General features: G+C 37.6%; 1 protein-coding gene and 2 long non-coding RNA genes across 10 annotated transcripts; 1 reads left to right on the forward strand and 2 right to left on the reverse strand.

The window, feature by feature from the left end:
* Positions 1-18192: 18192 nt before the first annotated feature.
* On the reverse strand, positions 18193-23766 carry LOC309869155. Its single transcript, XR_014314016.1, has 3 exons — positions 23094-23766; positions 21753-21814; positions 18193-18350 (listed from the first exon to the last, which is right to left on the reverse strand). It is a non-coding gene; the product is annotated as an uncharacterized lncRNA (long non-coding RNA).
* A 94-nt stretch (positions 23767-23860) lies between these two features.
* EPC1 (enhancer of polycomb homolog 1) lies at positions 23861-113907 on the forward strand. 7 transcript variants are annotated; one of them, XM_082739768.1, is made up of 16 exons: positions 23883-24163; positions 31537-31622; positions 85528-85687; positions 95185-95330; positions 95713-95919; positions 96282-96430; positions 97499-97658; positions 99146-99322; positions 99406-99495; positions 99580-99728; positions 101254-101606; positions 108832-108950; positions 109031-109117; positions 109933-110074; positions 110413-110776; positions 112521-113907. In XM_082739768.1, exons 1-16 carry the CDS (start codon positions 24007-24009, stop codon positions 112591-112593), a joined length of 2619 nt encoding a protein of 872 aa, XP_082595894.1. In that variant the 5' UTR covers positions 23883-24006; the 3' UTR covers positions 112594-113907. The 7 variants fall into 7 exon arrangements, with proteins under 7 accessions (XP_082595898.1, XP_082595900.1, XP_082595894.1 ...); XM_082739772.1 differs by lacking the exon at positions 31537-31622 and having other exon boundaries at positions 23861-24163; XM_082739769.1 differs by lacking the exon at positions 109031-109117.
* Positions 42316-63774, reverse strand: LOC309869154. 2 transcript variants are annotated; one of them, XR_014314014.1, is made up of 3 exons: positions 63419-63774; positions 44828-44906; positions 42316-43326 (listed from the first exon to the last, which is right to left on the reverse strand). It is a non-coding gene; the product is annotated as an uncharacterized lncRNA (long non-coding RNA). The 2 variants fall into 2 exon arrangements; XR_014314015.1 differs by lacking the exon at positions 63419-63774 and adding an exon at positions 48965-49053.
* Positions 113908-144179: the final 30272 nt, after the last annotated feature.

Raw genomic sequence — 144179 nt, forward strand, 5'->3', positions numbered from 1 at the left:
CTTCGGCTCAGGTCATGATCTCAGGGTCCTGGGATCAAGCCCCGCATTGGGCTCTCTGCTCAGCAGGGAGCCTGCTTCCCTTCCTCTCTCTCTGCTGGCCTCTCTGCCTACCTGTGATCTTTGTCTGTCAAATAAATAAATAAAATCTTTAAAAAAAAAAAAAAAGACTCCAGCACAGGTTTTAATGTAACCATTTTACAGATGATGAAACTGAATTTTGGAAAGTTTTGGCAGCTTTCCTAAGATTTGAGCCCATTCACGTAATTCCAAAACCCATGTACTCACTCTGACAATAGTTCTCTCTCTGTGTAGAATGACACAAGTATGATAGACTTAGAATTCATTTAGGAATGTGACATACATATCCTGCATTTGCCCTGGCAGGCTATAAGCTATTTCAGAGTAGTACCAACTAGTTCCTCTCTCTGTTTGTACTAAGCCGAATGTTCTCTGTGTTTCCATGCTTCAATTTATAGATCCTTAATTAAATCTTCCTTTTAGGCTCTACAAATCTACACAACCTGCACACACCACCATCTGTCTGATTTCCTTTGCTTTCTTACTCCACTCCAGTCACTCTGGCCTCCTTGTTGTTCATCCAACACAGTAAGTATTTTCCTGCCCCTGGGCCTTTGCACTTGCCATCTATTTCCTCTACCTAGAGTATTCTTCCTTCAGATGTCCACTTGATTCACTCTCCTCTTCACAGTGAACCTTTTCCAGATCAACTTACTTAAAATTAGAATCTTTGTGGCCAGTCTGACTCTTCTAATGCTCTCTCCTGTTTTATTTTTTTCTATCACAGTCATCATCATTTAATAAGCTTTTTATTTATTTATTTACTTTGTTTGATTCCTACTACAAAAATGTAAGCTTCCCAGGGCACCAATACTCAATGTGTGGAACAAATGAATAAAGGCACTGCTATTCTCCTTCCCAACATTCAGATCTGATAATATGGTGTTCATAAGATACATCTTTTAATTGCCAGAATGCATCTCATCCTAGAAATGTCTACAATTTCTAGATGTCTATGATTTCTAGAGGTAAAAACAAGAGGGAGGATTACAGGTGAGGGGAAAAAAAGTCAATAATGTTGTTGAAGAAAATGTACCCAGGTGGCTCAAAAGGTTAAATGTCTGTCTTTGGCTCAGATCATGATCCTGGGGTTATTGAGCCCCACATCAGGTTCCCCTTCTGCTTCTCACTTCAACCCTCCCTCTAGTGTTCTCTCTCTCAAATAACTAAAATTTTAGAAAATATATTATAAATTATACATTTAAATTTTACTGTATAATGTGAAAATATAGTTTTTATCTGTGCTCATACTTTACACAAAAATTAATCTAGGTTGATTATATATGTATTTTTAAATGGGGTAAAGCTACAGAAAGTAGAATTTTATCTTATCACTAGAAGGATAATAAACAATAGATCACAAAAAGGGATCAAACAAATTTATAAGAAAAACGTTAAGATTTTAGGAGATAAATAGGCAAGGTGTGAATAGATAATTTACAGAGTGAATACACAATTTGTAAACAAACATGGAAAAAATTTTCAATCAGTTAATGAAAAATGCAAATGGAAACTACCGTGTAGTATCCTTGTCTTGACAGTTAGAAAACACTATGGTGAAATGGTTATGACAATGTTAAATGAAAAAGCAGAATTCAAATTGTATCTGTTACGTTTATGGTTATATATGTGGACATGGACAGGAAGGGAACCCAAGAGCTGAGTGGAATTTGGTCTGCTGGTTTTATGAGCATACTAAAATTTATAGTCTCCTTTCTTTTTTCCCTACCCTATGTTTTGGTATGTTGACATCTGAGGTCAATCCTCACTGGTCAGTTTTGTGTTTTGTTGTTGTTGCTATTTTAAACTGTCAAATATTAATTTTATATCTCCTGTCACAGCATATTTTCTTCCAGAGCATTAAGCTTTGCAGTTTTGACAGGCAGAATAGTACAGAGGTTACAAGCAAGACTCTGGAGCCAGACTGCCCCAGTTTGAATCCTAGTTCATCATTTTACTTGACTTTAGATAAGTTGCTCAAATGGCTCAGTTTCTTCACCTTTAAAATGGGCATGATAATAATCCCTCACTTGTGTGGTTATTGCAAGAATTAAATGAGTTGGTGCATATATAAAGCACTTCGGACAGTACCTAGCACTGGATAATAGTAACTATTTTATTAATTATTTTAATTATTTAAATAGTTGATTATTTTTTCTCTGGTCTTTTTATTTTCTCAATACTCTGAATCAGATTGAACTTGTCAAACACCCTTTACAACCTTAATAAGAATCATAGGTTGTTTGCCAGGGGTTTGGTTTTCTAACTCTAATTAATGGTTCGAGTAATCAAAATCAGATCTCTAATGCCATCTATGTAGCTATCAAACAACAGAACCCAGGCAGGCAAGTCACAGTTTCTCCAGGTGGAACAGACCAGAACTTTTTTTTATTTTAAAGATTTTATTTATTCATTTGACAGACAGAGATAACAAGTAGGCAGAGAGGCAGGCAGAGAGAGAGGAGGAAGCAGGCTCCACACTGAGCAGAGAGCCCGATGTGGGGCTCAATCCAAGGACCCTGGGATCATGACCTGAGCCGAAGGCAGAGGCTTAACCCACTGAGCCACCCAGGTGCCCCCAGACCAGAACTTTTTCCAGGCAGAACAGACCGGAAGGGGTTGGGATCAGGAGCCACACCACCAACCATGTGGGACAGAGAGCAGAAGAATAGATCTCTCCATAGGTGCTAGAAAATTAAGTCTAAACATTTACCAAATATGTGTCATGTTCCAGGTATTGAGCTAAGTCCAAAGCCAGAGTAGTCAGCGAGACAGAGTCATTGCTTTCATTCAGAGTAAAGACAAAGACAAACATTAAATAATCACAAGTGTGATAAGTGCTACTCGGAGGTCCAGGATTCTATGGCAGCTTACAGTCTGGCAAGCACGTGTTCCAACCACATGGTCACAGTCAAGAGAACACAGGTTTATTCAGGCCTGTCAAGATGAGTGGCAGCACCTAGCGGTAGGGTATGCAGAGCTAGTATCACTCAAACATCCGGGAGGCAAGCCAGGACTCTTTATTCTGAAGTCCCTGCCCCCGAACGTTTTCAGGGAGAGAATTCAGATACTCAGAAGGTTAAGACAGATTGCCACATCCTGAAGGGAAATGAAAAGAATATATCATATTCTAGAACTACACGTAGTTCAGTATGGCTGGAGCTCAGACCTGGGAGAGTGCTGGGAAACGGGGCTGGAGCAGGGAGCAGGGACTAGATCTTAAGAGCATTTTCATACCACATGGTGGACAAAACACCAACTGGCCAGGGAGTACTATAAGGCCCAGTTTTCTTGTCCCTTTCCACCTACTAATAGCACCAAACTGAGCGTATGCCTGTGGGGAAAGTTTTCTAGCCACCACATTCAGACAAGTGGTCCAAAGCCCCATTCAGAAGGATCTGTAACTAATACAGCCTATATACTTGCACCTCGGGGCACCAATGAGAAATCAAGTTCTATTTCTTCTCTTTCCCTCCTCCTGCCCTCCCTCTTCCTTTCTCCTTCCCTTTTTCATCTCTCTCTCTCATTTTCTCTCTCCTGTTTTGTTTTGTTTTGTTTTGTTAGATTTTTATTTATTTATTTGACAGACAGAGATCACAAGTAGGCAGAGAGACAGGCAGAGAGAGAGGAGGAAGCAGGCTCCACGCTGAGCAGAGAGCCCGATGCGGGGCTCGATCCCAGGACCCTGAGATCATGACCTGAGCCGAAGGCAGAGTTTAACCCACTAAGTCACCCAGGCGCCCCTCTCTCCTGTTTTTTTAATGTCCAACAACCTCTTTTCTAATGAATAGATAGCTCAATGTTTATTTTGCCTTCTCTCTCATATGTCCAAAGGAATGATAATAGAGCCCTTCGTTTTCTTCTAGGAATGGGGTTTGCTCAAGTGGGGTGCTAGTGCCAGTGGGTGGTGGCAGGGAAGGAAGCTTTTATGGGAATTCTCTTCCAAATGGAAGAAACACCCTCATTCCTACTGAAAAATAGAAGAGGCCATTTTATCTCATCCATGAGTTGTTTTTCTGTAATCGTTTTTCCTTGAATGATGTTGATACTCTGTTATTTTTTAAAACTATGTAATTTTGGAATTTTGTTTGTGTCATAGACATTATATACTTGTACTGCATAGAATACCTTTTTGAAATAATTTTAAATTTATAGAAAATTCAGCAATGGTGGGTATTAAGGAGGGCATGTATTGCATGGAGCACTGGGTGTGGTGCCTGGACAATGGCTCTTGGAACACTGAAAAAATAAAATTAAATCCAAATAAATAAATAAATAAAAATAAAAGAAAATTTGGCATTCTATTGTAAGGAAAAGCATTCACTTCTACTTATTTGTTGGTTCGTTCATCTCTGTATGGACATGTGTTTTCCTATTTTATTTAATGTGCTGTACTCTCTTACTATCCTTATTTATTTGATGTTCAAAATGATCCTGATTTGGCTAGGGGGGACCCTTTCTAACTAGCTTCTGTGTTCTTTGACAAGTGTTTTTAATTCTTGGAGCATTTCTTTACGTTCTTGAACAACAGGTGATCCAAATCATCTTGTATTTTATCTGTCTCAGCTCTGGAACCAGCCCTTTCCGACAAGTACTGATTCCTTTCAGTGGATACCAGTATTTGGAAACCAAGATCTAAGCACTCGGGATGCTTACTTCTACTGAGTTGTCATTGTTTCAAAGCCCTCTAAAAGATGAGAAGTAGGAAATATATGAATGTGTACACATAGACATACAAACGTATATACACATACATCTGTATCTATTTCTATATTTATCCATGTAAATATATTTTTAACTGATTGGTTTGCATATTAATACTTAAGATTCCAATCCAGCACCTCAGGGTTCTCTCCAGCCTCCCTCTTTCCATATTAGTAAATTCTTTCTCCAACAGTGAGAAATCTGACTCCCATGGTCCTCAATGTGTTTATTTATTTGCTCAATCTACCTACATGTAATTGATCTGTCTACCATGTCAGTTGTCTGCTCAACCCCAGGGACTGCCATCTCCACAGCAACCACTTCTTTCAAGGGAGAAGAATGGGTAGAAAGAGTGGCCTAATTAGAGGGAAAGAAAGGGAAGGAAGGGAAGGAGGGAGGGACCAAATCCATCTTCAGGCTTCTCATCCGCAGATCGTTAAAAAACCGAGGGCCTACTCAAAGGGAAGGGTTCAGTTGTGTTTCCAAATGCCAGGTAGGAAAAGAAATGGAGTCTGATCACTATTTAACTGTCTGTGCTTCCTGCAGAAAACCCAAAACTCCTGTCAATAAATATTTCGAAGAGTCTTACAGAGGTTTTCTACAGACACTGTGATTATGGTGGAAGGGATCCTGCCATTGCCACAGTAGTGTCCCCATTTGGGCTCCCCAGTTATATTTCTTCTAATTAATCCTCACACACCTGTTCATGATCAACCACCATGCCATTATATCTGTGTTAAAAGGAACCCACACACAGTGCCAAACCCCACCCTTCCCCAGGGAAGTTTTTATATGGAAAGCTCAAGCTCTTGGGGACTAAATATAAAGGCACAAATACTTACACGAGAAGTTACCAGCCTTTATCCTCCCTAGAAAAGGTCTTGATATTCTTTTTTAGAGAAAAATAGTGATAATTTCTGACTTTTTCAGGGTCATGATGATGCGTAACAGACTTTGCAATGTACAAAATTCCAGGGCACTCATAATTTCATTTAAGAAGAGGTAGGGGGACGCCTGGGTGGCTCAGTTGGTTGGGCAGCTGCCTTCGGCTCAGGTCATGATCCCAGCGTCCTGGGATCGAGTCCCACATCGGGCTCCTTGCTCCGCAGGGAGCCTGCTTCTCCCTCTGACTCTTCCTTCCACTCTGTCTGCCTGTGCTCGCTCTCACTCACTCTCTCTCTGACAAATAAATAAAATCTTTAAAAAAAAAAAAAAAAAAAGAAGAGGTAGGAAACTACCTTATAGACATGTGAGGAGTATGACTATCTGATTACACTTAGAAAACCTCAGCACAATCCCAATATACGGATAACATTCTTCACTTCCTCTTAGAGCACTTGTAGCAAACTCTGTTGATAAATGTGAATCCCTCCTGAGATAATAACTTACCCTTCACAGAAATCTCTAGTCCAGGTAGTACTAAGCCTTCCTCAACATTCAAGCCAACTTTAGCAATGTTTCTTTAAAGTCCAGAGGCCAAATTTCTGGACCAGATCTGTCTGGTAAGGGATCAGAATGGTACCCAAATGTCCACTAACCATAGAGATGAGAAATAAGTTATAGTATGTTCAAAAGTGAAATATTACAGCAATGAGTAAATTACAACTATACAGCAACACTGCATCTCACAAACAAAACCAAACATGCAAGTACACATCCTGTATGATTCTGTTATACAAGGTTCAAACCTAGACAAAGCCAGTGCATGGTGCTGCAACTCAGAACAGTAGTCATTCACGGGGGAATATCTAGAAGAGGGCATAAAGGAGGGATCCAGAATTCTAATACTATTCTGTTTCTTAGACAATTATCATATGATCTCCCTGATATTAAGAATTTGAAAGGCAATGTAGGGGAGTTGGGGGGTAAAGACGGAAAAAAATGAAACAAGATAAAATTGGGAGGGAGACAAACCATAAGAAACTCTTGTTCTCACAAAACAAAGTGAGGGTTGCTGGGCGGGGGGAGGGAGAGGGTGGTGGGGTTATGGACATTGGGGAGGGTATGTGCTATGGTGAGTGATGTGAAGTGTGTAAACCTGGCAGTTCACAGACCTGTACCCCTTGGGCTAATAATACATTATATGTTAATAAAAAATAAAAAGTTTAAAAAAATACTATTCTGTTTCTTGATCTGGGTCCTATTCATTTTGCAAAATTTCATCAATTTGTGTATTTTTAGTATGTATGCTAAATTCAATAAAATAAGTATACCTCAAAAGACTCCTTGAGTGAAACACCATTGATCCTTAAGAATATCCAGAAGTTTTCAAGGACAAAAGACCATTTTTAGGTCACTTTCTAAAGGTCATAATATTTATGTATATTATATATAGGTCATAATATTTAAATCCCTTGGCTATGACAGTGGTCTTGTCCTCTGTTCCAATGCCAGCTTACTCTGACTGGTTCTAGTCCTATAGATTTGAATCAGATAGCTCTAAGACCATGTGGGTACCTTTAATGACTAGAGGACTTTTGGAGGTGAGGGAACCTCTGTGCTTACACCTATATTTTTGAGAAAGCTGACTCTCTTCAAGTCAAACTTACCAACAATTGACTGAGAGCCTACTGAACACCAAGGCACATTCAGGGCCTCGAGACTATTCATCCTGAGGAGGTGGTGAAATGCAATCATGACAGGTAAACATCTCTAGAAAGCAGGAAAATGCTACAATCTTCCTTAATATCTTGAATTTAAGATTTCCAACATCCAGAAATCTTGAGCTCATATCCTGTTTTCTAGTTTTAAGTAGCAGAAAGTTTTGAAAGCTCCCCATACCCCCAAGAGATTCCTTGCCCTTCAAAATGATGTGAGCTTACAACCACATTTATACTTATGGGGTCTAAATTGGTAGGGAAAATTGGATTTTTGTTGCTTTAGAGAAGAGAAGAAAAGATAAGTTTGTGGGGGTTTTTCCCATAGGAATCAAAAAATGTTAATCTCTTAAATTTTTGAACTTCCCGTTTATCTTCTTAGGAAGCAATGTAACCTGAAGGTAACACATATATTGACTGTTCTCTATCCACACTTAATGAAGATACGCCCCTACTGAATATATTCCAGCGGAATGTCCCTGTAATAGTGGCAAGTTGATGTCTTGCCCTGCTTATTCTTCCTGTTACTATCATCACACCTATTCACAGCCCCAAACCTTGCTCAACTGATTTAAAGACACTTTCTTTTTTCATTGTTAATATGTCATCTTTGCAGCTTTTTTCCTTTGTTATTTGTAAACATTTCTTTTTCCCAGCCCACTTCATATAGCTGCCACAATATCTAACTAGCAATTTTCACTTTCTTCTCTGTATATTTTTTTTCTAAAATAAATCACAACAAGTTATCCAAGGCTTAATCAAGTTATAGTCTTGCATTCTTGGCAGCTGAATCATTGAAAGAATGTGTCAGATAATCCTTCCCACCGACATTTTTATCAGGGCTTTCATAAAATAATCCTATATTTGGGCAATGAATAATTTATTTGAATTTTTCTTGAATAACATATTATATTTATAATGGTTCTGTGATCCGTGTATTTTTCCTACGAGACTCCTTCCTGGCCTTTCTTTGTTCATCCAGTGACCAATAATATCCACAAATGTAGTTACAAGCTGAGGATCTCATCTACTTTATAAGCTCACAAAATAAATAAATAAAGGAACCCTTCAGGATGTGTGTATATTTTCAAAGTCAAGAGAGTAATCTGGAAGTATCATCTGAAGCAGAATTTTGCTTGGGAACTAAGACTTGTCATTTTTAACACTGACAACATATGCTATCCTTTTTTCTTCTACTCTTTAAATTTCTCCACTGCTGTGATTCTTCTCTTCATTTGAACAGCTTCTAAACTCTTTATTCTAAGATCTTACCCTGTTTTTGCTTTTCATTAGTCATCTTAATGCTCAAAATTTGAGGGGCATCTGGGTGGCTCAGTGGGGTAAGCCTCTGCCTTCAGCTCAGGTCATGGCCTCAGGGTCCTGGGATCGAGCCCTGCATTGGGCTCTCTGCTCAGTGGGGAAGCTGCTTCCCCCTCTCTCTCTGCCTGCCTCTCTGCCTACTTGTGATCTCTCTCTCTGTTAAATAAATAAATAAAATCTTTTAAAAAAGTGAAAAATACTCAAAATTTGAAAGTAGGGTTTCACAAACTTTCTAGGTGTAACCAAAGGGGACAGTTTGTCAAACCTAGCAACTTCTGGTTTAGTCTGTATCATGCTGCTGATATTTTATCTGTACTTTCAAACCTCTATTAGCTCCTTCTCTCCACAACCCAACACCCCATAGTCTCACCTTATTGCCTGCAACTGACATAGGAAATCTCTACTCTTTCCTCACAGATAATATGATAAATGGTACTGAAGCTTTTTCAAGTGAGGGAAATGATAGCACCAAAAGTAATTATTAATTGCATATTGTGCCATATTTTATGTAATAATTTATGAGATTGTTAGAAATAAATGACAGGGCTCCTAATTCCCAAACCCTGGGTCTGGAAAGAATTCAATACTATTGTCTTGCTGTCATTTTATTTAGTTTTAAGATTATCCTCTATTAATAATAAGTGAAACTATTCTCCCATTAATGATGGCAATATAAAGTCTCCCTTTAAAATAAGATATTTAAGTAAAAATGTCATTATATTAGGGGTGCCTGGGTGGCTTAGTCATTAAGTATCTGCCTTCAGCTCAGGTCATAATCCTGGGGTCCTGGGATGGAGCCCTTCATCAGGCTCCCTGCTCAGCGGGAAGCCTGCTTCTCCCTCTCCCTCTCCCACTTCCCCTGCTTGTGTTTCCTCTCTCACTGTCTCTCTCTGTCAAATAAATAAAATCTTTTTAAAATATATCATCTATTTTGAGTTTATCTTTGTGTATGGTGTAAGAGAATGGTCGAGTTTCATTCTTCTACATATAGCTGTCCAGTTTTCCCAGCACCATTTATTGAAGACACTGTCTTTTTTCCACTGAATATTTTTTCCTGTTTTGTCGAAGATTATTTGACCATAGAGCTGAGGGTCCATATCTGGGCTCTCTACTCTGTTCCACTGGTCTATGTGTCTGTTTTTATGCCAGTACCATGCTGTCTTGGTGATCACAGCTTTGTAGTAAAGCTTGAAATCAGGTAACGTGATGCCGCCAGTTTTGTTTTTGTTTTTCAACATTTCCTTAGCAATTCGGGGTCTCTTCTGATTCCATACAAATTTTTGGATTATTTGCTCCAGTTCTTTGAAGAGTACCGGTGGAATTTTGATCGGAATGGCATTAAAAGTATAGATTGCTCTAGGCAGTATAGACATTTTAACAATGTTTATTCTTCCATCTTTTGGTCTTCCATCTTTTTGTGTCTTCTTCAATTTCTTTCATGAGTATTCTGTAGTTCCTCGAGTACAGATCCTATACCTCTTTGGTTAGGTTTATTCCCAGGTATCTTATGGTTCTTGGTGCTATAGTAAATGGGATCAATTCTCTAATTTCCCTTTCTGTATTTTCATTGTTAGTGTATAAGAAAGCCACTGATTTCTGTACATTGACTTTGTATCCTGCCATGTTACTGAATTGCTGTATGAGTTCTAGTAGTTTGGGGGTGGAGTCTTTTGGGTTTTCCATATAAAGAATCTTGTCATCTGCAAAGAGACCTCAACGTGAGACAGGAATCCATCAGAATCCTAGAGGAGAACATAGGCAGTAACCTCTTAGATATCAGCCAGAGCAACTTCTTTCAAGATATGTCTCCAAAGGCAAAGGAAACAAAAGTGAAAATGAACTTTTAGGACTTCATCAAGATCAAAAGCTTCTGCACAGCAAAGCAAACAGTCAAAAAAACAAAGAGGCAGACTACGGAATGGGAGAAGATATTTGCAAATGACAGTACAGACAAAAGGTTGATATCCAGGATCTCTAATGAACTCCTCAAACTCAACACACAAAACAGATAATCATATCAAAAAATGGGTAGAAGATATGAACAGACACTTCTCCAATGAAGACATACAAATGGCTTTCAGACACGTGAAAAAATGTTCATCATCACTAGCTATCAGGGAGATTCAAATTAAAACCACATTGAGATATCACCTTATGCCAGTTAAAATGACCAAAATTAGCAAGACAGGAGGCAACATGTGTTGGAGAGGATGTGGAGAAAGGGGAACCCTCTTACACTGTTGGTGGGAATGCAAGTTGGTGCAGCCACTTTGGAGAACAGTGTGGAGATTCCTCAAGAAATTAAAAATAGAGCTTCCCTATGACCCTGCAATTGCACTCCTGGGTATTTACCCCAAAGATACAGATGTAGTGAAAAGAAGGGCCATCTGTACCCCAATTATAGCAGCAATGGCCATTGTCGCTAAACTGTGGAAAGAACCAAGATGCCCTTCAATGGACAAATGGATAAGGAAGATGTGGTCCATATACACTATGGAGTATTATGCCTCCATCAGAAAGGACGAATACCCAACTTTTGTAGCAACATGGACGGGACTGGAAGAGATTATGCTGAGTGAAATAAGTCAAGCAGAGAGAGTCAATTATCATATGGTTTCACTTATTTGTGGAGCATAACAAATAGCCTGGAGGACATGGGGAGTTAGAGAGGAGAAGGGAGTTGAGGGAAATTAGAAGGGGAGGTGAACCATGAGAGACTATGGACTCTGAAAAACAACCTGAGGGTTTTGAAGGGGCGGGGGGGGGGGGTGGGAGGTCAGGGGAACCAGGTGGTGGGTATTAAGGAGGGCACGGATTGCATGGAGCACTGGGTGTGGTGCAAAAACAATGAATACTGTTATGCTGAAAATAAATAAATAAATAAAATATATCATTATATTAAAGAAAATTTAAATAAATAGTAGCAAAAGTGATACAAGGTGATACAAGGATATGGCAAAAATGGTGATAATCAAATGACTGAGGTTTGGGAAACATCACTATTTAGGAAACACTATAAAGACTGATGTATGGGGTTGCTGGGGTGGCTTGGTCCGTTAGGTGGTTGCCTTTGGTTCAGGTCATGATCCCAGGGTCCGGGGATCGAGTCTCACACTGGTCTCCTTGCTCAGCAGAGAGCCTGCTTCTCCCTCTGCCTGCTGCTCCCCCTGCTTGTACTCTCTTTTTCTCTCTCTCTATGACAAATAAATAAATAAAATATTTTTTAAAAAAAAGATTTGTGTATAATGATGGCAGGGCAATTGAGAGTCAAGGATCATTTGCTCTGTTCTCTGAAGGTAGTTAATGATACTTCCTATGGTTCCTTATGATGTGGATCTCAGTCACGATGGCAAGAGCCAATCCCATGCCTTAATCTAGCCAAAAGCTGACTTCTCTACCCTTCTTGCTGGCTGCCAATGAGAGAAGGAATCCTATCACAAGTTTGGAACAGCCAGAAAATATGCTGAGAGAAGCCAATCTCAGTGACAATCTTCAAGTCCTTTTATAAAATATAAAACAGACCCAAGTAAATGAACAGGAAAGGTGGCCAGGATCAGAGAGCATAGATTTGCATCGCACCTCACATTTAGGGCAGTGGTCGCAGGTTTGGGGTTTTTTTTTTTTTTTTTTTTTGGCTCTTTCAAGAAAGCAGATGGGATCCCAGGTAAGTGCACAACAGTAATAGAAAGAACTCTATGCTCTGCGGAACTCTCAAAGTCTACTAAGGACATTGTAAGTTGGGGACTCTTGCTTGGTGTTTATGGTATTTCTGTTATAGCAAGGATTCCTTCCAGCTAAAAATAACAATAAATACCTTACTTAAGTGGCAGTGCTGGGACGGTGATTTTGTTCCTGCCAAAGCCATAAGTGGGGGACAGGAAGAGGAAGGGGCAGGGAGATTGATACAAAGATCTGGCCCAAACCCTTACCAACAGAGCAGAATTTAGAAGAGGAAGCTCATGCTTTTGTTGAAGAACAATTTAAACCAAAAATTAGAACAATATTAACCTTGGGAAAGACTTACAACTTTTTTAAGCTTCAAAGTCTTCATCTGAAAATAAAGACAACAATAATTAACATACTTCATGCTAATTATTGTGCAAGATAATGAATATAAAGCACCCAGTCACACTAATGCTCAATAAATGTGACTTCCCCACGAAACCAAAAGAACTCAGGTCAAGATCTGAATCTTACCATGGGTCAGTTTGGAATGGCTCAAAATCCTCCAAAATGTATATGAGGCAGTTTATTAAAAGTCCAAATAACAAAATGGTATACATAAAATTTCAGAATCAGGGAAAATATAAATTAGAATATAAAAACCAAGATGAGAAGAGAAAGTATAACAAGACATTGAGACCATTAAATCTTTCACAAGTACTAATGTGTACTAATGTACAAAATTAGCTCTGGGCTTCCTAGCAACCCAAAAGAAGATAGGAAAACGTTTGATTATAAAATGTCCCTTCATTCTCCAAGATGGAGGAAAATATCAAATACTCATAGCAACCATATTTTTAGAGCTTTAATCTCCTCATCAGCAAAGTGGTGTTAGATGCTGAATATCAGGTGGAATAATACATATGAAAATGTACTTTATAACTTAATGTGCTATAGAAATGTCACTTACTGTTCTTTGTACTTTGTCTAATGGAGCAGGCTTCTCACACTTTGGGATCTTAAGTTACTGGGCTAAATTATTTTTACTATAGAAATGCCTAGCATTTCTAGGTACTATTCTAACAATTTACATGTATCCCATTACTCCTCACAGTTCTAGTGGGTACTATTTTATTTCTCCATTCAGATGAAGAAGTTGGGGCACAAAGAGGTTAAGTGACTTTCCCAAGATTACTCTGCTAGCAGGTGGCAGTGCTAAGAGTGGTACCTTAGAAATTTAGCCCCTGAGTCCCTACTTTTTTTTTTTTTAAGATTTTTATTTATTTGACAGAGAGGGACAAAGCAAGAGAGGGAACACAGGCAGGGAGAGCAGGAAAGGGAGAAACAGGCTCCCCACTGAGCAGGGAGTCTGATGTGGGGACCCTGGACCCTGAGGGATCCCAGGACCCTGAGATCATGACCCGAGTGAAAGGCAGACACCTAACAACTGAGCTACCCAGGAGCCCCTGAGTCCCTACTTTTAACCATCCTTGTGCACAGATACAACAAGGTATAAACTCCTTATATTTAGGAGCCCTTATACTTAGGGCTTCTACTCCTTATACTTATAAAGCCCTTATACTTAGGGCTCATGTAACTATAAAAAATACCAATCTATAAATTGAATATAAACCAAGCAATAAAACGAGTAAGTTTTAAATTAAAAGCGTTAATTTTATGTGACAGAAGATACTGTTTTCCTCATCACATCTTGCAGCATGAATTTGATATTATGACAGTAAGGTCAAAACCAGGTGCTGTGAAACAACATTACCTCATCACTCCGTTTCATCCAAATTACCGTAAGCCATTTGTTCATGCAGCTTGTAGTGATATTATCTCTTCACTTGGTATAAACACATCATTGACATATTAAGTTTGTTTTGGTTCTTTCCTTATTCGTTCCCTGATTAAACTAGAATCGCTTGGTGCTAATTCAATTGTAAAAACAGACTGAAATTGCTGAGTTGCTCTTGGCTGGAAGGAGGTCATTCAGAGGAGCCACAATATGCTTATTACTTTTAAATTATTGTTAAATGGAAATTAAAATTTGTTAAACTCTCACAGAGAGTTCACAGACACCAGAGTCTCTCGCTGGAGAAATTCCGCCAAAGAGTAGTCTTTAAAAACCAGGTGAGCAGATAATCTCTTCGTACTACCTCAGTCCATCACCAGAGAGCCAGTATGGGAACACCACCCCCTGCTGATAAGGGAAGAAAGTCTCTAAGCAATGCCTATACTCCTCCAAGTTTCCACCTCTTTCTATCATGTACCCAGGCCTCCTTGGGGGCATCTTCAGGTGCAGAGTCTGGCTAGTCTGAGTTTTATCTTGATGTAGACCAGGGGAAAAGAGAGACACTAGGGAGAGACTTGGTCACAGTAAATCTGTTCTGATGATACCACGTGCCCCACACTGACCCTAAGGGAACTCAGACCGACAAAGGGCTCTTTTGGGGTTCTCTGGGCAACAGCAAAGTCCCAGCATCAGGCTCAGCTTGAGTTCCAAGCTGGAAGGGTTGTGGTTCAGTTCAGCCCCAGGATGAGATCAGGTCCAGAAGCACTACTTCCAGGTAGGAAAGGAGCCTTGTTGTCTAGTGTAAGTACTCCTCAGATTATGATTTCCAAACTTGGGTTTGATGTATTGGTTTCCAAATACGTACAATGGACGCAGCATACTGATTTGAAGTATGCAAACAGGTTAAGATCCCTGCTACTAAAAATTACATATGAAAACATCTGTGAGGATAGCAAATATATTGCAACAATCTCCACAGAGAAGCAAAGACAAGAGTCCAGCTTGCCAGCTTCCAGCTTAAAACTACCATAAAATAAAGAACCAATAGCACAGATCTTTACTAGCAGTTCTGAGAATGAAGTCTAGGCCTTAAAATAGAGTGACTAACTCAATCTCATGATGACAGAAACCTGATCTTGGCCTCACCCACATTTTACACTAACTCCTGCATAAGCAATCTCTTTAAAGAACCCTCAGTAAGGATAAATAACACCCACCTGGCATTTTCTTTTGCTAGTTAAAACTGATAAGGGTAAATGACGGTGAGTCAAAAATTAAGGAAGGCAATATCAAGAACTTATCATATATATAATAAAGGTGGCAAACAGTTGGCTCTCACCAGAGCTGTAGACATATTTATAAAAGCTGATCTAAAATGACCTGATTTTCCCTGTATAATCCAGCCTGCTGTACCAGTACAATTACTAATAGTACCATTTGCACTCTTTAAACTCTTTGAATTCCAAACTGTTCTGGATTTTACTATAAATGATTTAAACAGCTGACCTATGGCACCATCTCACATTACTTTATGCTCCACTTCCTCTTCCGATCTTCTAGGAAGCCCTTATCTTCTTTTTGCCCCTTGGTTGTCTTTCCCTGTTTTCCAGGCATTTCATATTCCAAAGTTACCCCTCTTCCATATTCTTCACTCCCATGTAACCCGATTCATTCAACTCAAGTGATCCTGGTAGATGATTAGAAGGCAAGCAATCTGATTATTACATGTGAAGTAGTTTGTATCTGTGCTATCTGTGATTTTACAAATAATTTACAACTATGGGAGAGGGGGACAGTTTTCTAATGCCTCATGCAAAATCTCTGCCATTTGTTAAAGTAAGGTGCAGTTGTGTTAATTATGTAATCACTTCTGTCGGTGTTATTTTTGTGACTGCTATGACATATACACTTGTTCAGTTATATAATAAGGATCTCTGACTTGGCACCTTGTATTCTGAAAGTTTGCCGACACAAAACCAAGTACAAGGAAAGACATTGGAAAGAGATCCAGAGAAGCAGAATTGCATACAAGTGGTTAGTATATTCTTTATTACATATTTCCATATTTTCCAAATGGCTGGAATTGAGTTTATATTACTTTTACAATCTGCGGGGGAAATGGATACAAGAGAATAATACAGAAGATAAAAGTAAAGGTCACTTAAACTATTACTTATTTTTATCAGTAAGGAAACCCAAAAGCTAGATTTGACATGGGATAATAGTCTGCTGGTTTTAAGTACATATATTTACATCATGTATATATCAAATAATGCTTCTTTCAATGGTCAAAAAGTTAAAGTGAGTCATCACCCTAGCAATCCAGCTTGGCAAGAACTGCCTCTCATGTATTAGAGTTACCCTTACTAGCAAGAGAATGTTCCCCCGCTTCTCACTGTGTGGCACCTTAAGGTGTGAACCCAGACAGACAGGAATAAGCCTTGTAATGGCACATTTTTAAGGGATATTGTTTCTCTGCACCTTCTACTCTGAGCACCAGAATTTTTATAGCAATGGTCAGTTGAGTGCCATTGAATCCCCAAATCTAACTTATAACAATGCCTAGAGGGTTCTTTTCACGCAGTACAATATAAAGACAGTAAAATGCATTATGAATAACTGACCTAAATATTAAAATACAATAAACCACCTGTGTAGATTCTGTCATGAAAATCAACCCCCATACCCCCAACACTGAGGAGTTATAAGAATCCTTAGCTAGACAGAGCTAGGGAAATTATTTACAATTTGTTCCTATTAAGCCCTTCTTCCTTTGTCATCCCAGGCCTGTATCACTTTGCTGACTTTTTTCCAGTAGTAATTCATGTTCCATAACAGTAAGTGATCTTTCTTATATCGACGTTTTAATGATTTCTTACAGAAAATTTTCATTTATCTTTCTATAATTATTCAAAGTTCATACTTTAAGCAGCAGTCTTTACCAAGTGGGCTTCAACTGCTTTGGCTAGTCTAGTCCTTCTTTTACCTCAATCTATACAACGCTTAAATTTTAAGCAGGATAGGGGCGCCTGGGTGGCTCAGGGGGTTAAGCCGCTGCCTTCAGCTCAGGTCATGATCCCGGGGTCCTGGGATCGAGTCCCGCGTCGGGCTCTCTGCTCGGCGGGGAGCCTGCTTCTCTCTCTCTCTCTCTCTCTCTCTCTCTCTCTGCCTGCCTCTCCATCTACTTGTGATCTCTCTCTGTCAAATAAATAAATAAAATCTTTAAAAAATAAAAAAAAAATTTTAAGCAGGATAGTCTCTGTCAGTGTATGATGTTTTTCGTCACTAATCTGAAGTTGGAGTGGTGGGGATCATGGAAGGACACATGTTCTCTATAGTCCTGGGGTTTTTTTTAATAACAAAAAGAATAACTTTCCTGGATGGTAAGTATAGGGTGGCTGGGTTATGGACATTGGGGAGGGTATGTGCTATGGTAAATGCTCTGAATTGTGTGAGACTGATGATTCACAGACCTGTCCCCCTGAAGCAAATAATACATTATATGTTAATTAAAAAAAAAAGAATAACTTCCTATTGAATACTAGATGAAAAATTTCTCTTTGTTGTATTGTTACTATGATACTCCTATAGCATAGTATAAGAAAACTCCAAGCTAAGAGTTAAGCTTACTGTTTAACCATTTCATGTCCACAGGTCCACAATAGGTCAATCACCAGAGAGTCTAGAATTCCAATAAGCTGTATAGGAATGAGAAGCTTAAGCACCAGCTGAGATCATCCAAGATTTAAGGTTCATAAAATGAAAATGGCTGCTGCTAAAGAAGGCATGCATGTAGCTGTCAAGTATATAAGAAAAAGAATACTAAGTGAATAGTGATGGAAAATGCAGTTCTAGAATGCTTTTCAGCAACATGATTACAGGGTAACGTATAAACATAGGAGAGCTATTTTTTAATGAGAGAAATGAGTAGTCATCTTAAGCCCTTAGAACCGAGGTTAATATTTTTAAAAGAATTGTATCTGTCCAGCTTCTTACTATATATGTTTACATAGAAATGATCAGATCCCATCACTCTATAATAATTAAAATAACTTCTTTAATTAAGAGATAGCATACAGGGAGCCTGTGTGGCTCAGTTGGCTAAGCATCTGACTCTGATCTTGGTTTGGGTCTTGACCTCAGAGTCATGGGTTTGGGCCTTGCCTTGGGCTCCAGACTGGGTATAGAGCGTCCTTAGGAAATAGAGAGAGAACATACATACAATTAAACAAATTCAGTGTACTAATCAATGTATAGCTCAGTAACTTTTACATCTATATGTGTAGATACATGACACACATCTATACACATACATATGTGCATTCTCGTATACTGGCAAACACAGCCCAGATTAAGATTGAAGATTTCTTATATTCCGAAGTCCCTTTGTTCCCCTTCTCAGTCTAGTATACACAGCAATTAAAAAGTAGCTGGTTATAACAGAGAAAATACTTTGAAGATCACTCACACTAACTGCACCAGAAACCGCATTAGCTGTGAAGAAGAGACCCCATAAAAGAGTGCCTCAGACAAATTAACGATTTTCTTTTTCCCTTTTGTGAAAAGAAGTCCAGATGGAGTGAAGGTTCCAGAGGACCTAGTTTTTTTCCTTCTGTGCTGCTACCCTTAGCCATGAGCGATCTTGGTTTTCATGTAGCTCCAACTCTGCCCAGTATGGTGACCACACTCGAAGCGGGATGAAGGGCGAAGTTGAGGAGGAAAAGGCCCTCCCTGCTGAGTCAGGGCCCTGTCAGTGCTTTCTCAGGAGCCCCACCAAATCATGGCTGCCTAAACCTCACTGGGGAAAACTGCATGGCAAATAGTTTTGGGTGGCAAACCCAAAATAAATGGGAATTTATGAGTAAGAAAGGAAGGGAGGATGGATATTGGTTAGCCAGCAGTCCGGCCATACCAATGGTCACCAATTGCTCCCCGGAATGACCTTGCTTGAAAATGCCACTTTGCTTGTAATGGATAAATGCAATCTGAAATCATCCTACCATGGGTAATGTGTTCCGAAATAAACATTCCTATAACCTCTGCTACAGATATAATATTAAACCATTTGGAAAGGAAGAAATCTAGTGAGGTACTGCTTCAAAAATATGTTTCCCGAGAAAGTATAACTTCATTCTTAAGAAGGAAAGTATAACTTTATTCTTAAGAAGGAAAAGCATAACTTTATTCTTAAGAAGGGAAAATATTAAAGGGTAAAATTAAAAGAATTTGTTTAAGACCACACAAATAACTAAAGGAATTTGGCGGCAGGTGTACATTAATTCTTTGGGACCCACAGATAGAAGTTTGGTCATTTTCAATCTGTAACGCTGTTCATGAGGATTATGAACTTTGATTTAAACTAAGAATGATTTCTTTTCAACAAACTGAATGCGACTAGAGTTTACAGATGCACACTCTCTTATCTACACTTACAAATTCCCAAAAGTTGAAAACCGAAAACTTTTTCACAATTGTACTTCCTATTTGGTGTCAAAAGTTGACCTGAAATGACATGGGGCTACTTATAGTCTTTATTTACCCCATTTAGTATGATTGGTCATATATTTTGTTATATTTGGTTATGGGGCACTACATCATATTACTACTTTAAAATTACAGAAGTCACCCCCCCTTATCCATGGGGGATATGTTCCAGGACCCCTAAAGAATGCCTAAAACCTCAGACAGTACCAAATGCTATATATACTATGTCTTTTCCTACACATACATACCTTTGATAAAATTAAATTTGTAAACTAGGGACAGTAAGAGATTAACAATAACTAATAATAAAATAGGACAATTATAACAATATACTATAATAGAAGCTACATTTATGTGGTCTCTTTCTCTCAAAACATCTCACTGTATCATCCTCACCCTTCTTGTTGTGATGGTGTGAGATGATAAAATGCTACATTATGGATGAAGTGAGGTGAGTGATAGAGGCGTTGTGACATAGCGTCAGGCAACTACTGACCTTCTGATGATTTGTCAGAAGGAGGATTATTGTACCTGTCAGAGGGTAGGTCCCATGTGACTGACTAAAAACTGCAGAAAGCAATACTGGGTAAGGGGGACCACTATATTTTAAAACTCTGAATTCCAAAATATAGCTTCTTTCACCTCACAGTTCTGAGAGGCAAAGGTCTTAAGAACTGCATTATCTAATTGGTTCACAATTTGATGTGTTTAGAGATTCCTATTGCTACAAAAGCTCATTGGAGGAATTACACATCACTGCTGTCAAAATTTTTCTAAGTCTTCAAATCTAAGAAATAGAACACATTATTTCTGCCCATGAATACACAGCATTTTGGTTTGCTAACAAAGAGTAATTCAAAAAGGATAACTGTTTTGATTCCAAGTGTATTAGTTAAATTCTAGCTTTAATAATGCTTTGGCTCATTTTGTTTAAAAAAATGTGTTAATTGAACTTTGTTCAACTGATAAGAAATACAAGGTTTTTTGAATAAAAAATGCCAAAATCAGCACTTGAAAAGAAGCAGAAAATGAGGCAAGTGGTTGCCTGAATTCTTTCTTTTCATTTTATTAGTAATATGTATGGTCTTAGATGTTTGTTTCTTGTTCATATTCATTTATGAACTGAGACATAATCAATCAATGGCTATAATGATGGAGATAAAATGTAGATTTTTTAAAAAAGATTTTATTTATTTGTCAAAGAAAGAGTACAAGCAGTGGGAGCAGCAGGCAGAGAGAAAAGCTGAGCAACGAGCCCAAATCAGGACTTGATCCCAGACCCCTGGGATCAAGACCTGAGCCAAAGCAAGCAATTAACCGATTGAGCCATCCAGCCATCCCTGAAATGTAGTTTTTAAAAAATATAATACCAAAACACTGTGATCCAGCTGTGTAAATTCACAATTTGCATGGGGTTTAATTTTTTTGTTTTGTTTTGTTTTGTTTTTTCTCCACTTCACCAAAGTTTCTCTGGATCTTTTAGCCACTAAAACCTCCAAAATCTCAATTTCCAACATTCTACTCTCTGAATATAATTCACTTGCTGAGATATGGAATTCTTTTCTGTAGCTTACAAACTTCTGCAGGATATCACCTCATTTCTGACTTCAACTGATGTCATTTTCCTTTTCTCTCAGTATACTGCCCCCACATTGGCCTCATTTTACTTCCTGGAATACTTCAAGCTCCATTCTGCCTCAGGACATTAGCACATGTCGTGCCCTACTTCTGGTCTGCTATTTCTCACATATTTTTCAAGTTGGCTCCTTCTTATCCATCAAATCTAGCTTTAATGTCACCAGCTTAGAAAGAACTTTCCTTACCACCTTATCTATATGTTTCACTGCCTATTTTCAACTAAGACTTCACTCTGATTATTTTTTTAAAAGTACTTATAATTTGCTTGCTTATTTCTCTGTCTCCCCACTAGACAGTGAACTCTTTGAAGGGGATGATAAACTATCTCCTATTCATTAACATATATGTAGCACCAAGCATCATGCCTGGCACATTCTAAACTCTTAAGAACTATTTCAATAAACAACATGAGAATAATTTATCCTATGTCTTTCAGTAATAATTTTTCCAAAACATCTCACTCTACATTTTACCTTTACCAAAACAAATCTTGTAAATCATGAATATCGGCTCAAAAACTCTGAAGAAAATTATCCTATAAGAAAGCATACAATTAGAAATAAGCACATTGTGGAATATGAACAGAAGATTCTAATCTATAGATAATAAAGTATACATTTGCAGGCATATCTACATGTGTATATATGGATGTACATATATAATCATATATGTATAATTGTATGTATGCAAATATTAATGTGCATGTGTATATAGGGGTGGTGGAAGGGATGAGAGAGAAAAGAACAGGGCTAGGGTGGTAGAAAGACAAAAGGGCATAGTGAAACTGGCCTCTAACAATTTTTTTCTATTGAAAGGAAAACTGCTTAAAAATTACTAAAAAATTTTAGTCTACTCTCCCTGTTAGATGACTTCTTAAGGATGTTTTCCAGATGATAATCAAATATTACCGAATTTTACTCTCATCGGGTCACTATTGATGAGATTACAAAATAAAATGGGTGTTCAGATATTCTTTTTACCATGGTTGTTCACTAAATATATCTGAATCCAAGTCTTCTGTCATCTCCTTCAGTTGACATTACAGCAAGGACAGAGAAGGGGTCTAGCTCAGGTTCTATCTAAATTGGCCTAGAACCCATACCTGTAGGCGACCTGTGTGGCAAAAGTTAAAGGTCTCGCTTGAAGATATGGTCTTTTCCTCCTGGTTTACCATGGACAGTCCCTGTTTATTCCAGTTGTCATATAACTAATAATATGTCCCCTTTCACTCTCAAGTGTCCTAGTGAAGATGATAAATTATATAGTCACCCTAGCTATAGCTCCTTAAATGCCAGGCAGGGATAGGGCTGCCAGACCAACAAGTGTGTGTGTATGGGAAAAGGTAGGCAATTCTCACCTCTGTCTTCATCCAACTCCTTTAAACCTTGTTCTATCTCATTAGAAATTTAGTTGGCAAAGAATTTTATCCTTAACACATTCAATGAATACATATATGCAGTATTTGACACATTTCGATATTTGCTGGCTTTTTGACTTCACGTTTGCAAACGTCGTGTCGCATTCATTTCACATCACATTTTTTTAAGTCTCAGGCTTCGTTTTTATTTAAAAGCCCAGTTGCAACCGCCTAATACCTGACTCAGCTCACGACTAGAGACGGAGCATCAAATTTCCCAGCCCACTTAATTTGAAAGCCTGCCAAGATAGGTGAAAGACCTTATAAATATGTAAAGCAGGAAGTTCGAATTACAGTCAAGTAAATCTCTAGTGATTGATGTTCTTTTCAAAACAATTAAAAAAAAAAAACTCATAAAAGCAGCACATTTCTAAGACCCCCTCCACCCCCTCCTTACCAAAGGTTTCACCCGAGTTGAGCCTGGACAATGTACTTTTAGTACTGTATTTATTTTGGATTTTTACCACTTCCTGGAGGCCAGGAGGAGGCACAGTGGGAGGATCCAAAAAAACTCAGTACCACAGCCATTTTGTTTGTAAGGCAGAGTGGTAGAATTCTGTCAGCCAGTAAAGCTTTTTGAAACAGAATTTTTAAGGAGGGGAAAAAAAAAAAAGTGTGCCTATTGTTTTAAATTTAACCACCAAAGCCCTTTTATTTTCGTTCCTTGCACCAATGGTTGTTACTGCGGCTAACGAATTCTGTTTTTACAAGGAATCCAAGCTCCCCGAGCTACAGGAGTCGTGAATTTTGTTCACGGATTACCGCCTTCTTTAGGGACCCAATGATGTCAAATCAAAACTGTTTTGATGGCCATAGTTTTCAAATGGCCATATTTGTATCCCCATTACATATCGACGTTCGGGAAGTGATAAACGATTTGCTTATGGAAAGCCTTCTCTTCCGCAAAAACCCACACACAGGAGGGAAGAGTGTTCCTGGAGCCGTTCAAAGGGCATTTTCCCGAGCTCCCAGGCAGTCGTGGGAGCTATTGTTTTGCAGTGTCACTTAATAGCGAGCTTCGACTTTTGTCATTTGGGTGGCTGTGCTTTTAAAAGCCCAGTGTAAAATGGCACACACACTGCATTTTTTTCCGAGCTGCAGGAGGCGGGGGGAGCGGGGGATAGTGCAGACTGTAGGGACACTGCCCTCCTAACCAATCAGAGCACGTCTGCTTGCCATCGCAAAGTTGTTAACCCCAGAGTCTTCTGGCTGCCGCTGCCTCCTCTGCTTTTAATCTTCGTGGATATTTCTCCGATTTTTTCCAAACGCCCACAGATCCTGGGGGAAGCCACCCCATTCAGCCACTGATCATGGAAGAAAGTATTACTTTTTATTTACCAAATATTTTAAAGATGTTTGAAGATCCATATGCTGCCTGGAGGCTGTTGTTTCCAGGGACACAAGTATTCAGCCTATATTGTTACAATTATTTTTCAAGAACTGGCTTCTTCTCTGCCTACACCAATGGTAAGTTTGTAATTTTAAACATTTATGTCATTAAATCTTTGAATGAGCCTCCAGATGAAGAGGATTTTCATTGTGTTTCTTCTAACAAAACCAATCTTTGTATTTTTCTTTTAGCTTTGGTCTCTGCATATTCCACCTAATCTTGTCTGGTAAAATTTTACTAAAAGAAAAAAAAAACATTTTTTTTTCATTATTAAAGCCAAATATTTGTAATATAAATTATACTTTAATTACTGTGAACTACAGGGGAACTCAGCTATTTCAAGATGGACTTGTTTTGTGCCAGCAATGTTGGTAATGCCAAATATGTGCATATCCTCTTTATAAAAATTATGTATTACCTAATTTGTCCAGGACTAAATTATCAGCAGGCAAACTATGGATGTAGTTTTGTTTCTTTCTTTTTCTTTTCTTTCTTTTTTTTTTTTTTTTAATAGGCCTATTGTGGTTTTCTTGATGGATTACTTGGATACAAACTACAGAAAAGCTGCCCTTGGTATAATGAAGGTGGAGATTGACATAACCGGGTTTATATTAAGTTATGGCTGTTACTAAATAGTGGATCTTTTCTTTGCTGATCAGATCTAAACTTGTATTCCATGATATTAATTCCTTGGAGCTCTTCGTTAGATAATCTTTGCAGATCTAGCTTGTTTTTCTCCAAAAAGGTACATTTGGGAGACATTTTGTAATTTTTGGCATTTTTCTAATTTTTTTTTTCTTTTTGCACACGGTGGGAGATCTTTTTTGTTTTGCATTGATCTGTGTTGGTGGCGCTGTAGTGCTCCTCAACAATTTATGTCAGTTTCACTAAAAGAAAAAAGGAGGAAAAAAAAAGAGGTGGGGCAAGATTTGATCTATTATCTTATCCCTTTATTTCCTTAAAGAAAGTTCAATTTGGTCAGGGGAATTATTCAGTTGTATTATTTAAATGTTTATTGTGAACTGTGAACCGTGGGTGAGAGCAGACATGTCGTCACAACCCGTCCAGGGAGCATCAGGGACAAGCGTGCAGTTTGCAGTTGTGTTTTATCTGATCTGATTATCTCTAGATCAGAATTTTTCAATAATTAGCTGTTGGTTTACTTTCTCTTGCCTTCGTAACATTTTGTATTTTCTCTGTATTACAATACCATGCATGTTAATGTTTTTCCAATGTAACAAAATGTTTGAGTTTTAGTTCACTCAACATTGTAAAAGTTGAATTTTGTTTTGAACCTAGGGATTTCTTAAATAACTATTCTAAGTTTCTCCAGGGAATTTTCTACTAGGTTGGCATGTAATAATGCCTACATTATTATTTATTTTGAAATGATACTTCAATTGAATTTATGTATATCCTTGTTTTGAAAAAAGCAAATGTTTTGGAATAAGGTAATTTTTTGAGAACATGTACACAACTGTTTCTAACTTTAAAAATACTGGTATTCGTTTATCTGAATGCAGGTAAAATGTTTTTCATCTTTGTTCTTACTGAGAATTATCTGACTAGAGAATATGGGGTTTAGGCCCAAAGCTTCCCAAGAACAAAATGTACATTATGATATGACATATGTTATACCTGTCTCTGTGAACATTTTAGTTGTTTGTGAAGATAGTAAGTATATCCTTCGTTCGAAAAGAAAGTGGGAGGAATCAATAACCATACCTAAAACATATTATTTTGCTAAATAAAATAAAAACAACTGAAGTACTATCCTAGACCACCTTAACGTATGATTGAATAATTTCTTGAGAGAGTGAAGATTTCTGGAGTTACTGGTTTTTTTCACTTTGAAATAGGTAAATGCTTATTTCACTAATCATTTAAAATTCTTAAGTAAAGGAATATGTGAAAATGTCTAAGAATAGTATTTCTCATTTTTGTGTCCATGTAATTTATTTCTATAGGACTCTTTCTTTGAACTTCAAAAATAATTATGTATCACGTCCATAGTTTTGTTTATACCATGCTGTAAAAATGTTAAAATGTCCACTGTAACATTTTATCTCTTTATACAATTTAAATGCCCCATCAAGACTAGTTTTGACATTATAGATTATTTATAGAATGAAATACAGCAGGTGTAAATATACTATCGAACCCTCTGGTTATTCTGGAGAGTTTAGTTCTCCGAACTTGATCTACTGAATAAAATATACTTCCCATTATGTTTGTTGCTAAAATATTCTGTTATTCAGCTGGTGATATATTTTATTTTTATCTGTAAAAACTAAAAATGTTTATATACTGTAGTTCCCCTTTTAAAAACAAACTGATTCTATGAAGTCCATATGTAGCTATGCAATGCTCTTTGTTCTCCTACATCATTGACTATTACATCATTGATTATGAAGTAACCATTAGAGTTAAATCTTCACTTTTTAAAATCATCCGTATATATTTATATTCAAGATATTCTTTTATATGTTCCTCTTACATCACTAGGTAGGTAAGGAGGTTTAAATCTATAAGGCAAAAACAATTTATTATTTTATATTATTCTCCATTTTTAAATCCACCTTGTGCTTCATTTTAGCTCTGGATTCTTTGGACATTAATTCTTTTTTTAACTGACAATATTTTTGTGGGCATTAGTTCATGAGTTTGGTGTGATTTAGATTAGAATTATTATAAACTATGTTTTTATCATAAAAAAATCTTTATCTATTAAATGTAGTCTAGAGAGAACTCAGTTTTCCATAGTAACAGTTACTAGATCATGAACAATAAAAAAATTATTTAAAGAAAAACCCTGAAATATCATTTCAGTTAATAATACACATTTATTTCTTTCTTGCACACCATTTTATCAGAGATAGTAACAAGTAGCAAAATTGACTACATTAAAATGTCATATCATATTTTCTTACTCTGCCCATCCCTCTGGTGGAAGGGAGGGGTCAATGAGTAGTGAAATCGCCAAAAACAGGTTGCAGAAAAAATAAATAAATGGTGCCAAAGACATGGAGAATCTGTAAATCAAATTCTAAACAATAAACCTCAGAAAAGTAAATTTGAAATTACGGAGTTTGGTCAATAACAGAAATAAGATGGAAATTTTATTATGACAATGTAATGAACCAATGCAATTTCCTAATTTATTAATTTGTACTCATTAGTATTGCTAAAAATTGAGAAAATTTTTAGGTTAGCCAAACCTATTAGGAAAGATGAGATAACAAAGGGAAGAAATATTAAGATGACCTAATATAAATGCTAAAAATATTAGCCAGGGCCAATCTAATATACCTAGGAATGAACTTCTTTAGAAGAAGGAAAAATAGCTAAAAATTTTGTTCTCAGAAAACCAAGTTCAATACAGACCTGAAATTGTACGTTTCCAGTTCCACCCACTTCTTGTCCATATTTACCTCTGCTGTTTCTTGGACATATCATTACTTTCCACAAGACTATACAGATTCACTGCTGTCCTTAGGTTGTGCAAGGAAAGAGAAGGGGAAAGTAATAGACAAAAATGGGTATTTGCAGTATAAATTTTTTTATAATTCCAAAAATATCCTTAAATGAAGAGTCTAAAGAGAAAATAAAGCAAAGAAATTATTTCTTTGTGAAAAAGACAAAAGGGTTTTACTTTCTACTGAATTTGTTCAACATTTATTTTTATTTGGAGATTTATTTATTTTAGATTTTTTTCCTACCTATTATTTCCTACCATGCTAAGATGCTGAGGTATAATATTAAGACAAGACAAGCATCCCTGCTTTCATGGAGTTTATTGTCCAAGAAGGTTCAAGTTTTAATCTAAGGTGTTAGATATGGGGGCCTCCCATTTGGAAATAAAGACCACATGAGATTTCTAGAGTAAAAAACTTTTTTTTTTTAATTTAAATATAGTCAAATGATTTAACAACTGTCCTTCTATTGAGAGGCCATTAGTTGGGCACCAGATATTCACACACTGAGGGGGAAATAGCCCTCAGATTTTAGATATAGCCCAAATAGGTGCTACATAAATAGTTAACCAATACCAATTTTTATTGCGAAATGAGAAATAAAACATAAACTTACTTACTTGTGAAGAGAGATGGAGGTCACTCTGGTAGTGGGAATTTGGGGTGTGTCCTTGTAAGGTCCATTTAATGAAAACTTTGAATGTGGTAGAGCCTCATTTTGTACATTTTATTCACTCTGTCATGAAAAAACTGTCAATGTAAATATAAATTGTGAAATGAAGCAGAGAAATATGATTGCAGTGTAAAGGATTATATCAAAATTAAAATATTTATTTCCATTTTAAAATCTGCAATATTTTTAATGATAGATAAAACAGAATTTTTAAATAAAAACAAATAATTTAATTTACTAAAATAACATAATCACACATTTAGCTAATACTTAATTAGGTAAGCACATGAGACATGGAGCAGGAAAGTAAGCCCGCTACTGTATGTAGATTAATGATCTCTTCATTAAGGATTCTCTATATGTGGATTAAGATGAATTTGAGAATAAAGTCATCAAATTATTTTGTCATAGAGCCAATTAATCCATACTAGGTATAGATGTATTATGGCATTTAGTTTGCTTTTGTACTAACACAGAACCTTCCTGATAGTGACATTAAAAAAAATATGGACATGTATTATTTCAACTAAATCAGTAACAGGAAGCAAGCCAGTTCTATATCTGCTTCAGTAGTAGCTCAACAGTGTTACCAATGTCCTTAGCAGATTCCATTCTTTTACATTGCCACAATGTCAGCAATTGTCTTTCCTCATAGTAACAATATGGCTGCTGCAGCTCCAATCATCATAGCCTGATATTACAATTTCCAAAGGGGAGATCGTTTCTCTTAATACATCCTTCTATAAGGGAAGAAATTCTTGGGGTGCCTGGGTGGTGCAGGGGGTTAAGCCTCTGCCTTCGGCTCAGGTAGTGGCCTGGGATCAGTTGGGCTCAGCTCAGCGGGGAGCCTGCTTCCCCATCTCTCTCTCTGCCTGCCTCTCTGCCTGCTTGTGATCTCTCTCTCTGTCAAATAAATAAATACAATCTTTAAAAAAATAATAATAATAAAGGAAGAAATTCTTGCCAGTGGCCCACAGCACACTGCTTCTTACAGCTCATTGACTATGTTTATAGGACATGTTTGTACCTCACCCAGTAATGGACAAGGAGATTAAAATTCCCGTGATTAGTTTGGCTAGAGAAGAGTTCTTGGAAGGGTGAATACCAGCTCAGTATCCAGTGTGATAACTCAGTATGGTTAGCTCCTATTTGTTTTGTATGAACTTTAACTGCTTTGTGTGAACATTCTTGAGTGATAAAACAGAAGTATCTGTTTTCATAGAGACCAGACTGGACACAAAGGCAGCTAACTAAAAACTAAACTACACTAAAAACAAACATTTAATCAGAGCTTACCATGTTCCAGCTTCTAGCTAAATGCTACTTTTATTATATACTTAAATTCTCACACAAATTTTGGACAGTTACTATACCCATTTTACAGATGAGGAAACTGAGGCTTAGAAAGATTTGACCCAGGTTACCCAGTAAATAAAAAAGCTGGAGTTTGAACCTGGGACATTTGAAATCAGAGGACATTTGGAATCAGTGTACTTACCTGTACTTCTATACTATCACTTTAGACATTTGTAAAATTTATGTTCTGTAAATTGATATATTTTAAATGCACTATACAATGTCACTGTTTAAATGAATCCTCTAGTGAATCATTTTATAAATCTAGTATTTTCATAAAAACAGTAATTGGCCACCTAACTTAGCAGTTGTATACATCTGAATTTTTGTATGTTGAATTTGCTGGAGGCACACTTGTATTGCATCTTACCTCTTCAGAAACATCTCATGAAATTCTTTCAGAAGTTTGATTTTATAGAGAAAAGAAAGATCAGAGACTAGAGATTCAGTGAGGCTTAGTTGAACTGGATAAATTCATGATTCATAACACTAGGTCCAAACAGAATATTGGGATCTGTTTCACAACTTACAAGTTCAGTTTTATGTACAAAATGTTTTATCTTAACCAAGTTTGGGCTGAATGGAAGTCTCCCCCTCTGGGACATTTTGGGTGGATTCAGTGTACTCTACATCAGTGGATCTCAGATGTCACTGTGCACCAGAATCACCTAAAACACAAATTTCTGGGCCCCACAGCTAGGGTTCCTGGCTCAGTTGGTCTGGATTGAGGCCTGAGAAGCTGCATTTTGGCAAGCTCCCAGATGCCACTGATGTTGCTGGTCCCTTTGAGACCCTGATCTAGAGAATCAGATGGCACCTGCCATGATAAGTATTTTGACTTTGAAATATGCCAAACTTAAAAGAATGTCATTCACTATTTGGCAAATGTAGGAAAACACATATATTGAAATTCTAAATAGGGTTGTCAGGATAGCCTCACTGAAAAGGGAAGAGTTGAGCAATGACCTGAAGGACGATTCTTCTTATGCCTCAGCACGAATATCACATTTCAGATTTGCCAGTGAATCATATATGTGTGTGTATTATTTTTAACCTTTTTTCCCCCCAAAAAAATAGCAATCCACAATTTACAAATTATTTTTAAAAGCAGGTAAAAATAGAACTTAGTTGTGCTCAGTCGCGAGTCACATCCAAGAAAGACTTCTGTATTGGCATTTTTCTGGGTTTTTTTTACTTTATCCCCCAGCCACGAATGCCCCACATTCATTAATGGGACATGGTTTCGATGAGACCGAGAAAGAAGCTGCCATGCCAATGGCCTATATTTAGCTTTGAAACTCAGGCCACTGCCCCAATCCACGGAAACTCTCCATCATCCAAGACAAAGGTCATAACCTCCAGTTGAAAAACACTATCATATGCCAAGGAATGAAGAAGACTTTTTCCAAGAGTTTAATTGCTCCACTGCTTTGACACTTAAGAAATTTTTAGTTCTGAAGGTCTTTGCTCATTTTTCATTAAAGTCCAAGAAATGAACTGCCAGCATAAATGAGTAAAAGACAATCAGCAAATCCAATGTCCTAACATTCCCAGAGCCTATATAAACTTTGAGCTATCCTTTCATAGCACTAAAGGCTTCGACAAGAAACTAGCATGAAGTACCCCAAGAGACAAGAGTAGTTAAGTGTGGATTGGTGTGGTCCAGTAGCAATAAGAGTCATTCAGCTGCTGTATATAATAAACTCAAATCATTTTAAATGGTCTAAGCCTGCCAAGCTGTGCTGTCCAACACATAGTCATTAGCCTTCTGTAGCTATGTAAATTTAAGTTTGAATTGAAATTAAAAATTTAGAAGCTACACCTATCTGGTGGCTACCATCTTGGACAACAGATTTATGGAACATTTCTGTCTTAGTCTGTTCAGGCTGCTATAACAATACCATAGTGTGGGAGGGTTATAAACAACAAAAATTTCTCGTGGTTACAGAAGCTGGAAGTCCAAGATCAAGGTGCTGGCAGATTCAGTGTCTGGTGACGGTCATAATGTCCTGCTGTGTCCTCTCAGCCAAAGAGGTGAGGGGGCTCTCTGGGGTCTGTTTTACAGAAGCACTAATTCCATTCATGAGGTTTCTACCCTCATGACCTAAACACCTCCCAAAGGTCCCACCTCCAAACACCATCACATTGAGGGTTAGAATTTCAGTGTATGAATTTGAGGGGGAATATAAGCATTCAGTCTATAGCAGTTTCCATAATTGCAGAAAGTTCTATTGGATAGCACTAGTGCTTGTGCTTGGCTGTGCTTGGCTCACACTATTATTACACCAGGGCTTCTCAACTTCCTGTAGTTACCATCATCCAGAAACTTAAAAACAAAATGCCCGCACCCCATGCCCAGAGATTGGCCTGGATCAGATCTTGGCATAAGCATTTCCCAAAAGCTATTCACAGGATTCCAATATACAGCTGGAGTTGAGAATTGCTAAGTTCCTCTACTGAAGTAAGCCACTAAACCAAAAAATGAAGAGGTCAGTCGATTAGTGCTGCTACTTCTCATCTCAATAGTTCAAAACCTACAGTCACATCTCCTAGAAAGTGAGGAAGGTTCAAACCCAGGTAAAGAATAACTGGACAGTGTGGCCAGTTCTGTGGGATAAACCATTAAGTTGACCGCCTAATGAACACCAGCTTTAGCTGGGAGAAAAACAGCCCAGTTACCACTATTTGTTTTGCATACTGAAAGACCATTTTGAAGTTAATTTGAGTTTTCAAAAGGTAATATGAAATTTATTAATGTTACTATCCAAGGAAGCTCTCCCTAATGTTTTTAAATTTAGTTCACAAATCTTATCATATTTATAAATCTGGCAAATTTTAGAAATCATGGACCTTTAAAATTTGGTCTTATTTATACTATTACTTGATTAAATACCTTCCAACTTTGTATTCCTCTTTATACTGTATTTATAAATTTACTGCATACAGCTGCCTCTTTTGGTATCTAATAACCAGTTTCAAGAAGTCAAGAAAGTCTTACATATCTAATAAATTTATGATTCTTAAGTTCTCTAATGTTTCAATACTATATATAATTTTGTAGGAATTGTACTTTAAAGTCTAATAGGCTGTCCTCTTACTCCAATTGGTCAAGTGTTCTTAAAGAGAACAATTAATCTACATTAAAAACACTTTTGTACTTATTGTACATCTTTCTGGAGTTAAAAGCTTCTTACCTGCTAAGAAAACAGTTATGTCCTACCTAACAATTTTGGGTGATGCCTTCCCAAGTAAATTTTTTGATCTGCCTTTTCAATAAACTGGTTTCTTGATGAGCAGAGGTTTGGGTGGAACAGACTAGATCCTTGGCTGAGACATTGATGGATCATTCTGAACCTTACTGACATTCATTGTATCCCTATACCCCACCCCACAAAAAGTGAGTCATATCTTTACCTTTTTTTAAGTCAGGTGAGAATCTTTGATCCTCACACACACAAATGGCTACAATGAACAAATATTTAGGTTGTACGCTTCTTAATCCTTTAGAATAGATAACTGTCCTTTTTTCTTAATCTAGACACCTTTGAACTTGGCCGAATCTCTCACATTCTGTCTTACAGGACAATCAACTCTTGGAGATACTAACAGATCTTTAATTAACACTGAATCTCTCTATGATTTTGTCTAGGTCTACATTTTCCAAGCATATTCTGTTGACAAGTTTGTTTTTTTTAACCCCTAGAATGGCTGACTAGAAGCCTCTCCGTACGTACACATTTCTATTGAAAACATTATGAGAACACAGCTTTGCCTGATTTTTTTGTGTTCTAGCTTTGCCCTTTAACTCATTATAGTCTAACAACAGCCTCGTGAGGAAGGAATATTACCTTGTTTCAAAGAAGAGGAAACTGAGGGTCTGCACAGTTAAGTAATTTGGGCCAATTACCCTCCTCATGTGGCTGTTTTGAGACTACGATGAGTTAAAGCACTTAAACCACCAAGAAAGCACCAAGTGCCTGATAATGTCGTAAACATCCGGTATATGCCATGCGTTCATTTTTTCATAGACACCGCTGATTTCAAGGACCTAAACAGGCATTACACAGTGTGTTAGGAATTAAAAACGTCATCCGATTTAGGCATATGGGTATCACAATATTATTAGAGAGGCTCTCATTATCCTCTGCAGTTACTCTCAAAAGTTAGTAAGTCCAATAGCATCTCCAGCAATTAAGGTTTCTTTGTTACCTGCTCTTCACTCACTAAATAAATCTTTATCAGGCTTCTTAAAAACAACAGCAACAACACTATCCTGAGCCTTAACAGATTAGAGAGAAGAGAAGCAGTTGGGAATTGGGGTGAACTTCATGGAGAAGATACTTTTGACCAGAGCCTTGAAAGACACATAGATTTTCGATATGTAGACATTGAGAGAAGACATTCCAGGTAAGTAAGGAAAGTAGTGGGGCACAGGCAACGAGGAGAGAAAACACATGGCATTTGGAAATACCAGCTAGAAGCCCAGTGTGGGTAGAAAGTTAGCTATAATGTGTGGGAATTAGAGAGTGGGAGAGATGGACCTGCGATGGTACCTTGGAACCAACACAAGGAGGTTTTGGAATCCCAAGCTAAGGAATCTGGAAGTCAGTCATTTCCAATAGAACACCAATTCAAGTTCTTGTCAGCCAAAAAATGGTGATGGGATAAATAGTTCTTTCTTATTTTACCATTTACCTAGTAGCCTGAGTAGGGGAAAACTTCAGTGGTCTGGATCTCTTGCTAGGTAAGTTTTGATGGGGAGACATGGAGAAGTAGGAAAGGTTGAAAAGTTTGGGACAGTTTTTAGTAAGTGTGGACACTGGGCAGCAGGGGGCAGCAGGAGGGCACCTAAAAGTCAAATGAATGCATAGGGCATTTGCTTCTGTAATATTGCTTGACCATTATAAATTTACATAATATAGGCTACTTATATTAATAATAACTTTTATATTTATATTTATAATAACATTTATATTTATAATAACATTTCCCCCAAAATGAAGAGAAATTAAAAGAGAAAAGAAGAAAAGTAACAGGCTGGCTGATGGCAGAATGACATTGCTGTTTATTTGAGAGCATAGAAATGAACAGTTGTCTATGTGTTATTTCTTTTCAGAGTTCATATAAATTTGAAAATGTCTAAATTTAAATTGGAAAGCATTTAAATTTTCAAATTTTCATTTAGAAGTTTTCATTTAGAAAACTTTTATGACTCTTAAAGATTCTACATTTTTTTGAAGTACCCTTGTTCAGCTACACTGATATCCTGCATTCCTTAAAGAAACTGGTTAAAGAGAGAGAGAGAGAGAGAGAAAAAAAAAAACACTTGAAAATAAAATTGTACTTAAATAATGAACAGAAATTTTAATACACACCCTATTTTACATACCAAATATACCAAATATATGGAATTTTGAATTTTGGCTTTTATGCTCATGAAATTTTTGGACATCCAAATGAAGTTTTTTTCTTTATATCTAAAATTTGGTGGGACACCTGGGTGGCTCAGTTAACCATCTGCCTTCAGCTCAGGTCGTGATCCTGGGGTCCTGGGATTGAGTCCCACATCAGGTTCCTTGCTCAGGGGGAGCCTGCTTCTCCCACTGCAGGGCACCTGTGCTCCCTCTCTCTTTGTGTTAAATAAATAAAATCTTTTTTAAAAAATAAGGTAAAATTTGAGACTATGTACACTGTATGTCTACATTATATTTTTCAGGTGAAATTCACCTCTTACTAACCTGTTCAAAAATTTGGATGGTTCATGGGCACCTGGGTGGTGCAGTGGGTTGAGCGTCTGTCTTCAGCTTCTGGTCACAATCCCAGAGTCCTGGGATTGAGTCCCACCTCAGGCTCCCTCCTTGGCAGGGAGTCTGCTTCTCCCTCTCCCTATGCCCCTCCCCCCTGCTTGTGTGTACTCTCTCTCCCTCTCTCTCTCTCTCGTGTTCTGTCTCTCTCAGATAAATAAGTAAATAAAATATACTTTTAAGTTTAGATGGTTCATGATATTAAGAGTAGAAAATGAGAAGCTTCCATATAGATGTTTTGTTTTTGTTTTTGTTTTTTTAGCTCTGGGATTTACCTTTGTGAATGCTTCATTACACCCACCAGAAAATAGCTCTTTCTCTCCTTGTGTGAGGAAGATGTATAATAATGTGAGGAAGAGGTATAATAATGCTCATACACAACACACATAGAAACTTTCTTTGTTCCTTCTTGATTCTCTCAATGCCCATCACACATGTTTAGATGGTTGTGACCCCTGTGTGGGTCATCCTTCAGGTGCTGCTTTTTGTTCCCTCGTTTCACCTTTCTGTAGATGCTTCTCTCCATGTATTGATATATGTTATACTTGTCACTTTAAATGGCCACATAAACTGATGGCTGGCTATTCTGTGCTTATGGAATATTGATTGCCACCTTCATTCAGGAACATCTGAAATGATGAACAAACTTTTGGTTTAAGGTCGTTGACCTGAGGGGCTCCTGAGTGCTGCAGTCAGTTAAGCATCCGACTTGGTTTCTGCTCAGGTCATGATCCAAGGGTCGTGGATTAAGCCCCCTGTCCAGTGCCATACTCAAAAAGAGTCTGCTTAAAATTCTCTCTCCTTGGGCACCTGGGTGGCTCAGTTGGTTAAGTTATTGCCTTCAGCTCAGGTCATGATCCTGGAGTCCCAGGATCAAGTCCCACATCAGGCTCCCTGCTCCACAGGGAGTCTTCTCCTCCCGCTGACCTTTCTCCTCTCATGCTCTCTTTCATTCTCTCTCTCTCAAAGAAATAAATTAATTTAAAAAAAAGAGATAGTTTACCTGAAAAGTACTTAAATATCATGAAAGGAAATGAGAACAACTTCATAAATTTATGAAGCATTTCTTGTGTATTTTATTTCCATCATTTGTAAATCTGAAAATATAAAAATAAAAAAATTATTTAAAATGTTACCTTTTGGGGCACCTGGGTGGCTCAGTGGGTTAAAGCCTCTGCCTTCAGCTCAGGTCGTGGTCCCAGGGTCCTGGGATCAAGCCCCACATCGGGCTCTCTGCTCCGCAGGGAGCCTGCTTCCTCCTCTCTCTCTCTGCCTGCCTCTCTGCCTACCTGTGATCTCTGTCTGTCAAATAAATAAATAAAATCTTTAAAAATAAATAAAATAAAATAAAATAAAATAAAATAAAATGTTACCTTTCAAGCTAGGATGACCAGGGTATACACAGGACATGCCCTGTTTGTTTTTACAGGAACTAATTCCATTAAGGAAAAATATGGCATTAATACAGTGCTTGCACAGAGGCAGGGCCTGATAAGTGAAACATTAGGAAATTTTATGAAAGTATATGTAACACAATCTAGTTCTTTGATGTGAGATTTAAATGTACTCTTCATACTTGCATCGTATTTTTCAAATTGTTAAACTGGTTAAATTGTTACTACTGTTCTGGATGTTGCTATTTGGTATTTTTCTCAGTGCCTGGATAGTAGCATTGTGTTAATTTTCTCAATTTGTTACCTAGAAATTCCCTGCCCTTTTCCAGTGAGAATTTCAGGCTAATTGCAGATCTTCTATTACTAGGCTTAATTATTTCGATCACTTCTGCTTCAGCTTTTATTTTGAAGTTTGTCTCTTCCTTTTGGTATTAATTCTGAATCTTGATTTTCCAGTTTTAATGATATGAGCTACATGGATTTCTCAGATCACATTTGACCATATTTATGACAAAGCTACTTTTACTAAGCATCCTCTAAGAACCTTTTGTTTAAGCATCAAGTATTACTAATTACCAACAAACAAAGCACTACATCTTTGACTCACTCAGTGAAATTACTCTTCTAGGGCATATCTTCCAGAACTCTATTTGCTCTTACACTCTTCCTAGGGCTTTCTATACTATGTAAACATATAGCCAGGAAACACTAAAGGCATATTTACTATAGAAATCGTACATCTCAAATTGAATTATCTTTTCTTCGCTTTTTACTTTTTAAAAATTTCATATATCCTTTTTTTTCCTACCAACTACTAGGAAAAGGGAGATAGTCATAAAATTTGACAGTTGGAAAAGTTGGGAGGGACCATTAAGTCCTTTCTTCAAAGTCCTTTTTTTCAGGATCCTTTTTTCAAAGTTGAGGAAATGGGAGGCCAAGGGACATTAAAATCAAGATTATGCAGCAAGCTGGGGGTAGAAGCAGAATTGGAACCTACATCTCTTAACATAAAATGTTCATAAATAACCACTTGATACAGGTGAGATCGCCAAGCATGCATTATTTTTTAATACATTGATGACTCAATTATAAAAATATAACATGGTTTAAAAAAACCTTTTACTTCCTGGGGCGCCTGGGTGACTCAGTCAGTTGAGTGTCTGCCTTCAGTTCAGGTCATGATTCCAGGGTCCTGGGATCCTGAGATCCTGGGATGAACCCCCACGGGCTCTCTGCCTAGCTGGGAGTCTGCTTCTCCCTCTCCCTCCATTCTCCCCCCTGCTCGTGCTCTTGCACACGTGTGCACGCTCTCTCTCTCTCAAATAATCTTTTTAAAAAATTAGTTGGGGGTACCTCGGTGGCTCAGTTGGTTAAGTGCCTTCAGCTCAGGTCGTAATCTCAGGATTTCAGAGTCCTGGGATCAGCTCTCATATCAGTGGGAAGCCAGCTTCTCCCTCTCCCTCTGCTTGCCGCCCCCCCTGCTTGTGCTCTCTCAATCAAATATGTAACATCTTTAAAAAAAATTAATTGAAAAAAAAATTTTAAAAACCTCTTCTTTCTAAAAATAGTCTAAAAACCCATATGATGGAGGCAATACTATCGTAAGGTTATCCTTTTCTCTATACTTAAAGTTGTTTTGTCTTTTATTCCGAGAACTAACAAAATAGAATTTTAAGGCCATTAGACAGAATATGGTTCAAAAATTACTCCTTAAGAGCCATTATTTCTCAAGTAGAACATGAAAGTTTATTTGAAGAAGCACAGATTCTGGAACAACCCAAGAAAATAAAGGCAGGGAGTTCTATTAAGATGGAAGAATGAAACTAGATACTAAAGAGACACACAATAGTGTCCTCTATGAGTCAGATATAAAAAGTGTGTGTGTGTGTGTGTGTGTGTGTGTGTGTGTGCATTTTTGTGAATGGAAGGACAAAAGATAGGGTTTGAAAAATTATTCAAGAAGGAATACTTACTATAATGACAGGCGCTGGAGCTGTTTTATAACATTTTATAGGGATTAAATGAGATAGTATATGTAAGTGCCCTGCCGAAGTAAGAACTCCGTAAATTTGGTCACGTGGCTTCTTTATCTATTTATCCTCTTTATCTATTCCAAACTGTCACCATGCTACAGAAGAGAAAACTGCAATTCATAGAAGTTAATAATTTTATTCATGTTCACAGAGCTACAAAAGCCTAATCATGTCTGACTCTGGAGCTAGTCTTTTTAACCACTGTATTTTAGCCATTTGTTTTCTTAGCATGTCATCTGCTAAAAACCTGGAATGCTGCTTTTAAAATGGGGGAAAATAGGGAGAAGAGGAGATTCAGGAAAAAAAAACATTTTTATTGATTTTCTGTTCTTAAGGTGATGATGAGGAAGAGAGATTTTTTAGAAAATACATTAAAATTATAAAACTTTATAATTATAAAAATTATAATCAGGTACATTTCTTAAAATAATTCAAACTTATGATAGATTTTTTGAACTTTTATTTTGTGCTAGACACTCTTTAGAATAATTGAAAAAAAATATGGCCGGATAAATTAGAAGGGGTGAAAAAAAGATTATTGAAAAATAAATAAATGGGTGAATCTCAGTGTTGTGTTGAAGATTTCCTATTTACGGCAATGTCCAAAGCACTTTAGTTTCTCAGTCAAATCTGTGATCAACTGCAATTTGGATAGGTCATAGATTTTCTGTTCCAATGTGTTATTTTGGGGCATGTATACACATATGCCCTTCCTAACCGCTAAGGTGGAATTGAAATAATATATTCTTCCTTAATATTTATATTTGAAGTTGCAGCTGTCAAAGATTTTTCACTATATTAGCTCATTTGTTCATCAGAGTGGCCTGAAAGAGAGGATAACAAGTACTTAGACTGAGTATATAAGATACTTAAGGCTCAGAAATTAAATCATTTCTATAGGGTCATACTGCTGGTAAGTGGTAGATACTAGATTAGCATCTAGCTCTTCAAACATGGAAGCCAGTGTTCCTTTCAAGACTTAATGCTGTATCTCAGTGCACCATGTTGCTACTTTGAATGCAAAATGTTACTTACCATTTGACTGTTTTTACACAAAGCACTCACCCTAAGGGAAACAGTAGCAGCCTGTACAGAGAGACCCTGACCCCCTGGGGAGCTTGCTTGACCAGATTTGGAGATTGAGCAGTCACTGGGCAGCCAGCCTAATGAATCATTTCGCAAGGGGGTGGGGTTGGTGGGGACGGTGTTGGCTGCCAGGGGTCCTTGTAGATTTAAACGTAGGAATGAACAAAACTACTAAAGGGAAACAAACAAAAAAACCTCTAGAAAATGAGTATAATGTTTTATATAAATTAGTTATATATGTGTATCTGTGTATATGTATATATACTCAAATATAGGTCTTTGGTTTCATTTGAGGCCATTTTAAGCTTGGTTTTGTTTTGCTGCCTCAGCTAAGAGTTTTGAAAGCCTTTATAATTAATCTTGTTTTATACTGTATATAAGGGGGATAGGGGAGCCCAGAAAAATAAAATGAGTAATGGGATAAAATAGGATTAAAATGTCCTTTAAAAATAACCCATGCTTATTGAGCATTATATTTGTGTCAGATTCATGATAAACTCTTTGCATTAATGATTTTATTGGATCAATGTATCAACCTAAACAGTAGATTCTGTTGATTCCTATCGTATGGATGAAGAAACTGCAGCTCCAAGAGCTTAAGTTAGAATAAAAATCTGAATCAAAGTGGCTTACCATGTTGTTTTTAATAGAGAAACCTCTGGAAAGAAAAGTGGCTGAACAATTTGGTTAATTTGGTATTAAATACCAAATATATTGCTAAAGAGTAGCAATCTGCTTAATTCTGTGTTGGTTAGAATTCTGTTCAGTTTTACACTAAATGTCTTATTTTGCACTGTTTAGCAGGATAAAAAAAAAAAGATTTTTATCCTGGTAATAAGGATAGTACTTTGCATTTATAAGATCTTTATGCTTCTTTCAAAGTTAGCATGTCAGGCTTCTTAAGCAATTAAATGAAAAATTTGATTAGAAAACTTTCATTTCCCTGTGTTGCCTAGATTAGAATTTCCCAAAGTATAATTTTATAGAATTAAAGGAGATAATTAATAGTATATCGTAAGAGGTTGCATGGTTTGATAAATTTGAAAAATACTGTGATAAGCATTAGTAAATAGATTTATTTTCTGCAGGACTTGTCCTGATCCTACGCCTTGTGAGCCCATCCATATTTTTAAAAGAAACATGATAGACAGTATTTTTCTAACTTACTGGTTTTATATGTAACTTTTTTATGTACCTCATCTCAGAATGTAACCTCTGGGATTAATGTTTTATGGATCATACTTTTGAAAAACGCTGAACTAATATCTGGGAAGAAATACTTACATTTTAGTCCGTAAATATTTTTAAGATATTGAAGACCTGTGGGACGCCTGGGTGGCTCAGTTGGTTAAGCAGCTGCCTTCGGCTCAGGTCATGACCCCAGCGTCCTGGGATCGAGTCCCACGTCGGGCTTCTTGCTCAGTAGGGAGCCTGCTTCTCCCTCGGCCTCTGCCTGCCATTCTGTCTGCCTGTGCTCGCTCTCCCCGCCCCCCTCTCTGATAAATAAATAAAATCTTAAAAAAAAAAAAAAGATATTGAAGACCTGTATTTTGCCATCAACTCAGAATGGCAGTAAAATCGTCCACCTTCATATGCGCCGATTTGGCCGTATTGTTATTCAAAGAAAGGTAGAGGTGTCTGGGTGGCTCAGTCAGTTGAGCAATCTGCTCTTGGTTTCAGCTCAGGCATGATCTCAGGATCCTGGGATCCAGCCCTTAGTGGGTGCTCCGTGCTCAGCAGGGAGTCAGCCTGACTTCTCTCTTTCTCTCGCCTTCTCTCCCCTGCCTTCTGCCCCTCCCCACTGCTTGCGTGCATGTGCCATGTGCTCACACCCTCTCCCTGCCCCCTCAAATAAATAAATAAATCCTTAAAACAACAACAACAACAACAAAAAAAACAGGGCAACCCAGCTTTGTCCTGTCTTTTTGCTATCTCTTAAACCTTTCCTTGCTGCCCACCAAAATTAATTAATTGATTAACTAATTAAAAGTAAAATAAAAATAAAAAATAAAGAACAGCAGATATTCTGAGCCTTAAGCCATGAAAATTCAAACCCATTGTTTATTTTAAATGTTCTATTAAGGCAATATGTGTTCTTTATAATAAAGAAAAGTCAGTACACTTTGTAAACCTCCCAAAGAGGGGACGCTTAAGGAATTATGGTATATACATAGGATAAGTATCTATCAAAAAATAATCTTACAAAACTATTTAATGAGGTGAGAATGTTCTCAGATTATATTTGGAAGTGAGGACTACAAAACAATATTCATTATTATTCCAATATTACAAAACAAGCAAATGAAAAATAAAAGAAAACCCAGGAAAGACCGGAAGAAACAAAAATATCAAAGTGTTAACCTGGGTATAAAGAAATCAATTAAACCAAAATATAATATCCAAGTCCACTTTATTTTTTTTTAAAGATTTTATTTATTTATTTGAGAGAGAGACAGTGAGAGAGAGCATGAGCGAGGAGAAGGTCAGAGAGCGAAGCAGACTCCCCATGGAGCTGGGAGCCTGATGCGGGACTCGATCCCGGAACTCCGGGATCATGACCTGAGCCGAAGGCAGTCGTCCAACCAACTGAGCCACCCAGGCGTCCCCCAAGTCCACTTTCTACCACAGTGCACCCGTGTTGTTTTTTGGCTGATGAGTCTAGTGTTTGGGAAACTTAATTCAGAAGAAATCTGAAGATATGGATGTGACGTATATCCTTATCACTAATTGGGTCGGTTTTTTGTTCACTGGCTTCTGCAACTTTAAAGATGGTAGATAAGTTTTACTTCCTCCCGTAACCAGGATTTTGTTGTGAAATAATGGAACACGTTCTCTCTTAATATGTCTAATGTGGGAGGTGCTGGTGATGTTAGCTGCTCTGTCCCTGGGTATGTCCTGAAGCTAAGTTGATTTTTGGCCTGGAGGTACTCTCACTTAGGTGGGCAAGTAACATTAATAGTATCACAGAAAAGTACTGGGAAATCACTTCAAAATTTTACTTGGCTTTGGCTTGCCTGGTAAATGATTAATGAACATTCTTCAGGCACCACTCAGCCATGCCTCCTCCAATTCACGTCTCAACTCACCAGAGTATATTTTCCGCCCACAGGGTCCTCATAAAAAGTGATCTCCAGGGACAACCTCCAACGTTTTGGTCCTCCTCATTGGCATTTTTGGTCCTAATCGTTGACCCTTTGGGTCCTCCTTGAAATATGGACCTCCGCTGGCTTTCATGTTTCTCACAGCCTCTTGTCCCTCCTTCTCTGTTCTTTCCCTGGCTCTTGTGCTTCTGCTGTCTCCTAGATGTTGGTATTCCTCCGGCTCTGTTCTCCGTGCCCTCCTCTTCTCACTCCATGAGTCATTCTTCACACCTATAATCTCCATCCATGGGGTTGAGATTATTCACTTTCCCTTCCCTATTCTGGAAGAGAGGAAAAACTGGATTCAGAGTGCTTATCTAAGTAATTGGCACAACGGTTACTCACAGTATCGCAAAGAAGAATAGAGTGAAAGTAGAACTTTAATTTCAACAGTCCTAATTTATTAGGTAATAGAGAATATAATTCTGTGCCTCAGGTTTCAAAAGGAAAATGATTTCCTTCCTTGGGTCATAGAAGCAATAGTAACTCACGTAAGTCTCTCTTGAAAGCCCCTTTCCCTGTCAGTCTTTTTTGGTCTACCATACACTAATAAATTTGACTTAAATCTTCCAACGTAAAATTCTACTTTGTTAATGGTTTTTCTCTTATTTCTCCAAGTTTCTTTTCTTTGCCCCATGTACCATTTATACCATACTGATTTGGATATGTTGCTTAGTAGAACAAATTGTCAAATATAATACATTTTATGTGCTGAGACTGTAAAGCACCTTAAGCGTTACTACCTTCCCTTTCCCTACTTCTGCCTCCCTTTTCTTCCTCCTCCTCCCCTCCGCCTGCTCCTCTGGTGTCTCACAACTCTCTCATTTTTATGCCTTTGCCCCTTACAACCTTGGACTAACACCTGGCCTGTACACAGGTATAATCTGTCAGTAAGTGCCAGTCATTGGATTAAATAGGTTACTCTCCAGCACAAGCTGCTTTACCTAGTTCTTAGTAAACATCCAGTCAATATTTATTGAATGCTCGAAGGAACACAAAGAATCTAGAGGGCTGCTAGCAAAATTGGCATCATGATTTTTTAAATCTTACTGTCCCATCAGAGAGTTTAACTTCTTTGGATCACTATCCATTCTTGCTGTCCTTCCTTCCTGCCTCAAAGGAAGATAGCTCTAAAGTTAATCCATTTACATCATTTTTTGCTTTCAGCATACAAACATGCCCATATCTCTCCCACCTTCAAAAACAACAAAATCTGTGACCCAAATAGTTACCCCATTGTCTCTGCGTCTCCTCCCTTCCTTGCTAAGGCTCTTAAAAGGGTAACCCATATTCAACATCTTTCCTCACCTCTCATTCACTCCTCAGTTCACTTTATAATCTGGCTATGGGTGCCTCACTCTGGAGTTAGACACCAGGGATTTCAATCTCAGCATTGCCTCTCACCAACTTCATGACCATAGGCTAGTCTTGCAACCTCTCTAACAGGACAGATCTTGTAGGATTCCCATGAAAATTAAATGAGATAATGCATTTAAAATGTACTTCTGCATTGCCTGCCACATAGTAAATGTGGTTATTATTCTTACTGATTGAAAGTGTAATAATAGGAGTTCAGAAAGGAGAAAGAATGGTGTAAGCTTAAGAAGAATTATTTTGAATTCACCTAACCTCTCTTCAGATTAGGAAATTAGAACCCGGAGAGATTCAGTAGTCAAAATTTCATGGAGGACATGATATTTGAATTGGATTTTGGAGGATAATAACAATAGTTTACCACTACTGAAGGTTTACTGTGGATCACAGGCCATTCTAAATACTTACATGGATTGTTTTATTGAATCTTCAAAACATTTCTGTGAGGTAGCATTTTAGTAGCTAGAAATATATAGTCCGTCTGAAGCTGGATGGGGGAGAATAGAGAGAAAGGAATGAATAAAAATCTGGAGGCAGGAAAGACATGCTGATTTCTAAAGATGGTGGTGTGACTTAGGAGGCAGTGAAGAGCGTGTCTTGGGCAGTAATGGGAAACTATGTTAGACAGAGTTAGTCAAAGTTATTGAGGCACCCTAACAACGATATACCCCCCAAAGGCTTTATCTAATGGGCAAAACAAAGAGCAGATATAAATAAGTGGCTTCGGTAGGGGAGGATACATATGGAGTGGGGATTTAGGCACACTGATTTGGTGGCATGCACTATGAACTCCTGAAGGGCAGTTTGTACTCTCTTCTTGATATCCCCAGGAAACAAAGCTTCATCCAGCCACTGCTGATTACCACTAGTCACTATGAGAGTACCTGCAGTTTCCTGTAAAGTAGGTGGTTAAGGACAGCTTATCAAAGGAATGCATGAATAAAGGATGCATTGGGTTGGAGGTCATTTCTAGGCGGGAAGTGATGAGAGCTGGGACTATGGTTGAGACAATGGAAATGGAAACAAGGGAACGAATCCTGGATACAATGTCCAAGAATAAATAATAAGACTTGGGCACATATTGGACATGAACTAAAATTCAGAACCATATTTCAGGTTTATTATATATAGCCAACAGTAGTGCCAGAGCAGTTGCATTTCACACATTCTTTGTTGTTTTCAGCAGAAGTTCTGTATTTGGTATAAATTGAAATGAAGCACATTTGAGCATGATGATATTATAATTATTATCACCACTAAAACTTTATCTCTTTCTACCCCTATTCCTTCAACCCAAGTTCCTACCCATTTTATCATATACCTGGTTTGTTGTCAGAGTCTCCTCCTGAATTCTAGCCAAATAAGCCTTCTCATCTTCATAAACCAGCCAGCTGCCTCCTCTCACTGTTTTGTTCAAACAGTTGCTTTCTCCCATGAATACCCTTTCTTCTACCAGTTCATTGCCATTGCCAATTGGAATATTAGTCATCCTTCACAACCAAATCACACACTATCTTCTCCATGTTCTCCGATCAGCCCAGCGGGAACTGACTTTTCCTTCTGAACTTCCATAACACTGTACTTGACCATACTGCCTTGGGCTGATCATTTGGTTAACTGGGTATCCTTTGGTCAGAATCTTACTTGTATCCCCTACATTGAAACCTGAACCATTATTACTGCACTCCTGCCCCTTAGGACGGAGGGAAGTGAGTTGAGTTATAAGGCTTGGGACTCCAGCATTTGGGTCCTTGGGAAACCAGAACTAGGAGTCAGAAATCCAGGGCATTGAGCCGGATGGAGAATTGATGCAAAAAGAAAATGTCTCTCAGCAGGTTTATTATCTGCAAAAAGGTAAGCTTAATTTGTAAATATCTCCAAACCTGCCATGGAGGGTGATTCTAGAATTTCTAGGGAGCAAGGAACTGATTTGTACAGTGCCCATTAGGGATGAAGAAAATGTTATTCATAAGCTGTTATTTTAATGCAGTTGAAAAATATTGTATTTGTTTCCTTGGTGGTTCATTCATAATTTAAGACCCTATTTTGTTCTAGAAAGTCTTATTAGTCCGTAAAGTCAACAGAATTCTATTTGCAGGATTTTCAGAAATCTCATATTGCAGGCTGGAGAGGACTACTCTACGAATATTGAGCCAGAACTCTTAAACCTGCCTAAATACGTGTCTGTTGCACAGTATGCTTGGCAATTCTTGAGGCTCCCAGAATATGACATGGGCTCTCGTGGCTGCCTTTGCACATGCTGCTTCCCTTGCCTAATATACTTTTCCTTCTCTTCATTCTTTGGCAAGGTTAACTCATACTTATCCTACACAATTTTGACTCAGATATTATCTCCTCCAAAAAGCCTTCCCTGAATCCTCTCATTAGAGCCGCTGCCTGTGCATTGGGTGCCACTCCTGCCTGTTCCCACAATAGCATGCATGCGCTTTCATCATAACACTCCAGGTGTGGCAGTTGTCATCGAAAGGTCCTTCTCCGAGAGCTCTGTGACAATCAGCAGTATACATAGAAGACCATGAGGACTCCTAAATGTTTGCTCACTGCACAGTCTTAGTATAGGAAATGTAGGTGAAAGTCCCTCTGCCTCATTAGAGGGGTAATTTTCGAGAACTACAATCTGTGCACTCGTTGTCTTTTCCCCACCTGGTAGAGCGTAGCTAAACCAACCTGGAAGACAGCAGTTTGCCTATGTGCCTTAAGCATGTAACAGCTCCTATCCAACACGGTATTTAAGAATAGTGATTATTTTTGCCATGTAGCCCCCAGGAAGAAAACCAGACTTATAAAACATTTTTGTGTCTCAGTGAATGTTTGTAATTTTGCTGGCAAACCTACTAAACCCACCACAACAGTCTTTCTGGATTTTTTAAATAACCCACTGGAAAGAGCTTTGTAGATACCAATTTTCACGTGTATTATAAACCAAATATTAATAGATGACATCCATCTAAATTTCTATAACAACACGGTCTCCCCCCGCCTTTTTTTTTTCTTTTTTTGATTTGACAGGAGCACTACAGATCTTTATAGGACTCAATTTTAGAAAGTTTTTCAGAAAACAAGTGATAAGTGGAACCCATGGCTATGTCGAAGCAGCATTTTTCTTCAGTTAAAAAAAAAAAAATCATGAGCTACTACATGTAACGAATTGGCTTTAAAATTCTGAAGGTCTTGCTTCAACAATTTCCCCCCCTAAGGTAACAGTGTCCGATAATAACTCCTTTTGCTTCAATTACAATAAGAGTGAATATGGGTGGATAAAATGCAAGATTAAAAAAAAAAAAAACAACAACACCCTACTTTGGAGCAGAGTAGGATGTCTACCGTTTATATTGAGCCCAATGGATGGGAACTGACCAATGGTTTGCGGCTGAGCCTGTCAAATATTATAATCCAGAGTTTCATTAGACGTAAACATAATCGCTGGTAAAAGTTCACCCGAAGAGGCATTCTGCCCCTAATTCCGTTTGTATTTTTGTTTTAAAGACCTGAAAGCCCGCTAAGACATGCATTCACCCACTGAATTTCCCATCGGTGCGCTGCGCCTCTGGAGCGCCCCTCCTAACCCCCACCCAGGGCGGCTTTGGCCCCCCGGCGTCTCCCCCGCCCCTCGCGCCGGCAGCTGGCGGGGGTGACAGGTGCCGAGCCCGCCTACCCCGGGGCAATAGCACCACCCCGCAATTCTCCCGCCGTTGCCTTTCGCAAAACCGGCGTGCGGGTGGAGATAGTTTGCTTGCACCTTCGCCTGTCAGAAAACGGCGCTGGGAGGGAGCGAGCGTGAGAAAGTGAGCGCGTGCCCGAGAGGGAGAGGAGGACGGAGGAGCCGGCTCCGGCGTCCGAGCGCCCAGTCTGCCCCGTCCCGCCAGTCCGCCTCCGGGCCCGCAGAGGGTGGGGGCCGCGAGCAGCGAGGCCGGCGGGCGCCGGGGGTTGGCGGGACGCGCGCTCCGTGCCGGCGCCCGGCCTCGAGCCCGCGCTCCCCCCCCCCCCCCGCGTGCCCGCGCCGCTGCGCGATGCAGTGTGGGGAATGGCTGGGGTTGGCTGAAGAGCGCACAGTGGAGTTTTAATGTCCGCCATGTTGGCCATGGCGTATTGAAGAGAGCGAGCGAGAGAGGAGCGGAGCGGCACAGCCTCCCACCCTCCCGGCTGGTGTTAGTACCCGGACGGCGGGCTCTGCGCTCCGCCCCTCAAGTCCCTGGCAGCGGTAGGCGAGTGGGGACCGAACCCCCGGTTCTCCATGATCCCGCTGGCCGGGGCCGTTTCCCCAGAGCGGAGAGGTATCTGCTGCGCCTGAGATGAGTAAACTGTCGTTTCGGGCGCGGGCGCTAGACGCCTCGAAGCCGCTGCCGGTTTTCCGCTGTGAGGATCTGCCCGACCTGCACGAATACGCCTCGATAAACCGGGCCGTGCCGCAGATGCCCACCGGAATGGAGAAGGAAGAGGAGTCGGTACGTGTTAACTCCCCTGTCCGACCCAGCGCCAGGCCCCGCTCCCTCTGCTGCCTGCGGCGGCGGCGGAGCAGCCTACCCACACAAAATGGCCGCCATCTTCTCTTCGCCGCCGACTCTCTGTCGCCGGCCGGGCCTTTACCCCGCCTCCCCCGGCCTCGACCCCCGGCCGCCGCGGCCCGGCGGGGCCTCCTCTGAGGCCACCCGCGGACCCCGGCCACTTGTACCCGGGTCCCGCGGAGTTCGGGAGCCCGAAAGGCACAAAGGGGTCACGTGACGAAGCTGCCGGCAGCCATTTTGTGGTCTTAGTTCTTGGGTTGGGCCTTGTGCATCCGGAGAGGGGAACGGGCTGGGTGGCGGTGGGGGTGCGGCGAGCCGGGAGCCGCGGAGGACCCGCCTGCAGCCCTCTCCGCAGGCCGCTGGGTGGCGTTCTAGGGCCACCTCGGTCTTCGCGCGCTGCTGGCGCCGCGGAGCGCAGGTTCCGTGCACTGTGGGGGAATTTCACTTCCCGTTGGCCTGGAAAGGTGGCTGGGCTCACTGGGGCCTGTAATGTTGACAGCACGTCTGTGAGGTTCATATTCCCTTCACCCCCTGCAGTAGAATGTCGAGGGTGCGGCGTGTTTGCCCGGATGACTGACTTTCATTGAAGATAAGACTTAATATCCTCTTTCTGGGACTTTTGCATTTAATCCTCCCCAGTTCTAATTAATCGGAGGGTCATAAACTATTCCTGACTTTTCTTTGATCTTTGAGACTATGTTGCAGACTTATTTTGGAGTACGTAGCTCTTCCTAAAGCCTGTAACTTTATTACTGCCTTTTTTTTTTTTTTTTTTAAATAAAGTGTAAGTTCGCCTTCTTTCTGGTTTCTCAACATAGGGGAAGAGAAGACCCAATTTAAGAAGATGTTATTGATCTAGATAGATTTCGAAAGAGGGGGTCCTTATCGATAACTGAACTAAAGTTGAGTTCATTTACAGAAATCTTAACATTGAGATGTCGAAATCGGGTGGGTGTCCGTATTCAACTGTTTACACCTAATGGACATTTTATCATAGCTGTGGCATTACCTTGCTGTAGAAATTGGGTTCAGACACCAGGATAATAGAATCTTCCTCTCATTTCCCCCAGATCCTTGACAGTATAACTTGATGACTTCTAATCCTAAGGAATTGCATACCTTGGTTTTCAGGTACAGCCATTTAAACAGGGTGCAGTGTATTGACAGTTCAAGGAAATCAAGGAGTCGCTGGATTTGTGTGCTACAATTTTGTTGTGGAAAATTGTACTGTAATACTTCTATTTGGTACTGTAAGAATTTTAAATGTAGAAATTATGCTTTGTAATGTTGATTCTGAAAATAAAGCTATTTAAACTGTTTGGGTTACTTAACCTTTTCAAGTAAAATAGTTGTGACAGTAAATGTTACTTTTGAGAGTAGTGTTTTAAATCTAACTTTATAGACAAGCCAAGTGATAAGTTTATGTAGTAGTTGAGATTGTCTAGTGTAGTACTGACTTTTCAGCCCTTTATCTATGAGACGGAACTTCTTTATTTTACATGTATCAACTTTAGAGTAGACTGGTGCCATTTGTTTATTTTTTAATAAGTGATTTGTTTTAAAAAATTAAAGTACTTGTGACTGCAGAATCTTGTCTTTTGGTTTTATTTTTGTTTCTGTTTATAAGTTTTACAGATAATACTTTCAAGTTGGGGTGCTGGTGTTACACTGCCTTGGAATTTAATTTATAGTTCTTGTTTTGCAGCCAGGGAAGGTGGGGAGAGCCTTGATAAAAGCAAAGTAGCACTACAGTACACTTTAGACATTTAGTTGAGTCTTGCTTCTGTGAATACTTAGAACAGTCCAAGACGTACAACCTGAAATCAGAGCTGAGCTCAACTGAAGTATTAATACTTGTTAAATTTTACAGATAATTTTGTTCACAGAAATAATTTTGACATTTTACAGTGCAGTGGATATCATTAGTTAGTAACATGTGGAGTCTATTTCTCAGGGACATCAGGGACTTTTTTCCTTCAGACTTCTTTTTCCATCATCTATTTAAATTTGTTTCAGTTTACATACAACCAAAACTCTGACCAGTGAAACATAGACCTCAGGAACAGATACCGAATTTAATAGGATGTAAACAGTACCAGGTAAACTGCTGCTGTACAGTCCTGCGGTTCATGCTGTCAGTAGTAGTAGCAGGCCATGAAAGACACTATTAAAAGTAGCATGATACATGCTGTTGAAAATGTAGACTAAACATAAATGTATTTGAATTTTGAGCTAACCTTAGAAAAACAAAACTTCTTGATAATTTGCTGAAGCATGATATACTTCTTAAAAAGATGAATGGTTAAAACAAACTTTTGCCTTTGACTGATGCATTATTTATGGTGTCTCTTGGAGTGCTCTAGAACCTGAATTGAGAGTCTAGTTTAGAAGAAGTATAATGGTATGTTGATCATGAAAAATAGGGCAGACTTAAATGAGGATGGTTTTGTATACACCACTTGATTAAGAAAGCATTTCATGATCAAAATGTATCCGCAAAATTGTCATGTAAACTGTCTGGTAATTTTTACCGTATTTTGTTTCTATGGTGAATAACAGAAATCCTAGGTTTTAACACTGAAAATAAAACTTATTAATGTACTCCCATTTAACCAATTTTAGTAATGTAAGATGAACACATTGACTTAATTAGGCCTGCCTCTTAATTTTTAAGAAACAATTTTAAGCAGAAATCCTCAATTCCCCACCCAAAAACGACTTAACTCAGTTTTAAAATTTATTTTTATTACTGTAGGATTGAAAAATAACTCCAGATTGTAATAAATTGAAGGACATGACTGAGTTTTAGACGTTAAGGGATTAAATGTTTGAATTGATACATTGTAATACATTATAACTTGCCAAATCAAAAAATAACTTTTTGTTAAGTAGACACCATGCCCAGGGCAGAGCCCAACATGGGGCTTAAGCTCAGGACCCTGAGACTGAGACCTGAGCTAATGTCAAGAGTCACCCAGGCGCCCCTGAGGCAATTTTCAAATAGGAAATCAAAAGACTGTCAGCTCTAAAATGAGATAAATGAGTCCCTTTGGGGGTTAAAAGATAGAAGATTAAGCAAGTGGAGAGGGCAGATGTTTCACCATTATAGTACTTGAACATTTTTATTAAATTATAATCTTAAATTTGAGATCATAACTTTGAAGTTAGGAATGTTCAAATACTGAGTTTAGTGCCATAGCTTCACTTTTAATGGAAAAGATAGCTTTTCCAAGATGTCAGTACTATTGATAGGTTTTTATTAAAGTTGACTTATGTTAGTCAAAAGTGGAGCTTTACGTTAAATTATAATTTTCCCATATGGATACTTACCCTTTAGGAAAGACACACTGAAAACATGGATTTTAAAGTGATATTAAAGCTCCAACAAATTGGAGCTACCTGGTTCCAGTAGTTTAACATTTTCATTGGGATGTCTAGGGTGTTGTGGCTTCATTAGGAGTGGAGTTAACCTTTTTAGTTCTGTTATCTACTCTGGTTTGGGTAGGGTATGTGATATAATTGACATTAATGATATCACATTGATAGTACTTTATACAGACACCTTTGAGACTGTCAGAAGTAGGGTCTAGCCATTACAGTCCAACACCTTGTTTTAATAGGGTTCTAACCAGACAAAATGGTCTCCTACACCTGCTTTTCTCCCCTCTTAAGACTACCACCTTCCATTATTGGTCCTGTATACAATGTTATTAAACCCAAGTTAAGGATTATTTATAAAGTGGGCAGGGTTTTTTTTTTTTTATTTTTAATTAGGGGGAAATTGGAAATATGTACATCTCTTTGATATGAGGAAAAATAAGTACTACATTTTCAAAACTTAAAGTAGTTTTCTATTTTATAAAAAAATTAGAGGACTTTAAATGATCAACTTAAAAGTTTGATTTCTCATTTTTTGAAAGAAAGTTAAAATTTTTTTAACTAAGAGCTTTTAGTCCTTGTATTTGAAGCTGTAAAGTTAATCCTGCTTTCTCCCTTCTGTCTTGAAAGTGAAGAAAATATGTGAAATCTCAATTACTGTAGGAGCAAGGTTCAATTTTTTCAAATGGTTTGCATTAGAAAGAAATTGAGAGGTTTTTTTTGCATTAAGTAGTAAATAGTCTATTTTAAACCAAAGATAACTGAGAAGCAGTAGTAAAATTTAATTCTACCCTCCCAAGATTTTTTAGTTTTTACATTTTATTTGTTCTTTTCCTTTTTTAAGTGAGCTGTACCCCAAACATGGGTCTTGAAATTATGACCCCAATATCAAGGTTCAACTATGTCTCTACCAACTGAGCTAGCCAGGTGCCACTCCCTACCAAGATTTTTTTTTTAAGATTTTATTTATTTATTTGACAGAGATCACAAGTAGGCACAGAGTGGGGAAGCAGGCTCCCGGCCGAGCAGAGAGCCCGATGCTGGGCTCGATCCCAGGACCCCAAGACTATGACCCGAGCTGAAGGCAGAGGCTTAACCCACTAAGCCACCCAGGTGCCTCCCTACCAAGATATTTTTAAGTAGAAGTTTCTAAGTGTTTTAAGGGTTGCTAGAAATAATCTTGAAAGTTATGAATTCCCACAGTACGCACGTAAAATTTTGTGATGGTATTTTTTTTTAGGAGAAAAGTTCCTATTTTTCATCAGTTTCTCAAAGTATTGATAATGAGATGAAGCAGGAAGCTCAAGGTTAAGCATTACTTCTAGAAATTTCAAATGAAGTTATTTTGATTTTATCAGTATGACAATTAGATAGATTTATTAATAGGAGAAGGATAATTGAAAAAAGCTAATAGGCAACTTAGGAAGAGACTGACTACTCTTAACTGCCAAAGGAGCTTCTTGAAAATTATAATTCCTAAGTGCCTAAAGAGCTCTTATTTCAGTGTCCTGTTTAATATTTAAAATTTTGTATTAGTGTCATTTGTTCTTAGACTTCATTTTCTTATAAAACAATAGTAATGGATACTGACAGGCTTACTTATCTAATCATATTTTGTGAATGCTTTGTGATCTGTAATGGAGTTTGTGCTGAACTGCTATTTCTTTTTCCTAATTAACAGTACTTAATTAAAAGTACCATCTAAATGTAAGATAGCTTAAATTTTGTAAACAAGGAATAATAACCTGTGTTTACACATTCATAGGTTTGTGGTTAGATTGAATATTAAATCAACACCCCTAAAAACAAGATTTTAGTTTTTATATTTTGCATTCATTTTGCATCATGGTATGTGGTAGTAGTAAAGTTTAACAGATGAAGGATTAATGTGTGTATGTACGTACATTGCTAATGACAAGTTTTGTTTGTATATATAAAAATGTGGAGTCTGACTATATGATTCAGTTTTCCTGAAAAGTTAGGGGTATTTGTTATAAGCAGTTGATTAAAACAGTAAGTTTAAAGTAAAAGATGGCTTTATAAAAGGAGCAGTAATACCATGGAACGATGGCAGAGTTTGTAATTCTGCTTCTTAAGAATCAACAAGGAAAAGAGAATTTTATGTTGTAATTTGGGAATAAAATGAGTTGTGAGTTTTTAGGTGCAAAAGTGGTATGAAAATATGAAATACTTCTAAAGACAGGGATTAGAGTATGTCTTTTTTACTTTTTAAAGTAAACTTTTGAATCCTTAAGGTATGATTTATGTTAGTATTTTATAATGCCTTTTCTGTAAGAATATATCATTTATTGGGAAATCAATGAGAAAAATGATTCAGATGTTTTCAATAAATTGCTAAAACTACTTTCCATCAGTTACTTGAAGCTAACTGTGTTGACTCAAGCACATTTACACATTGGGGCAAGTCTTTCCTGATCAAGTTTATGTAACTTAATGCCTGTGATTACAGGTAGTGATTTTGAGCTATTACAGTTATTTTAAACATAATGGAGACCCAACTTTGTTCCTTTAAATGTATATGAAGTGAATTTCATCCACCAGCTTCCTAGTAGTAGGGTGGATGAAAACAAAGACATGTTGTAATTAAGAGTACTGTGACCCATTATTTGAATTGTAGCTGTGATAAATGGGAGTATAATCAGTTCTTCAAAAGATAAAACTCTTCCTCAATTATTTATTGTTGAAGAAGTTATCTTTGAAAATTTTATTCAGTTTCAGTTATACGTGGTGGCATTGTTTTCTGAATTTTGTAACATATTAAAGCAAATCATTTTGTTTGAATTTATTTCAGTATAGCAAGTTCTGGCTGAAGAAATAGAACGTGGCCTTAGAGTGAATCCAGGGGCAAAGATAATGTGAGGTTTAAAACATCCTGTGGATGGGCAGACAGTCTCTCTGCTGTCCTGCCTGCTGCTTCCTGCGGTGTATTCAATAAACTTCTATCTCCTTTAAAAATAAATAAAATAAAGCATCCTGTTGATGATTTAATACAGTCTCAAATCTTTTTATATATTGGGATTAATTATTTTCATAATTGTGAAATCACAAGTAGCAGTCGTATATTCTCTGAGAAAATGCAGTTTGGCTTTTGTGGCCTTTGACAAATCACTTAACCTTACTGAGTGAACTTTAGTCTTTTATGTGTCTGTGGTCTTCTAATTTACTCTTACAAGGTAGCTCCAAGGAGTGAATAAGGCAGGGTATGTAAAAATGCTGTGTAGATGACTTTTGTTATTATCAAGTACTAATTGAATGTTTAGAATGGCCTTTTTCTTGATTCTGAAGAACAGCTACATTTACGCAATCCCTTGTGTTTGGGGATTTTCTGATGTGAACGTGTTAGATGTGTTCTTTTCTTGTTCAGTTGTATATATTTGCAAAAAGGGTGTCTTTATAAACTTAGGTAATAATTGGGAAAATCAGCCTTAGACTCAAGGCTTCAACCAGGTTCCAACAGTTGAGTGCATGCATGTACACACCCGAGTACTGAGGTTTTCATAACTGCAAAATGAAGCAAGGCTGTGATAATTTCTTGTTGTAATGAGTGTATTATGTTACCAATAAATTCAAGTCTGTTTCCAGATGTGCTTTATATGGTTATAAAAAAGTCATTCAATCTTGAATTAGTTAATGATTTTATTTGCATATTATATAAACATAATTTACACAGAAATAAAGGTAGTCTGGGTGCATGGATAATTAGTTTCATTTTAGTCTAGGAAGGCTCACAAGTTATAAAGGATTTAAAGAATCTAAGTGGGTGCTATAGTCACAATGCTTTTATTGTTATGAGAATTCAAAATTGGAGCCAGAATCTTACAATGATGGTTGCAAATTTGTGTTTTACCTGTAATATAATGGAGGGTGAAGGGAAACAAAATATAAATATGGCTATTTGGAAGTCTAAAGCAAGAACGTGATCATTATTCTAGTAGATAAGTGGAGGTATTTGAGGTGAGGTATGTTTGCTGTACAAAGACTGAGAAAATGGAGATAATCCATTTTCATTCACTTTTATAGCAAATATTTGTTGTGCATTTGCTTTGAGGCAACGACTGTTACAGGCCCTGTGGATATGACAGTGAATAAACAGCGTTCATTTTTTCATGAATCTTATGTCCTAGAATATATAGTAGGCTCTATTAGAGTTGGAATTTTTGTCTAGCTTTTTTTAACTGATGTGTTTTCAGCACCCAGAATAGTGCCTGGGATGTAATAAGGGTTTGATTTGTTTAACTGAATGAATTCTAATGGGAGAACACCAAAAAAAGAAGGCAAATAAAAGTAAAAAGTACAACTTGCGTGGCAGTAGAACAACCTAATTTCAGGTGGAAGGAGGAAGATTGAGTTTTCTTTGCATATGTGGTCAAGGAACATGGATTTGGAACTTGAATGATGGGAATGAGCCAACCCTTTGAAGATCTGGATGAAGAACATTCCAGGCAGAGAAACCCATAGATGCAGAAAGCCTGAGGGAGGAGTAGAAGGCCAGTATGATGAGAGCAAAGTGAAAAAAGGTAGAGTAGTATGAGACTGAAGACCAAGGATAGTCAGGGGTCCATACCTGGCTTGTATTCTAGGCTACTACATGAAGTTTGTATTGTTTTGAAATGAAGTAAGCAATTAGAGCATTTCAGGCAAAGGAATGACATGATATGAATTGCATCTTTTCAAGATTATTCTTGCCACCATGTGGGAGAATGAGCCACATTGGCAGGAATGAGAGTTGATGGTGAGTTTAACTAGAGTGGTGATAGTGGAGATGAAGAGAAATGGATAGATTTGAGGTATATTTTGAAGGTAGAGCCAGCAAAACTTGCTGGTGAATCTGAATGTATTAGATGGAGAGAGGGAGAATCAAGAATTAACTCCTGATTTTTACCTTGAGCACCTGGATAGGTAGATGATTGGGCCACTTACTGAGATAGGAAAATTGGAGGAGGGAGGGTACTGAAAGAATGCACATGTTTGAAGTGCCTCTTATCCATAACTAACTGGCTATGTAAGAACATAGTGCATTAGAACAGTCTGTACTACAGCTGTAAAATTTAGAAGTCATGGGTTGGTACTATAAACTTGAAAGTCTTTGGGAGATAGATGGTTTTTAAAGCTGTGCCTTGGGGCTCGGCTAGAGGAGTAGCTAATAGAGAAGTAGGAAGAAAATAAGGATCGTGTCACAAAAAAGAGGGACTTTGGTTAACTATGTCCACTAAGAAGATGAGTAAGGGGAGGGTGATTGTTTGATTGGATGTGGCCCATTTTGGTGGAGTAATGGGAAGGAAAACCCAGTGAGAATAGAAGAAATAATGAAAGATAAAAGAGTCATGGCGAATATAGAAGCAGATAAAGGACAGTGGCTGGAGTGGGCTAGGGAGCAACAAAATGATTTCTTTTAAAAATAAGTCACAATGGGGTGCTTAGGTCACTCAGTCTGTTAAGCTTCCAACTCATGATTTTGGCTCAGGTCATGATTTTGGGATTGTGAAATTGAACCCCACATCATGCTCCAGGCTCCAGAGTCTGCTTGAGATTCTCTCTCTCTTCCTTCTGCCCCTCCGTGTTTGTCTATATGTGTTTTCCCTCTCTTTCTGTCTAACATAAATTAATTTTTTAAAAAAATCAGTCACAAATTTCCAGCAGGCACAAAGGACGGATAGGACAGAAATGAGGGAAGCAGAGATAGCCCTTGATTTCCCTGTCTACTCGGAGAGTTTACAGGCTGTAAGCAGACGTAGGGGAGATCGCAAATAGACCCTGACACCAGCCTCCTTGAGTTGAAGAGAGAAAATTCAGGCTTCAGAATTTGGGGATGCTGAAGTGATTTTAGGGCAGGATATCAGACATGCACCAAGTTCTAGAGATCCCCTTGAGTGTGGCTAAAAACTGATCAGAGCCTATCTGTGAGGAAACTAAAGAGGCTGAGGGAAAAGCAGTTGGAAAGAACTTGGAGGGACAGTACATGGAGCTCACATAGGGCAAGGAGTATGTTGTGTCTTCAATAGCCAGAGCAAAAAGACATCCTAATACACAGGTTGTCAGATAAAAGCTCTCAAAAGAGTTACTTCCTTAGTAGTAGGCCCCAATTAGCTTTAAAGACTGTTCTGGATACCGCCTAACAAAGATTAAACAGTATTCTCAAAAGGATCAAACTAATTTTGGAGAACTTCACTGCGTCTCAGAAAAAGCCCAGAAATGTTCAAAGGAATACTGAAAGGTCCTACAACATAAAACTTAGTTTTTGGCATCCATTAAAAACTTACCAGGCATGCAAAGAAATGGGAAAATACAACCAACAACCAAGGGGAAAAAATAACAGAAAAAGACAGAAATAACCCAGGTAATCGAATTAGTAGATAAAAATGTTAAAGTAGTTATTAGACTTAGTTGTAATGATGTTGTCTAAAAGAATAAAATGACTGTCTCCTTCTCTGCTCGGCACTTTGTTTTCTAAAATTATTTCCTTCAAACTGTCTCTCCTGGATCAGTTTCATGGTGGGGATTGGTCATTAATTAGAACAGTTGGTCATTCATTAGAGTACTTCTTCCTCTTTAAAAGTAAGGCAGATATGTGATGGGGAAATGCAGATCTGTTATTAGAATTGGCAGTGGGAGAATGAGGTAATTCATCTATGATTCTATTTTCTCTGTGAAGTATGAGGTGAGGTCATCACCTCAGAGTAGTGGGGGGGACCTTAAGAGAGACGAAGGTATGTGGAGGAACGCTGATTTACTAGAGAAATGCGGTATGATTGAAGGACTAGAGGACAGCTCGGTGTTTATGATCATTTCAAGTGAGACCAGTCGGCTCACTTGAGCAGTTGAATGCAAGCATTAAACTTGAGTTCAAGCACCAACTAGATATACAGTAGGAGTTTTTCTAGGGCAAGGGTTTGCCCAGAATGGACAGAGGAAGAAGAGAGGGATGAGAAGTAGATCACATGATAAACCGTGGAATCTAAGCTGGTTTGGGAGGGAAAGGACATCAGGGAGCTGATAAATAGTGGGGGAGTGGTAGGAATCACTGAAATAAAAGGCTCTGTGGGAGGGATGTGCTAGATTGGGCGAAACTAAGTCAGGAGAGGGTAGTCACAAACTAAGCATGTGAGATGCTTGATTTTAGATGTCAGAGGTGGTACAATTACCAGTGAAGGCAGGAGCTAGAGTATAATCACAAGTGGTGCCCAAGGCGGAATAGAGGAAAAGATTAATGTGGGTGAAGTCGTGATGGTAGAGGAGTGTTAGTAGTTGAGAAGAAGACTGGGAGCTCTGTGACTTGACTAAGAGATGTGTAAGTCAGCTTTGGGAAGTGATGGTATGAATTTCAGAGGGGTTATGATTTTTGAAAGGACAGTGAAGACAAAATGGTATGGGATTTCTTTTCACTAAAAGCAAGGAGGATGAATAGTTAACCCATCTCTTAAGTATGTGGGTTATATATGTTTACGCTGTACTGGGGTCAGTTAAGTGTGCAATAACATGTCAAAAGAAAAGTACACATCTTAATTAAAAATACTTCATTACTGGGGGACTTGTGTGGCTCAGCTGGTTACACATCTGACTCTTAATCTCAACCTCAGGTCTTGATCTCAGGGCCATGAGTTTAAGCCCCCCAGAAATACTTTATTGATGAAAAACCATCATTCAGGCTTTCAGTGAATTGTAATCACTGATCACAGATCACCATTAACAAGTATAATAATGACAAAATTTGAAATATTGTGAGAATTACCAGAATGTGACACAAAGATACGAAATAAGCAAATGCAGTTGGAAAAATGAGGCCTATATGCTTGATCTATTTAGGGTTGCCACAAACCTTAAATTTGTAAAAACTGTGAAGCTCTATGTAAATACCTTTACAGTGAAGGATTTTGGTACAGTATACTTATCGAGGATCCAGTAAGTGGACCTTTGGGGTTCTTATTGAGCATCTGAGAACTTTCCTTTCTCATCAGGGGTTCTCCATGGGGACTGTAGTATTCTCTTCATCCTCAGGACATTCTGGAAAATTGTGGGGACGCCTTTGATAGTCACAATTTTAGGGAGATGCTTTTCGGGTCAAGAACATTGTGAGTTCCACTGTGCGAAGGGTAGCCCTACAACGCAAAGAATTGCCCTTACAATTTTGACTATCCCCAGAATATCCTAACATGTTAAATTTCCATTTGTAAATTATCTGAGTCTTGACCTAATTTCATTTTACATGTAAAGTGTTTTTTGTGCAGTGTATTTTTATATATTTACACATGTATTAACATTTCTAGGATTGCTGTTAGTATATAAAGTAATATATATATATATATATTATATATATAAAGTAGGGAAATGTTGTATTTCATTTAGAACTTTTGTAGGGGTTGTTACCATTTTGGAAATAATTTCTTCAACATCATTTTGGGGATTTGAGTCAACAGACCTAAAGGAGAACGTCTGTTCTTTTTTAACTGTTACATTCATAGTGATTCTTTGTAAACATGTAGCATCTGTGATGGCTTCCATTTTGTCTTCCTAGGTAATATCCCAAGTATTTACATGTTGTAGTACATACTTTATTGTAAATTACTTTCCTTTTATTCTCCTTTGTTTTGCAATTACGTTCTTGGATTGAATATTCTTTTTAAAATGCGTAAAATAGAATAGTAAAAGAATTTAAAAAGGAGCATTAGGTCTGATAGGGTGGAAAATACCTTCTCAACTGGGCTCAAAACATGAGCTATGTAATTAGGTTTTAGTTAAAGTTCTGGTTGTGCACTTAACCCCAAGTCTGATCTGATTGAGATCCTGTGTAAAGTATAGCATGGTGGCTTGCATATAGTAAGTGCTCAGATCTTTTTAACTTACTATTTTAGCTTCACTTTTAGTCCTTGAAGGATTTTTCGGGCTTGAAGGATAGAAACATGTTTTTAGGTTGTTTTTAAAAATTTCAACAAATTTCCATCATAACAAATTATTTTTGTTATGGAGTATTTTGATAGTATGGATTTTGATACACCTGTAGCTGTATTTATGACAGGATGTGAAATACTAAGCAGGGTAGCCAAAAACGTGGCCTTAAGTAGACAAGTGTGTCAGCCAATTGGATTGTCTTCTCAACTTAAACGCATGATTGGTTTCCTAGTGAATGCTAAAATGTGTTTTGAAGAATTCATCAGGTGAAAAAGTTTTCTGCACTTTTTAACAGGTTCTGTACGCTTCAGTGATTTTACAGTTTTTAAGGCTGTTCCTTCACACAAATCTATACATTTGAATCTATGAATTCCTGTTAAAAGGTTAGGGACAGACAGCCTCTTAGTCTAAAAGATTTATAATTGTTTCTTACTTGATCTCCCTACTCTGGTTTTCAAATTTATAACCCCGCTTAAAGTTATCAGGAAGATCTTTTTAAAATTTGAATTTGGTTGTTGCTCAATATCTAAAATCCATAAATTTTTCCTTTTTCTGATAGAATAAAATGCAAAAACTCCATACAGGGTTTCCCGGGCCCTGATGATCTGACCTCTTTTTCTAGTCTTTTCCCTTTCCCCTGCTTACATTCTATAGTATTTACTTATTTATTGCTGCATAATAAATCACTCCTAAATTTAGTAGCTTAAAACAACAAACACTATCTCGCGCAGTTTCTGGGGGCTAGGAATTACCAAGTCTGGTAAGTGTAGGAGGGAACACACAAGGCTGTGAATGCCAGGGGATACGGATCATTGGAGGCAAACTACCGACATTCGAATACTCTCTCTCTTTCAAAGCCCCACAGGTCTCACATCCCATTATAGTATCAGCTTATAGTCCAGAATCTCATGCAAATCCATTTCAGATATATTCATGCTGCTCAGATGTAGTTCCTTAGGTACAGCTTCTCAAATTTCTCTCATTCTTTTAAGCCAAAGAGAAATATCTGCCCCCCTCCCTCACATACCCAAAACACTATACTGGGTAAGGCTTAGGATAATCCTGTAAAGCATTCCCCATTCAAACCAGGAGGCAGAAGGCGGAGCATGGTAGACACAAGGTTCCTGGTCCAAAGCATTTTTGAAATCCAGTTACACAATTACAGTAGTTCCTTGGTTGGATGTCAGTTCCTGAGTATAATTTATATAAGAACCTCAGCTTTGCCCTTTGGGCATTTGGTTCTGCCCTCTTCTCACTCCTTTTTCATGAAGGGTAGAACGTGTGTGTTACTGAGTTTTCTTAGCTTGCTTCCTGCCAACATTCTGGGACTCTGAAGATCTTTTTTCATTCTGTATTATCTCTTGTCTATTATTCAAGTTGGCTGTGTTTCAGAATATGTAATTCTTTTTTTAAAAGTTTGTGGGTCTTCTATGTATTTTATTGGAATCTATTTTATTAGTTGAATGCCACACCCGTACTTGTCCAGGTAAGCCTTTTACTATTCCTGAGCTGCTGCTGAGAGACCACACGGTCAAGCCTCCTTTTTTGTTTGAGAGAATCTGAAGTGAGTAGTTCTCTTTACCAGGCCTTTTATCTGGAAAAGTCTTTGATCTTTCTGAGATTTTTAACAAAAGATTTATAGTCACTCCTTCCATTTAGTTTTAGACCACATTTTTCTGTTAGTGCCATGGATTTATCTTGGCTCAGAGTCCATTTCTAAATTTCAGCGTTTGCATCCTGGAGAAACTGCGCATTTTCAAAACCATTGAGTCCTGGCTCTTTAACAGTTCTTCATTCAGTTTATTTTTTGTCTTTTTTTTTTTTTTTTTACCGTATAAAGCAGAAAAACAAGTCCGTACTTTCAGCTCTCAGTTTAAAATCTCCTTAGCTAAATCACCTGCTTTATTAGGTAAATTTTTCTACTTTTCACATAGCTAAAGGTAACAGTGTTTCCTGTCTTCATCTGCAGAAATCATCCCTGTTCTTAAAGGAAACACCATGAAGCTTTTATTAACAGCTTCTTCACTAATACTGTCCTTAGAGGCCATGGTCTAGTTCCAAAGCCATTCTGACATTTTCAGTTTTTGTTACATAGTGAGGACCCAATAACAGCATATGTGTTGGTTATCTGTGGCTGCATAACTAACTACTTATCCAAACCCTAGCAGCTTAAAACAATATGACCTACCTTTTCTCAGGATTAGCAATCTAGGAGTTGCTTTTTTATGTGATTCTCGCTGGATATCTACAGAAAGCTGTTCAGGGTTGCAGTCATCTCCATTGGAAATTCTGCTTCCAGGCTCACTTATGTTGGCGGGAGCCTTCTGTTTCTCATCACATGGGCCAGATATCACCCGTCTGTTCTCCCAACTTGACATCTGGCTTCCCCAGAGCAGATGATGCAATAGAAAGAGTGTGCTTATGTCAGAGAGTGCCTAAAACAGAAGCTGCAGTCTTTTTATAACCGTATCTTGGAAGTGATACACCGTCATCTCTGCTGTGTGCTACCAGAAACCCTCTGCTCAATTAACTAAACTGCTTACTGTTCTTAATAGTTGCTTAGCTCTGCCTTTGCTTACACTGTTCCTCTTTTCTTTCCATGGGTTCACTCAACAAACTCCAGTTTGCAGTCAGCTTTGATAAAGCCTTTCTGGACACACCTCCCAAGCCCTGTCATACAAAACCTGAACTTGTAGAAAATAAATTCACTTATATCAGTTTTTTTTTTTTAAGATTTTATTTATTTATTTATTTGACAGACAGAGATCACAAGTAGGCAGAGAGGCAGGCAGAGAGAGAAGGGAAGAAGCAGGTTCCCCGCCAAGCAGAGAGCCCCATGCGGGGCTCGATCCCGGAACCCCGAGATCATGGCCCGAGCCGAAGGCAGAGGCCTCAACCCACTGAGCCACCCAGGTGCCCCTATATTAGTTTTTCTTATACTGAAAGCCCTTTGAACACAGAAACGAAGTTGTATCTTAAGCACTTAATATTGTTCTGACACAAATGTTTCTTAATGTTTGTGTTCTGAGAAGATCTAGGTATTTCACGATTTTTTTGTGTTCTAAAATGGTAATCAGATATCTCTTTTAACTATCTCTGCTTTTGGAGTGAAGAATGAAGTAGGGTTTAAGGTATAATTTTTGTATATTTTTGTCAGATTAGGAAGAACATGAGACATTCTAATAATTACACCAAAAAGTTTAAGCTAGAGAAAATGTCATGACCTTTCCAAAAATACGTGTTGTGAAACACTGTGCTAGAAGTACTTATTTTATATTGTGTTGATTTATCAACTATTTGTAAGCTTACACTTATAGAGTATAATGATAAATATTATGGGCTCTGTAGACATGTCTTTTCCTTCAAGGGTTTATAATTCATATGGTAAATAATCTGAGGCAGTCGTTTTAAATCCTTGCTTTAAAGATCAGAAATAACCTATATTTACTCTGGGTAGTTTATCACTCAGAATCTAATAAAACTGTGGAAACTGACTTCTCACATTAAGTTCCTAAAAAAGTCATTTTTTCCCCCATTGGAAATAAATAGAAGTAAAATCAAGTAAGGTAAAATCAGTCATTTTACTCCAGTTCAGTGTTTACATTGAAATGCCTTTTCTCTGATCTGAAGGTGTTCTTGCAAACCAGGATTTTGGCTGCAAATACCATTTTATTACCTTCTTTGAAGTTTCCTTTTTCTCTACCATAGTGACATCTTGAACTGTATATGAATTCTTTATGAATTTTTTGCCCATAGTGAATTTTTCCTTTGCAGTGCAATTCCAGTAAAATACGTAGTCTTTTTTTTTTCTTGGAGTATCGGTAAACATCATAGAATCAACTTCACAAAAGTGTTCTTTCATCTTGAGTTTTTCTGTCACTATCTAAAAACATCTGTTGAATTCTTCTTTTGTTGTTGTTCAAACTTCAGTGTTGTGATTTTGTAGAATACACTGTAGAAATTTCTCCTAACTTCTGTAGTGATGAAACATTTTCTTGGTATTTTTTTGAAGATTTAACAGAATAAAGAAATGTTTGATAGGATTAACATTCTCCCCTGGTCTTTATAAATATAAAGGATTGGGTTTTTTCGTATGAAATTTCTCAGTTGAACCTCGGTTTTTGTTAATATCTTTTAAAATACCAGGAAGAATTCCTAATACTTTGCGTCACTTGGAAGAAACCAATTAAATAACTATAATGTCTCTAATTCCGCCCGGCTACCTTAAGTCCTTCCTGGAATAAATCTTAAGTTTGAAAAAAAAAGATCTTGCATGAAACAAGATAACCATTCATTCCTAGTATATATGCATCTTCTAAACATATTACTGGGGCCCGTTGGAAGAGGCATGCTTACGATATAAATATATTATGCTACTCATAACATCTTGATGTTATGCTGTCCTTTCACTAAGCTTAATGCATTCAGATTTACTGTGAATTTAACTGTGGAGAAGTTAGAGAATGAGGATGAAAGTTCACATAGGCTAGCAAGAGCATAAAATACCCTGAATAAAAATTCTTAAGTAGTTCACATGTTATCATCTCCATTGCTACTTCCCTAATTCAAAGTACTGTCATCTCTTGCCCAGATTTAAGTACCTTCCTAACAAGTCTTCCCAAGACTGCAATTCCTGCCTTCCCTAGTATTAAAACTGATGGTCCTTTGAAAACTGAAATCTCCTTGTGTCACTTCCTGCTGAAAATCTATAGAGAGGTCCCATTGCTCTTAAAGTGACTTGTATATAAGGCCTTCTATAATCTGCCCCCTGCCTGCTTTTAGTTCCTCCAAAGCCTTCCAGGTCCCACCATCCACAGGATCATTTCTCATTTATTGCGATGTACTGATTCATTATTTCTGTACAGATTGGTTTAGTAATCTCCCACAGATCCTCACATCACAGCTCTATGTCACTTCCTTAGTTATCTACCTATTAGGGTAGATCTGTTATATGCTCCTGTAACATAACTTTTTTAGCAGTTACTGTTAAAAATTTCCATTTCATTTGTATGGTTATTTAATTAATCTCTTCATATGACTCTTAGTTCCAAGTACCTTCAGCATTAGAACTTAATGCCTTAATTATTTGTTGCATTAAAGGCTGGATTGGCCAGTTAATTTATGTATGTGTTTCTAATTCAGTCTATCCCAGAATTGGTGTTTAGAAATTAACAGCGTAAGCCCCATTGTAATTTAGAATTACATGAGAGTAATGATGTTTCCATCAAATTTTTCTGCTGTATGGTTACTATGTGATTAGACAAGTCATATAAATACTAGACCTCACTTTTATCATTTGTAGAAGGAACTGGAACTAGTTGATCTGTAAGCTCGCTCTGACTCAGATGTTCAGTGATGTTAATGGTTTCCCCTTCATCATCAGGAGAAAGATTGATTTTTTTTTTAAAGATTTTATTGATTTATTTGAGAGAGTGAGCATGAATGCACAGGTGGGGAGAGGGGCAGAGAGAGAGGGACAAGCAGACTCCCCACCGAGTGCAGAGCCCAGCATGGGCCAGGACCCTGAGATCGTGACCTGAGCCCAAGACAGACGCTTAACTGGCTGAGCCACCCAGGTGCCCCCAGATACTGATTTCTAACTTCATTGTCCATTGGGTTGATTTGGAGGTTCTGTTCTATGTGTCCCCACTCCAGGATTCAGCTGACAGAGCAGCCTCTATCCTGAACTTTGCTAGACACTGTAATAGAGGAAAGAACTCTGAAAGATCTCTTATCTTGTGTCAGTTATTCAAATGCTCTGGCCAGAAGTTACATGTCACCTGGGATCACAGCTCATTGGCCAGAATGAGCACATGGTTGCACCTAACTAACTATGAAGGGACCAAGAGAAACAATCCTACCGTATGACCAGAAGGCAAAGAAAAAAAAAATGATTTGGCAAACAACACTGACAGGTCTGCCTTTCTGGTCAACCAAAGATTTGAATCACTGTCTTTACCACAAAATATACTCATCCACTCCACAATGAACCCATCCCCAAAATCCCAGCTAAACAGCATCAAGCTTGAAGTATTAGGATTTCCAGGTGATACACATAATTCTCTATATTGGTTTGGATCTGTTTCCCCTTGATCTGGAGATCTGTGAATGGAAATACTATCTCTACCTCTGCTGTACGCATACCCCATATACATGAGAAAAACAGGGCCATGATAACCACAATAAACATTCCCATTTGGATTCTAGAAGATTGAGGGAAACCTAGCACTCCATAATCCATAGCAACTCAAAAATCACATCAGGCTGACTTTATAAGGGTCCCCTTCCCCTGGCTGTGGGCAATATTTTTGTTTATATAACTAGATCTCTCCTGGAGGGTCTCCTTAGTCCATTGTTTTTTGTGGTTTTTGACATTCTTTCATTCTCCATGGTCTTTCTTCACCTCATCGGAAGTAGATATTGGAAAATAAACCCTTTGGGGAGCTAATGCAACTGTACTTTTAACTCAGATTTTAATCTCGGCTTTTGATTTTTGATTGTCAGCAGCACAACTCGGTAGGCTTCTAATGTGTTTCCATTTAGTTCTGAATGCCAGTAGCCTGTATTTATAGTTCTTTATCAGATGTCAGCCTCCTAATTGCTAGTAGCATAAACCTATTAACTTTTGCTGGAAAGCTACACTCTTAAGTGTCTACTCTCTTTTTCTGTGAGGATTATGTTCAGCTGAAAGCAAGAATGCAGTTTTAATTGTGTGTCTGCTTTTGAGACTCTAATCCATTCAAATGTTTTATTGTAAGTATCACGGCTGCATTCTGATTTAAACCTTACCTTCAAGGTTGATTGCTCTTCCTCTGTTAGCCAAAGGCCTTCTTGATTCCTAAACTTAATAGCTTGGGTTGAGAAGCATTCTTAAAATGCTGCAAGTCGCTGAATTTTTGGACTCTTCGTTCCTGCTTACCAACTGATGAGTTTTAAAATTTTGTTTCTTATAATACCAAACACAGAGCAACCAACACTCCATTTTAATGGTTAGGGTTTTTTTAAACTCTTCTAGAGCTACAGGTTTATTAAGTACATTATTTGCTTCTTAAACTATCATAACTGACTTTTACCAAGTATTTTGTGCTGCCTAATAAGGATTCTAGGTTTCCATCCTTTGAGAAGTTCCCTTGCTGCTTGGCCCCCAAATGGCATATATTTTAGCCTTTGTGTTGTAACAGTATCCCATTTCTGGAACCAGTTTATGTCATTCAGGATCAACTAGGTTATGATGTAATAACAAACAAGCTTAAAAGTTCGTTTCTTATTTTATGTAACATTTTTTTCATGAATCAGCTGGGGAACCAGGCATAGGTAGCAGTCCAATATGATGGCAGGTGGGAGGAGATGTCAGATCTTCACCATCAGTTAAATACTCTAGCCTGGAAATAATAAGTTGCTTTGATTCACAACTCATTGACCGGGATTAGTGACCTAGCCCCACCAGCCACAGAGCCAGAAAATGCAATATTATTGTGTGTCTGGAAGCCAGCCAGGAATAATTTGATGAACAAAACTAAAGGCTATCTATTACACTTTGAGTATTTATCTTTGTGTACTGGAGGAAGAAAATGAAGAAGGGGATATTTGAGGACCTTTGTGAAGACAGATAAAAAGTACACCTTCAGGGGCACCTGGGGGACTTAGTCGGTTAAGCAGCTGACTCTTGGTTTTGGCTCAGGTCACAGTTTCAGGGTTTTGGGGTGAAGCCCCAGGTGAGGTTCCATGCTCAGCAGGGAGTCTGCTTAAGATTCTCTCCCTCTGCTCCTCCCCCTACTTGCTCACTCTCTAAAATACATAAATAAACCTTCTGGTTTTTTTAGGTACACCTTCAGTAAGCTGTGTTTTATCTCCTCTGAACTTAAGATTTTTAACCTATCCTTCACTCCATTTAAATAGTAAATTTTGCATTCTGACCATGGTTTGGTCAAATTATAATATAAATATTGTACTAGTTGATTCTGAATTACTTACTTATAAATATTTTACTTTACCTAAGATGATTATTTTAGTCGTCATCATCAGACTGGAAGAAATATAAATATAAATCCCTAATTAAGTACAGGTGTCTAACACAACCCCTGTACTACAATTTATTACTGGAAAATTAATTCGCCTTTATGGGGTTAAAAAAAATGGCAGTGTCTGCCACAGTTTACTTCTTTAAGAGATCATGGAAGTATATGATTTACTCTTGTTTAGACTTTCATTCTGATCAAATTTAATGCAGCTCCTGAGATGATACAAACTTTTTAGCATGATTTACATAATACTTTTATAGGAAACTTGTCTTAAATATTATCTGGAAACTTTATTTAGTTATTTCATCTCTTTCTGCTATGAAATAAGAGAATTTGTATAATGTTTCTAGGAGCCTAAAGACCTTTGCAAGAAAGAATTTAATTTTCCTTCTCTTACGGCTATAAATACCAACTAAATAGAGATAATAATTAAATGTGTTAGAATTAATCTAAAACTGCTCTAAGTATGTTATTCAAGTTTTGCAACCTTTTGCCCTTCCTCCCCAAATAAAAGTTCTGCATATTTCTCTCATTTCCATGAAACCAGATTTATTTTAGGTAGCATTGCATTCATTAGTTTAAAAATGTTCCAGTGAGTTATATCACATCCATTGTGGGGTAAAGCGTATGGTAAAAATAATCTTTGAATGAATTACTCCCATTAATTTAACTTGATCAGGAAAGCTGGGAGGACAGGGCTTCCTTAAGACTGCAGTGCATGTTTCTTTTTTCCTTTTGTACTTGAAAATGGCTAGAGAGACCTCATTCTTCTGCAAAAGCTGAAAAAGTGAGTGTGGTAACTATAGTATGGTGCCTGAACTTTGTCGTTTAAAGAACAATGTCATTTAAGTTCCATTTGACTGTCTTCAGAGGTTAAAATTGTTTTAACAGTGACAGTTTGCCAATAAAAATCAACTGGGGTTTTAAAATATCCTCATTTGGGCTCTTGGGTAGCTCAGTTGGTTAAGCTTCAGACTCTTGATCTCAGCTTTTGGTCATGAGTTCAAAGCCTGGTGTTGGGCTCCATGCTGGGCTTGGAGCCTACTAAAATAAAATAAAATAAAATAAAATATCCTCATTTATAGGATTAATAGGAGACAGGATATCATTAAGAAAACATAAGGTAAATTTGGACTTGGTCTTATTTATTGATCCAAATATACCTATCGTAAAGTAATTTCTATTAATAATGTAGGCCATAATCTATTGAAATTTGCTATTATAATAATAATACACCACCACTTTATAGACATAATCTCACTCTTCAATGCAGTCTTTATAAGTTAGGTAGCATTTTCTGCCTTTTACTAATAAGGAAAAAAGGCTGAGTTGGTGTCATTATTTATATTATGAAAAGCTAATAAAAGTGTATGCTAGGTGTACACTAGAAGGTTACCTGCATTTCTTGTCTCATTTTACCTTGATAATAGCAGTAACCTCATTTTACTAATAAGAAAATGTAGATTTAGGGAAGTTAAGTCACAATTAGTAACTGTCAGAATTCCCTTCCAGGATTCCCTTCCCAGGTTTTTGACATCAAAACGTGTGGTTTTTAGAAAGTACGCCTTATATATCTTCCTGTTTGATAGAGTATTCTAATAAAAACAAAAAATCAGAAATTTTATTTCCATACAATATGTTTTATAACTTGCAAGAAGATAATTTGTGGCACAAAATAGAATTAAACTAATTAGGATAATTTGATATTATAAAATATTTATTTTCATCTAACAATGTGTTAGTTTAAATAAAGGGGGAGTTTTAAGTTTGAGAAAGTGAAGGATACAGACATATAATTAAACAAGAAAGCTTTGAGACTATCAGAGCTCCTTTTATTTTTTAGCCACTGCAGAAGACAAAGCTTTAGAAATTACACTGAGGATTTTGTGGTTTTGGTGAAACCACAGGACTTGGTGTTAAAGGAGAAAATTTGCGTATTTAGTTTAGTGTATTATGAACTATGATTTCTTCCTATATTAGCCATGTTATAATGTTTTCCACAGTTACCTTAAACATGGACAAATCTTAACATTCATACGAACCTGAAATTTTATATTTTTGATGGGTAATAAAAAATATTAGTAAGAACAGTGTAACAGCTAAGTCTCAATTGGTACATTGACTGGTGGGAAAATAAAATAGATAAATCTGTTATTTTTGATGAAGGAACAGGGAATGGTCAAATTTAGACTGTTTCAATCTGTTATTACGTAGATCCTTATCTCTCCAGGGTGGTAAATCATTTAATATTCTTTTGACTTCTTTTATGGTAGATTATTTAATTGTACCTAAAAAGCCAAAATGAATTCCTTCCCAATTTGCTTCTAATTCAAAGCTGATTCTCTTCTCAGAGGGGAAACTCCTATTTCTACTATTTCTGTGAAAAGAAGATTATTTTGTTTGCACACTTGGTAAATGTGGTATCAGATGTATACTAAGTGAAGTCTTCGAAGTCCAGAAGAAGAAGTACAAATTTTGATGTAACTCTACTGTCTAATTCAGCAAGATAAAACAAAACAATAAAGGGAAACAAACTTTACTCTTTACTGTAGACCTCTATATCTGTAGGGATGATAGAAGATTAAAAGTAGTTAATTACACAGGAAACATATGTATGTAGTCTTGGTTCTCCTAGGACTTAATCTTTCAGAACTCCATTCTTCATATCCACAGTGCCTGGGTACTACCAGAGTTAACCTTTTTGAGCAATGATTAGTAAAGCATTCCAAGAGAATCGTGTAAGAGAAGTTAGGAAATTGCTGTTACTTTCTCAAGTTACCTGGTTATAACTTTCCACTAATCCTTGAAGCCATAATGTTGTTCTTTATCTCTTCAGCTGTTAAAAATCCTTTCTGCTTCTCTCTTAGTATTGAGTCCTCCCTTGAGTACCACCCAGAACTCAGCCATACATGGGGAAGGCAAAAGAAGACAAGAAGGAGGAATTAAGCCACAGTAGAAAGACCATAGGGTTCTGGAGTCAGACCTCAATCCAAATCCTACTTCTACCACTTCGGGCAAGTGACTTAATCTTACTGAGCTTCACTTTCCCTGTAAAATAGGTATAATAATACATTTTAAGAATGAAGATGTTGTATCTAATATAGGGTCTCAGCATACAGATACAATTTTATATAAGCTTACTTCCCTCTTCTGTCATTTTTACCATGTAAATAGTAGAGCATGCTTGCTTTCGTGTCTGTCAGTGACCCACCTTACTACAACCTAACTGCTGAATCTTCAAAAGTAAACAGAAATAACTATATCAATATCAGGATTCTCCAAACTTTGCATAAGAGTCAGATAATATTTTAAGCTTTGCAGGCCTTACAAGTCTGTCACAGCAACTCAGCTCTGCTATTGTAGGGCACAAGCAGTATGGACAATATGTAAATGAGTAAGTGTGGCTATGTTCTATTATTTACAAAAACAGATGGGGAGCTGAACTTGCCCACTCCCTCTCTTATAATTTCCCAACTACTAATCTGTATTACTGTCCATAAAGCAGAGTTCTGTTGTCAGATTTTGTAGTCTAAAAACAGCTCCCTGTTTTAAAAATAAACTTACTGGAAAATACCTCAGTATGAAGTTGAACAGTGGAGTCATAAGGTTATGTTTCCCAAAATTGATAGACTGTTATTTTAGAAGAGAATGGTTTTTATATGCCTTGGTTTAACATTATAACTTTAATGCTTATCATAGTTTTTAGTCCTGAAAATTAAAAGCTGGGTCCCACCAAACATTTAGATGAATCACACTAACAGTGGTCAGTGAATAGTACATGTTGACTTCTATATTACTGATTTGGAAAATCATGGTGCATTTTAATATGTGCAAAATCTGTGAGGATTCTTCTGTAAAGAAACTGTTCGACATTGCTTATCTATCTGTGCATTTTATCTGTCTGTGCATTTCCCAAAATTAATCCCAGAACTCTTCGTATAACAACGATAACTCTAGAACAACTATTCAGAAGACAGTATTCTGATAATGTCTGGTTTAGATAAGGAAATTAAGAGCCAGAAAACTTTCACTGACTTACAGATCAGAGATTGTGCAGTTACTTGACAGTAATTCTGGAAGAAGTACTTCCATCTCTTCCTCTTACTTTCAGGGAGACCCTTTTTTTCCTTTAAAAAAAAAATACTATTTGGAAATAATTTCAAGCTTACAAAAAGTTTGCAGGAAAAAGAGTAGTATACCCACATATAACTATTGTCAACATTTTGCCCAATTTGCTTTATTGTTGTTTTTTTTTTCAAACTTAACATAGACACATGTAAACAAACACATATTTTTCCAAACAATTTAAGAGTTAATTTGCCTACATCATGGTGCTTTATTCCTAAATATTTCAATGGAGTTTAATCTTTTATGATGCAGACAGTATTTTTTTTAATTTTTTATTTTTTTATAAACATATAGTTTTATCCCCAGGGGTACAGGTCTGTGAATCGCCAGGTTTACACACTTCACAGCACTCACCAAAGCACATACCCTCCCCAATGTCCATAACCCCACCCCCCTTCTCCCAACCCCCATCCCCCCAGCAACCCTCAGTTTGTTTTGTGAGATTAAGAGTCACTTATGGTTTGTCTCCCTCCCAATAGCATCTTGTTTCATTGATTCTTCTCTTATCCACTTAAGCCCCCATGTTGCATCACCACTTCCTCATATTAGGGAGATCATACGATAGTTGTCTTTTTCCGCTTAACTTATTTCGCTAAGCATGATACGCTCTAGTTCCATCCATGTTGTCGCAAATGGCAAGATTTCATTTCTTTTGATGGCTGATGCAGACAGTTTTTGAAGATTACAGTCTCTTTGATTTTTTTTCTTTAATAGAGGATCCCATTTTGAGTTTGATGTTTTCCCAAGTAGATTCAGATTTTGCACTCCCAGGTAGAATTTTACATAAAGGATATTGTAGTCTCATAGTATCACATCCTGAGACACATAATTTATCTGCCCCTGATTGGTAAGGTTAGTTTTGATAACCCAGTCAAGGTATGGGCCAGTTTCTCCACTATATAGTTACTAGTTTTCCTTGGAACTAATAAGCAATCGGGGAATCTACATCCTTTTGCGAATTAATATAGTGAAGCTGTTAAGAGTCCATACTAGGAGCATCTGGGAGAAGCAGACATCTGCCTTCAGCTCAGGTCATAATTTCTGGGACCTGGGATTGAGTCTGTTTGCCCCCTCCCCACTTGCCCTCTCTTTTTTTCTATGTCTCTCAAATCTTAAAAAAGAAAGAGTTCATAGTAGAGCCACAGCTGGGTTTGTATCCAGCTAATTATATGAACTTAGGCAAGTTTAGTAATAGGTGAAATAGGGATGATAATTCCCACGTCTTTCTACAATATATACATGTAATATAGAGAGAATATATATTGTTATGAGCTTTTAATGAAGTAAGATATATGAAGCTTGGGCCTGGCATTGATAAGTGCTCCATATATGTTAGCTATTACTATTTCAGTTCTGGAAAGGTGAATTAACAGACATAGTAATAAAGCCTAAAGCTTTATAACCCAAAGTTAGAATTGAGTTCACAAAGTCTTTTCTTGCAAGTAAATTAATATTTTTTCCAAGATGAATGACTCTTTCAAAGTTATTGAGCTTGTTCTCACTCTTGGTGTTTTTTCCTGTCTCTTGTCCCTTGTCCCTTCTGGTATGTGTGAGGCAAGTAGCTTAGGGATGAAACTCCTATCAGGAAATTTTTTTCTGAATTCTGATTTGCTGAGTGTTCAGTTCCATAAAAATTTTAATTGAGGGGCGCCTGGGTGGCTCAGTGGGTTAAAGCCTCTGCCTTCAACTCAGGTCATGAACCCAGGGTCCTGGGATCGAGCCCCACATCAGGCTCTCTGCTCAGTGGGGAGCCTGCTTCCTCCTCTCTCTCTCTGCTTGCCTCTCTGCCTATCAAATAAATAAATAAAATCTTTGGAAAAAAATTTTTAATTGAGTTTTTATGAAATATTTAAAAATCATCTGTACCTGTTTTCTATTCTACCACTGTAATAGTGTTATGTAGTAGTTGTAAGAGACTTTCTGAAAGGGGTAGATATCCTCGTAGAATTATAAAAAATAGAGAGAGGTTTAGATGGACTTAAAGACAGGAAACATTACATGTAGGTATTACTAGAAAGGTCTATTAGATGTCCCCTGTAGCTTGAGAGTGAAATTCGGAGTAGAAAGGGTGAGGTAAGGTGTTGGACCAAAAGAAGTAGCTAGAGCTAGACCATGAAGGACCCTGTTTGCCATGCCAAGAAGTTTGAATTTCATCATGAAGGCAGTAGAGAGCCAAGGATTAAATGTGAGAATGATGGAATCCAACCTTTCGAGAGACCCTGGCAGCTACAGCTATAGAAAGTAATTGGAGAATAGTGTGATACCAGAAGTAAGGAGGCTAGTTGCTGCCTGAAATGAAGACAGTGGGATTTAAAAAAAAAAAAAAAAAGGCACTGAATATTTTCTAGACCTAAAATGAGTGAGAATTCTAGAGGATCTGATGGCCTCATTTGGAAACGGGGTAGTCGGAAGCAGGTAATTGACCTCACTAGGTAATACTGGAAGAAGAACAGATTTGGAGACTCAGCAGATGGGGATGTTGATGTTATATGAAGTCTATTTGTAGAGCATGTAGTAAGAGGTCTTTATACTATGCCTAGAGTTTAGCAGAAATCTGGGCTAGAAGTGAGGATTTCTAAGCATGTCATCAGCACACAAATGGCAGTTAAAGCCATGAAAGCGGATGAAATTCCAAGAGTGAGTATGTGCAAGGGCTATGGACTAAGTCTTGGCATAGCTTTTGTCTGTGTTGGATTATATAAACATGTTTAGTTTTAGATGAGCTTAAATTACTCAGGCTGTTGATTTAAGGTATTAACCCTCCAAAATGAGAAACATCGTTTGTATTTTATTTGTGTAAGTTAAAAGGCATTAAATAATGACAGATGACTAGCTCTCCAGGATATGTTGGGAGATTTAGAAATCATCAGCATAAAGATTATAACCAAAAATAAGGGCTTCTTGAGACTTTTTATTAATTTTTAGGAAAGCATTCCACTTAGATTGTCATTTGTGAGAATAGAAAAACTAACTTTAGTCCCTTCCCCTTCACATTCCCAGTTATCACATGGGCACACGGGCACTTAGTAAATGCAGCACAACCCAACTCTAAAGCGATGTAAGGGCTACAAATAAAGGACATGAGAGGGCAAGCATCAAAACTGAACTGAATTTTGCCTAGGGCTGCCTTTGACCACCATGCTACTTAGTAACTGTGTGTCCTGAATATTTCGTGATAAAAGTACTAAAATGACAGATGTTTCACACTAAAAAGAAGTAATAAGACTATACTGTTTTACCTGTACTTTAGCAATCTTTTACTGTTTTATACTGTAGAAATAAAGTAATTTCAGGATATGAGCTTTAAGTGGGAGGAGGGGTAGATGTTAATAATCCTAAGACCTTTTGCCATTTATTCCTTGTAGAAAATAGTAAGTATTGAATTGCTCTTTTTCTTCCTAAGTAGTCTATATCTTCAGCTGTTTTGACTTTTTCACCCCGAGCATTTTAAGGACAAAAGCAAAGTGTGTTCATCTTAATTTTTTCTTTGCTTTTATGAAATTTAATCTCAATTTTTTATGAGTTCTGTTCCCAAACAGTATTTGTGGACCTTAAATAACAGGCACAATTCACTGGCTCATTTATTCAGTAAATATTTACTGGATATTTGTGTGTATTAGGCACAGTTCTAGACCCGAGGTAAAGCTAAGCAGAAAACAAATTCTACCTTCATGGATCTTATATTTTATGGAAAGAAGACAAGACAGTAAATAAAACAGTAAGTAAATTCTGTAGTTTATAAAGAGGTAAGTGCTATAGAGGAAAACTAAAGCAGGGGGCAGATAAAGCGTTCCAGGCTTAAGAGAGGGGAGAGAGTGCATATTTTTTTGCAACATTTTGTTATGAAAATCTTCAGACATACAGTAAAGATTCAAGTGTGTTCAGTGACCACCTCTATACCCACTAGCTAGATTTGCCTATTACATTTTATTCCACTTGCTTTATCACACATCCATCATCTCCATTTTTTGGGTGCATTTCAAAGAAAATTGCAGATAGTGCCTGTTTTCATAAATATTTCAGCATAGATGTCATTAATTACAGTTCAGTATTTACTGGTTTTTTTTTTCCTTTGAGGTAAAACTAACATGCCTAGAAATTCACAAATAAGTAGTCAGTATTAGCTGGATTTTGACAATTCATATACCTTCATAGCCCAACCCTCATCAAGAGATGAAGCATTATTGCCATCATCGTTGAAAATCTCTTCATTCCCCTTTCCAATCAATCCCTGATGCCACTCCCCAGAATCAAGTACTGTTTTTATTTTTTTCACCATAAATTAATTTTGCCTGTTTTAAAACTTAACATAAATGGACTCAAAGAATGTGGACTCTTTTTAGGATTTTAGGATTGATTCATATTGTTGCATGTATTAGTTCCTTTTTGTTGTAGAATATTCCATTGTATTACTCTGCCGTAGTTTGTTCATCTCTCCTATTTCTATTGATGGGCATCTGGATTGTTTCCACTTTGGGACTATAACTGAATAAAACCATATAAATGGTCTTATTGAGGTCTTGTGGGCTTGGGTAGATACCTACCTGTGGGATTGCTGGGCCATGTGGACTGTGTATTTTTGGTTTTATGAGATCTGCCATACCTTTTTCTCACTAACACAGCGTATGAGAGTTCTAGTTATTCCACAACCTCACCATCATTTGACAACATCACCATGTTGTCAGCCTCAAGTTTAGCCATTCTGGTGGAGGAGGTGGCAAGGAATTGATCCAAAGATGACTTTTGAACAAAGACTTGAAGAAGGTGAGGGAGCAAGCTATTTAAGTTTGGGGAGAAGAAGCAAGGAATCTAGTATACAAGAGCAGAGTGAGTAAAGAGAATAGTAAATGAAAGGTAATAAGGAGAGAGGAATGCAAATCATGCTGGACCTCATAAACAGTTTTAAGAACCTTATCTTTTATTCTGAATGAGATAAAAATAATTGGAATACTTTAAATGGAATAATGGCATAATTTGACTTATATATTAACAGATTGGCTATTGTAGAATAATGGCCAAAAATGGACTCAGGGAAACCAGTCAGAAAGTTATTGTAATGAGCCAGTCAAGAATTAGGGTATTTGGATGTAGAAAAACTATGGAGTCCTTGCTGGAGCCATGTTCCTGAACAGATGTTTTAGTTCTTAGAAATGTCATTAGAATATAGGAGAGAAAGTAATTCAGCTCAGTGCTTTTGTTCAAGTAGCAGTGGAGTCTAGCTCTGCATGCATAAGTAATAGGGATTAAATTTCTTGAGTGGCTTTTTACAAATTAGTAATCACTTATTTCTCCATAAGGAATCTTAAACATTGTGGCTTATAATAACCTGTTTTTAATTCCATGATCCAAAAGGTCTAAATGTAGTCTTAATTATTATGACTAAGTGGTAAGGTCATTATTTGCTTAAATAAAACCTTAATGAATAAGTGAATATAATTTAATCTTTGTTTAGGAATTTGTACAATATAACTGAATAGCTCTTTTTGGTTTGCTGATATGTATTAGATATTAAAAAGTATATAGAAATGTTCTTTTTATTTTGTTCATGCATTTTATTTAGACTGATTTATCATTTTTCTACAATGATATTTTATAAAGTATTGTAATAAGGCAGAATATTATACTAGATGCTGAGCAGGTTAACAAGATAATTATATTATCTTCATCCTTAAACATCAGAGCCCCCAGATAATACAAGAGGATACATCTTTTAAAGGAAAAAATACATAAGTTAATTAAACATAGTGTCTACATTTTGGAGATCAGTATACAAACAATTACAGTTTCTAAGTAGAGACTGTAGTACTGTAGAAGCACAAGTTGGGGAGCATTTCTGCTGAGGGAAGAGGGAGGAAAGATAATTTTAAACCAGACTTTGAAGAACAGGTGGGAATTTTCCATGGTGGAGTTGGGGGCATGGTGAATGGTGATGTCAGGAGATGTCTCCATCCATATGAGCAAAGGCACAGAGCAGATGTTTAAGATACATTTGCAATAATGTCTCTTCAGACAGGTTTTATCTACACGTAGCTAATGTCACTCTCATTTAATCAATAAAAATGGTGTTTTCTGATTTCTCAAATACAAGTGACATGCCCTGTTCAGAGCCAGTTAACCCTTTCACATTAACTACCAATGCTTTTAACAAAGACCACAAAAAGCCACCTGGAAGGGCAATATTTTTCTCGGGGTAAACAAAAATAACAGAGAGGAAATTAAAAGAAAAAACATTAACTACTGGTGCGAAGAAAAGTAGGGGTTTAAAAAAATACAAATAGGTAGCAGAGTGATTTGCTGGATTTCGGGCTTGATGAGGAAGCTAGGATTCTTGAGTAGGTGTCTGTCTGTGAAACCCATGCCCTTTCCGTGTACTAGGCAGGCTGAAGTAACAGGAGTGAATACTTTCGGAGCCCAGTGCCAATAGCAAGGTTCATAGAGACATGGCAGTGTGCTCTGAACTTCAGTCTAAAGATCATTGTTTAGTCTTTTCTGATACTCTTTTACTGTTTGTATTGCTGCATATAGGAAACAATTACAGAGCAAGAAGTTTTTTTTTAATTATTTGCTGAATAACTTAACCGTAAATTATAGTTTATCTCATTCCATTTTATGTAAGATCAAATATTACAGAAGTCTTTGGATTATTTAATTTTATTTACTTTGTTTCTTCTAAAACCTAACTTGAGAATTTATGCCTCTGTTATTTTATGAAAATTTTGAATTATTCTTGGTGTTTTGGTGGTTAATTCTTACAACTGTGCTTAATACAAATATCCTATAATATAAAGAAATTTTATTTAACCACTATGTCAAACATGTAAGTGGTCTTCAAATATAGTAATCCCCTTTTCTTAAAACAATCTTTTAACTCCCATTGCTGCAGATGTTGGCTTAAATGTCCCTTGGCACTAGTGAAAATGATATTGTCCTTGAAATCCTTTTCTTTTTACCATAATACACTGTACTTTTTCTTCATAGAACTTATCATACTGTACAGTTTATTTTTAGGACTGTTTTATTAGTATCTGTTCTCCCTACGAGAGTATAAGCTGTGCAATGTTAGGAACTGTGTCTGTTTTAGTTACAACACTGTGTTCCCAGTGCCGGGCACGTGGTTGACACTCAATAAATAAATATGGACTAAGTTAATAAATGAATAAAAGCTTAATCCTAGATATTCTGTTCCATATCTCTAGTTTTTGTTCTTTACCAATATTTCCCAAACTGTTTTACAAAAGTTGTCTGAGATATTAATAGATATTTTCTGAAAAAATATTTCTGTGGTCACAGGCCTGAATGACTATCCCTGCTCTGGAACAAGTACAATTTACATTAACATGTTAAATGCTCTTAGAAGTCCTAAAGTTTAAAAAGAATATAAGTTTAGAGTCCAGCATTCTTTTTTTAACTGTCAAACTCTTTATTGGACTATTTGAAGTTATTTGAACACAGCTGGCCTGTTGTTGCAAGTAGATTATTCAGAAATTTCAATGACAGTATCTTCAAGGAACCTCCAACTTTTTACATAATTGTAATTTAAAATTGGGATATTTTAGGTATTTAGTCAAGGCATTCAATAATTATTGAATTCAGAACTCATTCTAGTTTATTTCATTTGTTACTTGGCTTCACCATTCTGTATCTTCCTACTCAAAGCAAGAATCTCATTTCCACTTCTAATTTAATGTTACTCTTATGTAATTTAACATTCTGTTTCCTAGAAATAGATGAATATAATTTTGGATTTTAAAAATACTTTCTTTACCTGGAAAGCTCTAAGTGTATTTTACTCTTAAACTAACTTAAATGGGAAAGGTTTTACTCAACCAAAATGTCTTCTAGAAATTATCAATGTTTTAGGAAATCATTTAGTGAAATGTACTCATATTTTTTTGTCAAAAAGTATTACAAATACCTTTTAGGAAATATGAGAAATAAAATTACAAAACGGCATTTCAGAAATGTACCACCTGGAGATTATCTGCTAATTTATTGGTGTACATACTTTGAAACTTTATGTATGAATTGATAGATTCATTGATAGAGGATGATAAGAGCTATGAAAGAATAGGGCAAGGAAAGGAACAAAGGAGTGTAAAGAGAAGGATTCTTTTGTATATATGCTCATCTACTTTAAGACTTTTTTTCTGAATGTGCTTCTGTTCAGTTGCATTTTTTTCCTTATAAATACTCTGAACATCCAGTTTTCAGATTCTTTTTTACTTAATAAATTGGTGGCTTTTTCCATATAATGAATATTATTCTAAACTATTTACAGGTTACATATATTCCATTTTATAGAATACGGTCTGTTGTCTATATAGCAACTAGTGTGATCATTTTAAAACCTTTCAGCCACTCCTGTTCTTCATACAAGGACAAATCTTAACATGATCAGTGACTGCATGACTGAGTGTTAATCCTCTGAGCAGATAGCATCTGTCACTCTCCCTCCTCACTCAACTGTGCGCTAGCCATATAGGCCTATGTTTGATCCCCTTCCTGTCTTAGAGTTCGCAGATATACGTGGAGAAAGCATAAATAGGAATATATAAAGTTACAGTTACATCTCAGTTGTTGAAGAATACTTTTGTAAGACTCAGAAGAACTTAACCATAAATGCTGTATATTATACACTTTTAGGATCCTTAGTACCCTGTTCTTGATCTAACTTTTTATTATTATAAGAGTTTTCAGGGGTGCCTGGCTGGGTCAGTCATTAAGTGGCTGCCTTCAGCTCAGGTCATGATCTCAGGGTCCTGGGATTGAGCCCTACATTTGGGCCCCCTGCTCAGCAGGAGTCCTTCTTCTCCCTCTTCCACTCCCCCTGCTTGTGTTCACTCTCTCACTGTGTCTCTCTCTGTCAAATAAATAAAATCTTTAAAAAATTAAAAAAGAATTTTCAAACTTAGAGAAAAGCTGAACAGCTATATACCCAAAATGATTCCAAAACTGTTCATGTTTGCTGTATTTTTTATTGTGTAATAAAATATTTTTATAATTGAACCATTTGAAAGTACGTTGTACACCTCATGACACCACCTTAGGGGAAATCATTTTCTTCACTGTTAAAGATAGGAGAAAATTGTGTGAAATATTTTATAAAACAAAAAACTACAAATAAGATTTTTTTTTTTAAGCAGTAAGTATTCACTCTAATATTGATAAATAAAAATTTGAGTTCACAGTTACGGAAAATGGATAAAACCATAAGGAAAAATCTTTCTATAGAGCACTGTTCATACTAGAGAAAGTATAAATGGTAACTACTAAGCATATGGAAGACTCTTTAGCTTTTCTAATAATGAAAGACATATTTGCTACCATATGTTGGGTAGTTAGTAGGTCTCAGGCATTTTTGTCTTAACCACAATTCCATATGGTAGTACACAGTGTCTACTTACAGGTAATAAAACATATTGGGTTAAATCTCTTGTCTTAAGTCCTAAAGTCCTAGAGCTACTAAACCATCGTGCTGCCCACAATTCAAACCGAGAACCTCTGGATTACCAGAGTCCACATTCTTAACCAGCTTTCTCTATTGCCTGTAAAAATCAAAACACTTTAGAGGTCCCGCATCCCACCTAGAAAGTAACTTATGGTTCATCTAGAAAAATAAACGAGAAAGCCAGGAATATTCTGAAAAAGAACCATCAAGGAGGAATTGCCTTACTAGATAATAAAATGTAGTATGAGGCTAAACTTTAAGTTAAATACTGGCATGAGAGACAGTTTGGGTAGAGTAGGAAAAAAGCTTAGGAATACTCTCAAGGGAATTTTATTCTATGATACAGGTACATTTATAATCATTAAGGGGAATAGATTTTTTTTTTTTTTTGCATGACAGTAGAACAAGTGGCTTCCCATTATCTCTCCTTATACAAAAAATAAAAAGATAAACTGTATTTCTCACATGTTCACTTACATAAGAAATTATGATAGAGTATTCTGAATTAGGAACAAAATGCAAATTAAGAATACTCTACCTTGCTTTCCCATGCCCTCCTTGAGTTTGGTATGTATATGGGGGCATAGGTCAAAGAAAATTTGTCTTGACATTTGAAGGAATCTGAGAGTAGGATAAGTATATATGTGACTGACTTCCCAACTGGAACTTACAGAGGCACCCTTTGTTAATAGATAAGGGCCAGTAGATATAAGAACAAACTATACTAAAATATAAGAGGGTACGTTTAGCCATTAGAGAGCGCAAATCAAAGATCTAATTGAGTTATTAAAAAAGAGAGTATTTGTTTACACCCTAGTTTGTGACTGTACAATTTATACCTGTTATTAAGCATGACAAAATCACAAGGGAAAAGATAAATGTGACTAATAGAGCTTTTTTGCATGGAAAAAATAAACAAAATGAGAAGTCACACTTCAGGAAGATATTTGGAAAATTTATTACAGGGGGCTAATTTCCTTAATATTAAAAAGGAGATAATATATTTAAATGTTGAAGAAGAAAAGTAGTTCTTTTGAAAATGAGCAGATAGCAGCAACATTTAAGAAAAAAGTCATCATTATAAAAAAAATTAACCTAAAATGACAAGATGGGTGATTTTAAAATTTAAAAGAGTCTTTAAGAAGATACTACAAGGACGGGCGCCTGGGTGGTGCAGTTGGTTAAACATTCAGCTCTTGGTTTTGGCTCAGGTTTGATCTTAGGGTTATGAGATTGAGCCCCACGCAGGGTCCATGCTCAGTGCCGAATCTGCTGGAGATTCACTCACTCTGTCCCTCCCATTCGTGTGCTCATGCTTTCTCTTTCTCTCAAATTTTTGGAAAAAAAAAAAAAAAAAAGATATTACAAGGAATGATAGTGTATGTTGGTGGAACCTCATATGCCCTTTGAGGACTTTTTTGTAGTTGTCCTGCAGATGTTTTTACAAATCCACAAAGATGTTTTGTATATAATAGTACAGGTATGATTTTTGTAGCATTCAGGGAGAAGAACAGGCACATAGGTTGTCTCCAGGGGATTTTTTCCAATTAATTAGTGTCTGGTTAAATAAATTATGGTACATCCATATAGAGGGCAGCTGCTGCAAAAGTTGTAGAAGTGTCCGTATAGAAGGATCTCCAGGATCTAGCTAGTGAACCAAAGCCCTAGTGGTAAAGCTCTGTATGTTGCATGGTAGAATTCTTTATGACTTTTAAATCCTATATGAATATATATTTTTAATTAAAACAGGGTACTTGTGAGAACTGGAATTTTCTGTTTTCATACCATTGGAATATTTTTCATCTCTGAACTTATATTTTATATATTTTCTAAAAGCTAGTTTAAATTTTATGAAGTGTTTACCAAAATTCAGTGATGATAGGGCTGACTGAGAACAGATATTTTTATGGCAGCTTGTGGTACCACAAATGGCTAAAATCTTTCTGTGTGGTGACTAAACCAGAGTTTACCTGAGTTCCTGTTATACAGCAGGCATTATACTAAACATTTTTTGCACATTTATCTTACTTAAATCTCCAACCAGCACTATAAAGTAGATTATTTTTCTCATTCTATAGGAAACAGATTTAGAAGACTAAAGTGTCTTTCCAGTAGTCACAGACTCTGAAGCCTATGCATTTGACCCCTATACTAGGCTCTGGAAATTCATAAGAGGTTATTGAGACAAAAGACCAGATTTGAATGTATCAGTTTCATCAAATAAAAATGGAAGGGATACTCTGCCCTCCTTTGAAAAGATCGTATTAGTTGGTTTATATGAAAGTGCTTTCCAGATTTATGGAGCATTCTGTGTAAAGGAGATTAGAATAATTTTTTTTTAATCATCCATGGCCTGCTTTCTTCATACAAACGTAAATGTTTTAACCCTTTTTCTTTGAATCTCATCTGTAAAATGCAAACTCAAAGTAACAGTTTAGTTAGTTTTTTGGAATCTTTAATATAATTTAACTCAATTTCAGTATAGTACATTTCCTAAATTGAGGAAGTATGTGGTATATCTAACAAAACCTTAATTCTGCTTAAAATGTGCTTACTACTAATTGTATTGTTAGCATTCTCTCAAGGCTACTAAAATCCTTCTGGTTTTAAAACATATGAACAAAAACATCTTAATAAAGCTATACATTCTGTTCACTATTTTTTGAATATATAAACTTATCTATTTCTTCCTGTTTCTAGGAACACCATCTTCAGCGGGCTATTTCAGCACAGCAGGTGTATGGCGAGAAGAGGGATAATATGGTCATACCAGTCCCAGAAGCAGAAAGTAATATTGCTTACTATGAGTCTATATATCCTGGGGAATTTAAGATGCCAAAGCAGCTCATTCACATACAGCGTAAGTAATGACTCTTTTAATTATTACATTTTCTATAGCTATTTTCTGCTTAACTCTTGACACATTTTTACCTGTTCAAGGCCATCTTTGGTGCCCATTTTCAACTTTTAAAATTGAGATTTCTGCCTGACAAAAGAGATGGCATTTTTATCCTAAGTTTTTGGTTTCATCTCAACATGTGATCTTATACTACTTTAGACAAATAGGATAAAGAGTATACCTGAGATGTAGAAATGGTTTTCTTACTATTCAGAAATAATAGGGGCTCCTGGGTGGCTCAGTTAAGCATCTGCCTTTGGCTCATGTCATGATCTCAGGGTCCTGGGATGAAGTTCTATGTTGGGTTCCCTGCTCAGCGGGAAGCCTGCTTTCCGTCTTTCACTCCACCGGCTTGTGTTCCTTCTTACTCTCTCTCTCCCTCTGGCAAATAAACAAAAGCTTTTAAAAAGAAAGAAAAGAAGGAAGGAAGAAAAAGAGAAAAAGAAAAAGAAAAAAATAGTGATATGAGTAGCCTTAAAGAACATCTTAGTAAAAGTCGCCAATCAGCAAACTTTTTCTAAAAAGGGACAATGTTTATCTTAGCCTTTTTGGGTCATTCAGTCTGTCACAGGTCTTCAGCTGTACTGTTGAAAGAAAGGCAAAATCAGCAGTTGACAGTAAGTAAACAAATGGGCATGGCTGTGTTTCAGGAAAATTTTATTGAGAAAAAACAGATGGCAACCCAGTATTGGCCCATGAACCAATAGTTTGCCAACCTCTGATCTGTGATCCTACTAGCTTTTTGTGTTCTAGGTGGTAACTGGTTTCACTTGGTAATGATGAGTTCTTCATTAGCATTAATCCTTCGATGGCTATCACATTTGATGGTAAATAACTGAGATCTTATAAACTTCAGAGAGTATATTTCATTTACTCAGTTCCCAAGTAGTTGACAACTTTAAAACATAGTTGAAAGTTTACTAAGGTAAGAGGCACCTAGGTGGCTCAGTCGTTAAAAAGTTTACTAAGGTAAATTGGGACACCGACAAAGGTCAGTGTTGTTGACCTTTCTAATGAAGAGGGTTTTCTAGTGACCTGTCTAAACTTTTTTCAAGACCATGTAAATGTGTGCTGTTTTTAGAAATTATTTAAAACTGGGGTGCCTGGGTGGCTCAGTGGGTTAAAGCCTCTGCCTTCGCCTCAGGTCATGATCCCAGGGTCCTGCTCCCCCCCCATCGGTCTCTGCTCAGCAGGGAGGCTGCTTCCTCCTCTCTGCCTATTTGTGATCTCTGTCAAATAAATAAATAAAATCTTTTAAAAAAAAATATTTAAAACTACTTAACTACTTTTCTCATTTAACCTTTCCTCCATATGATCTAGTTTCTGTCATGGATTCTAAATATTTATTTTACTATTTGTTAAATACGAAAATCCAAAAATATATTGGCATTTGCTATTTTTTTTTTAAGATTTTATTTATTTATTTGACAGAGAGAGATCACAAGTAGACAGAGAGGCAGGCAGAGAGAGAGGGAAGCAGGCTCCCTGCTGAGCAGAGAGCCCGATGCGGGGCTCGATCCCAGGACCCTGAGATCATGACCTGAACTAAAGGCAGCAGCTTAACCCACTGAACCACCCAGGTGCCCCGGCATTTGCTATTTTTAACTTCATGTTTTTTTCTCTTTAATTCTAACTTGCACCTTAATTGATTGATTTCATTTCGAAGAAAATATTTTTTTCTAATTTACTAAAGGTTACTTTGAAGTGAACTAAAATAAAGTGGCATGTGCTTTCTTCCCCACGCACATGTTTAATTACATATAGGACATAGACACAGACATCTTAAACAAATTTGACCAATATTAATCAAATTATTATTAAATTATATATTATTATAAATAATAGTATATAGATAATAAAATTATTATTAAATTAGTAATCAAATAACAGCAATAAAATGGCAGCAGAATTCTAGTTTATTTGGGGAGAAAAGTAATTAGTACAAATTTGAAGTATGTTGTCTCTGGAAAGATATATACATTGGAATATTAATCAAGATAGTCTGCTAATTAGTATTAACTACCATTGAGTTTCTTTTAATATTTTGTTTTAAATAATTGTAAATTCACAGGACAGTATATATAGCTTTGTATACCTCAATCAAGGTAACTCAGCTGTACCATTGCCACCAAATTCCATGTTGTTAACTCCTTCATAGCCAAACCTAGACCCTGGCAACCACGAATATGTTCTCCATTTCTACAGTTACATCAGTTCATGATTATAACATAAACAGAATCAGGCAGTGCATTTCCTTTTGAGATTGGCTTTTTTTCACTTAGCGTAATATCCTTGGTATCAGTCCAACTTGTTTCATGTAATATAGATCATTTCTTCTTCTTGGTGAGTAGTACTCCATAATACGTTTGTTTTAACCATTGACCCAGTGAAACAGCTCAATAGTTTCTAGGTTTTGACTATTACAAGTAAAGCTGCTATGAACATTTATCTGCAAGTTTTTGTGTGACTTTAAGTTTTTACTCCTGGAATAAATACCTTCAAGTTTAGGTGCTGGGTCCATTTTTAGTTTGACAAGAACTTCCATAGTATTTCTGAGAGTATCTGTGCAGTGTTAAATATTCTCGAGTAGTGTGTGTGTGATCCATTTTCTCCTTCTGTATTATTATTGGCATTTGGGGTTATCACTTTTCTACTTTAGCCATTCTAGTAGGTATACAGTGATATCTCATTATACTTTAAATTTGTATTTCTCTAAATGGCTAATACGTTACATATCTTTTCATGGGTTTATTTGCCATCTGTGAAATGATTGTGCATATATTTGCCCATTTTCTAATTAGATTATTTTAACAATTGAGTTTCAGGATTCTTTTATTTATATATTCTAGACATAAAGTCTTTGTCATACATGTAATTTGGAAATATTTTCTCTCATTATATAGTTTGTCTTTTCATTCTCTTAATAGAGTTTGTTACAGAGAAAAAAGCTTTTCATTTTGATGAGATCAAGTTTAATCAGTTTTCCTCTTACAGATCATGATTTTGTTAAGAACTCTGCCGTTCCCTGGGTCTGAGTTTCTCCTGTGTTCTGTTCTAGAAGTTTACAGTTTCATGTTTAAATGTATGATCAGTTTTGAGTGTGTGAGGTTTAGGTCAGGGGTGTTTTTGTTTTAGGTTTGGTTTTGGTTTTTACCTCTGGATGTGCAGTTGATCCAGCATTATTTATTAAAACAGCCATCCCTCCTTCACTATTTGCTTTTGCTTCTTGGCCTAGAAATCAGTTAGGCATATTGATATGGATCCATTTCTGGGTTCTGTGTTGTATTCCCTTGACTTCTGTTTATTCCAAGATAATACCACTGTTTTGATTACTGCAAGTTATATTAATAACTCATTTAATATCAGGGAGAGTCATTCCTTCTTTATTTTTCTCTTTCAAATTTGTCTTGGGTATTCTAGAGCCTTTCCATATAAATATTACAATAAGCTTGTCTGTGTCTACAGAGAAACTTGCTGATACTTGATAAGAATTAGATTAAACCTATAGATCACTTTAGGGGAATTGACATCTTTACTATGTTGAGTTTTCAGTCCATAACCACAGTATGACGCTGCAAGTATTTAGGTCTTCTTTGATTTCTTTCATTAACACTTTATAATTTTCATCATATATATTCTGACCATGTTTCTTTAGATTTATAACTGAGTGTTTTATTTTCTTTGGAGCAATTGAAAGTGGTGTTGCATTTTTTATTTTGGTTTCCACTTGTTCATTGTCAGTATACAAAACTGCAGGTGAAATTATTTATCTTATGTCCTATGGCCTTAACTGAATTGCTTATTAGCTCTAGGATATGTTTGCAGATTCTTTGGGTTTTTTTCAAGTAGACAGTCATGGTGAAGTCTGCAAATAAATACAGTTTTGTTTTTCCTTTTCAGTCTGTTTTAATTTCTCTTTCTTCTATTACTATAGTGGCTAAAACTTTAGTACAGTGTTAAAATATAAGTGGTGAGAACAAACATCTTTGCCTTGTTCCTGATTTTAAAAGGAAATAGTTAAGTCTTTCATCATTATATATTATTTACCTGTAGGTTTTTTTGTATTTGCTTTTTATGAGATTGTCATATATGTGATGTGGAAATCTTTTCTCCCAGTGTATAATGTGTCTTTTCATCCTCTTAACAGAGTCTTTCACAGAGCAAAAGGTTTTTTTTTTTTGCTGAGATCTGGTTTATAGATTGGGTTTTTTATTCTTAGTGTACTGAGAGTTATCATGAATCAGTGATCAATTTTGTCAAATACTTTTTTTACATCAATGGATAACATCACGTGATTTTTCTTCTTTAGCCCGTTGATATGTTAAATTATACTGATTGATTTTCAGATATTGAACTAGCCTCACATACCTGGAATAAATTTCACTGACTGTAGTTTATTGTTTTGTTTTTTTATACCTTGTTGGGAAGGATTTTATTGGATTTTATTTGTTTTATTTTATTGAATTTTGCATCTAGGTTCATGAGAGATTGTTTGGCTATGTACTTGTGTGTGTGCATATGTGCATGTTCTGTATTATTTGGTTTTAGTATCAGTGATAGTGGCCCCATAAAACAGGTTGGAAAGTGTCCTCTTATTCTGTTTTCTAGAAGAAATTGTGTAATTTATGTTAATTCTTTAGAAGTTGGTATTGGCTTTTAATATACTACAATAAATAAAAAATTATTAGAGTATAGATTTCTGCAAAATTAAAATTGAATTTTGTCTGCCAGGTGGTCTAGTGAATTACTTACAAAGGATATGTTACCTGAATTATATATATGGACTGGTTTATTTTAGTTTCCCAAATTTCTATTGTGTAAATCTCTTAAGCTAATGTTATACAAACTCTCCATGGTAGTTTTTAAAAAGGTGATAATTACTATTCTCTAAGAAAAAAGCAATGGTCAAACATGTTTGAGAATGATTGCATATTTTATTCCCTTACCTGCCCGGCATAAGGCATATTATCATATTTATGACATTTATATTTATAGGCTCTAGAAGTCTTGTGGCAAAAAAAAAAAAAAAAAAAAAACCACGAATTTTAACCCAGCATTTTTCAGTTTTATTTATTACATGTTCTCTATTAACACTTCATTGAACATTAGTTTGGAAAAGTTCAACTCAGTCCTTATCTTCAACTGACTTAGAGACTTAGGGAAGAGATCATAATTTACTTCCTTTTATCCAGTCAGAGTTTTGAAGAAAGAAACTGGTATTATAACCATTATCCCCTTCTTTAGTTCCAGAGTTTGGGTACTTTGTAAGCTATTTCACTGAGTGCTTGGCACTCTGCATCTCCTGATCCCAAGGATCATGTAATGTTGTTTCTCTTTTGCTGCTGATCTGTAAGGCTTCTAGATTATACAGATAGGACTTCTTTCCTATTTATACTGGAAGAAAGGACAAAACAGTTCTGAACTGATGAACATAGACAGGAGTAATTTTTTCACCCCCTGCTTTTTGCATTTGGGTTTCAAGGCTCTCCTGTTAATCCTGAAAGGAAGCCTTTTTAAAAAGGGTAATCTTGATGTACACTTATATATGTATATGTGCCTGTGTGTGGAGATACACACACACACACATTTGTAGCTCTGTCCACTGGAAGGGCCAAGAAGCAAGATTATTCAGTAGCAATGAGCACACCTAGCACCTCTTCCTTAATCCATTTTCCATTAAATAGGACCAATAATTTGGTGTAATGGCTTATTCCAGGATGCTGGAAGGAAAGGTGCAAGATAAACCTGGGTGGTCAGGGAGGGGTGATGAACCTGGAACTTCCTATTATGTCAGAAATTAACCATTAAAAAAAAAAAAAAATGACGGGCATATCACAAGGATATAGGAATTTCTTCCTCTGGCTGGTTCTGAGACAATTTAAGCAACGGAATAATTAAACATAATAATGAATTGTAAAGCATGGAAAAATGTAGGAATTCAGGAGTCCATACTGATAATAAAAATGGTGAAGAGTAATCTCCTGCTGCTTCTGTAGTACAAAGCCAAAAGCTGAGTGGTACAATGTGAAGAGATTACTGGAATTGGAAGATCATTTTTGCAATTATTGTGACCAAGATGGAATCGTGTAAGAATCATCAGTGTGTTCTCAATATAAGAGGAAATTTTGATGAGGAACAGGATATTTGCATGATCTTAAGCTCTTCCTACCAAATGTTCATCAGTTACAAGGAGGGGGGAACAAACAGTAGTTATGCAGTGAAACAATTGGGTAATTTCTCGACTGGTAAAGAAGATTATCATCACTTATGAGGAACAGATGAACCTTGTGTGCCTCTGGTTGTGATACCATGAGAAGGTCTAAGAAAGTTGAGTATGCAGTATACCATCTAAGAATGTATAGTCTAATCATAATGGGAATAATAATAATGTTCTGAGGATTGATCGGGCTCTGTGCTCAGCAGGGAGCCTGCTTCTCTTTCTCTCTACCTATGCTGTTCCCCTGCTTGTGTTCTTTCTCTCTCTCTCTCAAATAAATAAATAAAAATAATAAAAACAGTCAACTTAGATGTATGTACTATTGTGTTCTTTTTGCTTGGAATTATTTTCTACTGTATTTTCTCCTCCATGTATGGAGGAGATACATTCTCCTCTATGTATTTTGTTTAACCATACACATATCTGGGTTTATCCCTATCAAAATATTTTTAAAAGAGTTAGCTTCTATATTATAGCTCCTGTTTTTAAACAATTATTGGCTAGCTAGGTCACATTTTTATTGACAGAACTTAATTATAAAATGCAATCCATCTGCCTATATCTCTGTAGACCCTGTTTTCTACTTTGAACACACTCAGTAACATGACCCAGAAAATTTGAAGATTCTCCTCATTCTAGGACGATGAGAGCTATGTTACATCTTTATCAGCTGCATTTGAGCTGTCATTTGGAAGGGGCAGGTTGGGCTGAAGCTAAATTATACTTTCATCATTGGCTCTGGTTTTTTTGGTCAAATGAAATCCTAAAGTGAATTTTACATGTTAGCATTTTTCTGGGGCTTTAGTATTCTTATGTCTAAACAAGATTTGGTTCTCATATTTTAAGATCTTTCATGTGTTTGCACATCTGTAAAAGGAAAGCTTCTTGTAGAGGTAAGAGCAGTCTGACCCTCAGGTACTTGTTAACTTTCCTTAGAAAAGACACTGAGCTCCCTAACCTAGGGATCTTCCTTTCCAGTCTTGATTGCCTTCTCCAGTATGTTGGATGTGACTTGTCATTTGTGATATAATATATGTCAGATAAGGTGATATTAGGTTAGTTTGTTTTGTAAATAATTAAGTTTTGTAGTAAAATTTGATCTGAAAAAATTTATAGTGGAAAATGCCAAGTAATATATAAATAAGGCCCTAAACATATATAAAATATGCCCTTAAGAAGCAGAACAGTGCTAGTTGGTCCATCTCGGTTTGGCTTTCTGGGTTGTCAGGATCACCACTGTTTAATAGAACTTTAAATGATGATAGAAATATTTTATAATTTGTGCTTTCTGGTACAGCACTAGCCACATGTAGCTATTTAATATTGAAGTGTGGCTAATGTGACTGAGGTACTAAAATTTTAATTTAATTGATTTAAATTAGCTAATGGTTACTCTGTTGAACAATGCAGCTATGAATTGTTTTCGTTAGGGACCCCAAAAAACAAGTGTTTTGATTTTACAAACAGTATTTAATCTACTTTAGGATCTGCAGAAACTCTGTTTACACTGCAGTAACAGACAAAACAGATCATGAAAGTCATTGGAGGGCCTATGGGTGTAAGAAACATGGGTATGGAGGTGTTAACATACACAGATTTTCATGAAGGAATCTAAATATTTTAATTAGTAATATTACAGAAGTGTAATATAGGTCAAAGTAGAAAACGAACAATGATATAATATGTTCAATTCCACAAATATTTATTGGATTCCTATAGGCCAGATACCTTATTAAACTCAAAGCAGCGAGGGCAGGTTTGAGGTAGCCAAAGGGTCCCCTTTTGTACCTATCACAAGTATCACTAATGGATGAGTGCATATTTTTTGAGGGCTTTTTCCCCCCATTTTAAGAGGCAGTATCAGAATGCTTTTCAGTAGAGTACTACAAACAGAGTTGGCATACAAGATGAACATGTTTACTGTCTTTGCAGAGATAAATAAGTCACAGTGCCTCTTCTCAAGGAGCTCCCTCATATTCTAATATTTATCAAGTAGAATATAAAGTATGTGTAGAAAATAGTACAAAAGAAGGGCATTGATCTACAATAGGAATATTTAACCTTGGTGCCACTGTTTTTAGGGATATTTGAATGCCTTGTAATTTATGCAGAATGTTACATGTTCACACAGTCTTTTTCTGGGAGAGGGTTCATAGCATCAATGAAAGATAAAAGTGGCTGGGAACCACTTCCTAATTGGAGGCAGTCGGGAAGGAATTCCACCGGACTTGAAGTCAGGCTATTTGCAGTCATTTGCTAGGTGGGCAGGCAGAAAACAGCCAATGTAAAGGCCTAAAGACATGAAATAAATAGCATGCTGTATATAATAGGTGAAATTTGAGGGGTGCCTGACTGGCGCAGTTGGTAGGGCACATGGCTCTTGATCCTCGGGGTTGTGAGTTCAAGCCTCATGCTGGTGTAGAAATTACTTAAAAAAAAGAAAAGAAAAGAAATATATGAAATTTGATACTACTACCTCATAGAGTACTGATGAGACTGGAGAGATGAAGTCAAAAAAGTCCTCATACAATGCTAAGGATTTGGATTCTGAGGTGATGGGAAGTTAAAAGGTATTAGGGAAAGGTGTGAGACATTTTGATATCAAGCTATTTAATAGTTTACATATTGTTAGCCTAGTTTAATTTTGATATATAATTGGCATTTGATAATACAGTTTAGAGCAGTGGTTCTTGGCCTTTTTTTCAAATCTTAACAAATATAAGAAATATATCACATTTCTGTCACCATGACAATGATTGTCATACAAAAACAAGCCCTCTTAACAGAAGTGCACGCATTGAGAGATAGCTATTACTGTTATTGGCAGTGGCTTCTAACACTTCAGCTTTAAATACCATTCCCTAAGCATTTAGTAAAGTAGTTATATAATCTGTTAAGTGGGATTTAAATATTCTAGAAACAAATTTATTTAAAGACCTTTTATATTATATCAAACCATATGAAATCGCTGATATTTTATCATTTTTAGCTATCAATTACTCATATAGCTGAATCCAGTATATTTAATAATCTCTTAAGCTCTTTGTTTTTGTGATGGGAGAAGGGGTCTCATCCATTGTCTTTTATGACTCTATGTCTTTATTAACAGTAACTTTAAATGTGGGAAACATAACTTCTTTCTTCAGAAAGTCTAGATTTTGTTTTTATCTAGACATCTGTTGAGAGGTTTTTTGTCAGTGGATTCACATAGTAAATGATTGCTTATGGTTTCTTCTGTCAGCTTTTAGTTTGGATGCTGAACAGCCTGATTATGATTTGGATTCTGAAGATGAAGTATTTGTGAATAAACTGAAAAAGAAAATGGACATCTGCCCATTGCAATTTGAGGAGATGATTGACCGTCTAGAAAAAGGCAGTGGTCAACAGGTACAACTTCACTGTATATATAAGTATGTGTTTCCATATATATGGAAACAGGATAATGTGGGGTTAGGATAAGTGAGCAGACGCTGGAATCAACAATCATGAATTCACATCCCATTGCTGCCCAGTACTAACCTGTATAATCTTGAGTAATAAGTCTGAAAAAAAAGGCTCTCTGCCTCAGTTTTCCCTTCTGTAAAATAGAGATGATAAACATGAAACGTGAAAATTAACTAAACCAATGTATATAAAGTGTCAGTGACTGACATGTATAAGGCACTCCACGTTTGCTATTGTTGATACAGTTGTTATTTTGATTATTGTCATTAAAGTTTGAAGTACTTTTGAACCTTATATGAAAATGACATAATGATTTTACATTTAGCCAGTCAGTCTGCAGGAAGCCAAGCTGCTGCTAAAAGAAGACGATGAATTAATTAGAGAAGTTTATGAATACTGGATTAAAAAGAGAAAAAACTGTCGGGGGCCATCTCTTATCCCATCAGTAAAACAAGAAAAGCGAGATGGTTCCAGCACAAATGATCCTTATGTGGCTTTTAGAAGACGTACTGAAAAAATGCAGACTCGAAAAGTAAGTTTTTGTAATTTTTTTTTTGATGTAAGAAAAATTATTTATACTTACGAATATCTCTGTATTGGAAGGTTGTATTTTAATTTATATTAAATACACTCTCTATACAAAATAATGAGAGAAGTATTAATTTAAAATGAATCAACCTTAGGATTCATTGCACAGCTATCAATGATAAATTTTAATGTTAAACTCTTTAAAAATCACATATAAAACTGATTTGCTGGTGGTCCATATTCCCTTTCAATGTCTTTAAATTCTAACCAGCCATACAAATATATGTATTCTTATATATTAGTAGCTGTGTTCAGAATGCCACTAGTTGGAAATGCTATTGACAAAAAGCAACTTCATATTTGCAGAATCGCAAGAATGATGAAGCCTCTTATGAAAAAATGCTTAAACTGCGTCGAGATCTGAGTCGGGCTGTTACTATTCTAGAGATGATAAAAAGAAGAGAAAAGAGTAAAAGGGAACTATTGCACTTAACACTGGAAATTATGGAAAAGAGGTAAAGTATACTTTAATATGGTCAGGAAGTATGGTACCATTAGCATTTTGTGTATTAGGGTATAGTACTTAAGCAATTAACCCTAGAAAATACCTTCCTTTAATAATAAGTGGAGACTTATATGTGTGATATGATACACTTTGGATAATTTTACATGTGTTTCTCTTTATTTTCATTAAAATTGATTGGGTTCAGTAAAATTAAAATATGGCAGGTATAATCTTATTCTTTTGTCTTCATTTGAGTTAAGAGCAGGGCTGGGAGGGAGAGGACATTTGTCAATTCTAAAGTTTTTAATTTACTTTCTAGATGGTACTGACTTTTTTTTTTTTACACCTGCTGGGATTTTCAACAGAAGTAAAAAGAGGGGAGGGGGAAAGTCCCATTGTCTTAACATTCATCCATTTGTCAATGTACACAGTGAAAATTTCAAGCCTCACTCCCCTGTTTCCTAGTCAGTATCTCCGAAGAAAACCACTATTAAGTTTCTCATAATTCGTTTTAGGGCACAAATAATTCAAATTACCAGAAAGTTCCTCAGCACCATTTTAGGCATTAATTTCAGCATCTCCACCAAATCTTTCACCAAAATTGCTAAGTTAAAATTCGAACCTTTGTTTTTCCCAGAGTCATCTATTTATGGTGCAAATATAAAGCTATAAGCCAAAAACTAAACAGAACAAAACAAAAGATTATGTAATCTTTTTTTTTTTTTAATTTTTTTTTTTTAAGATTTTTATTTATTTGACAGAGAGAGATCACAAGTAGACGGAGAGGCAGGCAGAGAGAGAGAGAGAGGGAAGCAGGCTCCCTGTTGAGCAGAGAGCCTGATGCGGGACTCGATCCCAGGACTCTGAGATCATGACCTAAGCCGAAGGCAGTGGCTTAACCCACTGAGCCACCCAGGTGCCCCTGTAATCTTTATTTTTAATAAGCATTCAGCAAATTGTCAGAGTTTAATCTTAAGTATACTTGGTGTTTATAATCACATCTCAGTTAGGTGTTGAAAGTCCTAAGAATTTACAGAATTAACTTTAACTTTTGCAGCTTTCTTTTTTATAATTTCAGGTATAATTTGGGTGACTACAATGGAGAGATCGTGTCCGAGGTTATGGCACAGAGACAGCCAATGAAACCTACTTATGCCATCCCCATCATCCCTATTACTAATAGCAGTCAATTTAAACATCAAGAAGCAATGGATGTGAAGGAATTCAAAGCAAATAAGGTGATAAACATTTTTGTGATAATAGTAGCTGATAACAGAATGGCATTTTATCACTAGAGTGAAAAAGAAAAATACATATAAACCCTACCATAAAATATGCTGCAAAGTCAGCTTTTGATTCAGGACAGAACGATGCACCAGTAGGAATTGTAAAGACAGATACCATGTAGATGAACTTTTTAATAATTTACTTTTCCCAAAAGAACCATAATGCCATAAACTACAATGCACCAGTAGGAATTATAAAGACAGATACCATATAGATGAACTTTTTAATAATATACTTTTCCCAAAAAGAACCATAGTGCCATAAACTACCTAAAACTTGATACGAATATTTGGCATATGTACACAACCATAATAACTTCCCATGATCTTTTTCTTTCCAACAAGTATCTTTCTTGCCTTGTGCATACTTCATACTACTTCTAACCTTTGTTTGATGTCTGTCACCTGCATACATATTCTTTTTTTTTTTTTTTTTTTTTTAAGAAGATTTTATTTATTTATTTATTTGACAGAGATCACAAGTAGGCAGAGAGAGAGAGAAGGAAACGGGCTCTCCACTGAATAGAGAGCCCAATGTGGGACTCAATCCCAGGACCCTGAGATCATGACCTGAGCAGAAGGCAGAGGCTTAACCACTGAGACACCCAGATGCCCTGCATACATATTTCTAACAAGCACTGTGTTCATCAGCTCAGTCACTCTTGCTTCTGTATATTATCCTTGTGTTGTCCCTATTTCATGATTTCATCTCTTTATCACCTAAAGCTGTCCAGATTCACTCCAGAAAGCCATTATTACTTAGCTACCAAATCCTTACTTTTTTTTTTTTCCATAACACCTCCACATTATAAGTTATCTGAGATTTGCTTTATGTATATGTAAAATTACTTGCATTATTATTTTCCCAAACTTGATTTATTACTCTTTAGAATAAAGATTAGATCCCTTTTTTTAATTCTCTCCTAGAATTTTAATAGAAAATTAAGAAAAAGGAACAGGAGCCAGTGGAAATTACTAACTGCAGTTACAGGATCTCAAATATGAAGAACTGTTCTCTTCTTTTACTTCAAGTGCAACAAAATATTTTATGAGATTATGTTTAGGTTGTAGGAACATTACCCATGTTTCACAGAGACCAACCTATAAGATTTTACAATGCAAGATGATAAAACATAAGCATTTTACATGTCTTCTGATTATGAATGACTTCATTATAGCTCTAAACTTTTTTTTTAATTTTTCTTATTTTTTTTAATTCATTATTTTTATTAACATGTAATGTATTATTTGCACCAAGGGTACAGGTCTGTGAATTGTCAGGCTTACACATTTCCCAGCACTCACCACATCACATACCCTCCCCAATGTCCATAACCCAACCACCCTCAGCTCTAAACTTCTTTTTTTTAAACTTAACCCAAAGTACAGGTTTGTTGAACATGGTTTCTAGTTTTGATTCATATATGACTTTATTGCAGCAAGATAAGGCCGATCTTATCCGACCTAAACGTAAATACGAAAAGAAGCCCAAAGTCTTACCATCGTCTGCTGCTGCTACTCCTCAACAGACGAGTCCTGCTGCACTGCCAGTCTTTAATGCTAAAGATTTAAATCAGTATGACTTTCCCAGCTCAGATGAAGAACCACTCTCCCAGGTAAAGATAACGAATTTCTCTGTGAGTATAGAGGAGAAATGGAGGAAGTCACACGTTTTGACTCACTTCATTTTATTTTAAAGGTTTTGTCTGGCTCTTCGGAAGCTGAAGAAGACAATGATCCCGATGGTCCTTTTGCTTTCCGTAGGAAAGCAGGCTGTCAGTACTATGCTGTAAGTTTCAAGTTCTCTTTTTAAATAACAAACTGTTCACCTTTAACTGACAAACTAAAATAATTTGGATTTTTTTTTTTTTAGCCTCATTTAGACCAAACTGGCAACTGGCCTTGGACTAGTCCTAAAGATGGAGGATTAGGGGATGTACGATATAGATACTGCTTAACTACCCTCACCGTACCCCAAAGGTGTATTGGATTTGCACGAAGACGGGTTGGGCGTGGTGGAAGGTAAGTATTTCTGTATTCCTAGCATAGGGACAGTAGGGACATAGACAGTAGGGTAATCAAATCTAGAGCTTAAAGAGAGGGAATCCTTCTAAATATGCTCATTTGTTTCCATTTTCTGTTCTTAACTGATTTTTGACTGAAATGCTTAAAGAAACTGCAGAAAGTTGTTTCAGAAGTTCTGGGAGATATTAGGACAAAGGGTTGAATAAGCTAAGAAATGTCATGTAACTAGTACACTAAGTTGTTTAACTCCTCAGTGAAAAGGCTCCAGAATGTGGCGCTTGGGTGTCTCGGTTGGTTGGGCGTCTGACTCTCGGTTTCAGCTCAGGTCATAATTGCTGGGTCGTGAGGTGGAACCCTACGTGGGGCTCCACACTCAGGGCTCAGCACGGAGTCTGCTTGAGATACTCTGTCTCTCCCTCTGCCCCTCCCCCCGCATGCTGTGTATGTCTCTCTCTTTCTCCTTGTCTCAAATAAATAAATAAAATCTTTAAAAAAAAAAAAAAAAAAAGCTCCAGGATCCATGCACGACCTTTGACACCCCAGTTTATCAGGATCTAATTACTCTTCTTCTTTTGTACCTCTATATGCCTTTATGTGAGAATTTGTGTGGGAGGCAGGAAGGAATTACAGAGCACATGAAAGTGAAAAAAAGAAAGATGTAGGTGAAAAAAAAAGGCAGAACATAATAGCAGTGTGTTTTCAGAAAGAAACTTTAGGCCGTAATTTATAGTGAATTATGGCTTATACATGTTTCTTTTATTTATCAAATCTTATTTGCAGTTTTTAATCACCTAAACATTGGTTTAGAATTGTCTGGGCACTGAAATATATTTTATTTAATGCTTTTCCCCCATTATTATGTTGGCATCAATAGTAGTGAAAATTCTGTATGTTGGCTATATTTTATTCTATACTAGCATTAGTTCTAGTATTTTAAAATAGAATCCTTTGTAAATATATAAATAACATAAAAATATATCTTCTAGAGTAGTGGATCTCAAATATTTTATCAATAAGAAATTTTAGTGACATAAGATTTCCCAAAGATCACATAACCTATTACTGCTTTTCTTCTACCTCCCCTACCCCTGGGCAGGGGGCGGGGGGAGTTTTGCTTAATAGGGAACAAATATTTGGAAAGTGTTTTGGTGCTTTGAAATGGAAATAAAAATCTTTGGTTCAACAACAGTTTGGAAAGAAAAATAATCTCATGTTTTATCAGTTAACTTCTACTGATAGACCAACTCAGGAACTGTTAGAAGGCACTTGCTAATGTAAAATGAATAGTGTACCTTATTCTTTAAGGTGAATTACTCTCTTATTTAATCAGATCATTATAAAGTAAAAACTTTTATCAGAAATTGAGAATTTACAAAAAAAAATTTGAGAATGTAGCTATTATAGGGCAAAATACTGAAATAATCAAATTTACAACTTACGGCTTTGGGGAATTGGGAGGGTCTTTTTTATATAATTTTTGAATAACTATTTTACATATATGTTCCTGCCTTATTTTTAATAGGGTCTTACTGGACAGAGCTCACTCAGACTATGACAGTATGTTTCGCCATCTGGATTTGGAAATGCTTTCCTCTCCACAACATTCTCCAGTCAATCAGTTTGCCAATACCTCAGAAACAAATACCTCGGACAAATCTTTCTCTAAAGACCTCAGTCAGATACTAGTCAATATCAAATCATGTAGATGGCGGCATTTTAGGCCTCGGACACCATCCCTACATGACAGTGACAATGATGAACTCTCCTGTAGAAAATTATATAGGAGTATAAATCGAACAGGAACAGCACAACCTGGGACCCAGACATGCAGTACCTCCACGCAAAGTAAAAGTAGCAGTGGTTCAGCACATTTTGGTATGTTTATTTGTTATGGTGTACATTTCTATAGAAATGTCAGAGTCATCCATTTTCTGAATATGTGGTTTATTAAGGCTAAAAGTTCCTTTCTCTCAAAATAATGAGAAAAAAAGGACCTAGGTTAAGTATCTATTTGAATTCTGTTTGTACATGTGTTTTCACTTAAACACACCCACATGCAAAGGTGATTTATTACTACTTAATGTATGACATTTGTTTCCTGGATACAGTCTGTGAACCCACAATTCACAATTCAGCAGCTATATTTTCAAAGAGTACAAAAAGAAAATGGGCCATTAATTATGACTATTTTATGCTTGGACACTAATCTAGTCTTTTATTTAAACTGTTTAAAAGTAGACCAGCAAGTTAGGAGATATGTAAAAGCCTTATCCGCTGACAGTAATACAGAATAATTTATGAAAGAAACTAATTTTTCAGGGAACAATACTTAAAGGATTATTTTAATTTTTTAGGATTATTATAATTTTGGAAACATTTCCAGATAACATCTACTTTAGCATTATGATTACATTGTGTAATGTTTCTAAAATAAATGCTATTTTTAAATATTCTTAAAATTTTAGTTTTCTCTTTGAAAGCATAGATCTGTGTTATTTAAGGCATGTAGGCTACAGAAATTCACTGTTAAAATTATGTTACCACAGATTTTTGTAAAGGTAATTTAAACACAGATTTTGAAGGGACTGTAAAAATACTTATTGTGTCACCCTAATCATCTGGTAAGGCTCTAGTTAAACCTTATAATAAATACGAAATGTGCTGCTTATTCCTAAAGATTTCCAGAAAAGCTTCCATAAACTAATTTACTTTGTGTTTGGAAAACAAGTCTGTGAAATTTAAGTCTTTAGCTTGTAAGAAAAATAATCACATTTTAGAATTCAACTAGAAGATAATTTAAATTATCCTGAGTCCTAATGGATTAGGATAGTCCCATTAACTTCAGAGTCTAGACTTTGGAGAGTCAGTTTCTTTTAGCTATTACAGTCCTAAAAATCAAAGTAAAGCACTTTTCAATATGAAGGATGATTCGTATAGTGTGCAAGTTTAGAGATTTTAAAAGTGTAAACTTGCAATATGTTTTTCTTGGTAGATATTTAAGCTGTGTAAATTCCTTGAGATTTCTTGTAGAAAACTGGCATGTTTCATCAATCCCCGTATTCTTGCCCCTTAAAGTAGAGAACTTGAGGGGTGCCTGGCGACTCAGTCAGTGGAGCATGAGACTCTTGATCTCTGGGCTGTGAGTTCATACTCCACGTTGGTATAGAGATTACTTTAAAAAATAAAATCTTTAAAAAAAAAAAATAGAGATCTTTTAATGATCTTTTTCCTGTAAATTGTTTTGCTATACTACATAAGTAAACATCGATATTATGAAACTACTTGATTTGTATTTTCCAAAGAATATTAAAAAGTGAACATTGAACCAGTAGTATTACCAAAAGTTTAGCTGAAAAACAATTTTTAGTAATGGTGTCATTTTTTTTTTAATGGTGTCCTCCCCCATATAATGTGATACAACCTTTAAAGAGTGGGTTTATCAATTTTTTTGTTGCACGTGATTGTTTTCAATTTTCCCTTAATTTTTACTAGATCTTTTGTATACTTAGAGAATAGATACCTACAGATTGCTATTTTGTAATGCTTTATTCTTTCCTATTTGTGAATATTCCAAAAACCTAAAGCTCTTCTCTTTATGCTCTACAAAGTATATTATAGTAGAGGCCCTATCGTATGTACATTTAACTTAAGTGAATTCAGCTATAGGTCCCTGGAGAAGAAAATAAAATTTAACAGTTCAGAAGTTATACAGAGTTCTGAATACAATGTTACTGCAAGAATATGTTGTCCAGAGTGGGCCACTCTGGGAATGGCAAAAGTGAATCTGTTATTGTTGCTCTCAGAGTGTCTGTGCCTCCATTTTTGCCTCATTCTGAGGCTGAGCATCGCACCTCCATCTGTGTAATTGTAATTTTAAAGATAAATTTTTCTGTATAGCATGGCCCCCAAATACAAGCCTGACTATGTCATCTGGTACTCAGCCACAGAACCTGATCTAGTCTGATACCAGAGGAAAAACAGTCTTTGCTGTGTTGATTGAGAGATACACCCATCATGGGAGACTCTAAAGGAATATTCAAGGCTTAATTTTTACAATACTGACTTTAGAACTTAACTACTATATGAGATAGGAGTCAGTTGATACATACTTACTTGTCTGCTGCTTAAGCCAAATACTTTGATTTAGCCATTTTTTATTAGTCATTATTTTAAATACTAATATTTTTATATATGCTATGGCATAATGATGCCCTCTGGACTGATTTTCCGTTTTCTAAATACCACCTGTAAGAGCCCATTTTTTCTCATTTTCAAATAGGAAATTCTAAATGAGGATATCAAGAGCCTGTTATTTTTAGTAAAGGGCATGAACACACCAACCTTGTAGCTTCTGGTGCTCAGAATTTTTTTGCTTGCTTCCCAGTCTTGGCCATTTTGCATAGTTGTGTGGCCAGATGGGTAACCTGGTTAGTCAGGTGCTAGAGTGCTTGATCTGGACAACACACAGCAGAATGACACAATGTTGAGGACCTTGGGGAGACTTAAATATATGTGTATTTAGAATTTCCAGGACTAGATTTTAGTACTTATGAACAAATTATGTATGTATTGTATTTTAATAATCTTGAGTTAATATGTGATTGGGACAGTTTCCGAATACAGTCTACTGTGTTTTGTTTTGTTTTGTTTTCCTTTTAATCTATAAAAGTACCTTTGAAAATTTAGTGTTTGTTCAGTGACTTCATTTGTTTGTGTTTAAGCTTAGGGGATATGATATGTCAGAATTAATACACTTCTCATAATTAGAACGCTATAATTTATAAAGACTAAATAGAAAAGTGATTTTTAAACCACCATTATATGTTCAGGATTTGAATTCCCAGTTCCCACTGAAATTTCATTAGTGTTCTAAGTAATTTTCCTAAGCTCACATATCTCTACTAAAGATTTGGTTTATTTTCATAAATTAATAGAATATATGTAGCTGGCATGATAACTTCTATGTCTCGGGATTTGTAGCTAGCTTTAATACATTCTACTTCATAAAATTTGTAACATTCAGTTTCCAAAGGAACTCTAGGTTCAAGCATTGAGTATTTTCATGGTTAGAGTTTATAAATCCGTAGGACCTTAATCCTTATCCAAGTGTGTTTCACAGTTCAAAATTACACCCTTAGCAGGATGTGTAGTAGCACCCATAGTAGTAGAATTGATAGTTCTATAGTTCTATATGTTCTATAGTTCTATATGCCATGTGCTGAAGTGCAAGATCAGACCACAGATAATCTCATATTCAAGTAATTCGCAGCCAGATGAATTCAGATTAATGCATGTTTGGCCATCTAAGGAAATACACCATATTTTTCTTTTCAGGTTGGATTTCTGGGTGGCTGTTAAGTGCTTATGAACCTCAAAACTATCATTCAAACTTACTGGCTCAGGGATCATACTTTAATACTCTCTGAAGTCGTTTTATTTTATATTTATTTCTTTAAAGTTACCTTTTCCTGTATTAAAATAATTCTCTGCCTGTGTACTGCTCAAAGAAATTTCTAATCAAGTGTTGTCTTTTAAAATAGGTGTTTAGGTTTATTGGGTTTTTCTGGGGTTTGTTTTTGGTTGTTTTTTTTTTTTACTAACAAAACATTGTATACTTTAGTGATCTTAAATCTGTCTTCTCAAACTGGATTTTCAGATTGTTGATTTTTTTCTAAGTACCTGTCACCCTCACCTACTCCCACTTTTGATTATCCGTTGGTCTGCTTCAGCTGTGGGAATGTGACTTAAAGGGCAACAGCCTGACCTATTCTAGGTGTTGGTGTGCCTCACCATAGTTTCCTGTCCGTGTGGACTGGTAACATCTTAACTTACTTCACCTGAATTTCTACTCCAGAGAATTGTTAGCAACTACCAAACAATGGTAGTTTCTGACCTTTGTCTAGATACCTTAGGGAGGGGAGATTCAACAATTTTCTAGATCAGGTTATTCTAGAGTTGGGAATCTCATTTAAAAGTTTGTCTATATATGAACAAAAGCTGCCTCCTTAAATTTAAATCTGCAGGTTCCTCTTTTGCCCTTAGAAGCATCCTGAATAAATTTTTAGTCACATCCCTCACATGACTCTTCTCCCATACCTAGACAGGTGTGGTTTTTTTTTTTAGCTCTTGATTCATACTGGTGGGTACATTAAAAGTTTAATTATTTCTTGTAAGGAATACTAAATCTAAAACTTTGGTCTGCTTCTTTTTATATTTAAAATTTCAATGATTTGGGGATGGGCTCCCCCCTTCTATTATTATCTATCTTTGTGACCTCAGTTGAAAGTTTCTTCATCTTTAGTGTGAAGTTGTAGGAGGAAATCACCAAGGATGCCTCCCGACCTAAAAATTTGGGGTTCTATGAAATGCTTCTGCTTCTAGGTTTGGTCATCTGTCCATGAAACCATGCTATCCATCTTCATGTTAATTGCAAACTTGACTACCACACCCTATTTGGAGGTAGACCTAGAACCGTAGCACTTTCTACCTTGATAGAGATTAGGGAAATATGGTCATTTCTATTTATTTCTGCTTAGCATTTGATTAGACTTTGAATTATAATGCCATCTGAAGTCCTCAGTTTTTTGTATAAAAACAGTATAAAACCCAGTTCAGATTGTATTTACCCAAATTTACATCTTACCTTTGTCCAGGCTTTCCAGCTTACTCAGACAGCCTTTTGGATTGGAGATTTATTTCTCAGAAAAAATATAAAATCCTTGCATCACTTTGCTGAAAAGGGCTTTAGTGATCACCTAACTTAGATCTAAGTATTTTGGATGAACATAACTGAGCCCCTAAAAGTTTAGTTACTTGCCCAGGTATACTCGGCTAGTTATGATAGAGATGGGAGCTTAAAAAAAAAAAAAAAAAAAAAAATCAAGGTCTCTTGGCCCCTAGGCCCATGGATTTTATTACCATCATTTTCAGCTTATATGTTGCTCCGTATATACAGTTACTCTAGATCATTTATGAAAAATGCCTGTGGAAAACTTTGTAATTAGTTACATTATTATTTATTAGTATTAGTTGCATTTTTATTTCTAAATCTTGTATTAGGAAGAAGTTAATAGTTGTTTAAAAGCGTACTTCACAAGACCCTCAGAGACCAAGGATTAAAATGTTGACTTAAACTAAGGAGGAAATGTTTGGAACTTTCTTCAAGTTTCTAATTTATTATTGCTAATAAAGCATACACAAACACAAAGTTCTAAATAGTATTTTCATTCATATAAGTGGAGTTTTTTGTAAATAGAGCTTCAGTGAATGCTAAATTACTGTTTTTGTAGATAAATAATGACCTGACCTAGTAGGAATGATCCTTTTTTTAAAAAAAATTTATTGAACATGCCCTGCTAGGAAATTCAAGACTTAGGCAACTCACTCAAACTTAGGAAGTTAAAGTGTAAATCTCAAAAAACATACTAGAAAAACTATTTAATAAACTAAGGATCTTTAGGTTTAAACAGTTGCTTTTTATGGATTTTTTTAAAACATAGATAAATGTTACATTTATTATAAAGAATCAGAGCAGCATTGATTTTTCTATTTTTTTCAAATTTTGATTCAGCACATTTCTATTATATGGAAATGGTCATTTTGACACAAAATTACCTTATGTCAATATTTAAAAGTTATCCTATTGTCAATAAAAGTCTTCCCTTTAGTATTCAGATCTGAGAATTACAACATAGTAGGGAGAGAAACGCATCAAAGGACGGATATCAGCTAAAGTTTTTACAACAACAAATTACGTTTTTGGTCTTGTAGCCCAAGAACTTAGTTCAAGTGTAAAGCCTGTGTAAACACTAATAATTTCTGGAGTTCTATTAAATATCATTTCATAATTTTCTGATCCATTCAGAATATGGTAGAATTTCTACCTAAACATTTTGTAGTGGTACTACTCAGAAAACCTGTATCATGGAAGATAAAGATGTTTTATGAGTTATGAGTGAAAATTATAAAACGTGATGAAGTGATATTCTTGTCAACTAAATCATTAAAATGCAACTAAAGACAACAAATTAGGTGAAAATGTTTTGAAAACATTAAACTTTAGAAAGAGGAAATTTGCATTGCATGATTTATAGATTCCCTGGTATTCAGGGATGCATGATAACCTTTTTTTGTGTTTTGAAATAATCCTTACCCAAACATCACAGGTTTCTTAAAGAAGCCTTTAAAGTCAGATGTTGTGATTGTATGTGCCCTTTTTTTTTTTTCCTTTTTTTAATTGGCAAAAATAAGAAAAAGAAAAAGGTTTCCTTTTTAAAAACTGCACACACTTTTTTGGGGGGTAATAAATGAACATTTTTTTGTTTGTTTTTTTTAGAACTGAGCTCTCCATAGACAAACATAAGTAGCATAACACAGTGTCTTTCCTCAGACATCATTCTGTACAGTAAATCAACATAAACAACTCCGTTCTTATTGACTGGATTTTTTCCAGGTGGGTTAATTGGGTGGGGAAAATTAATTAACCTTAACATTTGGAGCCTCTTTTCTTCCTGTTAAAGGATGAGTTCTTTAAAAAAAAATAAAATAAAGGTAATAAACCAACAACCTTATATTCCATGTAGAGGGAATGTATGTAATGGCTGAAATTAGAAAAAATGCAAACAATTAGTATTGATAAACAGAACTGTTAGGGATCATCTGAATGCATTGGGACAGTAATATGAGTAAACGAGAAACCAAATGGTGACTATCAGATTTCTTCTCAAGCTCAGTGCAAAGTTCAATTCCAAATAAGTGGATTTAAAAAGCTGGATTACCTTTTTACACTGTCTAGCACAAGGGTCACAGCTTACAAAAATAATGGTTCTGAAACTTGAGAAGTGGAGTTCTCTTTCCTATGTTGTTATAACTCGGGAAGTTTATAATTTCATGTTGCTTTGAACTCAAGCCACTCCAGTTAAATGTGGTTGTAAAAATGTGGAATTTTTCCTATGGAAGTGATCTTTAGCAGGATCATGAGCCTTTGTCAGATACTTTAATTTTGCACAAAAGTTTTTTTAATGCTGAAATTTGTTTTGGTACTGTAAGATGTGTGTGCTCTGTACGTTTTTATAAAGTGTTTTCCTTGTTTTATGTTCAGCATTTACAGCCGAACAATACCAGCAACATCAACAGCAACTGGCACTAATGCAGAAACAGCAGCTTGCACAAATTCAGCAACAGCAAGCAAATAGTAATTCCTCCACCACCACTGCACAGGTGAGGGATTTGTCTGTCTTATGATTATCCCTCATTGTTTCCCACCAGAGTTCATCTCTAATTACCAACTGTTGTCATAGAACCTTGCATCTAACCAGCAGAAAAGTGGCTTTCGCCTGAATCTACATCATAGCCATTCTATACAGGGTTTAGAAAGAACATTACAGGTGAGTATGGAAGCTGTTGCCTCTGCTCCCTATTTTTAAAAAGTAAAAACGAAGAAGCATAGTTAAATGAGATCAAGATGCTGTCTTCCAAGTCTATCCTATAGACTGAATTTACCTCTTTAATATATAACCCCACCCAGCTCATTATGTTGGATATTTTAATTAATATTAAAATTTATTTGAAGTTATCATACTAAACCTCTTTTACTATTAAATCACTTTTAAACCTCAAGCATGATAAGTGTTTGCCATTTAAACACACGTAAGGCTTAAAGACTGAAGTTCAAATCTCAGGATCTTGGAGGAAAAATTCATTTAAAAAAACTCAAGGAGCCTCTTAATTTTTAGGCCAAGTTATGATATGATATTTTGTTACTTCTGTTCTAAAGGGATAGTTTTCTTACTGTCCCAAAGGTGCCTTTGTTTATATATGTATATATGTGTAAGTTAGGTGAAAGAAGCTTACATATTCATTTTTCATTTTACGTATTTGCAAATCACTGAAATGTCTTACTAGCGTATTTCTTGTCTGACACTTTGTGTCAGAGGTTTACTGTTTCCACATTATAGGTTTCTTTTCGTAATAGACTGGTCCATATTATATATTGTCACATATGAAAACCAAAATTCATAATATCTGAGCTCCTAGATCACTTGAGCATTCTTCAAATTTGTGACTATCAAAAGAAATGAATATATTTCAGTGGTTTGCTACTCTGGTTTATATTCGGACTGATTGTGGATTACCTGTGTAACTTTAATGTTAATTCATTAGACCAAGCAATGCTTAGATTTGTTTTGTATTTTCTGTTTAGGGTTTTGTTTCCAAGACTTTGGATTCTGCTAGTGCTCAATTTGCTGCTTCTGCTTTGGTGACATCAGAACAACTGATGGGATTCAAGATGAAGGATGATGTGGTGCTTGGAATTGGGGTGAATGGCGTCCTTCCAGCCTCAGGTAAAGATAAAGACATTTAGGGGCACCTGGGTGAATCGGTTGAGCATCCGACTCTTGATTTCAGCTCAGGTCATGACCTCAGAGTCATTTGATTGAGCCCCGCAAGCCCTGCCTTGGACTCCGTGCTCAGCAGGGAGTCTCCTTGAGATTCTCTATCTCCCTCTCCCCTCCATTGCTACACACACATGTGTGTGCACCCTCTCTCTAAAATAAATCTCTCTCTAAAATAAATAAATCTTAAAAGGGCAAAGACATCTCAGTTGTTCTGATGTTTGTAACATATCTATAATAAACAGCAAAGTTGTACATTGTTTCAGTGCTTCTTTCTTTTTCTCTAGGAGTATACAAGGGCTTACACCTCAGTAGTACTACACCAACAGCACTTGTACACACCAGTCCATCGACGGCAGGTTCAACTTTGTTACAGCCTTCAAACATGACACAGACTTCGAGTTCCCACAGTGCACTGAGTCATCAAGTAACTGCTGCCAATTCTGCAACAACTCAGGTTCTGATTGGGAACAACATTCGATTAACTGTCCCTTCATCAGTTGCCACTGTAAACTCTATTGCCCCTATAAATGCACGACATATACCTAGGACTTTAAGTGCTGTTCCATCGTCTGCCTTAAAGCTGGCTGCCGCAGCAAACTGTCAAGTCTCCAAGGTTCCATCTTCGTCCTCTGTAGATTCAGTTCCAAGGTCAGTAGTTACTTGAAGCCTGAAATGTTTGCAAAATATGAGCTCAAACTTAAATCCTCTGGCAGTGCTCTCTACTTATTTGTGCTTTTTGTTCTTTTCCTTATATACATTAAAAATGGATAGATGAGAATTCCTTACCTATTCAGGAACTAAACAGATAAATGTTATAATTCAGTATTGTTGAGAATTTGAATTAAATGATGTACTGAATGTTGCATATGTGCTTTGGACGACACTTTCTTAGTATAATGATAGTTTACAGTGATCTCATTTCCCACCTTTGGGTCGGGGGGAGTTCTCTTTAGAATAGAATGTTTCTTTTGTCTGTTTTCTTCCATAGCTTCTCATGTGAACAATTCATTTAACCCACCCGTGGCTTATGCTAAGCTGCTCTTAATATAAATAATGTAAAGCCTAGGCTTAACAATATTAATGCCAGGTCAACTTTTACTCAGACTTATTTTTTTAGCTAATTTATCTTGTTGGGTTTCAGTAGATGGTTTACAATGTCTGATGGGGCTCTCCTGTTTTAACTATTAATGGTAATTAGAGTCCTGCTATTTACAAAGTACTATGAGGGAAACAAAAAGAGAAAGACAAGGGATTTTTAGTTTAGTTAGAAGACAAGCATAAAAGTGTAAAAATTAAGTAATGATAACTGTAAATAATTGAAAATCATTCCTGTGTTACAAAGCATCATATCCTTGTCAAATTAATTGTATAGATTATGGCTATAATTTCAATATAAGGAGAACTCTTTTCACACCAGTGGTATTCTGGGAAAGTTCTACAAAATAAGATCAGATTTGATCTTGGTTGAGCAGAAAAAAGAAGAGAATTTGACAAACACAAATGTGTTCAGAGGTTAACAGCTAGTTTGTCTAGAGGTTTGGGAAGGCCAGTCATTGAAGTTGGAATGGTAGGAGGAGGGCAGACTTTGGAACAGCTGGGATGCCAGGCGGACTTCCTGGCCGGAGGTAGACTTCTCGGCCGGGAGTGGCCCAGGAGGGAGGAGGAGCAGACTTTGCAGCAACGGCCCATAGCCTTAAGTTTCCAAACCCATGCATCTCTGTCTGCTTCTCAGCTTAATAGTCATCATCTGCTCCATTCAGAGCCATTCTTACTAGCATTCTGGGTCTAGTCATAACTAATCAGTTATAGTTCTTAAATGTATAATACCTGGTTTTCATTTCATTTCATATTTTAGTCCCTTTGTTTTAAAGATGAGGGAAATGAGATCCAGAGAAGTTAATGGATTTCTCCAAGCATGCTCAGCAGTGTAGATGCTAGAACGGCTATGACCCTGGTCTTCCAGTTGCCAGCTCAGTAGCTGTCCTGCTCAACGGCACATATGAAGTCCTGACGGGAATGAACCTCAGTCACATCTGTTCCTTTTTCAGAACTTTTGTGAAAGGTTTAGAAGAAGAGGAAAGTGAAACTATTGGCTAAATTGGGAATTCTTTATGTTTTTGACAGTTGGGTTGCTTGGCTGCTCTTACAGTTTTGTTGGTCATATAGTTGACCATGGAATTGATAGTGGACAACAGCCCAACTTCCGGTCGTATATGCCTAATAATTAAAAGCCCATAGTCCTCTACTTGTGTCTTAGCCCCAGAGAGTCACATTTCTTCTTCTGATTAAAAATACTTCCTTTTTTTATAGGGAAGATAGTCTTGATTTGTTGAATTTGTGCTTTGTTCCGTTTGTTGCTGATGGGTAATTGAATCGAACTTTATTTCAACAGGGAGAATCATGAATCAGAAAAGCCAGCACTGAACAACATAGCAGACAACACAGTAGCGATGGAGGTGACGTAGCTTCCTCAGGAGCCGAGCTGCAGCCTGGGGACTTGACTCGGTGCTATGCATCAGTAGCGTTTTGAACGCAAGGGATGACGGAATGCAGCACATGCGTTTCTGTGGCAGCTGTGCGGACTTGACAGCAATGCTCATCTCTCATGCTTCAGTTTTTCTTTTCTTATTGTTAATAGGAGAAAATCAACATCTGTAAATTAAGAATACAGCAATTATCTGTACAGTACTGCATATTTGTAATACCCTTGTATATATGTTACTTGAATACAGAAATGTTCATTTGTGATGCTTTGCACTTGGGGGTGGGGGGTGGGAGGGAAATAAATTGCAACAAAGAGTGTGAGATGTGAGATTGTATAGAGATGAAGTGTCATCACATCATGTGCATGGTGCGGAACCTGCTGTTTTATCTATTTATTGTGCCGTGTTTACAGTTTTTTGTACACTGTACCTTCATTGGTTCCTGTGCTGTAGTAAATGTGTTAGGTAGCTGTGGACTCCTTGGTATTTTGTAAATGGTATAACATAACTTGGTTCCCCTCTGGGTCCCTGAGTTTTCTGTGTATCATGTGAAAAAAATGGTGACATACATACAGAATTTTACAAAAAAAAAAAAAAAAAAAAAGGCATCAGTTTTTAAAAAAAAATGGGGAATGTACTGTTAAATGGGGATCTTCCTGGTCTACTATCATTAGGACAAGTAACAAGCTAAAAATGAAGTCTCTTGAATCTTCCCATCCCCACTTGCCCACAAAGCTGTGGGCCGTTTCTGGTACTTCAAGCACTAATGTTATGTTGCTGCTCTACAAACAGCCCAGTAGTCCCATTTCCTTCCACACCAAAAAGTGTTAAATCAAGTATGCAAATGGAGTCCTTACAACTGGAGTTTATGTTGTCTTGCCCTTTTTTTAGCACAAAAAAAAAATTGTACTTTTTTATTGTCGAATTGTTTAAAAGACTTCATTCTTTACTTGTTCTTACAAAAAGGATATAAGGGAGAAGAATGCAGTAATTGCTGTACATGTATCATCATTCCAGTTTCTAAAAACAGCCAGCCAGCTTTTTTCCTTTTAAGATTCTCCAGAAGGCTGCAAGGCCAGAACCACAAATATCGGGTGCCTTCCTTTGGAAATATTTGACCTCTCTTCTGTGAAGAGAATGGTACTTAACAGACTACTACTAGTGCTTTGTCAGTACCGAAGTCTGAATGCCCAGTCCAATGGCATACATTATCCTTAAGGTTTTTAATCCCACCTGGAAAAATTGTGATAGAATTCTCACAAAATAAACCCAGGGCATTACATGTTGACAAACTAATGTGTAGTGGTCTTTTGCTTTTATTTCCAACCCATGAACTTCGTGTGACTTCAATTAAAATCACTCAGTAAAGACGGGACATGGGAATGGGAGGTGATGACTTTAAGTTCAATTTTTTAAAAAATGATTATTAAATGATTACATATGCTTAGATCCTGGAACAGTGGGAAAAGGCATGCCCTCATGGAGTTTGTAATCTCACTGATAAGTATTATGTATTATGATAAGTATTAGGGAAAAAATTTAATTCAGGGAATGGGGAGAAGCTGTGTTAGGGTAGGGTGGAGGTTTCTGTTTCAAGTAGGGTGGGCAAGGAAAATCTCACAGACATGGTGACTACATGGTCACTATTGATCAGAGACTTGAACTGTGGGGGGAGCATGCCAGGCAGAGGTGAAGTACAAAGGTCCTGAGTTGGGAGTGTGCCTGGAACACCGTGACTGTGCAGAGGGAAAGAGGAGCCTAGGGTCTGTTAAGGTGTAATGGGAAATCTGATGGAGGGCCTGGTAGGTGATTGTAAGGACTTTGGCTTTTCCTCTGAGAAAGGAATTTGAAGCAGAGAAGTGATGTGATATAAACAGGTGCATCTGACTTTGGTGTTAGAATTGACTACGGGGCAGCCCAGTGAGGAAGCAGATCCAGGCGAGAGACCAGGGTGACAAGGATAGTAAGGACACCCTAGTGGGCTCAGGGGCTGTCTAAGCGACAGAAATGGAGAAGAGGCCAAAAGGGAGCTCCAGGTAGGCCTTGACGGGGGCTTGTGCTCCACACAAAGGAAAGAACCCTCAGGCTGACTACCCAAGGAGAGATCATGGAGACTTTTTTAAAGAGGAAACTCAAGTGGGTAAAGAGTGATGTCTCAACATGTAGAGGCAGGGATTTATTTGCACCTGTGCCCCTAAAGGTCATGCTTCTTGGTGCATCATGTATCCAATCAACATGTCAAGGCTCTACCCTTCCAGGCATGGTTTTAGTATTATGAGGAAAGTTGGTGAAATGTCAGCGCTGGGGTCCATCTTGGTGCAGGCTGGTTTGGTCTGGTCTTTGCCTGTCTTTATAGTAAGCAGCCTCGTTTGAGGAGGCAGCCTCCCTCCGCATTCCTGCAAAATAGTCTGCTCAAGAGACAAAGAATTGTTGGGTTTTTGTTGGTTTTTTCTGTTAGTATTTTTGTTTTGGTTTGGTTTGGTTTGGTTTGGTTTTTGTTTGTTGATTTGTTTGTTTTTAAATGTAGAGGCAGCCTCGGGATGCTTTGAGAAGACCCAAGTCTCTGATCCGTGTCAGCAGTGAGAAATATTCGGATTCTCTTCATATTTTAAAGATCAGCCCACTAAATTTTGTTCACTGAATAGCCGTGAGGTACATGAGAAAATGAAGATTTAAAGCTGACCCAAGTTTTAAGCCTGAGCAATTGGCCACAGTTGAGAACACTGTGGAAGGAGTGGGTTTGGAGAAGCTTGATTTTGAGCTGTTAAAAGATCTCCATTAGACAATCAGATAGAGTTGTTAAGCAAGCAGTTGCATATAAAATCTGGAATTTGGAAGAGAGGTCTGGGCTGGAGATCAAACCCTGAGAGTTCCCTTCACAGATGAAGTTTAAAGCCATGAATCGGTGAGACCCCAAGCCCGTGGGATTAAATATTAATGTAAAAAATACATTTATCGTGATCACATGTTTTAGTTACTCTTACCTTTAAGAGAACTCCCTGTCTCAAAGGGATAGACTTCCAATTTATAAAACTACTTGTCTTAATTCTGTTCTACATTCTTTAAGGAGAAAAGACAAAAAGCTGCCTTTCAGTGCTACTGGCTGACAAGTGTGACTAAAATTCAAACTGCTGGCTTAAATATACACAAAAATAGTTAGAATTAAAATTTCTAGACAAAATCCAGCAGAGAGAGTAAGGCCTGGGCTCCCGAAGTCCCTTTGTAATGCCCACTGTTCATGGGCAAATTTAGAAATGGATTGAAGAACAAGAAAATGGGTCTTCATCAAGCATGGAATTTGAAATGAGTCTTGCAGTGGGGTAGGGAAGAGACAGTCAAGTAATCATCAACATCCATGTGGCACGCCTTCATTTTAGCATACCTACACTGAGATGCAGAGAGAATACTAATTCATATTGTTTATATTTTAAAATAATGAAGTTTATTCAAAATGGAGACTCCAGCCTCTAAATTTGTGGGATTTTTTTCATAGCCTTCATTACCAAGTTCATAATAGCCAAAAGTGAAGGATAATACAACAGAACAATTTAAACACTAAGATCTTAGAGAGACAAATAGATCAAGGAAACTTTGACATCTAGTCAAGGTTCAATCATTTATTGAATATTTACAATTTAATATTGTAAAATTGAATATTTTAATATTCAATTTAATACAATTGAAATACAATTTAAATATAATTTATTGAATATTTACAGTGTAACATCCTATGCATAGTAATGATTTCATTATTTCATTTAATCCTTACAATAATCTTTTTATATAGATGCAAGGATTATCACCATATTATAGGTGAGATTCACTTAAAGTTATACATACAGTGAGTGGCAGACCAGGATTTGAACTCAACTGCCAAATTCCAAAGCTGTTGCTATTTTCTTCCCCCTACTTAGTGGCTAAACCCAGAAACAGACTTCTAACATAATTTCTTAATAACCTTTGTTCCTGTTGTGCTCCTAAAGAACTGCTGATTCTGTTACCCTGGTATCTGTTACACTTTTGTTCATTTCATGAGCAGAAGCCCAAAAATCCTCCCAAATGGACTTCTTACTTAAATATAAATTTTGTTTCTGGAAAAGGACTATGTAAATAGTGTTTTCTGAACCCCAGATTTAAGAGTTCTGTGAATATTGTAACAATGTATAATATGCTACAACATTAATGTGTAATATGTTACAGACAGGTAAGCAGGATTGCGGGATTCCACACTCCTTACTAAGAATAGATCTACTTGTATCTATTTTATTTATTGATGTTCTTTATAAAATATAAATTCAACAAAAGGATTCTGCTGTTTTTAAAAAGTTTGGAAAAAGTGGCAATAGAGAAATGGACAAATAGCACATTGACGCAACCTTTATGAACTGTGCCAGGCACTATTAGATGCTGGGAATCCAGCAATGACTGAAGTCCCTACCCTCAGTGTCAGGGACATTTTCATAGGGTATGCATTGGTCATCACTGGAAGAGCCAGATGACAATTCTAGTATTTTCTCACAAGAGTATATTCTGAAAAGTTAGGCACAAAAGAAAAAAAAAGTTTCATATAGGCAAATGTATAACTGTGCATTTTGGAAGAGAATCCAGTCTTAAAGAACAATACACCCTACTTCTGTAGTTCTATAAATCAAAAGGGGGTTGGTATTTAGGACTATTAGTATCACAGAGCATTCGTTTTTACTGAAGACTTTATTGCTGACCACATGCATTAGCTACCTGTGGCTGTAATAATAAATGAGCAAATGATGGCTTTAAGACAACAGAGATTTATTCTCTCTCAGTTCTGAAGACCAGAAGTCCAAAATAAGTTTTTGGTGAGCTGAAATCAAGCTTGTCCACAGGGCTATGCTCCCTTTGCGTTGGACGCTCTAGGCGAGAATCTGTTTCTTGCCTCTTCCAGCTTCTGATAGCTTCCTGGCATTCCCGTCTATAGTAGAAGCACTCCAGATTCTGTCCATTTTTGTGTTCACATTTCCTTTCCTTCTCTTGGGTGTGTCTGAAAACTCCCTCCATCTTTTATAGTTTACATGCAGTTGCTTTAGGGCCCGCCCACATGACCCAGGATAAACCCTTCAAAGTCCCTAATTTAATCACATCATTTTCCCTGGAAGGTAATATTCACAGGTTGTGGGGATTAGGACTTGGGTATATATTTGAGGCCACCATTCAACCTGCTATACCTCGATACTTTGTGGCTCCAAACATCCTACCAAAGGTAGTAAAAAGGCAAAACAAAATTTACCCTTGTATCAAGCCATTGTTTTAAGTAGCTAGAATTGATTTTTTTTTTTTTTTAATTCTTGTTTGTCTATCTCAAGAAAAAAAAATCCTTAGGTTTCCTGAAAAAGTAGCTAGAATGATCATGGATGTAAGAGAATTTTATTGTGGATAGATTGAAAACATTTGGTCTCTAGTCTAGAAAGATGAAACAAGCTATGACTCAAGTCATTAAGATGGATATACAGAGAATGAACTTGATTTTGCTCACCAGATACTGAAATTCTAGAAAACAAGAGAGTGTCCCTACCTCACCCCCACACACAAGAAAATATTTATGATTGGAGGAAGAACTATGCATGCTTACAGTGAGTAAATTTGACTTAATCAACTGTGCTTAGGAGTTAGCTAAATTAAGTTCAAAACAGGTTTAATGTATGTAATAAAACTGATATGCTGTTATGGTCAAATTAGGGATTCTCTAAAATAAGTCTTTATTCCAAAGTAGCCATCATAAAACCATCTGATTTCCCTTAGACTAATCTGATTTGACTTGTCAGATTTTACTGTTTATTACTTGAGTTCTTGACTCTAAACTCCATGCCTGTGCAATTCCATATGCTAACTACTAACCACATGGCAACTTAAATGTAAATTAATTAAAATTAAGCAAAATTAAAGATTCAGCTCCTTAGTCACATAAGCTACATTTCTAATCCTCAAAAGCCATTTGGCATAGTAGCCACCATATTGGACACATTTACGTCACTACAGAAAGTTCTAATAGTGATGTTCCAAAGCCATATATATATCAATTATTTCCACTTGAAATAAACCCAAATCTGATTATGTTGAATACTCTTGGAGATGAGTTCCAAACTTCTTCACATGATCGAAGACCATCTTTGGCCATTTTCCCCTTCACATTTTCTACTCTGGCCCTAATAATAGCCAATGGTTATTGAGCACTTACCAAGTGCCAGCACTGCTTAAAGCACTGTGTTGGCATCAACTCATGTAATCCTCACAACCAAGGCCACTGGGTATAGTTGTTCGGTTTCTGCTCCTATTAACTATGTGGGCTCATGTAAATGGCACACTCCCAACTCCCCACTGCACAGTTTACAGATGAGAAAACAACCTACCTCAGGTGGAATATAACTCCCAACCATTTTCACTCCTGAGTCCACATAGGTAACAAAGGACCATATTTTAAATAACAGTCTAGCTTTCATGAGGAAAGTGCAAAGTATTACATTTGTGTATAAATAATACAAACCATATGTAGAATCTTGTGCTTTCAAAGCTAAGAGCTGTAAAAACCAAAGAGGTTTTGCTTTTGGAAGAAATATTTCCTCTTTCTTTATCAGGTTTGAAGGTGGAAGAAATTCTTACAACTGCCCACCCTTTTCTAAAGTGAAGTAGCAAATCTTCGTGTTATTTGTTGCCTTCCAAGAAATTTCATAGTCAAGACATAAATGACATCCTGATAGTTTGATTATTATGAATTTGGGGGCTGAACTGAAAGGTAAAAAATTAAAAAGGCATAATTATTAAATCTCATTTAGTAAAACCCAATCTTATGTTTTTGTCGTTTTCTAAATTTTTTTGTGGAAATAATATAGTACTTGTCTGTAAAACCAATGTAGGACATTCAAAGACTTTAAAATCACAAGAAAAACTCACCTTAGTCATGTGCAAATTAGTATTTTATATCATGGTAAAATTAGAATGAAGACATAAAACTGGTGTAAACCAATTTTATTAACTCTAACTTGTACAAAAATTCATTTATTCAGCAGGAACATTATACCAACTGTGCTCCACACACATTATAAAATCTGTATTTCTAAATCAAACTGTTAGAGTCTTTAAATCGTGCTTTAAAACTCTGAATGTGAGTCTCTAATTCTGGCCAAGATGGAGTAACAAAGATCAGATTTACTCTCTCACCTAAAGCACAAAACCAAACAAAGTACATAAAACACTCATTTTTAGGTATCAAACATAGGCAATAGAGGATAGTGAGCCCTGAGAGAGAGAGAAAAAAATCAGTTGAGTTCTGAGGGGACACTGCAAGGAGGAGAAACTCAGAGCCTAGCAGTTGAGGAGAGAGAGCTGAGGAGATGGAACTAGAAGTCCAAGAGGTCAAGAGCCAGAGTTCACTGAACAAGTACTACAGAGTGCTGAAAAGTAAAACACCAGAGATTTGCAGAGGTCCTCCCTGATTATTCAGTGGTAAACTTAATGCATGTGTGTGAAGAAACTGCACAAGGATGAGAAAAAGCCACCAGAAAGATTTAGAGGCAACAATTCTTAAAGCTTAGACAGGGCTGGGAGAGGTTTTTGTACAGCAGAAACCCTCATAATTCATGAGGCATCAGGCAGAGTACTCAGAAGGTTATTGCCTCAATAGCAGGGCAAATTAGACTGTCTGCACTGGATCTGCCCAATCTGAAAAGTTAACTTCAAAAGAATCAAATCATTTCCAAGAAATCTACTTCCCAAAACCAAACTCAAAAATTTTTTTTAAATTTTAAAATTCTTAAATTAAAATTTTAAGTTAAAAATGTTTAGGGGTGGGGTGCCTGGGTGGCACAGATATTTGGGCATCTGCCTTTGGTTCAGGTCATGATCCCTGGGTCCTGGGATCCGAGTCCCACATCAGGTTCCCTGCTCAGTGGGGAGCTTGCTTCTCCCTCTGCCTCTCTCTTTCATTCTGTCTCTCATGAATGAATAAGTAAAAATCTTTAAAAATAAAAAAAAATTTTTTAAAGTTTTTTTATGGGCACCTAGATGGCTGAGTCAGTTAAGCATCCACTTTCAGCTCAGGTCATGATCTCAGGGACCTGGGATTGAGCCCTATGTTGAACTCCCTGCTCAGCAGGGACCCTGCTTCTTCCTTTCCTTCTGCCCCTCCCCCTGCTCGTGCTCACTCCTGCTTCTGTACTCTACATCTCTCAAATAAATAAATAAATAAAATCTAAAAAAATAAATAAATAAAATCTAAAAAAAAAATAACAATCTTAGAACCCCACAAAGTAAAACTCACAATTTCTGGCATCCAATTCAGAATTATCTGGCATGCAAAGAAGCAGGAAAATACAACTGAATCAGGAGAAGAATCATGTGGAAGAGTTCTAAATGGCACAGATGAAAGAATTAGTTGATTTAAAAAATGTAAAATCTGTTAGAACTATATTTTTTTAAAGATTTTATTTATTCATTTATTTGAGAGAGAGAGAGCACAAGCAAGCAGAGAGAGAGAGAGGAGGAAGCAGGCTCCCCACTGAGCAGAGAGCCTGATGCGGGGCTTAATCCCAGGACCCTGAGATCATGACCTGAGCTGAAGGCAGAGGCTTAACCCACTGAGCCACCCAGGCACCCCTGTTAGAACTATATTTTATATGTTCCAGAAATTAAAGGAAAACTTGAGTATAGTAAGTGCAGACATTGAAAATATTACAAAGACTCAGATAGAACTTCAAGATGCAAAAAATATAATGTTTAAGATGAAATTAAGAGTAGATTAGATACTGCAGAAGAAAAGACTAGTGAAATTGAAAACATGACAATAAAAGCAATCCAAAATAAGACATGGGTGAAGAAAAGATTTTTTAAAAAAAGGATCAGCTGTGGTATAATTTCTAATATATACATAATTGGAATATAGGAAAGATAGGAAAGGAGGACCATACTTAAATATGATCAAAAGAATTTGAAGACCTAAGAAAATCAATAGGCTCAAACAAAACAAAAAAAAAAAAAAAAGAAAGAAAGAAAGAAAATTCATTAAAGCATATCATAAAAAATTGCTATATTTCATTGATAAAGAGAAAATTTCCTAAAACAACTAGTAAAAAAATAAATAAATAAAACAACTAGTTTAAAAAAAACCACACAGACAAACAAAAATTAAAATTACAGCAGGTATTCACTGAAAGCAGATATTCATGGAAGACATGAGAGCTAAAACAGATGAGCAATATGTTTATTTATTTATTTATTTATTTATTTATTTAATTTTTATTTATTTGACAGAGAGAAATCACAAGTAGATGGAGAGGCAGGCAGAGAGAGAGAGAGAGGGAAGCAGGCTCCCTGCCGAGCAGAGAGCCCGATGTGGGACTTGATCCCAGGACCCTGAGATCATAACCTGAGCTGAAGGCAGCAGCTTAACCCACTGAGCCACCCAGGCGCCCCGAGCAATATGTTTATTGAACAAAAAACCTATTAATCTAGAATTCTATACTTGGCAAAATTACCTTTTGAAAGTGAAGGTGAAATTTTTTTTTTCAGACATACAAAACTGACAGACTTCCTCACAAGCAGACATCCATTACCAGAAATATTAAAGCTTTCATTGAAGCAGATGAAAATATTAGATTAAAATCTGGATATATACAAATAAAGAACATTAGAAATGGTAAATATGGGGATACCTGGGTAGCTCAGTCAGTTAAACATCCTCCTGTTGATTTCTGCTCAGATCTTGATCTTGGGATTTTGAGATCAAACTCCATGTGGGGCTCCATGCTGGGCATGGAGCTTGCTTAAGATTCTCTCCCTCTCTCCCCCTTTAAAAAAAGGTTTAAAAAAAAAAAGAAATGAAAAGTATGTATGTACGTATAAAAACCCCTTTTCTTTATTTTTTTAAGTCTTTTTAAAAGATAATTGACTTTTTGAAGCAAAAATAACAGTGTATTATGGCATTATGGCAAAAAAGAAAATACATGACAGTACAAAGGTCATGAGGAGGACAGGAGTAAAGAGTCTTATGCTCTACTTGAAGTAATATAATATCACTTGAAGGTAGACTATAATGAGTTAAAGATGTATACCAGGAGTCCAAAAGCAACCATTGAAATAACAAAACAGAGTTATAGCTAATAAGCCAGGAAAGAAGCTAAAGTAAAATCATAAACAAGATTCTATTGACCCAAAAGAAAGCAGAAAAAGAAGAAAAGTGGTAAAGTAAATAGAAAACAAATATGAACATAGTAGATTTAAACCCAAACCCATAAATAATATTAATTGTTAATGAGCTAAACAACCCAATGGAAAGGCAAAGATTATTCAACTGCCTAAGAAAGAAAAACCTGGGTGATGTGGTTTGTTGAGCAACTGACTCTTGGTTTCAGCTTGGGTTGTGAGATCGAGCCCCCCATTGGGCTCTGGGCTCAGAGCAGAATCTACTTAGTTTTCTCTCCCTCTCCCTCTGCCCCTACCTCCCACAAACACTCTCTTTATCTCTCTCTATTTAAAATAGATGAGTGAATCTTTTTAAAAAAATTTTTAAAGAAAAAAATCCATCTACACATGTCTATAAGATATTCATAAATCTAAAAACACAAACAGGATAAATCATGTTAATATTAATACACTAGACAAAGTAAATGTAAGAATAGAAGATTGCCAGTAAGAGAGTGAAGCAAACGATAATAGAATCTTAACTATCTGAGAACAAACTGAGGGTTGATAGACAGGAGGTGGGTAGGGTATAAGCTAAATGGGTGATGGGTATTAAGGAGGGTACTTGTTGGGGCTCCTGGGTGGCTCAGTTGTTAAATGTTTGCCTTTGGCTCGCATCCTGGGATCAGGACCAGGGTCCACATCAGAGATGAGGTCCACCTCTCTCGGCTCAGAGAGCCTGCTTCTCCTTTTCCTTCTGCCTGCTGTTCCCCCTACTGTGCTCTCTCTCCTCTCTGTCAAATAAATAAAATATTCAAAAAACAACAACAACAAAAGGAGAGTCTTTTTTGTGCTGAGCACTGCATGTTACATGTAAATGTTACATCACTCAGTTCTCCCATCAACTAACTTGACCTAATTGACATTTTTACACTTAGTCCAACAACTGTAAGTACACATCTGCTTCTAAGTGCACATGAAATATTTATCAAGATAAACCATACTGTGGGCCATAAAACAAGCAACAATAAATTTAAAAGGCACTAAATCATACAAAGTATTTTCACTAAACACCATGGAATTAAATTAGGATTATTAATAGAAATCTAGAATCTTAAATATTTGGAAACTAAATGACAAACTTCTAAATATATGTGTCAAAGAAGAAATCAAAAGAATTAGGACATTTTGAACTAAAGGAAAATGGAAGTACACATATCAAAAGTTGTGAGATAGAGTTAAAACAGTGCTTAGAAGGAAACTTATAGCAAAAAGAAGAAAGAAATCAATGACCTAAGTTTCTACCCCCAGAGGAAACCAGAATAAGAAATGCAAATTAAATCTAAAGCAAGCAGAAGAAAGGAAATAATGAGTATCAGAATGGAAATCAAAGAAATTTTTAAAAAGTAAAACAATACAGAATATCAATGATACCAAAAGCTGGCTCTGTGGTTCAGTAAAATTGATAAATCTCCAGTCAGACTAATTAGGATAAAGAGAAAGAAGTATGGAGTATAATGAGTATGGGAGGAAATATCACTACAGATTCTACTGAAATTAAAATGATAAGGAAATTAAAAATTATATGTCAATAAATTTGACAATTTACGTGAAGTAGAAAAATTCCTTAAAAGATACAAATTGCCAAAGCTCCGTCCAGAAGAAATAAATTTTTTAAAAAAGAAGAAACTACATGCAGATCAATACAGAAAAACATAAACATCAATACAAAAAAAAAAATCTTTAAAAAATTTTAGTAAATCAATTGTTTTAAATATATTTGAAGGATACTACATTATGACCAAATAGGCAACACCACAAAAGTGGCTGTATGGCATAGCTACGTGACTGATACCTGAGACACTTAAATAGTTTCCCACAGTCCAAGTGTGTCCTTGTTCAGTCCTTGGGCGGAAATTTACCCCATAGTTCCTGTGAAGGTGTGGATAGAACTTAGATGGAGTCAGAGCTGTAGATACTCTGTATTCAAAGACAGAAACACAGTCATACATCAACAGCCAACAGCAAATGGGGCAATTTATATCCTACAATGTGTCAATCATGATCAGATAACAACTGAAACCCTGGCAGCTCTGGTTCAAATCCTGACTGTACAACTATGTAGCTGTGTGACTTTGTGTGAGTTACTGAACCTATCTAAACTTCAGTGTTTTTAATCTCTAAAATGAGAGAAATAATAGTACCTACTTGTTGAGACAATTAAATGAGATCATAAAAGTATTCAACTGGGCCAATGTTAAACAAAAGAGAGAGAAAAAGAGATAAAATCTATAGTGACTTCCCTTAACAATAACTGAATTCTGTCAAGACGATGCAGTCAGATGGGGGCTGGGAAAACAATTTACAACTTAATACTTGCTCTGGATCTTTATTTCTTTGCCAAGTAAGTTGACATACAGATGTACTCTATATCTCTTGCTGTTTCTGTGATTAAGCAAAATAAAGCAAGTCTCTCAATTCAGTGTGCCCCAAATTGCAAAAGGAAAAGAGACACAAAATCTAGACAGTAATGTGTTAGAACCAGCATACACTGACTTATGAGAACCAATTGTTAAATTTTCAGGAATTTTATAAACCGGTTGTTAAATAGTATTAAAAAATAAATTATGTAAGCTTACAGGTAAATAAATTATATAATATCAAAGATACAAGAAAAAACTACAGAACACTATCCCTGATAAATATTAATGCAAAATGTTAAACAGAATTCAATAGCACTTTAAAAGGATTAAATACCAGGACCAAGTGGGATTTATTCTTGAAATGCAATGATGGTTCAACATATTAGAATCAATCAATATAACACATTAACAGAATGATGGGGAAAAATACATTATCATCTCAATTGACACAGAAAAGGCATTTGACAAATTCAACCCTTTCTCATGACAAAAACACTCAACAAACTAGGAATAGAAGAAAACAATCAACATAACAAAGATCTAGATGACAACACCACTAACATCATACTCAATAGTGAAAGACTGAAAGCTTTTCCTCTAGTATCAGAAACAACACAAGGTTGGTTCCTTTCACCACTTCTATTCAGAATAATACTGGAAGTCTTAGCCAGAGCAATTAGGTAAGAAAAAGAATTAAAGGGGAAAAAAACACATGCAAACTGTAAAGAAAATAATACAATAATCTCTGCTTATAGATGGCATGACTTTTTACACAGAGAGCTCTAAAGATTCCTCAAAAAACTTGTTAGAGGTCACCTGGGTGGTTCAGTCAGTTAAGCATCAGCCTTTGGCTCGGGGCATGATCCTGGAGTCCTGGGATCGAGTCCCATCACTGGGCTCCCTGCTCAGCATGGACTCTGCTTCTCCCTCTGCCCTTCACCACACTTGTGGTCTCTCTCTCTCTCTCAAATAAATAAATAAAGTCTTTTTTTTAAAAAGAACTTTTCAGAACAAATAAACCAATTCAGCAAAGTTGTAGGAGACAAAATCAACACGAAAGTAGTAGTGTTTCATACATCAACAACCAACAATCTGAAAATCAATTTTAAAAGTAATTATTTTACAATAGTATCAAAAAGAATGAAATACTTAGGAATAAATTTAACCAAGAAGGTGAAAGACATACTCTGAAAACTACAAAACATTGCTGAAAGACATTAAGCAGTCAACAGTAAATAGAAGAAGAGCTTGTGTTCATGGACTGGAAGACTTAACATTGTTAACATTATCATTGTTCAATCCAAAGTGACCTATAGAATCCATGCAATCCTCCTCAAAATCCAAATGCCAATTTTTTTTAGGAAAGAAAAGTCCATCCTAAAATTCATATGGAATCTCAAGCGACGCTGAATAGCCAAAACAATCTTGAAAAACAACAAAGTTGGAGATCTCACACTTCCTGATTTCAAAGTTACCAACAAAGCTACAATAATCAAAGCTGTGGTGTTGGCATAAAGACAGACACATACACCAATGAACTAGAATAGAGTGTCCAGAAATAAACCCTCATTTATATGGCCACATGAATTTTGACAGGAGTGCCAAGACCATTCAATGGGAAAAGCATACTCTTTTCAAAAAGTAGTGTTGGGACCTTACATCGTATACACAAATTAACTCAAAATGGATCAAAGACCTACATGTAAGACCTAAAACTATAAAACTCTTAAAGGAAACATGGGGGGGAACCTTCATGACATTGGATTTAGCAATGATTTCTTGAATATGACACCAAAAGCATAGGAAACAAAAGTAAAAATTGATGTATTAGACTACATCAAGATTAAAACTTTCTATGCATCAAAGGATGCCATCAACAGAGTGAAAAGACAGTCTATAGAAAGGGGGGAAATGCTTTCAAGCCACATATCTGATAAGGGGTTAATATCAAGAATATAATTCAATATTCCTATAACAACAAAAAATAACCCAATCAAAAAAGAAAGAAAAGCACGGAGGACATCAGGAGATGGAGCAGAGAAGTGAGTTGGGGGAAATTGGAGCAGGAGACAAACCATGAGAGACTGTGGACTCTGAGAAACAAACTGAAGGTTTTGGAGGGGAGGGGAGGGGTGGGTTGAGTGAGCCTGGTGGTGGGTATTATGGAGGGCATGTATTCCATGGAGCACTGGGTGTGGTGCATAAACAATGAATGCTGGAACACTGAAAAGAAATAAAATAAAATAAAATGAAAAAAAAACCCACAAAAACAACCAACCAAAAAAAAAAAAAAAAAGCAAATGAATAGAAGTTTCTCCAGAAAAGTTATACAAATATCCATAAGCATATGAAAAGATGTTCAACATCACTAATCATTAGATAATTAGAGAAATACAAAACAAGACCACAAGGAGATACCACTTCATACCCATTGGAGAGTGACTTTTTTTTTTTAAAGCAGAAAATAACAAATGGCAAGGAAGTAGAGAAATTAGAACCCTTGTGCACTGTTAGCAAAAAATGTAAAATGGGGCAGCTGCTATCGAAAACAGTATGGCAGCCCCTCCAAAAATTAAAAATGGAATTACCATATAATCCAGCAATCACACTTCTGGATATATATATATATATATATATATATATGTAAATATATATATGCACACACATATACATGAATACATATATGTATATATACACACACATATGTATAGCTGTATCTCAAAGAGTTATTTATATACCACATACATAGCAGTATTATTCACGATAGCCAATGGGTAGAAGCAACCCAAGTGTTCATGAACAGATGAATGGATAAAGAAAATGTGTTATTTACATATACTGGAATACAATCAAGTCTTTAAAAAGAAGGAAATTCAGTCCCACCCTGCAGTATGGATGAATCTTGAAGACATTATGCTAAGTGAAATAAACCAGCCACGAAAGGACAAATACTGTGTGATTCCACTTACATAAGGTACCCAAAGTCATCAAACTCATAGAAACAGAAAGTAGAATGGTGGCTGCTGGGGGCTAAGGGAGGGGAAACAGGAGTTGCTTGGGTACTGAGATTGAGTTCTACAAGGTGAGGACGGTTCTGCAGGTGGATTGTGCAACAAGGGGAATAGACGTAACCCTACTGAACTGTACACTTACAAATAGTTAAGATGGTAAGTTTTTTTTAAATTTTTTATTTTTATTAACATATATTGTATTATTTGCCCCAAGGGTAAGGATGGTAAGTTTTAAGTCATGTGTGTTTAGCACCATTAAAAGATATTAAGAACAAGGAACTCAGACCCCATAACTTTGTAGTTATTTTACTGTTTTTACTCTAATATGTGCCCTTGGGGTCACATCTGTTATATTTATGTGGTGAACACGCTCTATTACAGGGGGGCTTCTCCACATCTCTTCTCAGCCTGGCATTTAGTAAGGTCGCCTTGATAGCTTGAAATCAGCCAGGAGGAAGGTATTTATACCCACAGAAATAGATAAAAGCTAAAAGTCGTTAGTTGTTTGTTTGGAGTGCTGGTTAGTGAACCTTCCCCAGCATACCGCTAATCTTGCAGAGAGGTAGGTTTGGGCCGTCTCTGCCACTGAAAAGCACACTAATCACTGACATAGGGTGACTATGGCCTGACATAGTCACTGACCTAGGCCCTTCTTTTCTAAGCCCCTTGGACGGTGCTGGGGGTTGATGAAGGTGGGTGTTGAGATCCCATGCAGAGGTTTATTTTTGTTCCCTGCTCTCAGGGAGAAAGAATATATGAAAAAGATCATTAGGACTCAATGGAGACAGTGTGTCACAACCACAAGTCTTTATTTGAGCCTCTACACAACTGCCGCCTTATTCACAACTATCCTTTCTGCCCAGCACAGCCTAGACCAAACCCCGCAGGCTGAAGTCCCCAGGCCCAGCCCAACCTGGCACACCCCACATCTCCATGTACATCACCTCTTTAATCATTATCAATGAAGCCGTGGCCCAAAGTCAGCAGTTCTGGGATCCATCCTAAAGTGTTCCGAGGGAGAAAGATCCAGATCTTCAAGGCCATAGGTAGTAAAGACTGCCTGATAAAACATCCCATGACTCTTCAAACTCTTGCTAATTGCTTGCCAATTTGGCCATTTTGATTAGCAGTCTGAGTTCTGGGAGGAAGTCACTGGTGCCCCCTTGTGGCAAACTTTGATGAGGTGCGAACCCAGAATTGCCAAGAAAACAGGGAAAACCAAAGGGCAAGTCAAGTGACCGGGCAAAGTGCAAAACAGGGCACGCCCTTGGGCTTCCCCTTTTGTTATGAAAGGAAGCAGAGTGGGGAGAGGAGGTCTATACCATCTCTAAAAACGTCACTATATCACTGTCAGGCTTTAAGAAATATTCTAAAGAGGTGCCTGGGTGGCTCAGTCAGGTAGGCCCCTGCCTTTGGCTGAGGTCATGATCTCAGGGTCCTGGGATTGAGCCCTGCATGGGGTTCCTTGCTCGTGGGGAACCTGCTTCTCCCTTTCCCACTCCTCCTGCTTGAGTTCCCTCTCTCGCTTTAAAAATATATATTCTAAAGGAACAGAGACAGCTTGTCCCTGTATCAGGAGCGATCCCAGGCAAGTGCTCAGTAAAGCAGAGCCAGCGGCTCCTGGGCATGTTTTCGCAGAATCTGGTCGTCCAAATGCTTGCATCCATCACCCAGGCGTACGTATCCAGAGGCAGATTCCCAAACATGAGCCAAACCTTACAGACTTCATTTCTCTGGGAACAAACATGTAAAACAATCTCCCTAGGTGCTTCTTATGAACACTAATATCTGAAAACCAGAGAATTCAAAGATGAGTATGAAATTCAGGTGGTTTGTCATTGTCGTGATGGTCATCTGCACCGGAAGTCTCTCATGTAATCTGTCCCACGTCTAAGGAGACCGAAGAGACAAGACAGTGACCTAGGACTTGTGACCCTGAATGGATCCTGGTCCAGACAAAAGGCATGAGTGATGCAACTAAAGAAATTCAAAAAAATACTGAAGCTTAGTTAATAGTATTGTTTCAAGGCCAGTTTCCTTGTTTTGATAATAGTACGATGATGATATAGAAGATACTCACATTTGGGGAAGTTGGGTAAAGGGTTTTGGGGAGATCTTTGTGCTGCTTTCATTTTTATTTTTTGCAAGGACATCATTATTCCAAAAATTTTTAAGTTACAAATTTAAAAAGAAACTTGGCGATTCGGGGTCTCTTCTGATTCCATACAAATTTTTGGATTATTTGCTCCAGCTCTTTGAAAAATACCGGTGGAATTTTGATCGGAATGGCATTAAAAGTATAGATTGCTCTAGGCAGTATAGACATTTTAACAATGTTTATTCTTCCGATCCAAGAGCATGGAATGGTCTTCCATCTTTTTGTGTCTTCTTCAATTTCTTTCATGAGTGTTCTGTAGTTCCTCCAGTACAGATCCTTTACCTCTTTGGTTAGGTTTATTCCCAGGTATCTTATGGTTCTTGGTGCTATAGTAAATGGAATCGATTCTCCAATTTCCCTTTCTTTATTTTCATTGTTAGTGCATAAGAAAGCCACTGATTTCTGCACATTGACTTTGTATCCTGCCATGTTGCTGAATTACTGTATGAGTTTTAGTAGTTTGGGGGTGGAGTCTTTTGGGTTTTCCATATAAAGAATCATGTCATCTGCGAAGAGAAAGAGTTTGACTTCTTCATTGCCAATTTGGATACTTTTTATTTCTCTTTGTTATCTGATTGCTGTTGCCAGGACTTCTAATACTATGTTGAACAAGAATGGTGAGAGTCGGCATCCTTGTCGTGTTCCTGATCTCAACAAGAAGGTTGCGAGCTTTTTCCCATTGAGGATGATATTTGCTGTGGGTCTTTCGTAGATAGATTTGATGAAGTTCAGGAATGTTCCCTCTATCCCTATACTTTGAAGCGTTTTAATCAGGAACGGATGCTGGATTTTGTCAAATGCTTTTTCTGCATCAATTGAGAGGACCATGTGGTTCTTCTCTTTTCTCATATTAATTTGTTCTATCACATTGATTGATTTGCGATTGTTGAACCATCCTTGTAGGCCAGGAATGAATCCCACCTGGTCATGGTGGATAATCTTTTTAATGTGCTGTTGGATCCTGTTTGCTAGGATCTTGTTGAGAAAACTGGGGGCATCACATTACCTGATTTCAAGCTTTATTACAAAGCTTGACCACCAAGACAGCATGGTACTGGCATAAAAACAGACACATAGACCAGTGGAACAGAGTAGAGAGCCCAGCTATGGACCCTCAACACTATTGTCAATTAATCTTCAACAAAACAAGAAAATCTTCCACAAAAACAGTGGAAAAAAGAGAGTCTCTTCAATAAATGGTGCTGGGAAAACTGGACAGCTATATGTAGAAGAATGAAACTCGACCATTCTCTTACACCATACACAAAGATAAACTCAAAATGGATAAAAGACCTCAACATGAGACAGGAATCCATCAGAATCCTAGAGGAGAACATAGGCAGTAATCTCTTCGATATCAGCCACAGCAACTTCTTTCAGGATATGTCTCCAAAGGCAAAGGAAACAAAAGTGAAAATAAACTTTTGGGACTTCATCAAAATCAAAAGTTTCTGCACAGCAAAGGAAACAGTAAAAAAAACAAAGAGGCAACCCACGGAATGGGAGAAGATATTTGCAAATGACAGTACAGACAAAAGGTTGATATCCAGGATCTATAATGAACTCCTCAAACTCAACTCACACAAAACAGACAATCATATCAAAAAATGGGCAGAAGATATGAACAGACACTTCTCCAATGAAGACATACAAATGGCTATCAGACACATGAAAAAATGTTCATCATCACTAGCCATCAGGGAGATTCGAATTAAAACCACATTGAGATATCACCTTACACCAGTTAGAATGGCCAAAATTAGCAAGACAGGAAACAACATGTGTTGGAGAGGATGTGGAGAAAGGGGAACTGTTGGTGGGAATGCAAGTTGGTGCAGCCTCTTTGGAGAACAATGTGAAGATTCCTCAAGAAATTAAAAATAGAACTTCCCTATGACCCTGCAATTGCACTACTGGGCATTTACCCCAAAGATACAAATGTCGTGAAAAGAAGGGCCAATGTTTATAGCAGCAATGGCCACGGTTGCCAAACTGTGAAGAGAACCAAGATGCCCTTCAATGGACGAATGGATAAGGAAGATGTGGTCCATATACACTATGGAGTATTATGCCTCCATCAGAAAGGATGAATCCCCAACTTTTGTAGCAACATGGACGGGACTGGAAGAGATTATGCTGAGTGAAATAAGTCAAGCAGAGAGAGTCAAGTATCATATGGTTTTACTTATTTGTGGAGCATAACAAATAACATGGAGGACATGGGGAGTTAGAGAGGAGAAGGGGGTTGGGGGAAATTGGAAGGGGAGTTGAACCATGAGAGACTATGGACTCTGAAAAACAATCTGAGGGGTTTGAAGTGGTGGTGGGGTGGGAGGTTGGGGTACCAGGTGGTGGGTATTATTGAGGGCACGGATTGCATGGAGCACTGGGTGTGGTGAAAAAATAATGAATAATGAATACTGTTATGCTGAAAATAAATTTAAAAAATTTTTAAATAAAAAATAAAAATAAACTTGGGTCTCCTACTTGGTAAGTGCTTTATAGCCTTGCTACCTGGAGTGTGGCCTGTGTCCAGCTGCATCGGCTGTACCAGGGAACTTGTCGGCACTGCAGATTCTTGGCAACCCCAAAGCAGCATGGAACCAGAATGCAGGTCTTTCATAGGCTCATTCAAGTTTGCACAACACCAAAGTTTATACACAGTACCCCATTAACTCTTCTGACAACACTATTTTCCAACAACAGAATTAGCTCCATTTTCCAGATGTAGGGGCTGCAACTCTTAGAATTGTCATTTGCCCTCTGTCCCATGAGCAAATGACTAGAAAGGCCAGATGTGAACCCATGTCTAATGTTAAAGCCCATTTTCCCAAAGTGCTACTGCTGTCCTGTTGTAGATATGACATTTACTGTTATATGCGAGACGAGGACTCAACGCTTACTGAGCCAGTCTTCCGGCTTCCACGTAAAGGCAGATATATTTCAGGGCACACAGCCCTGTGAGATCAGTTTCACAGCTCCGGTCACTCTTTGCCCATGTGTCAGTTTGGAATTACAGGTGTTCCCTGGATCAATGAAATCCGAAACCCAGGAGGCAAGGAGAGACTGAAGAGGCAGACCACCCCCAATTGGTATGTGGCCATTTTAGCAAAAGAACCTACCAATGGGGTATGTCTTGGGTAGTCACAAAATGAGCACGTTTTTGCACCCACATTTTGCACCCGGATATTAAAAGTTTATAGAGAAGACTTCACTGGTTTCAGTCATGAATTGGGTCCAGATGGTCTTAACACTTTACTCTCTCAAGACCATGTCCTTGAAGCAGCTTTCTCTAGGGTGGGACTAGGAGGCTGAACATATGTTCCAAGGATGAGGGAGAGGGTGAGACTCCGCTTGCCCACATCCAGCTCTCAGATCCACTGCAGGGCACGTCCTCCAGATGACCCCCTCTGACACACTCCCGCAGCCCACTTCATTGCTGTTGCCCGGCCCCTCAGGCTGTCCATGTGCTCCTATGCTCAAGATGGGCCCGACAGACCTTCTGCATGGTCCCTTCCAGCTCCAGCGTCCAGTCAGCTTTCTGTCACTTTGATCCAGGCCCCATAGCTAGTTGAAGTGCTGGGGTGAGAAATAATGGCCAGTGTAGGCCTTCCTCTAAGGTCCCCAACCTGCGAAGTAAGTGACCTCTGCCATGTCCCCCTTCTCCATGTGATGGCCACTGTGTCCAGAGGCTGCAGGCCCTTCTCCTCCCAGGCCCCAGGCCTTTATCTCAGGCCAATAAGATGACGTTCACAATGGAGTGACTGGCTCGGGAAGGTCTGTGTTGACAAATGAATTTTGCAGCGTTACCTGAAAGGGTCTGTGCAGGATGGCTCCCCGGATGTGTGCATGTGCCCCAAGTGAGGCACAAGGCAACCCCCAAATGGTGACATGGACATGACTGCAAACGGGTGGGAGATGCTGCCTGGTGCTCGTTAGGTCTCATCACACACATGATGAAGGAGAAGCTGCTACATCAGGAACAGGAAGGCTGCAGCCTAACGCGGGGAGAGGAAGGCGGTTAGGGCCACACCGAGTCCTCACAAGGCATTGGGCAGCTGCTCAAAGACAGGTGCAGTGACAGGGCTGAACCCCACGTCAGCCTAGAATTACCCCTCTGAGGGTTCATGTTCAAAGGTCGTCTGTCTCTGACTCCCAGGCTTATCTTAACCCCATCGCGGACATGTGCGCATGTGTGTGTGTGTGTGTGTGTGTGTGTGTGTGTGTGTGTGTGCAACAGATAGAGAGAGAAGTTGAGATTGAGAAAATGGACTCAGACCAAGATACATCCTTAAAAATTCATTCAACCTGGGTGTGTGGAGTCAGAGCCCCTCAGATCCCACTAGCATGAAGAGTTTTGCTACTCTCTACCCCCATCGCAGGCTCACTGAGAAACCTCACGTTCTTAAGAGTGGTTCCCAGAGGAGGGAGTTTTGGGGGATGGGGGATAGTATCTGAATTGCCAGAGTAGCTTTTCCTTTTTCTTTTTTTTAAAGATTTTATTTATTTTTTTGAGAGACAGAGAGCAAGAGAGCACATGAGCAAGAGTCGGAGAGGGGCAGAGGGAGAGGGTAAAGCTGACTCCCCACTGAACAGAGAGCCCCATGTGGGAGTCGATTCCAGAGCCCCAGGATCATGAGCTGAGGCAAAGGCAGAAGCTTAACTGATTGAACCACCAAGGCACCCCTCAGAGTAGCTTTTTAAACCACTTTTTTTTTTTTTTTTTTTTTTTTTTTACAGCCACAGCAGTGGTTGTCAAGCTAGTTTGCCCAAGAATCATATGGGATGATTTTCATGGGTCTTGAGCAGGACCCAGGAACATGCATTTTTAATAAGTATTCCCAGGCAATTTTGCTGAGGGAGGTCTAAAAACCACCCTCTGAGAAACAGTGATCGATAGCAAGGCTTCTCAAACTTTAATGAGCATTCCTAGAAATTTTGTTAAAATGCAGGTTCCGATTCAGTGGGTCTTGGTGGGTCTTCTAACAAGCTCAGAGAAACTGCTAACGTTGCCGGTCTGAGAACCAGCTCAAGGCTCCAGAGTTTGAAGGTTTTTTTAAAAATCAATTGCATGCCCTCGGGGGTTCTTCAATAACATGTGCTTTGCTCTGCTATAAGCTTTCTGAGTTATCAAAGTTACAACCTGATCTAGGAAAGATAGGACAGTAATTTTGTGTCGTCTTCTCCCTGCTAAAAAATCAAGTATTGTGTGATGCTGGAGCTCAGACAAGATTGTGTTAGACAACCTAACATAACTCAATCTTGCCAGTCAGCTAAGAATTAGTCTATTTTTGAAAACCATATAAAATTCAATAGAAAGTCTGCTAGGACCAGGTGTTTTCCGGTCTTTGGAGACAAAACTGCTAATTCAGGCTCCAGCTGCAAACATTTTCTTCTTCTCAATGTTTCTTTCCCTCTCGGGAAAAAGACTTTTAAATTCAGTGACAGCAGAGCTCTAGAGCTCATTTAGAAGGAACTTAAAATGTTCTCCAGTTTGTCATCTGCTGAGCTATGTGATTCCAAAGGCTCTGGTAGGCGGACATCTTCACTGTGCCCATGGTGAGGGGATGGGAAAGGGAAACTGAGGCCAGGATGATCATGCAGTAGTGGGGTTTCAGACGGGCCAGATGTCCCTTACATTCTTTGTTGTTTTGGAGTTTTTCCTCCTATTAAAAGAAAGACAAAAACAAAAACCTGGGTAGTTCAGTCAGTTAAGCGTCTGCGCTCTGCTCAAGTCATGATCTCAGGGTCCTGGGATCAAGCCCCTCATGGGGCTCCCAGCTCAGTGGGGAGTCTGCTTCTCCCCGTCTCTCTGCCCCTCTGCTGGTATGCCCTCTCTCTCTCTCTCTGTCTCTCAAATAAATAAATTAAAATATATATATATTTTTAAAAGACTTTTTAAAAAAATTGTGGTAAAACATGCCTAACGTAACATTTACTATTTTAGCCATTTTTAAGTAGACAGTTCAGTGGCCTTAAGTACATTCTCATCGTTTGCAGCCATCACTACCGCCCATCATCCTACACTAAAACTCTGTACCAAATTCATTCCCGACCCCCCCGCCCCTGTGTTAGAAGATGGAGGAGTGTCAGTCAAGTGTCCTCCAGACTGAGAAGGCACTTCGATATCAAAAAACAAAGCAAGCCCCTCCACACGGTTTACACTGAGTTTTTTAAAAAAGATCTTATTTATTCATGTGAGACAGAGAGATAGAGAGGTATGTAGATAGACATGAGAGCAGGGGGAGAGGCAGAGGGAGAAAGAGGAGGGAGAGCGGAGCAGGGAGCACCCCGAGATCATGACCTGAGCCAAAGGCAGAAGCTTAAGCGACAGAGCTGCCCAGGAGGCCCTACACAGCGTTTCACTGTAACTTACTGACAGGGGTGCCCAGGCAGATGGACGGATGATCCGGGTGGTACTACACAGCCATTCTCCGCCCAGCTCAGGCCTCAGCCCACGACTTTATGGAGGGGACCAGTGATGAGGTCACAGGATAGTTATCTCCAGAGGGAGCCCCTGTGCCGCAGAGGGGAGAGCGAGCTGCAGAGCCAAAGACAGAGTCAGTGTTGGCCGCGCTCCCTCATGCCACCCCCAATATCTTCGCGGCCTGAGCAATCTTTGCACACAGCTCTGCCACGATGACCCAACGGCCCGATAGCAGGAGGCAGCCTGCATCCCTCTCCCTTTGCTACCGCAGCAACAGTAACAGCAACCGGAGATTTCCCAGCGGCCTGGAACACAGGTCGTCTCCTCAGACCCGACAGTCAGGGCAATTGTACCTTCATCATAAATGGTGGCCTGTGACCAGAAGGCGCTTCCTGATGCGACAGGATCGGGAGCATCCACACTGCGAGGCCGGAGGTGAGACAACAAACGGCTTACAGGCCACAGAGAAGGAAGATCTTCATTGGGCAACAACATGGTAGTGGTTTGGTCCTCTTGAGCCAACACCGCCCTTGGCTTCGGTAGTTCCCCTGGGCGATAACACCATGCAGTTTGCCTCTTAATATTATCAGAGGATACGTCTATATTGAGAGGCTTTTCGGTTGGGACTCGTACTGACAACCCTACCTCAGTGCCAAGCTCAGAGATTTAACAATGATTATTTGTGTGTTTCTTGGGCCCTGACCAATGTACAACAAGGGGTTAATATCAGACGTGAGCCCTCGGCCTAAGGGGTTAGGACATCAAGCCACCTGGTTTGGGTTGGTGGGGAGGGGGGTACACTCCAAACTAATTTCCGATGCACTGAAGTCTTACCATGAGTGAGGTCTCCTGGCAATTGCAAAGTGAGTCCCCCCTCCAGGGACAGGCCTCGAGCCGCCTCACAGCACCTGCGGCCAGAGGGAGCCAGCTGAGGGGCTATGGCTGGTTAGACGTTCACATGCCCCAGGTGAGGTTAAGGAGTCAAACAGCCTGTGTTAGTCTTGGAGACCACCTCTGAGAGAGTGGTTCTTTCACATGGTTTTCATTAGTCCCTTTGTCCCTTCCATCCGGCCGGCAGCAGTGGGATTGGAGGGCAAGTGGAAAGTCCATCATGTCCGGGGCCTCGGCCTACGCTTGGGCATCATGGCCGGTAGACCGTGTCCCTTGATCACTACCTGAGTTGGCCTTGGCCCATGCCCTCTAGTTTTGTTCATCCCTCTGTAGGGGCAGCCTGATGCACTCTTCTCCAGGCAAAGTCCTGTAAACTCCTGTGGCAATGTGATACAGATCGGCATCTATTTGTGTCCTTGGGATAACCAGCAAAGGGGCCTATATTGTCTATTTGCAGCGAGAAACAGGGCACGGAGCCCCCCCCCCTTACACCCCAGGTATATACCACCACAGCCACCACCGAGGCACTGGGGGCAGTCCTTGTCAGCAGCTTGCAGATTTTATTTATTTATTTTTAAGATTTTATTTATTCATTTGAAAGATAGAGATCACAAGTAGGCAGAAAAACAGGCAGAGAGAGAGGGGGAAGCAGGCTCCCTGCTGAGCAGAGAACCGGATGCGGGGCTCAATCCCAGGACCCTGAGACCATGACCTGAGCCGAAGGCAGAGGCTTTAACCCACTGAGCCACCCAGGCACCCCCAGCTTGCAGATTTTAGAGGCAAACATAATCCTTTTACTATTCCCCGAGTGGTGTTAGGATCGCGGTGTCCTGATTTACGGTGGGCCCATTCTGCTCCATGAGGCGGGATCAGCACTTCCTCCGGCAGAAGGGCTCGGGCTCAGGCTAACTTGTCTGACTCTCGACTTGTCTGCAGCGTGGATGCCGAGCGAGCAGACACATGCCCTGTTTGGAGAGCGGCCTCGGGTTCGGTGCATGTTCCCCATTACCTTTCCACCGTCCTGCTCCCCACGGAGGTGTGTTTCACGTAGTCCAGGCTTCTCTGCACCAGGGTAGGCGCCGTGTTGTTCAGCCCTTCCACACTGCCCGGCTGCCGGCGGTCACGCTGATGGGCACAAGTTCACCCGTCAATGCCATCCTTACTGCTTTCCATGCTGCTTCCTACTTTGAGTTCCTTTTTCCAAGCAAAGTACATCAGGATCCAGTCGGTGACCAAGAAACGCCAGACAGCTGGCTTTCCTGGCACTGCCATCAGCGTGCCCCATGTCCCCCGGGAGCCAGCCTTCCCCTTCTTTTACTTGGGGCAGGGGAGGCATACTGCTGGGCTGGGGTGGCCATAAGTGACCGACCCTGTAACCAAGGCACAGGAAGGCAGGCAGTGGCGTGTGTGTGCTCCTCTGCTGTAGGGGGTAAATGTACCATTTCTCTCAGGTGCTTTTCCGGGCACAGGCAGTCTTCAGCCTGCTAAACGGATTCTTAATTCATTCTCACTCTGGCAGGGAGGTTCCTGTCATCACGGGCAGGTCAGTGGTCAGTCTTTCCATCTGTTGCTTGCAGGATAGACAACTAACAGTTGCTTCTCAAGAAGACAATACCTGGTTTCTGTTCCCTTCCGTAAATGAGACCCGAATCCTCATGGGATTCCTTTCCCATCATGTCAGTGCCACAAGCCCCAGCTAGACCCTTCCGGATATGAACCTACATCGAATTCACAGCTCACCTCTGGCATCAGTACCCCATCGATATGTTTTATGACCATTTCTGCCTTTAAGAAAGCCTCTTGTTGGGGCGCCTGGGTGGCTCAGTGGGTTAAGCCGCTGCCTTCGGCTCAGGTCATGATCTCAGGGTCCTGGGATGGAGTCCTGCATCGGGCTCTCTGCTCAGTGGGGAGCCTGCTTCCTCCTCTCTCTCTCTCTACCTGCCTCTCTGCCTACTTGTGATTTATCTCTGTCAAATAAATAAATAAAGTCTTAAAAAAAAAAAAAGCCTCTTGTTATTCAGTACCCCAATCCCATCAGCTTCCCTTCTTAACCAACGTATACGAAGGTCTTAATATCTGCTCTCAATGGGGAACAAAAGGTCTCCCAGCAACCCATTAAACCAGTGAGCATCTGTTGGGAAGGCTTGTATCTCATCATTGTCCGCATCTGGCATCACTTTGTCTTACCCAACCAGATGACACTAGGGCCTTCCTTGAACAACCCAGGCCACGGATCTCCTCCTGACTTGAAGTATGCCTGTAATGACACAGCTACTTGAGACAAGGAGAATATCATCCCAAGTTAACAGGACATCATCTACCTAATGATAAAGGCACCATCTCCTCTGGCAATATCCATTGTTCCAAATCTCTGGCTGCTGTCCTGGGACCAATCATGGGACTATGGAGGTACCTTTGGGGGCAATGCCTGGAAGGTCCACTGTCTCCTATTCCACATGAAGGCAAATTGGTTTCCAGGTTCAAGTCCTGTTGGAATGTTAAAAAGAGCTTTGTAGGCCCAATACATGATAATATGTCTTAATGGATGCCATGATTTTCTTCTAACAAGTCTATATGAGGCACCTCTGCAAAGATGGGCAGAGTAACTTTATTGAGTTCCCTATAATCTGTAGTCATTCACCAGGTCCCATTAGATTTCTTTTTTTTTTTTTTTTTTTTTTTTTTTAAAGATTTTATTTATTTATTTGACAGAGAGAGATCACAAGTAGGCAGAGAGGCAGGCAGAGAGAGAGAGGAGGAAGCAGGCTCCCTGCTGAGCAGAGAGCCCGATGTGGGACTCGATCCCAGGACCCTGAGATCATGACCTGAGCCGAAGGCAGCGGCTTAACCCACTGAGCCACCCAGGCGCCCTCCCATTAGATTTCTTTATAGGTCAAACTAGACTTATGAATGGGCTTGAGTAGTCCGCATTACCCCTGCCTTTTCTAATTCTTTAATGGCCGTAATCTCATCATGCCCTCCCTACCCCACCCCATAGCTTATATTGTTTTATGTTTATTACTCTCTGGGAACAGGCGGCTATATAGGTTCCTGTTTTGCATGACTGGTGAAGACAAGATTCACTACTTGGATACACAACCAGAACTCACTAGTCATTGTAGTTAGATTAAAAAAATCTGTGCCCAAAATACACTCAGAATGGGTGAAATATGCACTAGGAAACATCCAGGATGAAGCCTGCCGATCTGTAGGGGACAGAATCGTTTGTCAAACCTTGATAATTTGCACCTCCCCCATAAACACTGAAAGCCTTTTTTCTCCCTGAGATTTTGAGGGCTTTCCCTAGATAAGTATGCATTTAGCTCCAGTGTCTGTTAGAGCTGGTATAGTCTGGTTGTTAGTGCAAGACCAGTGAGTGGTTAACTCAACATGGGGCCTTCGGTCCTAGAGGACAATGCTGCCTGACACCTAGTCTCTAGGGGTGGGAATAGCCAACCCTGAAATCCCTCCATCAGTGGAAGGGCACTTGGTGATGCCTCTGGCTTTTTGAGCCTGCCTTCAAAGGAGAACTTTCTCTTAGGCAATGCCTTCCGTAAGCTTAGAAGACCTCATTGGGTTGTTTCTTTACATTGTCTCTCCAGGTCCGACATAATATTAGATCTTGCCGTAATTGTTTATGAACGAACTTAATGGGCCCCCTTTCCACCATTATATTGTGGCAGGACCTTTTGTCCTTTTCCATTTTCCATCCGTCTATTTTCCTTAATGACAGATTCTTTCAGTTTCACTCAAGTCGGCCTCCACAGCGGTTGCAGCAACGACAGATACTAAAGTCCCGCACATGACCCCAGGGCCGAATATAAGATTGCGTCTTTCATCCCAGGGGAAAGTAATTATTCATCTGGGCTTCTAGCATGCTGGGCATAAATGGCGTACTTCATTCCCAGTTCATGTTCAATTTCTTGTAGTTCTTCCATAGAGGTTCAGGGTAATGGAGGGGAGGGAGCATCCCCTTCGTTAGTCTAGGTTATCTCAATGCTAACATTTATCCAGTCAATTAAATTAGCTAAGCACCTGCAATTCTCACTCCTGCCTGAGGCACACAATCTCTGTATCTCTGTCCAAGACAGGTCAAGCAGCAACTGAGGCCATCTCTAACATTTTAAACCCAGTTAATATAATACCATCCCCCCCAGTATCCCATAGTTGTAACACCCAAGCTGCCAACCCTCCTCCGCCCCTTTGCTCAAGCAACTCAATAGCTTCAATTCCAATTCAATAGGTTCCCCCTCCTTCACCCAAGAACAATGGGCATTCCCCAGGCACAGCCTGTTTATCCACTCTCATTTTGTTTCTTGTATCTTGCTGACTACTCCAGTTTTTAGAAGATAGAGGAAAATCAGTAAGGCACTTTAATATGGAAAAATGAAGCAAGCCACTCCATACTATTCACACCAAGTTTTGTTTTAGGGTGAGTTATAGACAGGAGCCATGAGGCAGTGGGGAGTTGGATGGACAGTCCAGGTGGCACTGCACAGCTCTCCCCCACCCAGCCTGGACCTCAACCCACAGCTTCTATAGAGTGAGGAGCATGGTGGTGAGCCCACAGGGTAGTTATCTAAAATGGCGTCCGATCCATGCTCCCAACAGAAGAACATGATGGCGTCAGGACTGGCACACTCCTACACCCTGCTAACCCCTGGTCTACAATCTATATGAATCTGACTCCTCTGGGTCCCTCAGATATCAGCCAGCTCTGGCTGCCATAAAATAGGAGAGACTGTGTGGCTTAACCAACAGACGTTTATTTCCTCACAGTTCTGGAGGCTGGGAGTCCGAGATCAGGGTGCCAGTGTGGTTGAGGTGACAGCTCTCTTCCTGGTTTGCAGATGGCCACCTTCTCACCTGTTCTCACATGGCAGGTAGGGAGGAAAGGAAAGGAAGAGAGAGAGAGGAAGACGGAGAAAGAGAAAACTCTCTGGTGTCTCATCTTATAAGAACACAAGTCTTTTTTTTTTTTTTTGAGTTTTTATTTAAATTCCAGTTAGTTAACATACAGTGTGATATTATTTTGGGGTGTACAATATAGTGATTCAACATTTCTATACAAAACCCGGTGCTTGTGACCAGTTCACAAGGACACTAGTCTTATTGGATCAGAGATTTATTATGACCTACTTTTTAAAAAAATTTTTAATTTTTTTTATAAACATATAATGTATTATTAGCCCCAGGGGTACAAGTCTGTGAATCACCAGGTCTACACACTTCACAGCACTCACCATAGCACATACCCTCCCCAATGTCCATAACCCAGCCACCCTCTCCCCCCCCTTCCCCCCGACCCCCCTCAGTTTGTTTTGTGACATTAAGAGTCTCTTATGGTTTGTTATGACCTCCTTTAACTGCAATTATTTTCATAAAGCTCTTATCACCAAGCATTGGGAGTTGGGGCTTCAACATATGAATTGTAGAATATCATTCAGTCTGTAACATCATATAAGAGGAAACAAACAACATTTGTCCTTTTATGCCTGGCTTATTTTGTGTCATATGATGTCCTCAAGATTCATCCATATTATAGCATGGATCAGAATTTCATTCCATTTTAAGCTTAAATAACATCCCATTGGATGTATATACTATGGTTTGTTTATTCATCTGTTCACGAACATGTGGGTTTGTACCATCTTTTGGCTATTGTGAATAGCAGTAATAATGCTGTTATGAACATGGGCATCCAGGTATCTGTTTGAATCTCTGTTTTTAGTTCTTTTATGTATGTATCTGGAAATGGAATAATTGGATTAAATGCAACTCTACGCTTAATCTTTTGAGGAACTGTCCTATGTCCTTTAGACTCCTGAGCAAGAACAGATGTTAACAGGGGCTACCAAGGCCACTTCATAACACCTCAACCCAGGGCTGACCCTGGCAGAATTACAAAAGGAGAATTTTATCATTTTATCTCTAAAATATTTAGCATCTCTAATCCTTCCTCTGTACTGCCCATGGAGTGCCCATTCAGCACCCAGATATGCCCATGATGGACCCTTCCCCTTTCCCTCCAAGGGAAGTGGAAGAGGTTCAATAAAGAGAAATCAAACTCCTAGAGGTAACCAAACCTGGGATCAGGTGTAAGATTTCAAAAATGGTAAGTTAGGACAGCTAACAAATTCTGGGGACAGTTTTCCTCCACCACCATGTCTCAAAATTGGAAACTCACAAGAAGTGTGATGCAATGATCACTTCTTGAACTTGAAAGCATATTGTGAAGAGCTGTTCATTGTCAAACATGTCGACCTTCCCTTTATGACTTCTGAGTTTTATCTTTCTGAAAAAGGCTCTCTGTCCTCAAGAATATAATTTTTTTCTATAAATTCACAATTTTGTGTAGGTGTGTATCTGTTTGTGTTTATTTCCTAGCTCTGTCCATAGAAATGGTCTTAAAACAACAACATTACAGAACATTGAACATATCTAATGTCTATTTCTTGATTTCTAAATACCATTGCCCATTAAAAGGAATTGGAGAAATTAGGAATCCT

Source organism: Mustela nivalis (genome assembly GCF_964662115.1).
Source record: "Mustela nivalis genome assembly, chromosome: 7".
Lineage (NCBI taxonomy): Eukaryota > Metazoa > Chordata > Mammalia > Carnivora > Mustelidae > Mustela > Mustela nivalis.

Coding starts and splice junctions, on each gene's coding strand:
- EPC1 (XM_082739768.1), top strand. CDS start 24,007: ATGGAAGAAAGTATTACTTTTTATTTACCAAATATTTTAAAGATGTTT. Junction 24,164..31,536: donor CTTCTCTGCCTACACCAATG/GTAAGTTTGTAA, acceptor TCGTGGTTACAG/AAGCTGGAAGTCCAAGATCA. Junction 99,729..101,253: donor CGGGTTGGGCGTGGTGGAAG/GTAAGTATTTCT, acceptor TATTTTTAATAG/GGTCTTACTGGACAGAGCTC.